The 144,179-nt window shown below is 41.6% G+C and overlaps 2 protein-coding genes across 3 annotated transcripts; both read left to right on the top strand.

Annotated features, from left to right (window-relative positions):
* The first annotated feature begins 74,045 nt into the window (after positions 1–74,045).
* On the top strand, positions 74,046–135,523 carry MAN1A2 (mannosidase alpha class 1A member 2). Of its 2 annotated transcripts, none has more exons than XM_080649148.1 (13): positions 74,046–75,634; positions 83,169–83,424; positions 88,135–88,231; positions 96,642–96,760; positions 102,338–102,418; positions 107,401–107,495; positions 111,111–111,234; positions 111,757–111,850; positions 117,296–117,411; positions 118,593–118,809; positions 121,831–122,003; positions 124,347–124,462; positions 131,979–135,523. In XM_080649148.1, exons 1-13 carry the CDS (start codon positions 75,333–75,335, stop codon positions 132,109–132,111), a joined length of 1,923 nt encoding a protein of 640 aa, XP_080505274.1. In that variant the 5' UTR covers positions 74,046–75,332; the 3' UTR covers positions 132,112–135,523. The 2 variants fall into 2 exon arrangements, with proteins under 2 accessions (XP_080505274.1, XP_080505275.1); XM_080649149.1 differs by having other exon boundaries at positions 74,578–75,634; positions 83,169–83,295.
* LOC308237872 (ADP-ribose glycohydrolase MACROD1-like) lies at positions 90,234–91,211 on the top strand (the record flags this gene model as incomplete). The annotated part of the gene is made up of 1 exon (XM_080649150.1): positions 90,234–91,211. One exon carries the CDS (start codon positions 90,234–90,236, stop codon positions 91,209–91,211), a length of 978 nt encoding a protein of 325 aa, XP_080505276.1.
* Positions 135,524–144,179: the final 8,656 nt, after the last annotated feature.

Below are 144,179 nucleotides of genomic sequence, written 5' to 3'. Positions count from 1 at the left end.
TCATTCTGATCCCAAGTTCTGAAATTCCTGAGAAGGGATCTGATTGACCTGTTGTGGGTCAGATACTCACCCCTGGACCAAAGGACGGTGGCTGAGTGGGCAGCGACACATGAAGAGCATGGCAAAGCCATGAGAATCTTCTCAGTGTGTTTGATTCCAGCCATCAGCCCACGTGGGAACATCCTTCTGACCTGGCCCCACGCTTCAGATTCACACTGAATATGTGAAGCGCATTGTTTTAGGCTCCATTCCAAATGCATCAAATATTAAATGTAAAGAAATAAACTCAAAAGGAAAGTTTCTTTATAAATTCAGAGCAGAGAAGACATTTTTAACTATGATACAAAATCTTGAAGTCATAAAGTAAAATATTTAAAGTAAATTCCAAAAATATCAAAATATTTGCTTGGTAAAAATACCCCTTGAGCAAAGTAATAAGACAAATTCCAAACTGGGAGCAAATTGTCGGTAACTCATTTCACACACAAAGCTTAATGTCCTTAATGTTTTAAGAGCTCCTGGCGGTCAGTAAGAAAAAGTTATCCAGAAGAAAATTTGGCATAAAAATGTAAAGAGACAGTTGACAGGAAAAGGAAAAACAAACAGCTCTTAAGTACATGTATAGTCAACCTACAGTGAGATACCATTTTCCTCTCAAATTAGTAAAAACCTAAGTGTATGAATGCGCAGTGTTGGTGAAGGATAGAGAAGACAGCGGGCATTCTCCTATACTGCTGTTGCAAGTGTCAGCTGGTGCCACCCTTAGGAGAAAAGGTTAGTGATGACCATAAGAATTGGTTATTCATCGCAGTATTGTATGCTATGGCAAGAAATTGGCAGCAACTCAAATGCCCATCAATAGAGGGTTGGTTAAATATATTCTGGTACATCCATTCAGCAGAATACTGTGAAGCTGTAAAAAGAGAACAAAGACACTTCATATGCATTGCTGTTGAAAGATTTCCAAGATGGATTATGACATGAAAAAAAAACAAAGGAAGATGCAGAATGATATGCATAGCATGCTCTCATTTGTGTAGAAAAAAGAGATTGCATTTTAAATTTACATTTGCTGGTATGTGTGTTTAAAGTCTGTGCAAGGAATTCACAGGAAATATTAACATGGCTGCCAGTGTGGGAAGGTGAAGTAGAAGTGAACACATGGGGACAGACATGGGAAACAGACATTTATGTATATATATATATATATATATATATATATATATATTTAATTTTGAATCATGTAAATGTATCTACCTACAAATTGAATGACTTAAAAATGTATATTGCTTGTCTTAAATCAGTGGTTTTCAGCCTTTTCCATCTCATGGCACACAGATGATGAGGATACACATGGGATGAAACCTACTTCCTCCGCTTCAGGAGCTCAAGTCTACGCTGTAGCCTTTTCCCTGAGGGGAGGGTCCCCGCAATCTCTTAAGCAGTAGAGATGCTTCTAGAGCACAGACTTCTTTCCTCTGTCCCCAGACGTAAGCACGAGTTGCCAAACCAGGCAGCTTGGAAGGGAAAAACCAGCCCGTCACGCTTGTGCCCACAAAGCCCTTGTTATTGTTCCGGGTGGAAGGCAGAAGAGAGGGGAGCAGAGAAATGGCAGATGCAGCCTTTTAATTTGCTGGCGATTAATTCTTTCACTTACTTTAAATTAAAATGTTCAGCCCTTTCCCAGTCACTCATCAACAACTGTTAGCATCAGTGTCTTTTCAGCATGTGGAAGGCTCTGCGTGCAAACAGCCCATTACCTTGCAACGAAAGATAAATTGTAGAACCTTGATTAAGAAGAATCCTCTGGGAATGAGCTTCACTGGTTCATTGATTCTTCTGCTTCCTGGAGATTTAGCCAGAAAACTCTTTTTAAACTTTAGAATTTGTTCATTCCATCAATTAATCGACACGGCACGGGATAGTGGTGAAGAGCAGCCTCTGGAGCCAGGCGGCCTGGATGCAGTCTCAGCTCCATCGCGTCATGGCCTTGGGCGGCTTGCTTACCTCTCTGTACTTCTGTCTCCTCCTCTGTAAAATGGAGATGATGGTAGTTCTTATTTCATGGAATATGTATGAAAAAATAGATAGATTAACACATATAAAGTCCAAAGGACCGTGCCCAGCACGTGGTAGGCACTCCGTGACTGACTGTTGTTGTTGATCACTCTATAGTCCATCCATGAAAGGACAATGAGCAGGTTAGGCATGATCCCTGAACCCCAGTGAGTTCCTACTGTTATAAAAGCATTCAGGCAATATAGAATCATATAGAGTAAAATAGGAAATCATACTCCATCTCCCCTGATTATACTCCTCAAAGGTAGCCATTATTAATAACATTATGTCTATCCATCCAAGCTATTTTTCTACTTTGGAAGGATAGGCATAAAGAACCACCAACTGAGCAGCTTGAAATAACAAAATGCATTGACTTACAGTTCTGGAGGCCAGAAGTTCAAAATCAAGGTGGTGGCAGTGCCTTGCTCCCTAGGCCTATGAAAATATATACACAAACATCAGTTGTTGATTTTTATAAGAAGTATAATCATTTTTCTAAAAATATATCATGTACATTTTTGCAGGCCAGTCCACACAGCCCTATCTCCTTTGCCTTATATAATAGAATAATTCATACTTTTTTAAAAAAATATATTTTATTGATATTTTACAGAGAGGAAGGGAGAGGGATAGAGAGCTAGAAACATCGATCAGCTGCCTCCTGCACACTCCCCACTGGGGATGTGCCCGCAACCAAGGTATATGCCCTTGACCGGAATCAAACCCGGGACCCTTCAGTCCGCAGGCCGACGCTCTATCCACTGAGCCAAACCAGTTTCGGCAATCCATACTTTTTAATTTAATCTTCTTCCTTTTGATACATATTAGGTTGTTTCAAATGTTTAAATAATGCCAACAGTGCCAAAATGAACATCCTTGTACAGTTAGCTATGTACATTTGTAGAATATTTTTGGCATAATATTCTTAAAATGGACATTGCATTTTAGAATTTTTTGTTTAATTGGACATTCCATATTATGAACACTTTCAATTTGACAAAGCAGGAGTAAAACAGTATTGAAAAGAACCTCACAGCCATTATGACAAATTCCCCAGCCCCTCATACCAGGCTGTGGAGAGTAGTCATTGGAGTTGAAACAGATTATGTGGTTGCAGTTTTCTTCCTTCTAAAGATGTGGTAGAAACATTCTCATTAAGAGCTGTGATTAACCAAGTTCCAGGTAATTAAGGCTTTCATCTTCATCTCAGAATCTCATTCACATTCCCTTTCTCTGCTAGTTCATTCTCCCCATCGTGACCTGGCAAAAAACACCCATGACTCTATGCTATGATTTCTGTTCTCCAAATATTTAGAGCACCTGACCAATGAAAGAAGGAGCAAGTGAGCAGAGAAAGAGGGAGGAAGAGTTAAAGGAAATGACAGCCAGATGGGGATCATGATATACTTATACTGGAAAAATCACTTAAGAGAATTCTCATGCTGTAACTATGTGCAGATTATGACCAATTGGGTAAATGCCTTTGTGGTCTTGAGCTAAGCCAAAGACAGGCCCAAAGGTGGGCCCTGGATACCAGTTAGGGTATAGGCTTAACTGTTCTGCAAAGAGACCAAAAGATACAGTGGCTCAAGACACAAGTTTCATTGTCCCTCTTGGGAGGGTAGGCTGGAGGTCCAGAGCAGACATGCAGGCTGTTCCCTGAGGTCACCCAAGAGACAGGCACTGGGGCAGCTCTCCCATCCTCATGGTGGCTCCCACCTTTAGTCTCAGGTGGCTGCTGCACTGCTGCCATTTCCCACACAGAAGGAAACAGAAAATGGAGCACAAGCCCTTTCCTCTGTAAGTAATATGGTACCGATGTTGCTCACATCACTTCTGCTCACATTCCAATAGCGGGAATTGAGTCCCATGTCCCTCCTGGTTGCCATAACAAAGTACCACAAACTGAGCAGCTTAAAATAACAAAAAATATATTGACTCACAGTTCTGGAGGCCAGAAGTTCAAAATCAAGGTGTTGGCAGTGCCTTGCTCCCTTGAAGCCATGCAGAAGATAATCCTGCTCTGCCTCTTGTAGCTTCTGTTTTTTTTTTTTTTTTTTTTTCTGGCCATCTTTGGCATTCCTTGGCTTATAGATGCATCACTCCAATCTCTGCCACCAACATCACATGCCACCTTCTCCCTGTGTATCTCTGTCTTCACATGGTTGTCATCTTTTTTATATATATCCTATAAAACAACAGGCTAATGTGCAAATTGACTGAACGGCGAATGACTGGTCGCTATGATACGCACTGACCACCAGGGGGCAGACGCCCAACGCAGGAGCTGTCCCCTGGTGGTCAGTGCCCTCCCACAGGGGGAGCTCTGCTCAGCCTGAAGCTGGGCTCATGACTGGCGAGCGCAGCTGTGGTGGAGGGCGCCTCTCCCACCTCCGTGGCAGGTGGACATCCCGCAAGGGATCCCGGACTGCAAGGGGGCACAGGCCAGGCTGAGGAAAACGCCCCCCCCCCCCCCTGCACAAATGTCATGCACCGGGCCTCTATTGATTTCTGAGAGGACAGGAGAGGGAGAGAGAGAGATAGAAACATCAATGATGAGAGGGTCATTGACCAGCTACCTTCTGCACGCCCCCTACTGGGGATGGAGCCCAAAACCCAGGCATGTGCCCTTGACTGGAATCGAACCTTGGACCCTTCAGTCTGCAGGCCGATGCTCTATCTACTGAGCCAAACCAGCTAGGGCATGGTCGTCATCTTATAAGGATATTTGTCATGTTGGGCTAGGGCCCACCCTAATGACTTCATCTTAACATGATTAAATCCACAGAGACTATTTCCAAATAAGGTCACATTCACAGGTATTGGAGGGTAAGATGTCAATATATCTTTTTGGGAGGGACACAATTCAATCCATACAGTGATGTATGTCAACAGTGGTTTTCAAACTCTAGCATGTATCAGAATCACCTAGAGCAGTGGTCGGCAAACTGCGGCTCGCGAGCCACATGCGGCTCTTTGGCCCCTTGAGTGTGGCTCTTCCACAAAATACCATGGCCTGGGCGAGTCTATTTTGAAGAAGTGGTATTAGAAGAAGTTTAAGTTTAAAAAATTTGGCTCTCAAAAGAAATTTCAATCTTTGTACTGTTGATATTTGGCTCTGTTGACTCATGAGTTTGCCAACCACTGACCTAGAGGATTTGTTAGAACGTAGACTGCTGGGCCACGTATCTGTATCTGATTCAGTAGGTCTGGGTGGAGCCTAAGATTTGCATTTCTAGTAAGTTCCCAGGTGCTGCTGTAGCTGCTGGTATTGGTGGAAAACCACTAGTGTAGGACCTGGCAACTCAAAATGCAGTACATGGACCAGCAGTAGCAACATCACCAGACCCTGTGGAAATGCACACTCTCTCTTGGCCCATAACCCAGACCTACTGAATCCAGATCTTCATTTAGCAGGTGACGTGTATGCATATTTAAGTCTGAGAAGCCTGCTCTATGAGACCCACTGTTGCAGCCCAAGCTGGACCGTCCTCTAGCTCCGGATACAGAGGCAAGGTTCTATGGGATCAAGGAGGGAGGCTCAGTCCAGGTTCAGTTGGCCTCCTCAGAGAGGCTACTAAGAGCCTCCGTTGGTATCTGGCTCTCAGAAAGAGCCACATCTCTCCTATAGGTTCCCACCCCCACCCTCATACCTGCCCAAGCTTGGGGGATACTGGGAAGTCCAACCTGAGATCAAGTTTTTAGACAAGTAACTGACCTTCAGGTTGCAACCACCACCTTTGCCAAAGAGAAAATAGGGCTTACTCTAAGAAGCCAGTGAAACTCACACTCAGATGGAGAGAGGCCAGAGGGAACTGGGAGACCCACAGATGTATGAGGCAGCACATAAGGAAAATGTATTATGACCTGTGCCTGATCTCTGGACTTATCTTGGTTTCTTTTAGTGCAGTCTTTTGGGTAACTATTGTCATGGCTACGCTAATATGAGAAACAGGCTCACTTTGTTGTGATAAGGTTTGTGCTTTAAAGAGAGTGTGGAAAACAATACAGTTCCTATGAGTTCCTCTGAATGCACCGAGAAGTTGTGAAATTCTCTCTAACATGGTTCCCAGTGATATTGTTTGAGGTGAGATGTTTTCTCTGGCAAGAAATGTTTTTGGTTCCAAATAAAGAACCCAGCCCGACCTGACCCTGAACTCATGTAAAGGAAAGCGCTGGCATCCGAAACTGCTTCACTGACTCAGGCCACACCTCTCCTACCAGGCTGGGCCTGTGGCCCTCCGCTGCTCAGAACTGGAGCCAGCCAAGGTGCTCGCTCCTTACCTGCGCATGTACTCACTGAAGGCCACTTGCAAAGACTTGTCCCCCTGCGGAAAATAAGCTCCCGAGGCAGCCCCTCTCACGTGAAAATCTGACTTACAGGCAGGAGCATAGGAGAGTTTTAGAGCTGATATCTGCCTCAATCTCTTCGTCAACTTCAGTCTCTCCCTTTTATAGAGAGGAAGTGACTCAGCCTGGCCCACACAACCAGCCTGCGGCAGAACCTGAGTAAGTTCCAGGTCCACAGTCCCTTCCCAGAACTTTCCATGTCACCCCTTCATCCTGCCATTACCCTTGGAGAGGAACTGACTTTGGAACCAACCGTAAACTGCCATGTTGCTCCAAACCATCACCAGCTTACCCTTGGGTTCTCTATTCCTAACCAACCAGACACATGAGTGTCAGCCCCAAATTCCGTGTCCAGGGCAGTACAGGCCAGGGATGTTACCCATCACCCAAAATCATGGAACAGGGGCTATAGAGTAGGCCTGGGCAACTCAGGAGCACATGGGAGTCAGGCAGGAGTGTGATCAGGACCATCCTGCTGTACTGGGCTCTGTGGAAACTGGGGAGCACAGGCCCCATCTAATGGGGTGGCTAATACTCACCTCGAGCAGATCAAAGTCTTTGGGATCAGAGACCCAAGGATGGCAGACATACGCATTTTTTAAGAGATACTAGAATTGTGTATGTGTTTATAAGTGAAATAACTTGCATTTTTAATATTGGCTCAGATTTTTAAATGTCTCTTAACACACTGGCAGGCTGAACACAGTCCAGGCCGCGGGCTGCCAGTACCGCCTCTGCAGCATGGCTCTGGGCTGAGAGTGGACGCTAAAGCCAGACAGACCAGTGGGAGTCCTGGCTCAGCCCCTCTCTGTGACCTTGGGCAAGGCAGCTCTCTAACCTTCGCTTTCTTCATCCATAAAATGAAGATAATATTGGTCCTATCTCATAACATTTATGGGAAGATTAAGTGACATAATGTAGGTGAAGCATTTCGAATGCTGCCAGGCACATAATCAATATTCAATAAAAGGTAGCACTGCCATTATTATAACCCCGACTCCTGGAGGCCCAGGGGTCCTTAAGCTGTGCCCAGAAAGCTCTCTAAAGCAGAGCCAGTTTCTGAAACTGTCCTCCGTGGCTCCCCGACCACTGCTGAGCATTCTGTGTGAGCATATAGCACAGCGCCGTGACCTGTCTCTGCGGGGCTGGACAGCTGGGAAGAGCAACATGGCAAACGGCTCAGACCACTGGAGAGCCTAGCAGGGTGCCAGGGCGTGGCCAGGGGCTGTGAGCATGGGCAGAGGCAGGCATGGGGTAAACTCCAGGTCCACAGTCACGTCCCAGCACGTTCCATGTCCCCCCTTCATCCTGCCATCCCCCTTGGAGATGAACTGACTTTCAGTCGCGAGGCCGGAGTGTTTCTAGGCCATGAACACCCTGCCAGCAACAGCTCAGATGATCCGATGTAAGAATGTGGCCTGTGACCCCGGAGTTTTGTTCTGCTCTTTCTTAGCCAAGCCCTGTGTAGATGAATGATGTGGCTGAGATTGGGATCTGGCCTGCAGTGCCAGACAGCAGGACATGAGTGTGAACATGTGGCTGAAAACTCTCTGGAATGCTGCCCAGCGAGTGCTGTGGGTGTTACGTCAATTCCCAGCAAGGATGGAATGGAACTGGGAATGAGAGAGGCTAACCTGACCGTGTTGCTTGGGGCACCGGGTCTTAGAGCTCTTGTGAAAATGCAGGCCAATGCGCTTCCCTTCCTGAAGGGTCAGAGGTGGTTTCTTCAGCAGATGGAGCAGCTGCTGGAGCGGCAGAGCTTCAGAGGGCAGAGCCACAGTGGGCACGGCTAGCATGGAGCGGGAGGAACGTGTGCAGGGCGCGGAAGGAGGGGCTGAAACATTGAAAACGGCCGTGATAGAACTTTCTCCTCTGAAGAGGTTAAAAAAAAAGATGCACTAAAAGTTAAAACCAAAGAGGTCATTGAAATTACAAATAACCCCCTCCCCACCTTTTGGGCAACAGATAAGGCCTGTTTTCTAAGCATCCTACTGTCCTGAATATTTTATAATGTCTAATTTTGTTTTTTTTTTACTATTGAGAAATGTTTCTTGTTCTATTTCCACTTCTTTTCATGGACATGGAAGACAGTAGACCAAGAGGAAGGATTTAATATTTATGCACTATCTGGTGTCCCTTCTTTTCTAGAAAATATAGCATATCCCCTCTCCCCCTTTTTTAGGAAAAGCCAAATCTCTTCTCAGTGCTACAAATGAATCCGTTGTTCGCAGGAATTATAGGGGAAGCGGCTGTAGTGTAGTTTTAAGGGGTGGTATTGTGTTGTTGTTAATGAGCTGGTTTACTGGAGTCAGATAGAACTGGGTTTCAAATCTTACCCCACCACTTCCTGGATGTGAACTTGGGCAAATGACTTAACCATTTTACCCTAAGTTCCCCACAGCTAGAGAGTGAAACTACATGAGTTTCTATCTACCTCAGAAGATAATTCTGAGTCAAATGAGCCAATGGTTATAAAGCACGTACTAGGATCTGACACATATTTAGTGCTAAATGAATGGCACATTTCTTTTTAATTTTAACTCTTTAAAAAAATCCACATCTTCCAAAACGCTGGCTTCTTTAAGTGAGGTTCATGTATACAAAATGTGCTCAAGTTTCTGGAGGAAAAACACTGAAGAAAGAAACAATCCCTTCCCTTCTAGCAGCTGCTGGTGCAGCCGGGCTCAACTCCTCTGGGAGTTCTGACCCTAATGACCGGCAGGGTTTCCTGAGCTGGAACAGAATGACAAGACCTTTATACCCTCTGCCGATCCATCACGGGGTGTGGGCCACCCCGAGGCAGGGGCCAGCCTGGGTGGGAGGCTCCCTGCAGCGGAGGCAGCGGAGGGTCATCTGCCAACCCTCCCAGCCGCTGGGCAGCCAGCCCTTCCCTGAGAGGGAAGGGGCACCTGGGGGCCGGTCACAGTTTTCACAACAGCTCAGTGGTACTATTCCGTCTTTTTTTAAACTGCGTTTTTCTGCCAAACAGCTCCCAACGCTTCACAAACTAGCACACCCACTTGCAGGAGGCTCTTAAGAAGTGAGGGGCTCCCCGGCCTCACATGATGAAAAGCGGCCTACGGCACGTCAGTGACAGTGGCAGGCAGTCACACACAGGTCCTCTGCCATTCAGCCCGCGTTCTGCTACTACAATATTGCCTGCTATTTTGCTGCCATATCCAGATGGCGTGAAGCCAAACCTGAACGTTGTGTTTGGTTTCATGTCGTGGAGAATGATGACTCCTCAGGGCTCTATCCCATCACAAGAGCATTGGGAACTTTCTCAAGCATTTTCCACGCCCACACCTCCGTCCCAGAACCAGGTTAGGTGGGAGTGGACGGGGATGCCCCAAACCACTGCCAAGCGAACTGAGCAGGGGAGTCTGAGAACAGCACTCGGGCCTGGCGCCAGGCTTCTCTGTACCTTGCCCCTTACCCTGGCTCCCTAGCTATGCTTAGGAACCTGTGTGGCTGTCTCAAATCATGGTCAACGCCCGGGACATCTTCAAAAAAGGGTCAGTTACCTAGTCCAGGGCAAATCCCAACTGCGGCCACTTTGGAGATAATCTTGAGGGGCCCTGTAGGACTTTTCTAAGCTTGTTGACAGGTATGCAATTTCCGGCTCTAGTAAAACTGTAATTTCTGCTCTGCTGAAGGATTCACCAACACATCCTCCTTTACTCCCTATAAGAGAAGCATTTGAAATACGCAGTGTATTAAAGCCCCCTTTGATTCACTTGGCCCTCGGGGCAGCATTTTAACCTTTTGTTGTACATCGGGAAAGGGGCTCCTGGACCCATCAGAGCTCCGGGCCACAGCTCCTAGATTCTGTCTCCTGACAAATGCAAACAAAAAAGAGCTGGGGGTGGCTTATTTCAGACAAATAGAATTCATGTCAAAAAGGTTAAATGAGTCAAAGAAAACCATTTTATTCTGAATAAAGGCACAATCCACAACAAAGATCTAAGAGCTGGAACCTTTCTGTGACAAAAAGAAATATGTTAGAAATGTACGAAAAGGAATGCTTGAAATACAATCTTTGTGAGAGACTTAAACACACATTTCAAACTTTGACAGCAAAATAAACAAAAATGGTCAGAAACATAGAAAATCCTCATAATAGAATTCTTCTTTTACAAAGAGGAAAAATGCCATCTTTTTCCGCTTCTGTGGACCATTTACAAAAAAGGGATCTTATGATAAGATACAAAAATGAATTCTAAATTTTAAAGCATAAAATTATATGAGCCATTTTATTGTATCACAAAGAGATAAAACTGGGAATTAAACAAACAAAGAAACCATCCACTTGTGGTGAAGGGCAAACTTGCAAATAGTTATTACAACAAAATAAAATTTATTTATTTATTTAAAAATATTTTTTTTTTGTTGATTTTAGAGAGGGAGGGAGAGAAACATCAATGATGAGAGAGAATCATTGATTGGCTGCCTCTTGCACGCCCCTACTGGGGGTTGAGCTGGCAACCTGGGCATGTGCCCGGACCAGGACTTCCTGGTTCATAGGTCAATGCTCAACCACTGAGCCATGCAAGCCAGGCAATAACAAAATTAGAGTTAAATGCTAGATATAGGCTATTTTAAAGATAATGACACTGTGGACACTTTCAGGTACTCATGTAATGGACACTTATTGACCTCAACTAGATACGGGACATTGTTCTAAGCCAGGGGTGGGCAAACTTTTTGACTCGAGGGCAACAATGGGTTCTTAAACTGGACCGGAGGGCCGGAACAAAAGCATGGATGGAGTGTTTGTGTGAACTAATATAAATTCAAAGTAAACATCATTACATAAAAGGGTACGGTCCTTTTTTTTTATTATTTCAATAGTTTTATTCATTTCAAACATTTTAACAAGAAGAATGTAAACACTAATTATTATAATTTGAAACTTCAAAAAATGGAGGAATCATAGCACAATAACATACCTTATATTGAAGATGGCAAAGGCAAAATAAAATTGCCTAACAAAGGAAAGGTACAAAAGCCTTTCAAATTAAACTTAAATATAATAAAATAATTTAAAACTAAGACAAATAGAAAAGAACAAAATGTGTAAACAGTAAATTAAACATTTACTTTAGTGCAACTTCCAAATTATGCCCGGGACGTAGATGTAGATGGCAATGTAGACTGGGTTGAAAGGTTTTTGGTCTTTAAAACATCAACTTCAGTGGGAACAGTGTTGTTGGTCTCCTTTTTAGCTAATGCTCTGATACTGTGCTCTCCAGGGGCGTGTCTCCCTACATCACCACCATAACGTGTCTACGCATTCCCAGGGTGATGTCGGGGGACGCGTCCGCGGGCATTACAAGGAGCCTCTGGAAGATTGAGAGGTTGTTCCTTCTGCTGAATGGGCAGATATAAATCCGCCCACTCAGAAGAAGGAGCTGCGGCCGTGTTTCCCGACGTTGCCATGTTAACACTGCTGCTGGTGAAAGAGCGGAGGGGAGAGCAAGAGAACCCTCCGCTCTTTCGGCTCCGTGGGCCGGGTAGAACATTGGAACGGGCCGGATTTGGCCCGCGGGCCGTAGTTTGCCCACGGCTGTTCTAAGAGCAAGATATACAGCACTAAAAAGATAAAGCCTGTTGTCATGGGCTTATATTCCTACCACTAGATTGGGGGCAGACAGCTCAGAAACAAGTACATGAATAAAACAAGAACATATCAGGGAGTGATATTTGCTTTAATAAAAATAAGACAGAATGATGTGACTGAGAGTGACTGGCGTGGGGGTGGCACTACTGGTTGGAAAGGCCTCTCAGATGGCACTTAAGCTGAGCTCTGAACATTAGGAAGAATTTACCATCGGAAGACCTTGGAAATGCACATCACAGCAGAGCAACAACCTACACTATGTATCAAAGTTAAGAAATTGATGCATCAAATGCAGAAATAAATAACTCCAAATTTTCTCACTATTGAAGAAAAAATGAAAATAATTGAATTGTTAATTTAATTTAGGAATTTAGAATAAGGATAAAAAGGTTTTTAAAAAGAAGAAAGGAACAATAAAGTAAACAACCAAAATAAAGTAATGCAAAAACAAAAACATAAAGAGAGCAGGATTGATTTGAAAATCCAGGTTTAGTTGTTTTGGAGGAAAAGTATAAAAGATAAGCATCTAATCAAGATTTTTTTTAAAACACGTGAAAAAATATAGAAGGCAACCCAATTTTTTTTTTAGCAGAACTCAAATCACTCTGATACAAAAATCTGACAAAAAAAGAAAGAAAGAAAAGCATGTAAAACTTCAAACCAATCTCATTTATGCATCTGGAATCATAAACCTACGAAATTGAATTCACAGTATATTAAATGACTCATGGTTCACAACCAGGAAAGCTTCATTCCAGAAATGCAAGGATAACTTAAAATTCGAGAAAAAAAAAACACATGATTTTTTTTTTCAGTGAATAAGACCTATTTTATAATCACAATGGATGAATAAAGACTTTTGATAAAATTCAACACTTCTGATTAAGAGTTACTCGGCAACTTGGAAGAATAAGCTAACTTGGACCGCTTGCTTCACTCAACACGGGGAAATGTCAGATGATATACACTGAGTGGCCAGATTATTATGATCTCTGAACCCATAATAATCTGGCCACTCAATGTGTGTGTGTGTGTGTGTGTGTGTGTGTGTGTGTGTGTGTATATATATATATATATATATATATATATATATATATATATGAGGCCCGGTGCATGAATTCGTGCATGGATGGGGTCCAGCCAGCCTGGCCAGGGGGAGGGGGAATGGGCGGTTGGCCGGCCTGCCTGCTGGTCGAACTCCTGGTCGAGGGACAATTTGCATATTAGCCTTTTATTATATAGGATATACACTGAGTGGCCAGATTATTATGCGTTCAGAGATCATAATAACCTGGCCACTCAGTGTATAATACATACAATTTAAACAATAGGTAGGCTCCTAAGAAAGAAAGAAAAAAACAGTTACATAAACAATGAAGGAACTCAAAGCCAGAATTAAAAGCTGACATAGTGATGAGTTGGGGAATGCAGGTGGGTGTATCAAATCCCAATATTGGCTCTAATGGCCCAAAATCAGCATTTGAGGGGAGGAAGGTGTCCATTAAAGGATGGGATATATGGTTTGGGGCTTCATAAAGTGGGAGGCTGTGACTAAGATTATTATTTACAACTAGAGGCCTGAAGCATGAAATTTGTGCAAGAGTAGGCCTTCCTTCCCCCAGCTGCCGGCACCGGCTTCCCTCTGGCACCTGGGACCCAGGCTTTCCACACAGCCCCGGCTTCCTCTGGAAGGTCATCCAGTCTAATTAGCATATTACACTTTTATTATTATAGATTGGCATCTCCAGGAGTGAACTAGGAACAATTTCACTCAGTGAAGTAGGAACAAGAAACAATCCATTCCCTGGACCAGAAAAGAAATAAGGAAATTTTAGTGTTCTTAGGACTCTGATTAGTCACATCATTCTGTCTTATTTTTATTAAAGCTTGTACTTTGCATGAGAGTGGAGCCCAAATGTAGGCCTCCCTCCCTCCCCCCGTATAATGTAAAACTGGTATGGGGCTAGCAAACCCAAGGACTCTCACCCATGGCCTGTTTTTGTATATGACTTGCATCAAGACTTTTTTATTTTTGCATTTTCAAAGGGTGGTAAGAGAAGGAGAAGGAGAGGAGAGGAGATAAAGACTGCATGACTGTATGTGGCCTGCAAAGACTAAAATATTTACTGTCTGGCTTTTTTTTTTGAGAAAGAGAAGCTTGCCAACACTGATCAAGAGCACAAACAAAGCCCAAAGGAAAATGTGGCCTATTAAAGATAACCTTACAAGGAAAAAATTACTATGTGACAAAACTATCCACAAGTTAGGATCCGCAATCTGAAGAAACTATAAAAATAAGTATTTTTAAAATGATTAAGTGCTAAAAGGAGGTAGATGGTAAAAAGATTAAAATTAAAATTCAAAGGAAAAATTAAATAGATTTAAACACAATTTAAAAAAGTAAATCTGAGAAAACTGGATTGTAACAAAGTGTAATGGGGTAGGAAATATGACAAAGAAATTAAGAGGCAGGAAAGATAGACTGAGGAGGAACAATCAGTTTTAGCTCCAAAAGAAAAGATTAAAGAAAATGGCAGGTAAAATATTTGAAAATTATTGATATTTTCAGAATCGATAAAAACATAAATCCTTAGATTCAAGAAGCTCACTAAGTCTTCAGCAGGATAAGAAAAATAAATCAATTAGGTACATTATGGTAAATTATAAAACACACACAAAAAAAGAGAAAAAATTAAAAGTAAACAGAGAGAAAACACAAATTACCACTGTGGGCAAAGGTTGCTGTATGTCTACCTAAATGTATTCTAAATCTTCTGGGAAAACGCAGTTGTAATTGGGCATATGGATGCTGCTGATAGACTTCTATAAATAAAGCATGGTTCTAGACTGGACTTTAGAATCCTGTAATATTTTACATAATTATGAAACAAAATTAAAAATTTAAAAAGCAACTCCTAAAAGTAAAAAGTAAAAGACCCTAAGTTGTATAACTACATGGAGAGAAATTAGGCAAAGTGACTTTAAGACATAGCAATTTGATTATATATCTCTGGTAGTATATACTCTAAGGACAAAAGAAATTATAGAATTAAAAAAACTATTTATAGTAATTATATTATTAGTGGGTAGCGATGGTATTATTGTGTGTGCATTTGGGATAAAGCAAATAAGTAATTATGGTACTGCATTAGTTTGCTAGGGCTGCCATAACAAAATACCACAGACTGGGTGACTTAGCAACAGACATGTATTTTCTCACAGTTTCTACACTAGAAAGACCAAGATCAAGGTGCCATCAGAGTTGTTTTCTGGTGAGGCACCTCTTCCTGGCTGGTAGACAGCCACTGGGCCCTCCATGGCCTTTTCTCTGTGCGCGCGTGCACACACACACACACACACCTCTTGTGTCTCTTACTCATCTTATAAGGACACTAGTACTATCAGATTAGGGTGCCACTCTTATGACCTCATTTAACCTTAATAACCTCTGCAAAGGTCCTATCTCCCAACACAATCACATTTCGTCTAGGGCAGTGGTCGGCAAACTCATTAGTCAACAGAGCCAAATATCAACAGTACAACGATGGAAATTTCTTTTGAGAGCCAATTTTTTTAAACTTCTTCTAACGCCACTTCTTCAAAATAGACTCGCCCAGGCCGTGGTATTTTGTGGAAGAGCCACACTCAAGGGGCCAAAGAGCTGTATGTGGCTCGCAAGCCGCAGTTTGCTGACCACTGGTCTAGGGCTTCAGTATATGAATTTGGGGCAGACACATTTCAGTCCATGAAACCCTGCATTGAGAATTATCAGGTGCTAACTCAGCTATTGATTCTCATTTGCTGCTGTTCCTTGCTGCACAGGACTCCTTGGGAAACTAATGGCAAGAAGGGACACTTGAGAGGGCAGAGCTCAGGTATTCCTGGGTTCCCTGGGGGAGGGAGAAGAGAGGTAACACCATCTAGTACAGAACCCCTCTCATTCTTATAGAACCACCAAGAGATGGAAAGCAGAAAGTACAGGAGAACACAGTGTGGGTGCTGACATTTCAACACAGTGACCCTCAAGCATATTATAAGGGGCGCTGACAGGTGAGAATAGAATAGAAAGAAAGCGAGGAGGTGGCAGGTGGGAGGGGAAAGAAGAAAGAGTAAGAAAATGGCCTCCTCTGTGTTCCCCACTCCATTTTCCTTACCTCACCCCCTCCCACACATTAGTTCCCACCTACACATCTAAGGAAGACAGCGATAATAAGGGTGATGAGGATGAGTCAAGTTCAAAGGGATTTTATTGGCCACGTCATTCTCGTGAATGTACATGTCTTGGGAATTTCTCTGTGTGCTCAGCAGGTTTGCAGTCACTGGCTTACATCTCTGCTCCAGGTCTTTAGGAGAAATTGCTTTCTCTCTCCGTTCCTTAGCATGCTTGGATTCATCTCTTCTTGCCATCAGAAAGTTAAAATATAGAAGCCTAAGGAAGAGGTATAAACTTAGGGGGAAAGGTGTCAAGGAGGTTACTCAGTCTATGTATAATGTTGAGTTTTGCCTTTAGAGTAACCCTTCAGTGGTTACTCCCAGCCTCTCAATGACTTAGAGTAGGTTTGAGGCCAAAATACCATAATAAAATGCATGCATTTGTTTGCCCCTGTCCTCTGAGCATGATGCTCTCTGTGGGCAAAGGCATAGCTCTGGCACAATGGATTTGATGTTCAGAACCTTGGACCCAAGCCTCATACTACCCCAAAAGAAGACCATGTCACCCAAAACAGCAACAGAGGTGATCATAGGTCTGCCATTTAAGACCACTATGGCTAATGCCCTGGCAGGTGACTGCTCTGCTCTGAGCCCTGCTGAGCAGTGGCTTCTCATAGGGGTCAGTGGGAGCAAACACACCACTGTGAGGAGGCCTCAGCTCTTGAGAACTGTTGCTGTGACTTCCAGGTCTGCTCCTTTGCTGGCTGAGCCTAAGGGCTTTCTGCTGTCTCTTAGTCTCCTCCTGGTGCTCCCCAACTTTAAGGAAACCTGTTTCCTATGGAAGCTCTGGGCAATACACAATGGTGTGAGATGTTGGTGTGCCGCAATAGGGCCTCGCTTTCTGCAGAGGGTATGATTGAAATGTGAATGGCCCACTCTGAGTGGGAGATGAATAAGTCAAGGCAAGCTCTGAGAGACTGGGGCCTCAGATACCATCCCAGATCCTCTGCTTCCCTCTTCTGGTCAACTGAAGAGAATCTTTATAGCCATTGAGAGTTCAGGGAGAGGAGTAGTATGATGCTTCCTAGTAATAAAACCAAATCACAATCTCTAAACAATCACCTTTCAATTCACAAAAAGCTACACCCAGGAAGTGGGACAATTAAAGATAACATCATTACATTTCATGTACACTTAACACTAAGGAGTCCTGACATCTACTCTACTGTATAGACCTAGAGAGGAGGTGTTAAGTCAGCAATTCCCAAAATGGGATGTTGATGTGCATTTTTTCCAAATACGTTCGGAAAATCTTAGGGTAAAGTAGGTTACCCAGGTTTCTTTACAAACATTTCTTATAGCCTTTACATTGTGAGTCCCCATGGGGGATTGGACATACATTTGATCAATAAATCTGTTGTCAATGGGCATTCCAAGGGCTAGTGTTCCATCCTGCTGAACACTGCAGGGGGCAGGAGGACGAGGCACTAGACATGGAAGAGGTGAACTAGGAAAGAGAGATCTCCACACTATGAAGTGACAGGCATTATCTCTTCCAAGCCAGCAACAAGACCAATGAAGCAAACGATGACCAACACCTCTGAGTTAATATTAGACTCAGTTTCAATGACCAAGCTCAGAGTTGGAAAGGACACCAAAGGTCCTAAAGGTCCCTTGCATTTCTTTAAAATATATTTTTATTGATTTCAGAGAGGAAGGGAGAGGGAGAGAAAGATAAAGACATCAATGATTAGAGAGAATCATTGATCGGCTGCCTCCTGCACACCCCCCACTGGGGATCGAGTCTGCAACCCGGGCAAGTGCCCTGACCAGGAATAGAACTGTGACTTCCTGTCTCATGGGTTGATGCTCAACCATTGAGCCACAGCCAGCTGGGCTTCCTTGCATTTTGTAAATAAGGTGACTGAGACTCAAGAGCTATAAAGAAAGGAAAGAATATTCTCAAAAACCCAATGAAGAAATATAACCATCATATCTATTTGTGGGAGTTCAGGACTCATGACCATTTTGCCCAGAAGAGCTATTGCAAAGAGTCCACATTTTGACATATTAGATCAGCAGGTGGAAAAAACACACAACTTAGTTTAGAAGAATATTTAGAAGAGCATATATCAGGCCACCCTCTTCACTGGAAAGAGTTACAAAGATGTTGCAGCATCTGACAAAACAAGATCAGACTTATTATTCATTTATAAGCCCACAGAGGGCACTTCTATAAAGGTCACCGTCTCCACTCATGCACCAAATGGAAAGTCAGGAAACACAGTTTGTGTTAAACTCCAAAGTGCTTTGATGCTTTGGGTGAACACGCCAGCCTTCTGTATTAGTAAGATTATTCTGGTTGCCAGCGGCAGAATACAAAGGAGTGATGGGAGTAATTTATTGAAAAGTTCTCACAACAGAAGGAAGAACTGGAGAGCGAGTGAAAGAGCCACCAGAATTCTCACTCTTTCTGTCTTGTGTGCTTTTCTCTGCCAGCCAGCTTCACTCTCCTTCGCAGATGGGATCTGCCACCCCATGGGGTTGTGGCTGTCATTGGTTCATAGCCTCACAGTGTCCCTCACCAGAAAGGAAGAGTCTGAAGTTCAAAAATTCCAGAGAAGGGCTCTAACTGACCTTGCTTATTGAGGTGTTTCTTTCTGATCCAAGGGATAGAGGGTCTTAGGAGAGGCAGATAGCATGATGGGTAACAGGTTCAAACACTGAATCCCCTGCCTACTAGCTTACGACCTTGGGAAAATTAATTAAGCTCTTTTAATTCAGTTTTCTTTTCTATAAAATGGGGATAATAATGGTGCCTACTTTATAGGTTTTTATATGATGATTACATGTGATAAAACATGTAAAGAATTTTATGTGGTACATACAACAATAATCATTAGCTACTATCGTTACTGGTTCAGCTTGGAACCTTGAAAACATTGGAATGTGGTTTCAAGGAATAAGTGATATAATAAATGCCAATCATTTACCATCTTGTCTACCACATAGTAAGTATGCAACAAAAGTTATTATCATTAAGGATATGTAGGTAGCCTATAAAAAATGATAGCTCCAATTTGAACCATGATATTAGACGCAGTATTTCATTCATTCATTTGACAAACATTTATTAAGTATCTGTGCTGTGCTAGGCACTGTGCCAAATGTGGAGAAGACAGAGTAATGAACAAGACCAACTTGGCCCCGATCTCATGAAGCAAACATTCGAATGAGGCTTTAAGAGGAGGCTTCTTGTTCTGTTCAGGAAAAACAATAGACATCCACTGCACCTACCACATGTTAGACCCCTGACATTTCTGTCAACAACCAGTCCTTCAGATTTCCTGTCTCCTGCCGTCTCTTAAAACAGCATCATGCTCACCATCATATCTTTCTATCTCCTTGTAAAAGGATACCTTTTCTATTCTTTTTTTAAAGTATATTTTTATTGATTTCGGAGAGAAAAGGAGAGGGAGCAAGAGATAGAAACATCAATGATGAGAGAGAATCAATGATTGGCTGCCTCCTGCAGGCCCCACCCTCGGGCTCAAGGTGCAATCCGAGCCTATGCCCTGACTGGGAATCGAACTGTGACCTGCTTCATAGGTTGATGCTCAACCCCTGCGCCATGTTGGCCCTTTTTCTATTCTTGATAGATGACTATCACTGTTACTTTTGTGTGTGTGTGTGTATTGCATGTATAAATTGTATTAGATATATAAATTCTTTTGGTATCTTAAAGACCTGGTAGATCACTGCATTGTCTAGGTCCATGGTTGGCAAACTGCAGCTCGCGAGCCACATGCGGCTCTTTGGCCCCTTGAGTGTGGCTCTTCCACAAAGTACCACGGCCTGGGCGAGTCTATTTTGAAGAAGTGGCATTAGAAGAAGTTTAAGTTTAAAAAATTTGGCTCTCAAAAGAAATTTCAATCGTTGTACTGTTGGTATTTGGCTCTGTTGACTAATGAGTTTGCCAACCACTGGTCTAGGTGTTTGATGGACTTGCCACCTTGGTTAACCTCAAATTTAAGGCATGTAGAACCAAGGGTGCAGAAGCTCAACTTCATAAAAAATGGAAGAATCCTTTAAAAATTGATCAATAAACTCTTACAGTGCACTATATACAGAAATCATTCCCAGGTGATCCAATGGGAAAAGCAAATCAATAAAGCTTCTAGCAGATAATATAGGAGAATATCTTTATGAATTCTGGATCAGGAAAGATTTCTCAAACAAGATACTGGAGCACTTGCCATTAAAAAACATTTCAAAAAGGTGACTATGTCTAAATTGAGGACATATTTTTATTAAAGTTTATCACTAAAGAGAGAAAAGACAAGATTCGAAATGGGAACAACGTTTTGCAATGAGTCTAAACAACAAAGGGGCATGTATCCAGAATACATAAAAAAGTCCTACAAACCTGTAAGTCAACAAGAAAACAAAAACAAACAACACAATAAAAGAATGGGCAGAGAATCTGAGCAGGCATTCCACAGAAGAGAAACCCAGGTAGACAATAAGCACAGAAAGGTGCTCAGCCTCATTGGCGAGCAGGGATTTGCACACGAAAATCACACTCATAAACACCGAGAGCCAGCACCGAGCATTGCATGGACATTGAACTCCAAGAGCTCTGATACTCTGCTGGCGGGACTGTAAATCGGCACAATTCCTACAGAAAGCAGGTTGACATTATCTAGTAAACGACAAGAAATGCATAATTTATGACCCAGCCATTCCCTTTTAAGGTATAAATCCCCATAAAACATGCTTATGTGCACCAGGATCCATATTTAAGAATCTTCATAGCAGTATGGAATAATAGCTGCAAACCAGAAACAACCTAAAATATCTATCAAGAGTGGAGTCAGTAACCAATTATGGCATGTTCAGACCATGAAATGTTGTACTGTGAGAAATAGGAGGGGAAAAGTGCAGCTAAATGACACATAGAAGATGAATCTTAGCCATAATATTGAGTGGAAAGAGCCAAACAGTACAGGACACATACTGCACGATGTAATTGACACTAAAATGTTTAAAAGGCAAAGTTAGACACTTTTTAGGACTTAAATTATAAAGAAAACCAAGGAAGTAAATACTATAAAAACCCAGGAAGTATTTGCCTGTAGGGAAGGGTGAGACTTACAAATCAGAAAAGGTTTTTAGGATGTTAGTGGAGTTCTATGTCTCGACAGGTAGGTTACACAGGGGTTTGCTTTACTAATTTTTAAATCACATCTTTATTTTAAAAACCCTTCTGTATGTTTGTTATTTGTACACACACACACATGAATATACTGCGGACATACTAGATAGAGGTAGAAATTAATACAGTGAGATAAAGAAGAGCGTTGTTCAAGTTCAAAGTTACCGCTCTCTAAGAGAGAGCCGCAGTTTAAGGATGATCACCAGCCTCGAGCAGGCACGGATGCGACTTGCTGCTAAATGGGGCAAGTAGTGCCTTGCCCTACCACCTGACACATTCTGTTAGTATAACTTGCAGGGCAGGGATTGTTACAGAGAAAATATACAGCAAACATTCAATCCAGAGGCTACAAATAATCAAGGCTAAAAGCCTCCCAGAACCCCCATCTCAGAGTGAATGTGTAGCTCCACAAATTTACACTTGGTGGAGGGGAAACTCACGTGATGGCGGGAGAGTGTCAGCTGGCAGAGCCTCTGCTGCTGGGACCCCCTCTACTCCTAGCTGGCGCCCTCTTTACTGGTCCCTGAGCAACTGACTTGCATCCCAGCTGCGATAGATACAACAGCAGGAACGGCAGCCATTTCTGCCCTGCACCTTCCACATCCTTGTAACGCTGCTATTCCCCACAACTCTCTTACTGTGGGATGTGGGGACTTGTTGGTTGGTTTAGCTCTGGCTAAGAATGAAAAACTTCCCATTATGAACATGCTCCCCACATCTTCCCCATGATGTCTAGTGTAGGGACTCTTCCTCTATCACATGGCCCTTTACACCCTCCCCAGGGTACTTTCTAGGAAGATGGCAGAGTTTGGAGAAGAGAGAACAAATTATATTAAGCTAGGTGCCAAAGAATTCAGTGAATTTGAGGTAACCATCAAGATTTTGGTGGGGGTAGCAATAATGAAGCACAGAACACAATAGGCGTATGGCATAATGCTGAGTAGTACTGGCCTGGAAGCAGTGTGGGGCACTGGGAGAGTACTGATCACCCACCTTCTTGCTCTTTGGTGCATGGGACTAAGAAAATCTTCAGCCTCTATTCAGGAGGCTAAGAGCCTCAGTGTATGTCAGGGGAGAGTTGGGCTTCATACCAAAGTAGGAAGTAGAAGAAACAAGTCTATGAAGTGGTGAGAGAGTCTTGTTATCACAAAGGTAACTCTGCTTGAAACAGAACAACAGACAACAGCTCTCTCCGCACGGATGCTTAAGCTTCACCTCTTGCAGTCTGAATGGTGAACTTGGGTGCACAGTTATCCTTGTGTCCCTGGTAACAGATTCCTCTCCTCTCCTCACTGTCTGAGAACTTTCCCTGTCCCTGCTTGTCCAATCTTTTTATTATTCTTGCGATTGCCAATCTTTTTCTCAATCTAAACATTTTCTTTCTCGAGCCTCAAACTTCTGATTCCTCTTGGAAAGACCTCATTTAATTTTGTTGGCGCTACCAGTAAGAACACGAGAAATGCTACGCTAGGTTATGGGAATGAATGAGTCTTCTCAGCATCACAGACTGAGATGGCTGATGGCGGTACCAGTGGAGCTCTGTGGGTAGACACTCTCAAAAGGCTACAAATAAGTATTTTCCCCACAAACACCTCTGACTCCCCTGAAGTATAACCCAGTAACACCATTATATCCATTAGTCTTATAATCCTTTGATTTGAGGATTTTGGGCAAGGACTCTGGCCATTATATTTTCTGCTCAGATGCTGGAAAAGGCAAGGCTTCCATCCATAACTGAGAATGGTCAGTGGTACATTCATGAAGTCCTTACCAAGCAATCCCAGGGTAAGGTCCCAGTCAGCACAAGCGTTGTCCAGGTGACAGTTTATTTCCTGTTGCCCTCTGCTGTTGAGAACAACGTGAGCTCTCCCAGTGACCAGCGTATTCTGCCACCTCCGACTGTAATGGTGCCGGCTGAATTAACCTCTCTGTGACTTAGAAGCTGGTGGGTCTGAAATTCATTACAGATATGATTTCCATGCTCTTCTCCTCCGCTGCAGCACAGGGATTCACTTGGAGGGGCGTTGTAATTACTATGCAGATTGCTTCCTTATCATTTGATTGAACCTTCAGGAAGAAGGGAGGCCATTAATGTAACTTCTCCCTCAATCTCTCAATTTAGGAAATCCGGCAGGAGAGCCAGGCATAATTCAGCCCACAGGGCCACGCTTCACAGAAAGTATGAGAAGTTCTGAAATGGGTCGTAACCACAGAGGATTCTCAAAAGATCTGCCTCGTGGAAATACGTTCGCCAAGCGGGACTTGGTCCACAGCTGCTCCTCAAGGTCTGTGTTCAGCGCTGTCCTGGCAACTTTACCCGCCTTGTCGTCCATCCAGGGGGGTAAAGCAGAGGGAGGGTTTCTCCATCCCATGACTGGTGTGAGGGTGGGCACTGCAGGGTGCGCTCTGTGCCGCCTGTGCATCTCTTTAGATAAGGACCTGCAGATCGAGGCAGACGCACGGGAAACAAGATACGCATTTCCAATGCACCGGCCACGTTGTTCTGTCCTCAGAGCCTCCTGAGCACTTAGCATCAGCCACTATCTGTAAGTCAAGTTTGAGGAAGGCAAGGGCTCTGTCAGGCCGGCTTCCCACCTTGGCTGCTAGGTCACAGCGCCCTAACGTGGACATAGCACCGTGATTCCATTTCATTCTCCTCATCCAGCAATATACCAAGAGAGATATAACAGACATTTGCTGAAGCACCAAAATAGTAAGAGACCAGAAAGAATCCAAATAGCCAATAACAAAAGACTGGTTAGACAAGAGTACATCTCTGTGATGGGATACCATGTAGCCATAAAAAGAAAGGAGCTGGTTAACATACACTGATAGGAAATTATTTCAAAATACATCAAGTGGCAAAACAAGGTGCAGGAAGTATGTATAATAGGACGCTTTGTGTAAATTCAAAATATGTGATGAGGACGATTAGACACACAGTCATAAATTTTATAACATTCATAATTTTTTTCTAGAATGTTTATGAAAGTATCAAAAGTAGTTGCTTTTGGGATATATATATATATATATATATATATATATATATATCCTCACCCAAGGACATGCTTGGAGAGAAAGGGAGAGAAAGAGAGAGAGCAGAACATGGTTGTGAGAGAGAAACCTTGATCGGTTGCCTTCCATACGTGCCCTGACCGGGAATCCAACCAGCAACCTTTCAGTGCACAGGATGGCACTCAACCAATGAAGCACTCTGGCTAGGCTCTTCCTATATGTTTTGAATGCTACGTATCTATTTCTCTTAATTTTATTTTTGTAACATTTTCCCAAAGTTCCCAAGGCCAACCCTCAGAGGATCTCCCCAGGCTTTTTCTGGCTGCCCCGGTTGTATCCTGAACACAAGCACCCAGCCCAGGGGACACGTGGGGGCCGAGATCCAGCTGAGGTGGGACCCTGGCGCAGGATGCACACACACATCTTTTTCTAGCTCCCGCCGTGCCGCCACATAGGCTGGCGGCAGCTCTGCACGGCTGTTCGTTTTACCTTTCCCTGCCAGCAGCCCTTTATTTCCAGCACCGATTTGGTTCCTGCGCCTCACCTGCCCCCCTCAATCTGCCTCTTCAGACCATCCCTCACATCCTGGCCCCCACCCCGAGTCTAGGACTCAGTCAGACTCCAGACGCATCCACCACCTGACTTACCTGAAGTGAAGTCGGGCAGACGTTCACGTCTCCCTCACCTCTGCATGTGCATGCCAGTACTTACCGTGAGACCTGTGGGCAGTCAGCTCTGGGTGAGTCACACAAATGGCAGTGATTACGGGCAGACATCAGTCAGAAGAGCGGATGATCACAAAACGAGGGCTGCAGATAATTGTTCAGAATGTAACTGGTGATTTTCTCCACCATAGATTTGCTTGAATGGAAATAACTTGTGTTCTTCATCTGCCGAATGGTGTAGAGCACCTCCACAGAGACTAAAGATTTGTTCTGGACAATCTGCATGGAGGGGCTGAGTTCACTGTGTTTAAAACCATTCTTAGGCTTCTCTTTCTGCTGTAACAGCAGCCTTTCTGCAAAATGAAATATTCAAACTAATGTCAAACTAGCCTTTCTTCTCAACGTCTTATCTTTCGTAAAATTAATTTGTATGTGTGCAGTATTAGTGAGTTTGATTTCACAAAGCATCCCAAAATCTTCCCTTATTTTAGAAGTAACCACTTGAATCTTGAAGTCAGCTTCAAGCCACTTTCTCTGGTCTCATCTTCAGAGGGAAGCATCATTAGTTTGTGAATTTCTAGGGTTGGCACTAAATGCCATTTATTTTTTATTTTAAAATACATTTTTATTGATTTCAGAGAGGAAGGGAGAGGGAGAGAGCGATAGAAACCTTAATGATGAGAGAGAATCATTGATCGACTACCTCCTGCACATCCCCTACTGGGATCGAGTCTTGAACGTGGGCATGTGCCCTTGACCAGAATCAAACCATGACCTCCTGGTTCATATATCGATACTCAACCACTGAGCAACACCGGCTGGGCCTAAATGCCATTTAGAAAGTCTTGCGGCATGATCATTGCTACAAACATAGATGGAATTTCACATTTTGACAATTGATTTTTAGGATTAGGGTACCAGGAGAACTGGGTTTTCCTAGATATTAATTTTGTGCACTAACTCTGTGTGTGTGTGTGTGTGTTCATCTTTTGTGATGGTTGTGCCTGATCTAGAATATCGGCACATTGATCAGAGTAACATAGATCCATAGAACAATACCTCTCCTCGTATGACAGAATTAAGTCCACATGTTCCTGAACGGGCCTGTCTATATATCCTCCTCTTCTAAAATATAAAGCAAAAAATAAAATAAAAAACAAAAAATAAAAACATAAAGTATAAAGCAGGTCATTGTTTCCTACTCCTGGAGCAATGAGAAGCAGGAAGTGTTCTTTCTCTTTTTCTCATCTTCACGGGTCCTCCAGCGCCCCGCACTTGGCCGTCTGTATTCTACAAGTGACCCCAGAGATATAGCTGAAGAAGGGACAGGAAGAATCGGCCTAGCTCACCAGATAAATTTGTCAGGAGAGAAATGTCAGTTTGAGCAGATGTGTTTTCTGTTTGTATAATATAATTTGGAAAGACAGAATGGTTGTCATAGTGTAGGCGTTTTAGTGAGAGCTTTAAATTCAACAGAGAAGGAACCAGGAGGTACATACACACGCAGGGAATGAGAAGGGCATTTCATAATTTAGCAAGAAGCTGATGCCGCCCCCTCATCCTTTGCTGCGAAGATTTTGAGAATCATTGACGATGGCTCCCCGTGCTAACAGCACTGCCGTGCAGAGGCCACGGGGCTGTTAAGATTCGAGGAGCCTCAAACTTGAGAGCCAGAGGCCGAGGCAGGTTTGCTGGGTTCAGAGCCAGGATCTGCCACCTCCTGGCTGGGTGACCTTGGACAAGAGGCCCATTTCCTTGCCTCTGAAAACAGTGCCTGTCGACTAAGGTGAGCACAGGGGTCATGGATAATAATCCAGGTACAGTGTTTGGCACAGCGCCTAGCACAGAATAAGCGCTCAATAAAAATGTCCTTATCATTATGCTTACGTATCTGAGAACAGCATGTCCTCTTAAGTAGGCTAATAATCCACCTTGGATATTTTCCACAAATGCTTCCTTCATAAATTACATACAAGTAAACTCCAATCAGGCCTCGGGGAAATGATCCTATATTCCAAATTAGTGGCGGCTTAAATCAATGCAGTGTTGCTGTTTCCATTACCTGTGCTAACACTCCCCTCCGCTTGTACAGATGACTGAGAGCCGCATGTAGTCAAAATAAAACGGGAGCGCTATAATGCCCACGTGGAACTTACTTAAGGAGAGATTATGGCTAGAAAATGGTCCATAAAAATAGCTCTCGTCCTTACATCACCTCACTCGTTCCCAGCGGCGCTTTCAAGACTTCCTGCAAACAGGCCTGCCCTCCTGCAGACCTGGGATTCTGCTCTGCCTCGCACGTCCCCAGCACAACTGCCAGCTGAGTTCTAATTGCAGAATCTTCATTACCACGGATGATTGAAACTATAAAAAGAACCCAGCTGAATTTTTCACATCCTGCTGGGTGAGCACAAGGACCGGCCTGTTCCTGTCCCCTCCTCCCCTAGCAATTATCCTGGGTACCTGTGTGGTCTGGCTTCTGCAGGAAGCCCTGAGCAGCTGGTAGATGCTACCTCCCTTCTCCCCTGAACCTTGCTCCTTGGGGAGTGGGCTGATGACCGTGATGGACATGCCTGGCCTTCCTTGACCGCTGCAGAGGTAGAAATTGCACTTCTTACCCCTATTCACACCCCCACCTCCACCTAAGTATCTGCCTACAGTCACCTAGAAATGTGTGACTGGAGAGAGAACAGGCATTTCTCCTGGCCCCTTAGGCCTTTGTGACAACCTATTGGTAACTGTATCAGTTGCATCCTTTGTGTTTTAGTCCATCAATAAGCATCTATAATGCACCTGCTAAGTGCTCAGTTCTGGGTTCACTGCCGTGAAGGGAGCTATCCAGAAGCAGGAGGCCACCAAGGAATTTAAAATCTAATTGGAAGGCGAACTAGACAGGACCACTCCTGGTTCTATAGCTAATAACTTTCAGAATCAAGGGAGTGACTTATGCAAATTTTACATAAAATTTATGCAAAACTTTTTTTTACCTTTTTCTGTGTGTGTGTGAGAGAGAGAGGGAGAGGATGAATGCATTTCTAAAAAGTGAAGGACAGAAATGTCTGGAAGGATGTTCACTAAAAAAATTAACAGCTGCCATCTCTCAGACCTGTGCAGCAAAATGATTGAGAGCACAGTCTGAAGACACAAGCTAGGTTTAAATCCCAATTCTGCCACCATGCGACCTTGTCCTTGTTATAGTTAGCCTCTAAGTTTCAGTTTTCTTAAAATGAGTAATTGTAGTGGCTCATAGTGTTCTTGCCAGGATTGACTAGGATAATGTATGTAGAGCATTTTGCAGAGCCTGGTATTTAAATATAAATGCTCGATAAATGTAACTTCACGGTGATGAGATGTGGAGAGGGGAGAGGACGGGAGGGGCAGGCTGGGGAAAGGCAAGCCCTGAACCGGGCCCTGGAGAATGGTGACGATGTGGATCGCTAGAGGGGAGGGCTGGGATGGGTTTTGGAGACATTCTGGGCAGAGGCAGGAAGGAACCTCACCTGTCCTCCTGTGCGTGACATGAGAAACAAGGCCGCATAAGAAGGGGCCCCAGATAGTGGAGGGTCTCTGGGATTTCATTGTTGTCCAGCAGGGAAAAGAAAGCTCTGGACTGTATTTGAGCAAGGAACAATATCATTTGTTTAGTGTTAGAGAACTGACCTGTAGATGAGATTTTTTTTTTTTTTTTAATGGAGCTAGAAGGAGAATAGAGGCAAGATGGTGGCTATGGTGGTGTGGTTTTTAATCTCCCAGATGCCCCCCAACAAAAATAGAGACAACAACTAACAGTAAAACGAGCCAACAAGGGGGAAGCCACCAGGCAGATGCCTACAGAGGGAAGACAACAGATGACAGTTCTAAGAGCCGGAGAGTTTAATTGCTAATAAGTATTTGCCCTCAAACCGAGGGCATTTCACAGAGGTGTTGACGCTGAGACTGGGAGGGGTCTGCTCAGGCTCCAGACGTTGGTGCCTGGTGACATGTAGCCAGCTCCCCTTCAGAGGGAGAGTCAGAAGTGAAGAAAACCTTTTAAAGATTTAAAAAGAAAAGCTCAATTCCCTTTTTTTTGGATGGCTCCCTGCCTGCCCTGACGTTACTGAGAGACAGGGGGGATAGAATCCAGGCCACAGAGGGTTTGGTGTGTAAATGCTATGGGAGTCTAGAAGCCTGTTTTGAGGAGGCGTGAAATGGATAGTTACAGAAGCAAAGGTTATGGTGCCTCTTCTTCCCGCTTCCTGTCCAGGAAGTAACTCCCCCTATAAAACAGTGCAGAGGCAAGAAGCTGGGATTGACCAGCATATCTCTCTCTCTCTCGAGGGCCTTCATCCTCAAGAAGGCTGGACTAGGTTTCCTCACACAGTCAGGGAAGTGTGCCCAAGTGTTTATTGAGTCTCTGCTTGCTTCACATGTACTGATGTTACATTAGTTAGAATGAGTCACATGTCATATGTGTACCGCCCCCGCCCCGCCCCGACCAAAGGCACATGAACTTAGCACATCTCTGCTTGCTTCATGTTTATTGACGTTCCATTGGTCAAAGTAAGGCTCGCAATCAAGCTCAGCATCCATGTGAGAGGGGACGACCAATACGTTGTGAGAGGTGTGATTCACTGGGACCCGAGTGTTACACCCACCACCTCTCCCTCTACTAACCTGTTTCCTTTCCTCTGGGACTCCTAATATTGGATGTTAAAATTTCTATTTTTGGCTTTCATTACTTTTACCTTTTCCAGTTCTTTACCTCCCCCCGCCCCCGGCCACTTTATTTCTTCCTGATACCTTGTGAGATATTCCTCAACCTAATCTTTTGTTCACTAATTCAAATTTGTGTGTATCTGTTCTGTGATCTCTTCAATTGAGTTCCTTAATTAAACGGTTATATTTTTACTCACTGGTATTTTTACTTGATATTTAAAAATTATCATATTTACCTCATGTTAACAATATCCTATGTGTTCCTCTTTGGTAGTATTATACTTATATAAAGTCTTTTATCTGTATATGGGTAGTTCAGTTTATTACCTTTCTTTTATTAGCAGTTGCATTCCTCAGCTATCTGGGTACTTTTATCTCTGACTTTTTCTTTTCTTTTTGCCTTAGAGGTTTCCGCTGTTTGTCTATTTATGTTCTCCTGTTGGGGCGAAGTCCAAAACTTAGCCTCTCATTTGTGTCATTCCTGCTGCTGTAGAGGGAAGTGGGGAGAGCACCTCAGGGAAGAGAATCAATGGGTCAGAGTCTGGGTTTGACCATCCCTGACTGCTGCCTTCTCATAAGGCAGTGCTTGTCCATCAGTACCCATCTATAATAATAAAAGCGAAATATGCTAATTAGACCGGATGTCCTTCCGGACATCCTTCTGGATGACCTTCCCGACGAAACCGGGGCTGCGAGGGAAACCTGAGTCCCAGGTGCCAGAGGGAAAGCTGGTGCCGGCAGCCAGGAGAAGGAAGGCCCACTCTTGCATGAATTTCATGCATCGGGCCTCTAGTAGTCTTAAGTAATTAGAAATGTGAGTCTGGAACTTAAGAGAAAGGATAGGGAGGAGGACACAGAACTGAGAATCACCAGAGTTTGGGAAAGGGATTGAAGCCATGGGTATGCCTAAGATTTCACAGGAAATGAGCCTGGAAGGAAAATGTCGAGTTCTCCAGGAGTCTGTGATCCAAAGGGAGAATCCAGCTCTGCCTCCGAGAGGGGCCGGGAGTGCTGGGGAAAGGGAGAGGCATGCTTCGGTAACTGTCAGATCACATCTGCTTTCTGTGGCACTGGTTTCCTCACAGGCTGACAATCAAAATGCACAAATACATGTACCACATCAAACAGACATCACACCCAGTCTGTACAGATCTGCCTAAATATTTAGACATAACCAAGCAGGGACAGAAATTGTTAAGAAATTGAAATTCCAATCGCTAAAGGTGATCAGTGAAAGAGAACAGCTCTCATTCCAACCTGACTGCCATCGTCAGGCTCTGACTGATGCGTCACTTCTGGAATGGGGAAAGGACAGCTCAACAATGTGGAGGATTCTCTCTCTGTTGAACTGACTGCGTGTACCGTATCCCTTACTTCTCCTCTGGCGAAGCCTCTTCCATGGCACTCCCCCATGAGAGGGTAGACTGGGAAGTGAGCGGAGGCAGGGTTTACATTTAGTTAGAATATTGTATCTGGCATCAGAAGATCGAGTTCAAGTCCCAGCTCCACTGGTTACGACCTGTGTGACGCAGCCTCCCTGAACCTGTTCTTATCTGTAAAGTAAGGATGTCGATCCCTGACCTGTCTACCTCACAGGGCATATGAGAGTCAGGAGCTAATGTATGTCAGTGGTTCTCAAACTGTGTTCCTGGGGCTCCAGACTTCCATGGCAGTTCCTCAGGAGCCACAGCTACAAGGGGGAGGAAGGTAGGTGTACCCCGGGGGCTCTGCACCCTCCTGGCTACACCAGGGAAGCTCCTCTTTTATCTGCTTTATCTACTGAAGTTCCAAAGGAAGTTTTGTTTGAAACTACTAGCATGTATCTGATGCTAAAAAACATCCTTGAAACCACTGATGTATATGAAAGGGCCATGCATAAACACGAATTGTTATTACTGAGGTACAATCGACATATATGACATTATACCAATTTCAGGTGTACAACATAATGATTGACATTTGTATACACTGTGAAATGGTCACCACATATGTCTAGTTACCACCCGTCATCATACACAGTTAACAAAATTTTTGTTCTTGTGATGACAAATATGAATTGTGCCCTGGATAAATGCTGGATGAAAAAGAGCATACATCTGAAATGAGCTCTTGGTATTATCTGTGCTCTGCCATTTCTGGTGTCCTCTCTTGAACTTCGTTATCAGCTAATTAAGAATTCATTGTATGCGAATTTCTATTCTAATAATTATAACTGGGCTCCAAGTACTACACTGAATTACAATCTCCTCCTGTAAGACCATAGCCTTACTTACCTTGATTACTTCTCTGGACTGGGTGCTGAGCAGCCAGTGAGGTGATGCGTCCTACTATCCCGGGTTCATTTACATTCTCCATCCTTCCTGCTGCCCCGTGGAATTGTTGGGCGGGGCAGTATCCCAGGCGGTCCCCACTGCAGAGACACCAAGAGAGAGAAGTGCCCCTTCATTCTAGAGAGCCTGTGGGAGAACTCAGGTTCCTTCCATGTTTCGGCACATTATTTCACGCCATTAGACAAGGCCCTGTCACAGAGGAGGGGACCGGGGAGGAGAGGCAGAGCCTGGATTTTCTGCAGGCAGATCATCACCGAGCTCGCTCTGGTCTTAATAGGATTTCCAGGAGCTCGGGACTTGAATGGTCTGTAGTGCTAATCTTCCAAGTAAAGGGAAATGGGTTAAAAAGGATACGTTTCAGACCTGCTCTAGTTTTGAAAAGAGCAGGGTAAGTCCTGATCAGGTGTTGTAACCATGGAAGCTGGAGGTAGTTAATTATTACTCATGTATAAGAATATCATCTATTAGCCACAAGCCCCTGCTTTTCAGCATTAACACCCAAGAAATGTCAGTCAGAAAGAAATAAAGGGAACATTTCATTTAACAAAGCTCTTAAATTCTTAATTAGCGTCTGATGACTGTAGGCCTTTCAGTCGGCATCTCTCCAGGCATAGCTTTGCAGTCAACTTACTTTCTCCCAAGTCTGCTTCTGCCTTCTCAGGGGTATGTCACACAGCAGCTTGTCTCTCTTCAAATGTTGTCTCTAATGCTACCTGGCCCTCCACTCAGGACACTTGGAGAAAACATTGCAGATTTTGTTTTTTTGTTTTTCATTTCAACTCAACCAGGGAAAAGGGAGGGTTGGAATAGTGTTTTCTAAAGTCATGTTTAAGGCCTAGGTGACCTCTGCATGGTAGGAAAACAAGAAAAGTTTTGGGATCTTATGTAGGGGCTAAAGGAAAATTCCAGAATCCTTAATCTGTTCCAAGCAGAAGGAGCATAGAGCCCTGTTGGCTCCTAGGAGAGCCAGGGTGTCCTAGTTCCCAGCAGCTTGTATCAGGGAGGTTTGGAGGGAGGACACTGTAAACTAAAGGGCAGGGCCAGAAACATGGTTCATGCTGTTGGACTTCATTTGGAAACTTCAGGAACTCCTAGTTGCTTCTTCAGACACTTAAGAACATAGAGTTGCCACATGAACCCCAAACATGATCCCCCAGCCCAGAAGTTGCTTTATCATGAAAATTCTGGAGATGTATTATGGGAGGGCAGGCTCCCCCTCGACCCCCCAAAACCCAAATGTTCTTAGTGCCCAGCAGAAGTATCTCCAAGAACAAAGTCTCCATAATTTGGAAGAGCCCTCAGGGTATGGCTGATTTAATTCTCTGCTGCTTAGAAACCTTCCACGACTCAGACATCTGTAGGATAAAGACCAAACTCCTTCGTGTGACTTTGAGGCCCTTCCTGGCCTGGTTCCTGCCAGCTTCTCCAGTCTCTCCTCTGGCCACATCGATTCTAACCCATGTTACACTCTCTTGCAATTCTCCAACCAGATATGATGTTTCAATCCTCCAACCTGGACTATGATGCCCTATTTTAGACTGTCTTGGTGAAGGCTTTTTTCCTCCTTTATATCCCAACTTAGAACATTACCTTCTCTGTGAAGCCTGCTCTCATACTCACAGCCTTCGACGCTCCTCCCCTGCACCCCTCTAGTGCGGTACCTTGTAAACAGGTCCTTTAAAGCTTTGATGACATCATATCCTAACTGGCTCTTTAAGGGTGTGTCTGTAACCTCACCAGACTCAGCTTTTTGTGGACAGGAATTGTGTGTCTCTTTTTATTCCTTCACCCCCACGCTTAACACTGTGTTGCTCATAGTAGGGACTCAATAAGACTTGTTGAATAAAGTTAATGAATTGAGTGAAATTTATAAAAACTAATGGAATGAAAGAAATGAATAAATGATATTTTAAAAAAGGTAGCTGACTCACAAGCTGCACTAATAAAGGAATCTTGAATCATTGCTAGAATGTTAACATTTCTGTTGTAAACATAGAAGGAACAAGAAAAATAATTATAGCATAAACCTGATATGTAAAAATTGAATTTAAAATAGATTAAGTAATATTGCTCATTTTGTTTGCAAAAAAGTACACACAGAACTGAGATAAATTATATTTACATAATATTTCATAGTTTTCAAAGGATACCTATATACTTTATTTCATTTTAACTTAACAGCAATCCACTGGGGTAAGGTAGACGAAGTATCTATTATCCCCATTTTTCAGATGGTGCAACCAAGGATCAGAGAGGTTAAGGTGACACATCAAGAGTCATACAGAGACACAGAGACAGAGATGAAACAGAACCAAAGAATTCTGAGGGCAAATGCAGCATTCTTTCCTCTCTACCAGGTGGCCTCTGATAGCATGCTGGCTTTGATTATTCCACTGAAGTGAGAAGGTACTGTGATTTTCTAGTTCAACATTGACAGACTTCTCAACTCCCTTTCTGATAGTAGGCAACCACTATCAGCTTTCCATCTCTATGGATCTGCCTATTCTGGACATGTCATATGAGTCATATAATCTACTAGAGGCCCAGTGCATGACATTTGTGCACTGGTGGTGGTGGCAGGGAGTCCCTCAGCCCAGCCCGTACCCTCTTGCAGTCAGGGACCCCTCAGGGGGTGTCCACCGAGGGGTCCTTAGTGCTGCCACAGAGGCAGGAGAGGCTCCCGCCACTGCCACTGCGCTCGCCAGCCGTGAGCCGGCTTTTGGCTGAGCAGCGCTCCCCCTGTGGGAGCTCACTGACCACCAGGGGGCAGCTCCTGCGTTGAGTGTCTGCCCCCTGGTGGTCAGTGTGCATCATAGCGACTAGTCATTCCGCCGTTCAGGTGATTTGCATATTAGCCTTTTATTATATAGGATGGCCTTTTGTGTCTGGCTTCTTTCACTTAGCACAGTGTTTTCAAGGTTTATCCATATTGTACCATTTATCAGTATGTCTTTCCTCTTAATATATCACATTTTCTTTACCTGTTCATCTGTTGGTGTACATTGGGTTGTTTTCATCATTTAGCTATTATAAATAGTGTTGCTATGAACACTGATGTGCAAGTTTTTGTTTCAACACCTGTTTCTAGTTCTTTGGGGCATATACCCAGGAGTGGAATTGCTGAATTATATGGTGATTTCAAGTTTAACTTATTGAGGAAATGCCAAACTGTTTTCCCTCCGCAGGTTATTTTCAGGATCAAATGAGCTGACACATTTGTAAAGCTTTTAGTATAGTGCTTGGCACAAAGGACTTAATAAATCATCTCTAAGAGATAAAATTCAAATTACTTACAAGGTACTGGCAATGGGGGACATCTGTTGTAAAAGGTCATATATTGACAGGAACAATTAGTTCCTGCTCTTCATTGTTTTGTGTGGAGGGACCACCCTTAGAATAACATTTCTAGACCCTTTCCTTTCTATTCCGGGAAAGAGGAGTGACTTTCTATCTGGAAGACCAAACTGGGTGTGCTCAGGTCTGCCCATTTCACCCTTCCCCTGAGATCTGCCTGCCTGCAGGCAGCATGCACTCCGTCTCCTCTACTCTGCCCTGCCTTCCAGTTTTAAGAGGCAGGCCCTTACATCAGTGGTATGAGGCTGGGGGGCAAATGTAATCTGGGCCAGGCTACTAGCAAGCACACTTGCTAACAGATCTAAACCACTTTCTCCAAACACCTTCCTCATGAATAATAAAGATTATATTTTTGCTTCACACCTGCCTGACCCCCGTGTGCCTCAGATAATTGGTTCTGTCAGTGGGAAGGACAGGGATATGATATATCACTTGTGAATGGGGGCATTCTCCCTGGCCCGCGCCCCCCCCCCGCCCCAAAACCCTGAACAGATCCAGAAAATGTAACAAGCCTACTTCTACTTCCCAATTTCTCCTACCTCAAATATAAATAGGTTAAACGACAAACTTTTTGAGATCAAATATCATGAGTGACTATTTGTGGTTTTTAGAGAGTTTTTTATTCTTTGATCCTGGAAAAGTTGGGATTAAAATAGAAAGGCTTTGGGCCATTCTGTGGCATTGTAACAGCAAACCTTGATATAGAAAGTGCTTGGTAAGCAGCTCTCCTTTGTGGAGAGGCTTTCACTCCTGAGTCCCCGTATTCTTAAATTACCAGCCTTGAGATGGCATTTGTCCTCATTTTTGCACTTAATAGAGTATGACTTCGCACCCATACTTTTCTCTCCTGGGACCAGGGCAGAGTTGGTAAGCAGTGAATGTTTTCTTTTTCGTTTAATTCAATAAACATTTATTGAGCATTTGTTATGTGCCAGGCATTTTTGAGGAGACCAAGACGAGTAACCTTCAGTTTCATACACAAGGAGCTTTCAGTCTAGTGGCAAATGAAGGAAGAGATTACATAAGCAAATACACTGCAAAATTTAGCCGATCCGGTTTTAAATGGGTTTCAGCCATTTGATTTAGATAATTAAAATCTAATACATCTCACCAAAGGAAATTGGATTCCAAATTTTTATTTCATTACTATTCCCATGCTGGTTATCCCCCCTTCTGTCGGCTGGATTCCTCTCTCCCTTTGGAAAACAACACGTTTCCTAGGGTTGCCAACTTACCATGGTTTATTCAACAGATAGTTTATTTCGCCATTAGGCACTAGTCCTTTAAGTAGCTTCATTGTTTAGTTTGTGTTGTTGCTGTCGTCGCTACTTCTTAAGTAGGTAGCAGGCAACATCAGGCTGATGGATGAACAAACCAATGAATACATAGAATCCTAGACTGAGACTCGGAAAACCTGAATTTTAATTTCATCTCAGCGCAGAGAATCTTAGACCTTAGAGATTCTTTCCCCCAAAGCCGCTTCCCAGGGTCCCAGCTCACACTGTCTACATTTACACGACAGGTAGATTCAAAGGAGTAGAAAACAGTGACATTCAGAACATCCATGTCACGCAAACCTAAGTATGAACGTGCGGCAAGGCATATGCAAGAGGCAGCTGTCGCTACATGATGAAGGATGGGGCTCTGAAGTCAGACTGCTCGGCCTTGGATCTTGGCTCTTTCCGCTGCTCGCTGTGTGACCTTGGGCAAGTGAGGTGACTTGGTTTCCTCATTTGTACAATGAGGATAACCACAGTGTCTGCCAAATAGGTTTGTTGTGGGAAATAAAAGTGAGCTAAAGTTTGCATGCATGTGGACTGGTACCTGGCATATGGAAAGGACTCCGGCACACAAACTGAAACACAACCACAGGTGTGGAACCCAGGAGGGATCGAAACAGAGCCCCCACAGCACACAGAGAGGATGAATGCGATAGGGTGGAGTGAAACAAAGGAATGGGCAGAATGAAGGGAAACAGAAGATGGACGAGAATATGAGGCAAATACCTGGCTCAGGGTGAGGCGATGACCTCATTGCAGAGTGGGAAAGAGGACCGATCTAGGTGACCCTGTGCACATCACGTGAAACCCCATGCACCTCTGACTCCTTCCCTGTATAACAGAGGAAAGGCAGTCGAATGTACGGGTTAAGTACCAGCATCATCATCTCGCTGTGTGACCTCGGGCAAGTCACTTAACCTCTCTGAGCCTTAGTTTCAAATGTCCCATAGGGATACTAACAGTTCCTACCTAGTACAGACTATGGGGTCAGGGAGTGTGTGTTTAACTCAAGAGGTCTCAGGATATCAGTTTGCATGTTAAAGCATTGTATAAACTTCAAAGGAAACCACCCCCATAAGTATTAGGGATTATTATATGGCTTTCAGATTTATTTAGTGTTTTTCATTTACAGAGTGATATGGCCTAAACATTTTCTTTTTCTCCCCATCCAACTGATTTTAAAACGAATTGAGAATCTCGGTCAGTGGAGAGATTTCCTGTCTCCTCTCCCTCCTCTCAGTGGGCTGACTTCCTAGCTAATTCTCGCCCTCTGGATAGCTGTAAAAGCAAGAACCACTGCCAGGACAGCTCCTATCAAAATATTTTAGCACTTCTGCATCTGGTCCTGGCCATAAAATAGAAGCGAAGGAACACTTATGTAAAGCTTTCAGAGCCGCGAAGGAAAAAGGAGAGCGTTTGTTTTATTGGCTCCCGTCATATATCTCCAGGACAGGAAGGAAAAAATAACTTAAAGATTTAAACCAAAAAGACATTCAGTGGAAGAAACGTCAAGATGTGACATGAGTACCAGCAACTAAGATAAACAAGAGCGGAAAAAGGAGTGAATGTTGTGGAGCAAATGATCTTTCCCCCGGGCTCTGTTTAGCTCTGTGCACCAAGTAAACTAATGAGCCGGGCCCGTGGGAGGCCGCAATGATCCATATGCTAACACATCAGCTCTCCACGCAGTCCTCCCCACCCTGGCCCCACCGCTGCGCTGGCAGCCCACATCACACCAGCCGGTCTCCCCGGCCCCAAGCCTCTTCCTCCCATTTTCTCCTGCAGCCCAGTTCTTTCTGTCCCACCCCTTCTTGGGATCAAACAGAAAATGGATCAGAAAGACAACATTCATTTAATATGTATCCGGAATTCTGCCATGTTCCAAGGACTAAGCTGGGATCTGGGTGTGAAGATAAATAAGACAAGAACCCCCGCGCTGGAGGAGTGATGGGAAAGCTGTGTGCCCGAGCTCACGTGGGGGATGCTCTGAGGCACGCAGAGGGGCTGTCACTCTCTCTGAGGGCCACAGGAAAGACAAAAGCTTTAACTGGGCATTTCTTATATCTGCGGTCTCATGTCGTCCTCATGATATCCCTTAGGAGGGGGGCATTATTGTTATCACTTTATAGATTAGGAAACCAGGGCCCAACAGGATTAAGTAAATGACCCCAGTGCCTGCATCTAATGCTGACTGCAGAGCCTCTGTTTGTCCCAGTCACCTCGCATTGTTGGCATCGGACAGGAAGGTAAGGCTGGTGGGACGCAGGGGAAAGAAGAAAGGGTGGTCGGTGGGAAACCCTAGGTGGAGCTGTGCATAGGACTTGGCATGGTGGAATGAAGAGAGAGATTCTATGGAGAAAGAGGGGGAAGCAGTGGGTGCTGAAGGCTCCCTTACCCACTCCCAGATTCTGGAATTTTCTAGCTGGTTTTCAGACCATTGGTAGCTCCATCGGCCATGGTGAAAAAATTTAGAGAACAGAAATTGCTAAATGTTACACCAGCATTCCCACTCCCACCCCAAAAAGCCAGTTTACCAGCACACCCTGAAGGGAAGGCCTGGGCGACTACGGATGGTCAGTGAAGCATCCTATATAATAAAAGGCTAATATGCAAATCGACAGAACAGTGGGACGACCGGTCGCTATGATGTGCACTGACCACGAGGGGGCAGATGTTCAATGCAGGAGCTGCCCCCTGGTGGTCAGTGTGTTCTCACAGGGGGAGTGCTGCTCAGCCAGAAGCCGGGCTCATGGGTGGCAAGCACACCAGCCGTGGCGGAATCCTCTCCCGCCTCCGCGGCAGTTGGACATCCCCCAAGAGGTCCCGGACTGCAAGAGGGCACAGGCTGGGCTGAGGGACCCCCTGAGTGCACACATTTCATGCACCAGGCCTGTAGTTTACACATGATACATTTCTTTGTGGTGGTGGTGGTTGGGGGGAGGTCTGAAGTCTCAACAACACACATCCCATCCATTCACATACCTCTGCTTCTAGAGATGAAAGAGTTCTGGGGGGAGGCCCTGGTGTGTCGGTGTGAACTGACTTTCCTTCCCCCTCCTTCACATGCTGTAGTAGCCAGGCTTCTTTGGATTTCAGATTGCGAGCGACAGAAACCAAACTCACACTCCCTTGAGCAAAAAGGAGCCTTTGTCTGATCAGGCTCTCTAACCAGGACGTGCAGGAAGGAGTTGGCCTCAGGGATCCCTGAGAGTCAGAAAGTGCTGTCAGTTGCCAGCTCTGGATCCTTTTCTCTCTCTTATTCTTCAACTTTGTTCTAGGTGTTTGCCTTATTCTTTCCAATTTGCACAGAGAGTTTCTATGCAGAGGAGGTGGGAGTGGTTGAATCTCAAGTGGGAAAGGGAGGAAATGGCCACAGATATCGTCAAGCTGTATCTTCCCACCTTGGCGACTCTGGAGGAAAGAGACAGTTTCTTCCTTCCAGTGTCCAACTCCATCCTAGGGAACAACTGTGATGGTTCTGGCTTAAGTCATGCACCCATGTCTTGGCCAATCGCTGTGGTCAGAGGAATGGGATACTCTGACTGCCTAACCTAGGTGATGTGCATACCCCTGAGGCCAGGCAGAGCGAGGTTCTGTTTGGTTGACCCACCTGGTTTGGAGTAGCTTTTAAAAAAATAAAGTATAAAGTTCTGCATAAAGGAGGTCAGGGGTTGTCAGTCCTCATTTAAAGAGAGTGAAATAACTGTATTTACACTATGGCATTGTGTGACGGATGTCCAGGGTGTAGGAGGGAGTGGCGGGGTAAAACATAGAATCAACTTTTAAAATTTCTGTCAGTGAAATTTGGCTTTGTTTAATTAAAGAAAGGGATTGTTTGTCAATAGTGATTTCCTGATTTTTACACGCAAGCCTCACAATGAGAAAACAACTGAAATTAGAGGTGATGGGATGAATATTTAATAGACAGGAAGAGCTGATATGTCTAAAATGGGATGCTGATTCATAAATTGCAATACACAATTTAATTTATTAAAGGTAATCAGTAAATCTTTATCCCCACTAATGGAATAAAATACAAATTGCACAGTCAGCACAATTCAGAGCATATGAACTCTGAGAATAATGCAAAACAATAAAGAACAACAGCTAAGTTAATTGACCATTTCCGTTTTTATTAATTGGAGACCTACATGGCAATTACTTAAATTGGAAAGAACTGTATTTTGTGGATAACATATTTAACCATACCAGATATTTTCTTGGAAACACTTATTTTTATCCTGTTTATATTATACTAGGAGCCCAGCGCGTGAAATTGCGCAGCGCCGCCCATCCACCTGCAGCCCTGCCTTGACACCTGAACCTGTCCACGCAGAGCTCCAGCGTGCCTGGCCCAGCCCCCAAACCCTCTGGCCTTCTCTGGCCGCTTCAAGCCCTGCCCTCAGTCCTTCTAGTCGCCTCGGGCTGGTCCTGCCTTCTCTGGGCACTTCCCTGCTTCCTCCCCGTCTCCGGAGCAATGCGGCGGCTGTGCCCCATCATGGCGCCAGAGGAGAGTGTGGAAGCCTCCCGCCTGCTGCGCTGTGCTCCTTCCCCTGGCAGGTGGGCCGCAGGGCACTTAGAGTGTGAGCGGTGGGTGGCCAAGGACTGGTGAGGGGGGCACTATGGGCTCTCACCTCCGCCCTCCCCAGCACGGGATGGTCCCGCCTCCTCTGGACACCTCCCTGCTTCTGCCCCATCTCCAGAGCAAAGCTCTAGCTAATATGCTAATGACCTGGTCATTACCCGTTATGGCGTATCGACCATTAGCATATTAGATCTTTATAATTTTTATTATCGTGACTTTCAATATTATAAGCCCAAGCAGTACGCAACATCTCTGGGCCTTCATTTTGTCATCTGTACAATAAGGGTGCTGGAATGCTGGTCCTAATACATCATTCACTGGTAGTGGGGCTACAGGATTTCATGAACATTTTATTCCATTTCATGGAAGCTGATGTTGACCATAAAAGTGTCATTATCATCCATATGGTTGGAGTTCTAATTTTTCTTAATCAAATAGCCTTAATCATCATGTTGATAAGTTTTATAGCATGCAAATATTATTCATTTGAACTTATAAATTTACTCGTTTTAAAAATTGTTTTGCCTATTGGGTAGAACTCCATGAAAGATTTTGTTGGAGGGAACATGGTTTTACTGCTTAAACGGCAGCAATAAAATATTTGAAAACTGTTGAGCTAGAGGATCTTCAAGGTTATGCTCAGTGCTCAGACTCTGAGATTATATACAAGCAGCATCCCCAAGCTTCTCGTTCCAAGATGTGGCAGATCCAGGCCTTGCCCTAACCTTGCTCGTCACCTTGAATTAAGACCCTCAAAAGACGAAGGCCCATTTTGTACACTACTTTTCACTTTTGAAAAATCACTCGAAGGATCTAATGGTCTCTTTGCACGTTTAAAACTGTCAAACAAGGGGAAAGTTCTTGCTATATTAATAAATTTAAAAAAACAGGCTACAAAGAAATATGAATACTTCCCATTTTATAAAAATATATAGCTGGGTCTAAATAGTAAATGCCAGATAGATATAGATAATATTTCTGTTTATTGACCTTACTATGCACCATTACTATTTGAAGAATTTTGTGTATATTAACCCACACTTTGCCCCAATCACTCTATGACAGTGGTCGGCAAACTCATTAGTCAACAGAGCCGCAGTCTGCCGGCCACTGCTCTATGAGATAGATAATGTTATTATCTTCATCTTACAGATGAGGAAACGGAGGCACCACAATTAATTAGATAACTTACCTGAGGTTATATAAATGCATTGAAGGAAATTTCTGGCAGTATTTGTTCCCAAAATTTTTGTTCCAAAAGACTACGGGGTGATATTTGTTCTTTTGCCTGTGTGTAATTTCTAAAAAAAAGAATTTGTGTACTTAGGTAACAAAATGAAAGGGGAGGTTATCAGAGTCCCCATGCTCTTTTTTCATGAAAAGGGTCTCATTTGGACTCTGAGGGGTAGAGATGCCAGAATCATAGACCTAGCTCTATTTGGGAACGGGGGCAATGATCTATTAGGACTCACAGATGATGTTTTTTGTACTAATGTGGGACGGTAGCAATTCAGTTGGAGGGAAGAAACGGTTATGGTAAATGTCCTTGGGAAAAGCCCTTGCCCTTACAGGCTGTCTCCCTCTTACTGAGGGTGAGTCTTCACCTTGTGCTACCAGCCTGCCAGCACCCCGCCCCAGAATTGCAGAAATTAAGTCTCCATTCACTTGGCTCAATGAGAATCAAAGCTTTGGCACCAGCCCATGCCAGTGTTGTGTTGAACTGTCTTTATTTGTGTTACTCATCTGTTTTAAGTCTCTGTGTTTAATTTCCCCAGTGAGATTGTAAACTCCTGGATATCAGTGACACTCTGGGAAATACTCTCATTTTTCCCAGAATGCATTAAGTACAGAAAGTGCTTGATGAATGGTAGTTGAATGGAATGGAATCAAATCTGTATGTAATGGTAGATTTGGGCAATTTGGAGTATTTATTTTTCTGCTTTAGACCAATGGACAGCACATTGATAATTCAATCCATCACATCAAGATAGCGTCCCATTGAAAACAGGTCACTTAGATATATGATCTAAACAACAACAACATCAAAAAGGCCTGGCTGGACTGCCTTGATTGTGCCAGGTCATACTACAGTGTTATGAACTACCTTAAAGAACCCACACTACAAACAACAGAAGGGTCTTCTCTTTCTCTTCCATTCCCTCTCTTCCTCTTTTCTTCTGCTTTCTGAACAATTCAGTCCTACAGCCATTATATGGGGCAGAGCAAGGTGGACATCTATTCAGATGGGTGGTCTGGTGTGGGGTGTCAGAGCCCAAGCAAGATGAAGATGGCAATGGGTCTATCCATGGAGGGCGATAGTGGCAATGATAGGAAACTGGCTACATACAGGGGCTTTGGTTGAATAAATAAATATATTAAAAGTCATGGGCGCCAAGTTTCTCACTGTTGTATAAGGGAAAAATAAGGAAAGGGAGAAAATGAGAATGAGCATTATGGTGTTAAATTGATATTGGAGGTATCAGTGTAAGTTTACAGAATTCAATAAATATATATAGATGTGAAAGAAATTTAGATGTAAATATGTTTATGTATATCTATGTCTAATATATGTCTCTATATCTATGCATGTGTGTGTATATACTGACATACACACATATGCTTTTCCTAAATATTTTCCTGACTTTTTAATATTTTCAATTTCACATTTACTTCACCTGGCATTTATTTTTGTGTGCAGCATGAGATGGGCACCACTTTTTTTTTTTTTTAACCAATAAGCCAGTCAATTTCCCCAGCACTATTTATTGAATAATTTATCTCTCCCATTGATCCGAGATTCTTCCATTTGCATATGTTATGTTGACTGCAAACATCTTAAAAAAGCAACCCTGATTGTCTAATTGTCTCATTAGCAACAGAGAAATGCTGACCTATCTCTGCTGCCTCTCCTCTGACATCTTGCTGGGCACCAATGGCCTATTTCCAACCCAGTGTCCCATAAAGCATCCTTAAGCTCACTTCTTCCCAGACTCACCTGGTCCTGTTTGTTCTCATGTATTCCTGACCTCAGGAAACAGCACCCTCAGCCTGACTGCCCATCAGCGGACTCGGCGGACCCTATACACCCTGCTCCCTGTTAAACCTCTTCCCCCCTCCCTTTGCTCTGCAGCTCCTTAGTTTACCAGTGGTTCTCAACCTTTCTAATGCCTCGACCCTTTAATACAGTTCCTCATGTTGTGGTGACCCCCAACCATAAAATTATTTTCGTTGCTACTTCATAACTGTAATTTTGCTACTATTATGAATCGTCATGTAAATACCTGTTTACATTACGTAATGTAAAAATCGTAATGTAAATGTAAATTTAAAAAACCCACAGATATTTACATTACGATTCATTAACAGTAGCAAAATTACAGTTATGAAGTAGCAACGAAAATAATTTTATGGTTGGGGGTCACCACAACATGAGGAACTGTATTAAAGGGTCGTGGCATTAGAAAGGTTGAGAGCCACTGGTTTAGACTGTCATGACTTTTCCCCTGAACTATTGCAAAGGCTTTTTCATGTTACTCCTTCTACTCCTTGTCTCATACTGAATAATGATATAAATAATAAATAAATAATATATGATATTAATAATAATCTGAGCCTGTCCCTTTGACTGCAGTTCAAAAACTCAAGTTTGTGCATAGCAGAATCACCGCCACTGTAATTGAACTTCTGGCTGCTCTTTCCTCTACTTGACTCACACTCTTATCCCTTGTACTCAGCTCCAGGCCTGGGATATGCCAAATACTCCCCAATTTTGTACTTTTTTCTTTTTTGCACAGCCTAGTAAATTTATTCTTTTTTTTTTTTTTTTAAGAAAATCAATTCTTTCAAGGTCCAGCTTCAACACAGCCCCTTTCCAGGCAGTGTTTCCCTAACCCTCCAGTTGGAACTCATTACTTCCCACTTATCTCCAAAGCACTGAGCTTGTCTTATACCACGTGTTTCATTATGCTGCACACCTTAGCTTTCAGATCAGGAGCCTAACCCTGAAGGCAGGACCACATCTTTGTTATGTCTGACCTCTGCCTGTAGCTAACAGTTTGGCCCACTTCCTTTGGCAGCTTGCTAAGCGCTTTAACTCCCTCCCTCCCTCCCTCTCTCCCTTCTTCCTTCCCTAGTAAATGGCAATTGTACCCCAGGCTCTGTTCTAACACTGGGGATATTGTGATTAACAAGACAAGGTTCTTATCCTCATAGAGTTTGCATTCCTTTGGGATTCTTATTTAATCTTATCAAGACTCTAGGACATAGGGGCTAATACGCTCTCCCTTTAAATTATATATATATAAAAGCCTAATATGCAAAGTGTCCCCTCGGGAGTTCGACTGACCGGGAGTTCGATCGCTCACTCTGATGTGGGCTGACCACCAGGGGGTGGCACAGAATGAAGGAAGGCCCCGGCCAGCAGCCAGCAGCCACTAGGGACCCTAACCGTGCACAGATTTTGTGCACTGGGCCTCTAGTCCCTCAAGAATGGCCACATATTTGATAAGTGGCAGAACTGGAATTCAGATTTGCATAATACTAGTCGTCCCCAACACCACGCCTTGCAGAAACATTTGTGGAACCGAAAAGGAGAGAGGAAAACAATTTTGTGTCCCTATTTAAAAACCATGACCACCACCACCCCCTTGGCTATCTCTATATACTCAGGAAGTAATTAGAAAAACGAGTCTTACACCCAAGTTGGATCTGTATTCTGAGGGCCCATATTGCTTTATTACAGAAAAGTGAACAGAAAGAAACTCACATTTACTGAAGTAGACATATCTGTATACTTGGCTTTTTAAAATCTTCACAAGAACACTGGGAGGTATACACTGTTGTCTCCATTTTTAAAGGTGAAGAAACAGACTCAGGGAGGGGGGTTGAAACAACTATCTATAATCACATAGCTATTTCTCACATTATCTTTTAAATAGAATTTTTATCAATGCATACATAGAACTTATATAAATTAAATCATGTTTAAAATGTATACAGGGAAGTTGCTATTTAAAGGATTCCTATAAAAAGTAGAGTATCCAATAAATGGTAATTGGATTTACTGATTTGCCATCTTGGGGGAGAAAGGCAAGTAAAACTGGATTCAGATCTCACGTCTTATGGCAAAATAAGTTCCAGATGGATCAAAGATTTACATGTAAAACATGAAATCACAGACATCCTAGAAGAACACATGGATGCATATTTTTATAATCCTAGAATGGGCAAGACTTTTAAAAAATATGACATAAAACCCAGAAGTTATAAAGGAAAAGATGATAAATTTGATTACATAAAAATTAGAGTTTTCTATAGCAAATTTCAATCTCAAAAGTAAAAGGTAAAGTGTAGACCTCACCAAAGGACTGCATAGGGTGTTGGAACTAAATCCCTGTTAGCAATACAGGACTGCGTGTCCCACTCGTAGATTTTGCTTGACAACTTCGTTAGTAGACAGCCAATCAAAACCAGGATCAGGGTCTGTATTCTATATCCTGGACTATCCGTTTCCTCCCAGTCTCAAATTACAACTACAGTTGATCCTTGAACAACATGGGTTTGAACTGCACAGGTCAATTGGAAAAAAACTCTGAATTACACTCAACTGTAATTCACAAATTACTAGTTGGGGATCTGAAGTAGGGAAATACGTCATGTGCTTTTTGAGGCTTTAAAATGGAAGGGATGAATGTGAAACTGAAACCTGTGGCCTGTTTGACAGGGCTGATTTGATGGCTCGGCGTGACCAGATCCCCAGCATCCCTGCCCCTCCTTGAAGCTGGGTCTCAGTCATAGAAGAAAGAAAAGCAAGTGTGAAAAGGCAGATGACATCTATTTGATTCCTGTCGGAAATGGATTTTCTGTGCAAGGTACTACTTTGCTATTTTTAAAAGAAATTTGGTTGAAGGGAAGCCGTGACTGAGTTTATGTGACTTCCCTTAGAAAACTTATGGAATGTATTAATTTAGAAAACATTAGGAACTGGGTTAGAGGTCTGTGGGGGAATATCTGTGTATTTGTGTTACATTTATATTTGCAAAGTGCACGTCTTCTAGTAAGCTATTTGTTAGACATGACAAACCTGGGCTTATTGGGGATGAGCAATGCACTTTTTTTTTTTTTTTAATAGCCGTGTTTTTATATTCCATAGTCATTTAAGTTATATCATAATGAGACTTTTTGAATAATGATGAAGCTTTACAATAGAAGATAGGTGTTTAGGAAGGCCATTAACCTGTTCCAGTCTAGTCATTTTTGCTTTAGAATGGAACCTCAGTGGTGTGTGTGTGTGCGTGTGTGTGCGTGTGTGTGTGTGTGCGTGTGTGTGCGTGTGTGTGTGTGTGTGTGTGTGAGAGAGAGAGAGAGAGAGAGAGAGAGAGAGAGAGGGAGAGAGAGAGAGAGTTGAAAGAGCAGCACAATTAAAGAGCTATAGCACCTTGGGGCCCAGACAGCTTTGTTGTGACCCTGGAAAGATGGTTGAGGAAACCTCCTTCCTAGTTCAAAAATTATTCCTGAGCTGTCACAGAACCCTGAGAATGAGACATGACACAGGAGGTGACAGTGAGATCAGGGCGAATCATCACACCTGGATCCTTGAGTAGAGGGCAAGGGAGGGAGAGTGCCAAGCACACATGATTGAGGTGGGCAGTTTCAGAGTGCCAGCTTCAGTGGCAAGCTGGAGGGGATGTGTACACACATTCTCAGGAATTCATGGGAACAGTTAAAGAGCGGAGCCCAGGAAAGACTGGACTTCATGGCACATGAGCCAGGAGAGGGAGTGAGGGCAGGACGTGTGCTCACAGCCATTGCAATGTGGGTGCAAATGCCTGTGAGGCCCCACAGGTTGGTGAAGTCTGAATATTGTTGCACTTTAGGGTTCCATCCAGGGTTTTTGTGAATCCTAGTAATACATCCATATGCAGCAAGGACTGTTCTTCCCGCTAAGCACTGTAATTGGTTGGTACTTAGAAACGGCAGTGATATCACAGGAGGCCTAACGCACGGAAATGGGTGTGAGTGCCAATGAAGAGTGAAGGACCTGGACTTAAAAACACCTGACAGGCTTCTTTGAAGACCCTGGAAAGGGATAAAGTGCTTGGCAAGTTTTTCAGAAAGGGAGAAACAGCAAATGCGGCCTCACTAGAACTTAATTACTTTGCATCCCCTGGCGAGATAAGTGCCTGGAGAGTGGTCTTTAACCCTGCCTTCCCTACCTTAGATACTGAGTTTCTGTAGAGACTGAACCTCTTCCTAGATCAAGGCAATGAATGTCAGACATGACCAGAGTCCTTGGGTCAACGATCACCCAATGGGTCTAAACCGATGCAGGCCCCCTGCCGTATGCACATAGCTCATGTTCTGGGACAGAAGGGTGGGAACCATGGGGGTCAGAGGCCAAAGCTGGTGTGTTCCTCAAGAGTATTGCCACATGCCCTGGACGGGTAGTTCAGTTGGTTAGAACATCGTCCCAATATGCCAGGGTTGAGGGTTTGATCCCCGGTCAGGGCACTTACAGGAATCAATCAATGAATGTGTCAATAAGTGGAACAACAAACCAATTTCTCTCTCTCCTTTCTTCCCTCTCTCAAAAATCAATCAATAAAACTTAAACACATGTAAACTCTGGCTAAGGAAAACCACGTGGACACTGCAAAAATAGCAGGTGCAGAGGTAAAATGATAACAACACCAACACAACCATGCCAATAGCTCACATTTACTGATTGCTCACTAGGCGTCAAGCACTGTGCAAAGCACTTTACAGGCATTCTCTCATTTAGGAAATTGAAGCAGGTGAATGGAGAGCCTTAGAGGCTTGACATTTGAGGTCACATATACCTTAAGTCATGTGGCACTCCAGTAAGAGTGGCTAAATGTTTGAGAACTCTTGAGCAGTTATTTGGGAGTGTTATCAGCTGTAGAGCTATACAAGCAAAATTGCTAAATCAGTAGTGGGCTGAAAATAGTTTTATAAACACAGGAGACCCTGTGATGGTAGAGAAGAAAATATAGATCAGGCTCACTGTGAACAGGCTATTATTGGGGCTGCCTTGAGCAGAATACTTCAATTAAAACTCCAGCAGCCGGTCTAAGAACAGGTTCCTACTTCCTTCCAGCTGCTCAAACCGGGAACAGGAAGCCAGGAGTCACTCAGACACCGGCACAGCCATGGAACTGCTAGGAAGGTCAGGGCCTTACCTCAGACCCAGGGCTTCTGAGAAGACCGGCAGGTGGCCTCTTGCCCAGTCCCAAGGCTGTCTTCCAAGAAACAACGCGGGGAGTGGTACCCAGAAAACTGTGAAGCAAAACTGCCCTTGGATGGGTTATCAAGACTGCATCCAGACCACACCAAGACACATCATAATTAAAATGCCAAGAGCAAAAGCCAAAGAGAGAATATTAAAAGCAGCAAGAGAAAAACAGTTAGTTACCTACAAGGGAGCACCCATATGACTGTCAGCTGATTTCTCAACAGAAACTATGCAGGCCAGACGGGAGTGGCAAGAAATATTCAAAGTGATGAATAGCAAGAACCTACAACCAAGATTACTCTACCCAGCAAAGCTATCATTCAGAATTGAAGGGCAGATAAAGAGCTTCACAGATAAGAAAAAGCTAAAGGCGTTCATCACCACCAAACCAGTATTATATGAAATGCTGAAAGGTATTCTTTAAGAAGAGGAAGAAGAAGAAAAAGGTAAGGATAAAAATGATGAACAACAAATACATATCTATCAACAAGTGAATCTAAAAATCAAGTGAATAAAAAATCTGATGAACAGAATAAACTGGTGAATATAATAGAATCAGGGGCATAGAAAGGGAGTGGATTGACAATTCTCGGGGGGAAAGGGGTGTGGGGGGTGCGGGAAGAGCCTGGACAAAAATCGTACACCTATGGATGAGGACAGTGGGGGGTGGGTAAGGGCAGAGGGTGGGGTGGGAACTGGGTGGAGGGGAGCTATGAGGGGAAAAAAAGTTAATAATCTGAACAATAAAGATTTAATTTAAAAAAAAAAAAGACTGCATACAGAAAGACTGTGATCAAGAAGAAAACCCATGTTTAGTATTCCCACAGAAGGTCAGACATGGCAAAGTGGCCCAAGACATGAATTGGCTCTGTGCTTCACCATAGCAGTCACGAGGCGTGAAGGAGGGATTTGGTGTGCAAATGGTGCAGGACAGTGGGTCACGTGCAATTATTACTCCCTGATCACTCCATGACCTACACATGACCCACTCCTTCTGCAAGGATGGATAGGATGATGTGGTTTAATTTAATTTAATTTAATTTAATTTTTAATTTAATAAATCTTTATTGTTCAGACTAGAGGCCCAGTGCACGAAATTCGTGCACGGGTGTGGGGGGGGTGTCCCTCAGCCGAGCCTGCACCCTCTCCAATCTAGGACCCCTCGAGGGATGTCCGACTGCCCGATCCCGGTGGTGTTCAGACATCCCTCTCACAATCCAGGACTGCTGGCTCCCAACTGCTCGCCTGCCTGCCTTCCTGATTGTCCCTAACCGCTTCTGCCTGCCAGACTGATCACCCCCTAACCACTCCCCTGCCAGCCTGATTGATGCCTAACTGCTCCCCTGCCAGCCTGTTTTCCCCTAACTGCCCTTCCCTGCAGGCCTGGTCCCCCCCAACTGCTCTCCCCTGCAGGCCTGGTCCCCCCCAAATGCTCTCCCCTGCAGGCCTGGGTCCCTCCCAACTGCCTTTCCCTGCAGGCCTGGTCGCCCCAACTTCCCTCCTCTGCCGGCTTGGTCACCCCTAACTGCCCTCCCCTGCTGGCCTGATCGCCCACAACTGCCCTCCCTTGGAGACCTGGTCCCTCCCAACTGCCCTCCCCTGCTGGCCATCTTATGGTGGCCATCTTGTGTCCACATGGGGGCAGGATCTTTGACCACATGGGGACAGCCATCTTGTGTGTTGGAGTGATGGCCAATCTGCATATTTCTCTTTTATTAGATAGGATAGAGGCCTGGTGCATGGGTGGGGGCCAGCTGGTTTGCCCTGAAGGGTGTCCCAGATCAGGGTGGGGGTTCCCTTGGGGTGTGGGGTGGCCTGGGAGAGGGGCCTGTGGTGGTTTGCAGGCCGGCCATGCCCCCTGGCGACCCAAGTGGAGGCCCTGGGATCTGGGGTTTATTTATCTTCTACAATTGAAACTTTGTAGCCTGGAGCGGAGCCAAGCCTTCTGCTTGCTCCATGGCAGCAGCCATTTTTGGGGGAATTTATGTATCTTCTATAATTGAAACTTTGTAGCCTTAAGCGGAGGCCTGGGCCAGCCAGGGCTGCAGAAGCTTGGCTTCCTCCATCGCCGTGGGCAACCCTAGCCTCCTGCTCTTTCCAGCTCCGTGGCTGCTGCCATATCTGTTTGGGTTAATGTATCTTCTATCATTGAAACTTTGTAGCCTTGAGTGGAGGCCTAGGCCGGCAAGGGCAGGCGGAAAGCTTGGCTTCCTCCATTGCCGGGGAAACCCAAGCCTCCCTCCTGCTCTCTGTGGCAGTAGCCATCTTGGTTGGGTTTATTTGCATATTCACTCCTGATTGGCTGGTGGGTGTGGCTGGTGGGCATGGCTTGTGGGTGTAGCGGAGTGAGGGTTAATTTGCATATTACTCTTTTATTAGATAGGATTATTACAATTGTTCCTCTTTTTTCCCCCCATAGCTCCCCTCCACCTGGTTACCACCCCCACCTCTGCCCTTACCGCCCCCACCACTGACCTCATCCATAGGTGTACAATTTTTGTCCAGGCTCTTCCCGCACCCCCCACACCCCTTTTCCCCCGAGAATTGTCAGTCTACTCCGTTTCTATGCCCCTGATTCTATTATATTCACCAGTTTATTCTGTTCATCAGATTTTTTATTCACTTGATTTTTAGATTCACTTGTTGATAGATATGTATTGTTCATCATTTTTATCTTTACCTTTTTCTTCTTCTTCCTCTTCTTAAAGAATACCTTTCAGCATTTCATATAATACTGGTTTGGTGGTGATGAACTCCTTTAGCTTTTTCTTATCTGTGAAGCTCTTTATCTGCCCTTCAATTCTGAATGATAGCTTTGCTGGGTAGAGTAATCTTGGTTGTAGGTTCTTGCTATTCATCACTTTGAATATTTCTTGCCACTCCCGTCTGGCCTGCATAGTTTCTGTTGAGAAATCAGCTGACAGTCATATGGGTGCTCCCCTGTAGGTAACTAACTGTTTTTCTCTTGCTGCTTTTAATATTCTCTCTTTGGCTTTTGCTCTTGGCATTTTAATTATGATGTGTCTTGGTGTGGTCCTCTTTGGATTCCTTTTGTTTGGGGTTCTGTGGGCTTCCTGGACTTGTAAGTCTATTTCTTTCACCAGGTGGGGGAAGTTTTCGGTCATTATTTCTTCAAATAGGTTTTCAGTATCTTGCTCTCTCTCTTCTTCTGGCACCCCCATAATTCTGATGTTGGTACGCTTGAAATTGTCCCAAAGGCTCCTTACACTCTCTTCATATTTTTGGATTCTTTTTTCTTTTTGCTTTTCCGGCAGAGGGTTTTTTGCTTCTTTGTATTTCATACCTTTGACTTGATTCTTGCGATCCTCTAGTCTGCTGTTAGATCTCTGTATAATATTTTTTATTTCAGTCAGTGTATGCTTAATTTCTAGTTGGTCCTTTTTCATATCCTTGAGGGTCTCGGTAAATTTATCGGCCTTTTCTAGAAAATTCTTGAAAAATCTTATAACCATGGTTTTGAACTCTATATCCAGTCGTTTGCTTTCCTCCATTTCTTTCATTTGTGATCTGTTTCTTTGTCTCCGCATTTTTGCTGCTTCCCTGAGTTGATAGAGAGGCTTTGTGTGCTAGGTGTCCTATAGGGCCCAGTGGCTCAGCCTCTCCAGTTGCCTGAGGTGGACACTCTTGGTGCACCCCTTTGTGGGCTGTGTGCACAGTCTTGTTGTAGTTAAGCCTTGATTGTTGTTGGTATCACTGGGAGGAATTGACCTCCAGGCCAATTGGCTGTGAGGATCAGCTGTGTCTACGCTGGGAGAACTTCTGTGCTGGAGACACCCTTATGAGACAAGACTTGCAAAAGCCTATGTGCTCAGCTTGGATGGGGCGGAGTCTCAGGGTGGAGCAGACAGCATTGGTTTCCTGTCAGCCCTGCCCTAATAGACCCCTGGGTCTCAGTGCCCCGTGGTAATCACTACAAGCACCTCTGAGAAAAAGCCGCCCTCGAGTTCCACCCACTGCCAGACAGTCCAGTTTCTCCCCGTATGAGTCTGGGTCCCCAGAGTCTCACCCGGAACTGGAGTTCAGCGCAGTCGGGAGCTTTTGTCTCCCTCACGCTTGAGAAAGCCAGCCGTGCACTCAGTTGCCAGTCCTCTCCGCGCACGTGCGTCTCGGTACCTCTGCCTCCTGAAGCTCCTCTGAGTCTCGGTGTGCTTTTCTCTTTCCTTCTAGTTGTAGAATTTCCACTCAGCCAGCCTTCCTGTGGTTCTGGATGATGTCTGTTTTGTCTTTTACTTGTAGTTTTGAAATTGTTGTTTGAGGCAGCAGTTTAGGTGTTTACCTATGCTGCCATCTTGGTTTCTCTCGCTGGTTTTAGCATAAAGGCTTTCCCCTTGGCACTCAAACTGTGAGTGCAAGGCTTGAGGTTCTGAAGGAAAGGAAGACGTGGGTGTGGATGGCAGTGACTGTGTGCCTGAAACCAAAGGGCACGAACAAAGAGCAGCTGCAGGGTAAGAACCTGCTCCAGTTTATTCAAAGTGCTCGATTCTCTCTGTGGGCTGCTGACTGGAGCGAGATCTGGAATCCACCTCCCAGCCTCCACCTATGCAGACTGAAGCCCAGAAGACAGGCGTGGGAAGGAGCCAAAGGCTTCTACTCTGAGGTTGTTCCAACTGGATTCCCAAGAATAAACTGAAAAATCTCAGAGAGTGCCACTGCCAGGTGACGAGAGAGGGTTAGGAGAATGTCATTCCCTGGGACCAAATTTCCCCTCTCTGTTAATGGGACTGAGTGGCCTTTGGGGGAAATAGCATAGAAGGGAGCTGCATGACCCTTTGCCCTGTAGGGGGATGTTTGCAAAGACCGCATTGCTTGGGAAGAATGAGATCACCCTGAAGAAGGCCTAATTAATAAAATATCAAAGTCTTGAGGTCTCATGGCTGAGGCAGGCAAATGGGATTAACAAAATGTATAGATTTTAGCATTCTGCATAGATTAATTAAACCAGACCACTGTCCACAATATTGGCCCCATACTGCCTGCTGGAACATCAGTGGTTTTCAGTGTCTGTCTGCGGAGAGGATTGTCAAAATCCTATGATTGAAAGGAATAAAATGAGACCATGAAATAATCTGCATAAAATTTCAATTGGAGAAATGTGGAAGCAGCATGACTTGTGTTTAGGCCTAGATGTTGTTAACAAATAGACTTTGAAAACTAACATATAATTCCATAAAGCAAGAAAATAACAAAGGGAGCGGCCTGCCCACAGCCCTGGGAGCCAATCCCAGCTGGTGCCACTGGGGTCGCCCTCTCTGGAGGGGAGGGGCGAATGGCCTGGCGGACTTGCTTGTGCACTGGCTGGCCTTTTCCCAAGTTCACGTGTCCAGAGGCAAGTCTCTCCAAGGATTGTTTCTTATTTAGAAATGGGGACATTCTTGGAAAGTGCAGACTGAAATAATCACTTGAAATGGCATCATGTAAAGTCCATTCCACTGAAGCTCTGAACTCTCATCATGTAAATAATTTCTGTGTCTCTTTTATAATAAACTATTATTACAAAACCACCTCCCCCCACCCTCACCCCCCCCCCAAAAAAAAAAAGAAAGAAGAAGAAAATAACGAAGGTTGATGGCATGAATCTAGGCTGGTATTTCCCTAACTTCAGTCATTCCCATGCTACCACCTTCAACATTTTGGCCATTTCTTTGTACTTAATGTTTTTCTTTAAACTGATGTGCACTTTATACTTATACACACCCTTTTAAAGAAGAAAACTTTGTATCACGACTCTAAAAAGAAAACCAGTATCTCTTGGGCATAAATTGGAGATAACAATAAAAAGTATTTGTGTAACGAAAACCAAAAGAATGTTATAGAACACTAGCTAGATACTACATCCCCAAGTCTCAGCCTGAGGCTAGCTCTCTCTTTTCAAAAGGGAGATTAGCAAGTGACAGACCACATGGAAAGGTGTCAGCAGGCCAGAGAGAGAACTGGAAGTGAAAACTCATGTGTGACTCAGTGCCGTTTAATGCCAGTGTCTGGGCACCACGGAGAAGAGCCATCTCCAGTTCGACTTATGCTCCAGTCACGGGGGGTGTGCTGTCCATTTTGGGAAACACAGTTCCTGACCATCGTAAGGAGATGTAAACCTCATTCACCCTGAATGGAGAAGACATCAGATGGGGAAAGAAGGAGGCATTAAAAAAGTCTAAAAAGCAGATTGGAAAAACTATGAAGCCAAAACAAAGCAAGAGCATGAAAGAAGCTGAGAGGATGAGCTTATGTTTGAATTAAACAAAGAACACTAACAAAAGAAGCAAAGCGCTTGAAAGACCAAAAGTGGCTAGGAAGTGACATCACCTCCAATCAAGACCAGCGTGAGCAGAAATGCAGAAAGTTATCACATAAGCATGTGGGCAAACTGCAGGCCATAGAACGGTCACTCATTGAGGGGTGATGGCAGGGGGGTGGGGGGTGAGGAGGTGGTGGAGGGATGGCCGACAGACACCGCTGACTGCTCCCTCAGGTCATCACATGATTGAAACAGCTGGCTGAAGCAGCAGGACCTGTTTGTTGCTGAGTCAGCTATTTCAGCTCCTTTAGAACAAACACATTCTGTATCCCTGCCTCCCACCCCCACCGAGGAAAAAAATGGGAATTTGCTCAGCTGAGTTTTACTTCTCAGAAAGCTGTTTTGCATGTGGACTGTGACTTGCCCATCACTTAATTTGTTTTTCTAAAAGGAAATAAAAGGTGATTTATAACTGGTAGGTTCAGTGGCCAGTGAGAGTGATAAAATTCCAAACCCAAACCCATTGGTATTCAGTACCTTTAGCTATTCTGCTATCTAATCTAGTTTACAGCAAAGCAAAGATGGGCCACTTGGGGCTCCCATAGTAGCCATTTATACCTCAGAAAATAATTTTTAATCATTAGAGCAGGGTAAATAAATAAAGACCAGTGAAGCTCAAGGTAAAAGCTATGTGGCGGTCACATCAGAAGCTACGCATATGCTAACTAACATAAAACTGTGTTGTGTTGCTTTTAAAATTCCACCATCTGGGTTATAACAGTGACTCAACATAATAAACATAAACATGTAATACTGTACTTCATATATATAATATAATATATGTAAATATATATTTTAAGCTTCAAAATAGTGTTTCTCAAGTACTGGTCCAAATGTGATTTTCTGAATTTTCAAAGTCCCTTCCAATTTTGGTGTGTCCTCACATTGACAGAATGAAGCAGAATTGTTAGGGGCAGAAATAGAATATTGGGGACCAGCTACAATCAGGAGAAATTTTAATTATGCTCTGTTAACCGTGATGGTTCTGTTCTGATTAGGAAGCACATGCTAACCTCGATGAGAATTGTATGCCCTGGGACATGCGAGCTAGCATCGGAATGCAGTCCACCCCCTGTCCGGAGAACTCTATCATTATGGAAAGATTTACAACCTCGTGGCTCAAACAATCTAGTCCAGGAGGCACCTGCTCTTTATAACCTCCAGCCCCTATTACCTGTAATCTGGTGCCGGGGCGCCCACCCTCCTGTGACACACCCCTGTCCAGCCCGCATGACCTGTAACCTGTAATGATTATCCCATGCCCACATCCCCATGCCTGTAATTCCTACTTTCCCACGTAATCTTCGTCCTTCTACCCAATATAAGCAGCGGGCTTATGATGGGGTGCAGAGCAGATTTTTGTGGATGACCTGCTGCTCTCCCACACTGCCGGCAGGATTGGAATAAACACTCATATATGATTTAACCCCGTTTCTGCTTAAGTGGCCAAGTAGTGACCGGCAGGCCGGACCCCTTGGTTGTCCCGTTAACAAAAGCACTTACCAGGAACCTGCACTAAGCTCAGTGGCCTCTCTGTAGGCGCTATTGTTTTTATAACAATCTGTGGTTTTCATAAAATATGATTCCATTTGTTTTATAAATGATTAAAATGAGGCTCAGCAAGCATCTTGTCTGAGCTGGTCTTAGGGTACCTCTGCTTTTTGTGTTTTTTTTTTAAATATATTTTATTGATTTTTAACAAAGAGGAAGGGAGAGGGATAGAGAGTTAGAAAAATCACTGAGAGAGAAACATCGATCAGCTGCCTCCTGCACACCTCCCACTGGGGATGTGCCCGCAACCAAGGTACATGCCCTTGACCGGAATCGAACCTGGGACCTTTCAGTCCGCAGGCCGACCCTCTATCCACTGAGCCAAACCGGTTAGGGCTTAGAGTACCTTTGTCATAAAAATCTCAGAGATTTAGCTTAAAGGTTTTTTGACGCAAAGAGTAACTTTTTTATTTTTAAATCCTAGCCCCGGGCCCACTGGACCCTCATGAGGAGGAAAGCATCTGTGTGATCGCATTGCTGGGTGCTGCCTGCTGAGATGGTTTTCTCACACTTGAGCCAGAAGTGGCCTGCTCTGAACTACAGCAGGTCGGGCATCCACGGGGATCTGCCTGTGGATAAACCCCTGTGAAGGGCCAGGCTGACTCCCTTTGAGTCCCGCCCCTTGATTGGCAGCATCAGGGAGTGTATTTAGTGGAGCGCTTCATTCACAGCGGAAGACGCTGCAGTGAGCCTCTGAAATGCAGCCCTCGCTGGAGGTGCCCTTTCCTGGAGGGCAGGCCCGCCAGACAAGAAGCGATTCAGGGCTTGGATTTCAAGTTTCCAAAAAATGTCTTGAAATTCTTTTTTCAAGAGGGACATAAATACCCTATTACTGGCATATAATTTGATGAGCAGTAACAGGGACTCTAATCCCCTCTCCTTTTGTAACTTTATAGCTTCCACATTATTTTTTAGAGGTTTCAATATATCATCTCTTGAGGACCCTGTAGATTTTAATTATCAAAGCCGCTACATCAGTTTTTGCCCGAAGCAGAGTGACCTTATTTTATCACTGAAACAAAGCCCAGAGCTTGGTCCCAGTGGCGGGCAGTTAACAGGTCATTCCATAAAGATTTATATATACTTTGTGGACAGAGAAGAATTTCAAAGAGGGTGAGTCAAACTATGAACTCACTTATCTTTAATCACTTCAGGCAATTTAGGATTTACTTCAATTAGAGGCTGCATCCTGGCTAAATGGGGTTTGTTTTTGCGAAGGTTCCAAAAAACACTGTCATTAAACAATTTAGAGAATAGCAAATTCAGCAACTCAGTTTAATCTACCTGCAGGGGGAACAAAAACAAAAACCAGGTTTCTTTTGTTTGAGCATGAAGGTAGCTTCCCTGTGGGCCTAGAGAATCAGGCAGTGTTTCATAATTGCATTTATACACCTGTCATAGGAAATATTATCCAAAGTGAAAGCAAAACCTTGGACAGAAATAGCTGGGTGTTGGAAAGAGGGGGATGTGTGTAGGAGAGGGTGTGCGCCCCGATCTTTTAGATTCACTGACAGCAGTATCAACCCAGCTCCCAGCCCACTTTGCTGCTGTGAGATTCTTGAGGGGGAAAAAAAAAATCTGCAATTAAAATTCTCAAGTTCTACATCCCTGGTCCCACACCCACTATTCTCTTCTCTCAAAAAATCTGTTGCCAGTGCTTTCGCTATGATCCTCTCTCGTGGGGGTTTTCTCTCTGGAATAGCAGCGAAATCAGGAAAATATCTTGCCCACAGCTCACTGCTCCGGTGACCACCTTGAGGCCAGCCAGGGGCCCACAGAGGCCATCGCTTTGACAGGCAGCTTCCCACGTCACCATTAACCTCATGCAGAAAAATGAAAATGGGAAACGCAGTGATATTTTATTCCGTTTTCTGCTCCTCGTTCTAGAAAATAGAACCAAGGCAACATATGATTGGAATAAAACAAGGTTATTCTTAGCAAATAAACAGTCCACATGCAGAATCAGTACACAATTTGGTTTAGAGAGTATTCTGAAAAGACATTCACTGGTCATTCTTCACCTTGCTATCAGTGAGGCCCGGGATGGGGTGAGCAGAGAGGAAAGTCATAAATGATTGACATTTAGAGAATAGGCCTCATTATTCTCGTTTTGAAAATAGCCTTGGGATGAATATAAGCTTTACAAATAAGGTTGTCATTACAGAGAGAAGTATCCTTTAAGCATATTTTGGATGAGATATGAGGAAATGTGATTGTTAGGATGTTTTGAGATGATTAGATTAAGACCACTAGCATTTTCTGCAAGATAGGATGTCCTTTGTCCACAATATAAAGCCCCGAGCACCTTTGCTCTTAGGGAGGGAGATCAGGAGGGGGTGGGTCTCAACGTGAGACACACACCAGGCACAATGGAATGGAAGTGACAGCCTGCCACCAAATAGAATGTCTTGGCCCGAGACAGTGAATACATGTCCCTAATCACCTGCCTTATTCCTCGCTCTTTCGCCCCCAAAGCTCCTACTGTCGGTTAATAGTCTCTTGCACCTGCCTGAATGGCTGTGTCCCCTCAGTGGGGCAGTGTGCTGGGGCCGGCGTGCCTACAGGAGCAGAGAGAGGAGTCCCCCCATCATGATCCTGCCATGACGTTACATTGCTCCCTTCACTGTGGGATGGTCCAGGGCCAGGCCCCCTACAATTCTGGCATCATGCGAATCAACAGTATCACCCAGCTCAGCACACTTCGAGGTGCTGCGTGGCTCAGGGACTAGAAAAGCTCAGCTTCAGCCGAAACCGGTTTGGCTCAGTGGATAGAGCGTCGGCCTGTGGACTGAAGGGTCCCAGGTTCAATTCTGGTCAAGGGCATGTACCTTGGTTGTGGGCACATCCCCAGCGGGGGGTGTGCAGGAGGCAGCTGATTGATGTTTCTCTCTCATCGATGTTTCTGACTCTCTGTCCCTCTCCCTTCCTCTCTGTAAAATATCAATAAAATATATTTAAAAAAAAAAAAAAGAAAGAAAGAAAAGCTCAGCTTCAGAGGACGAGACTCCAGAATGAGACGGAAGGCAGATGGGGCTGGACCTGTCCGGCCAGTGGGAGAGAGGCTGGCATCTTAGGTGGCAGTTCAGTGCAGTGTTGTGAGTCCAGGCTGTGTGGTTAGACAGTCTGCTTCCTAACTAACCCACTAATGTTAGGCACATTTCTAAACCTCGACAGTTTCAGTGGCAGCACCGAGTTCCCTTATTTCAAAAATGGAAGAACTAGGTTCTGGTAATTACAAGAGATAGCATGTACAAATGGTCTGGCATGTAGCAAGCACTCAATAAATGTTAGATATTGTCATCAAAAGCAAACTAGATTCACAATATATGTAAGTCAAACCATTATGCTGTATACCTTACACTTACACAGTGATGTATGTCAATTACATCTCAATAAAACTGGAGACATTGGTCCTGGCCCATGTGGCTCAGTTGGCTGAGCATCCTTCTCCCATGCACTGAGAAGTTGCCAGTTCGGTTCCAGGTCAGGGCACATGCCCAGGTTGTACAACCTGGGCTCAATACCCAGTAGGGGATGTGCAGGAGGCAGCTGATCGATGTTTCTCTCTCTCTCCCCCTCTCCCTTTCTCTCTCTCTCAATAAAAACACATTTTAAAAAACTAGAAACATTGAGTAAAATAAATAAAAAACAGTAATATACAGTAAGTTTTTTTTAAAAGAGTGAACATACACAGTTTCCAAATGGCATCTGATGGGTGGCTGATGTTTTTTTGCTCCTGAGCCCACGCTCTCGGATGGACAAGCGGAGGGGCACATTCAGCTGGGCTTTCTGTTATGTCTTAGCTTCAGTTCTGCAAATGTTGATTTTGTGTTGGATTAATTCCTGTGCAGAGGAGCTGGCATGAAAGTAGTCTGAGCTCTCACTTGGCCATTTTCCCTTTATGCTCTACCTGGTCACTACAAGCTGTCTGATGAATATTAATGAAGCGGCATTAGTAAATGTCTACCTGAGAGAATTGCAGAGTGGTAACCTCTGACCTTTCATCCTGTCTCCCCCGTTGGCTGGGTTTTGAGAGTGACAATTATGGTTGTAACATCAATTTTTATTAATAAGGAAAGAGACAGAATTAGGAAAATGAAAGGCTTGGGTGCAATCGGCTGCGCTGCTTTGTAAAACGTGCATTAACTATTAACATTAACTTTGTTCTGGGCCCCGTGCCAGCTGCTTTCCTCATGCTCTGCCCTTTAGTCGCTGCAAGAGCCTCCGTAGAAGTTATCTGAGCCCTGCTATCCTGAGGATCAGAGAAGTCGAGTAACCTACTCCAAGTTACACAGCGGCAATTGGCAGGGCCCTACGCCATCATTAGCTCCATCCAACTATCCATCCACCCCTTAAATATTTTTGGAGTGTCTGCTAGGTGTGATTCACTATTCTAGGTGCTGGGGACATAATGTGGAGCCAGAGAGACCCAATCCTGCTCCTCGCTGAGCTCCCAGCCTCTCGAGGGCGGCTGACAAACAGACAATTGTGATTTGTTACGACAGAGAGTGTGGGGTGGTGTAGGCATTCCAGGCAGGCAAACCCAGCCTCTGCTAAGGCCCCGGGACAAAGATGAACAAGGCACTTTGGGGAACTGCAAGGAATTCACTGAGGTGTTAAATGTTATATGATAAATAAAGGCACAGGCAGGGGACTGTGGGTGCTCAGGGAAGGGGATCATATCTCTGCTCGGGCTGATTTGAGTTTACTTGACAGATTGTGCTGTCTGACTCTGGTGTCATCCAAAGCAGTAATAATGGGCTCTGAGGAGGAGGATGTGTTTTCTCTGATTATAATTGTCCACGACAACACGGGACTGAAGGTTTCTCCAGGGTTACTCTGTGCTCCTGTGCCACAGCAGAACACAGGGGCAGCCCTGCCTGGGCCACAGCACATCAGCTTCACCGGACAAGTGGCCGAAACAAGACACAGCATGTGTACGTAGGCCCAGGGCGAGGTCTTGATGTCCTGGAGGGCAAAACATGTCTCCTAATCACATGGCCTGACCTTGCCCCCTAACACTGTGTGCCAGACTGTGTTCTTTTTTTTTTTTTTAATATATTTTGATTTTTTACAGAGAGCAAGGGAGAGGGAGAGAGAATTAGAAACACCGATGAGAGAGAAACATCAATCAGCTGCCTCCTGCACACCCCGCACTGGGATATGCCCGCAACCAAGGCACATGCCCTTGACCGGAATCGAACCTGGGACCCTCCAGTCCGCAGGCCGACGCTCTATCCGCTGAGCCAAACCAGTTAGGGCCAGACTGTGTTCTTGAGCTGCACAGATTCCGACTCACTGAGACTTCATAACAACCCTATGAGGGTGGAGCAATCACCCCTGATGCTTCAGTCGAGAAAAATGAGGCACGGAGAGCTTAAGACGCCCATGCTTTCACACCGGTAGGAGCCAGAACCAGAATGTAAACCCCGGGTCGCGTGGTTCTAGAGTCTATGCTCTTATTCATGGTCCTGTATCCTCTTCCTCCAACTGTCAGAAGTATATTCAAATTGCTAAAAGTTCATGCAATCATCTATGTTAAGTATGGAGGATGAGCCATGGTTCCATTTCCTGGCAGTATATGAATTAAAGCCATTTACGGGCAACCTCGTGGGTAAAGCTACCACCACCCACACTCGCCCCCAGTACTTTTGACTCATCACTTCTACACCTTCGCCAAACAACCAGATGTTGTCAAGCTTGTTACTTTCAGGGGAGCAGTAAGCAAAGGTGAATCCTGGCTCCACGGAAGTGCAGTCACTGCCTGTAAGTAGGTGCTTTTTTTCGCTCAAGTCTGAGCCCTGGCTCCTCCTTCGATCGCCCCAGAAAGGCTCAGCCTTAGGGGGTGGTGGTGACGCTGCAGCAGCCTGTTGTTCCCAGGGAAGCACCTTAAGGTTCATGACACCATCACACCCCCCTCCAGGAGATTCTGATTAAGTGTCTCAGGGAAAGGCTGGGTATGCAGATTCAAAAAAAAAAAAAACAAACCCACACCAACTCCATGGGTAATTATGATCGAACCAATGGAACTGGTCACCATGTGGGGCTCGTTAATATGCTGGTCAACAGAGAAAGGTGAAGAATGCCTGACACCAGTCATGATGACGATGGTGATGGTGATGATGATGATGATAAATTAAATGAATGAATGAAGTAATACTTCCATGAAGCCTTGGGATTTAGATGATCCCAGACGATTAGGCTCATTCATTAGAACTAAACAGAGCTCCCTGCCTTTGCTGTGCCACAGTCTTGTCAAGAGACCCATCCCTTTAATGGGAAGTTATAACCTGGGACCTCTGTGTCCCTTTCCCATAACCAGCGTGCCACTCTGTGCCTTTTGGTCCCTCTTCCCTACAGGTTTTACTCAGATTGCTCCCCAGTACTAGGTAGTTTGCGTGCTTACCTTGAGATTAGGGGTTCCACCCCAGCTCTGCTTTTATCTGCACAGGAATGTCTGCTTCTCTTGTTACATTAGCCTAAGTGAACCTGAGGTCCACGAGATCATTTTCCTCTCTGCCTACCAGAATCGCTGGTAGAGAAGGAGGTCTGTTCAGATGCAGAGAACAATTCTGTATGAAATAGCAAGAGAGACATGGGAGGGGTCATTTTCCCCAAAATTCATAAAAACAAGGTCATCAACGTCTTGTGGGGACACTGTGGATGTTTTGCTGAAAAATAAAAGACAGCACTAAAGACCTTTCCAGGTTCCTTGTTATTACGTTATTATAATGATTAACAGTGCTACTGTGGAAATGATACAATTCACTATTTTCCTGATGGTGCCGATTCTATCTTCAAATCTTGAATCTTTCTCTGTAGCGTGTATAAATCTTGAGCATTCTTTACATCTGCTGGTTTATCGATTCCTTCCTCCCTCACCAATTCATTTCCTTCCTTCCTTCCTTCCTCCCTCCCTCCCTCCCTCCCTCCCTTCCTCTCATGCATATATATTTCCAGGAAGTACAAAGATTTGAAGAAAAAAATTACCACCAAACACACACAAAGAACCCCTTAACTTTAATACATATGTGGTTTAACTGGAAATATAAAGAACTATAATTTTATTGCCATGGCCTAATTTTGTCCATGCTGTTTAAAACTAACAAGTTATGATTTTAGAAAATATCAGAAAAGCAAAGTGCAGCAGCTCTATTATCTTACACTAGTAGCCCTGCGCACAAATCTGTGTGCCAGTAGCTTGCCAGTAGCTCGCTGCCCTGCCCTCCTGTAGCTCCCTCCGCCCCCCGCCCTCCCCTCATAGCTTGCTGCCCTGTCCCCTCCTGTAGCTCTCCGCTGCCAGCTTGTAGCTCACTGCCCCACCATCCTGCTGATCCGTGATCCGGTGGTTACTCGGTTGGTCGTTACGCTTCACGGCGTAATGACCATTTGCATATTACATCTTTATTATATAGGATTATAGGGAAGAGGCACCCCACATCTTGATAGCAGGCCCTCTGTGATTTTAGCATTTCTCCACTAATGGAGAGATGTCTACATAGCATGTGGCACCCAAATCATTCTTTAGGTTGAGCGTCAGAGCAACTGGCCCAGAAGGAGAAGCCCACTCACTGTTTTGCTTGCACTGCCCCTGCCTGAATGCAGAGGGCTGCAGAAGCAATGTGGTCTGAGGCAAAATTGTACAATAATGGCTTGCAATATACAACTGACTCCATGTGTGAAATATAATGCAATATTAGCTCTCAAAAAAGGTTTCGTCTTCTCTTTAAAAACATGTCCTTGCCATCATTTAGGAGGCAATACTAGGGTAGCATATCTCATTATGGTTCTCTTACTCTCAGAAAACTTCCAGTCTGCTGACTCCCAGTCAGATTCCTTCTACAATTCCAAAAGTTTCTAGGCCCTTAGAGCAGCCCTGTTCTGGATTCCAGGCTCAAGCTTTACTAGATGCGGTAAATGTTTCACTGAAATTGCACAGCACGTCTGGAACTTTAAAACGAAATCTTATTTGCATTTTGAAATGGCTTTAGAAAAAATACAGTACAAAATCTTAACATTCATAATAGGAAATCTATAAGTCCTTCCCACCTTTTTCATGCTTGAAGCTACTAGGTAAAGTGCCTTTGTAAAAATAGCTCCTTAATTTTCAGTACTTATTAAGTGACCTCAGTTTGGCTATATAATAGGTACACGGCTCCCAACTTCAGTCAATGCAAGAATCATTGTTTGTGGAAGGATAAACACACATCATAAACTCACACAATAGTTTAAGGTAATTAATAACGAGCAGAAAAAAAAGGAGCTATGTACTACGAAATCTATGGCTCTCTGTAAGAATTCACAGGTCATCAGATTGGATTTACTTGTCCTTAATACAAGCTGTGCCCTAAGGAAAGTCATGACTAGCTTATTTCTTCAGTAGGTAGGCATAGAGGTGTGTTTGAATACTCATTATGTATAGAAAAGTATGAAAATATGGAATAAAATAGAAATAATCTTAAAGGACTATTACTATTATGTGGAAGTGGTTATTTAGAATAGACACATTTTTTGGGGGGGATATTGTTAAAGTATAATTTCCCCCAGGTTATTGAAACATCCCCTAAGCACCAAAAGTTTAAAATAGAATTTTTGAGTGTTCATTTTGTTGAACTTTTTGAGAGACATCTTTTCAAATTGATTTACATTGTATTTTGAATATAATTTAAGTCTTTAAAATTTTTTATTGATTGATTTTAGAGAGAGGAAGGGGAAGAGAGAGAGAGAGACAGACATCGATTTGTTGTTCCACTTATTTGCGTTCATTGGTTGATTCTTGTATATACTCTGACCAGGAATTCACCCTGCAACCTTGGCATATTGGGGCAATGCTCTAACCCAGTGGTCGTCAAACTCATTAGTCAACAGAGCCAAATATCAACAGTACAACGATTGAAATTTCTTTTGAGAGCCAAAGTTTTTAAACTTAAACTTCTTCTAACGCCACTTCTTCAAAATAGACTCGCCCAGGCCGTGGTATTTTGTGGAAGAGCCACACTCAAGGGGCCAAAGAGCCGCATATGGCTCGCGAGCCGCAGTTTGCCGACCACTGCTCTAACCAACTGAGCTACCGGGGCCAGTTTAATTTAACTTTTTTAATGAGCCAGTTTGAATGTCAAAATTGAGAGGCTGAGAGTTAAATGATATAATCAGAAACAAGGGATCAGTATCACTTTCCTCCCCAAAGCCCTGCTCTTCCTCCTCATTACCATGCATCAAATTTTCTAGGGCAGGAATATGGATACTACCTTTGATCCCCTCCCCTGCCACTCAATCAACTATGCTATCTGAATGCCTCTTGAAATGCTTACTCTTCTTCTTCACCAATGGTACTACTGTAGTTCAGGCCACTCATGTCTCTTGGTTAGATGGTAGAAAGAGCTTTTTAAACTGGTGTCCCTGGTTCTATGTAGTAGTCTGACCACCCTGAAGTCCATTATCCATTTTATAGCCAAAGTGATCCTTCTAAAAATGCATGTCTGATCTAAGCCTTCCTCTGCCTAAAACGCTTTAATGGCTTCCTATTGCTCTCGGAATAAAACCCAACTCCTTAATGTGGCCTCCTTGGAGGCCCTTCATGATTCTATCTCTATTAGCTCTGTTTTTGTCTGTTTGATCTAGCTGTGTCTGATAGATTGTTAAAGTCTCCCATTCAGATGATGGGCTTGTCGATTTCTCTTTGTAATTTTGGTGGTTTTATTTTCTGTAATTGAAAGCAATGTTATTAGGAACATTTAACTTCTTGGTAATGACCCTCTTTGTTTCTATTAATACATTTGGTTTAAAAGACTTTTTGAAATCTAATATTAATAATTTTTCATCGGTTTTCTTTTTTCTTTTTATATCCCTTTATATCCAGTATATCAGTGGTTTAGTTCTGTGTGTCTTTTGCTAGCATTATATACCTGAATATCATTTTATACCAATCTGATATTCTTTTTTTAAAAAATATATTTCATTGATTTTTTTAGAGAGAGGGAGAGGGATAGAGTTAGAAACATCGGTCAGAGAGAAACATTGATCAGGTGCCTCCTGCACACTCCCTACTGGGAATGTGCCCGCAACCAAGGTACATGCCCTAGACCGGAATCGAACCTGGGACCCTTCAGTCCGCAGGCCGACACTCTAACCACTGAGCCAAACCAGTTAGGGCCTGATAATCTTTTAATAAGAAATTTAAATCTCTTTAGTTTTGTGTTTGCTGTTATATTGGTACTTAATTCTACTATTGTCTTTTGTGTGTGTTGTGTTTGGCATGCCTTTCTTTTCATTTTTTTTTCTCCTTTTATCTTCTATATAGAATGATTAGTTTTCTATATCAAATTTCCCTAACCCTTGGCCACATTTTTCTCGCTGAGGTTTTAGAAGTTCTGTATCAACTTTTTATTAATATAAAGTTTCTTATAAAGTATTCAGACAAAGTCATTATTTTTATACCTCTCCCAAACGTGACAAAGGCCTTAGCATGCTTTAACTACCCATTGTGTATTTCCATTCTTCTTATTTATTTATTTTTTTTTTTTAAACAGTAGAGTAGTGAACCGCATCCAGCATGGCCAGGGGTGAACCTGAGGAGGGGCGGTGAAGGATTAAAGAAGACAGACAAGAGAATACAGTTGGGACCAGGTGGGATCGCTGTGCCTGGATGCGGCAACAGTGACACAGCCTGTAAGCTGAAGCTTTATTTTATAGTCAGATCACACAAAGCAAAACAAGGGCAAGATGTTTACAATGTTCATTTCAAATCTGCTTCTTTGCTGCTGTTGCCATTCTCTGAACTCTGTCAAGTCTTGTTTCGGCAGCACTTGCTGCACCCCCCGCACCCCCACCCCCGAAGCCCACATCCCTTGCCTACCTCGGACTGCAGGGTCCGACTATAAGATCAAGCTGACAGCCACAGCCTTTTGGCTATAATTGTGCTGGGAGGGTTTTGCCCCCCCACGCTGGGCCTTGTATGTGGCTTTGCCACAAGTCAGTCTGAGGCTTGAACCTGTCCAAATGCTGTAGCCGCTCTCCACAGAGTAGTTATTTTTAATTCTACCATCACGTTTTATTTATTTCTTCCCTCACCAGTACCTCTTGTATGCTTTCTCTCTGGGCTTCTTTTTCTTACTGGTAGAAGTACATTCCTCGGTAGTTCTTTGGGTGTAGGTCTGAGAGTGTTAAACTCTTAGTCTTTTATGATTGAAATGTCTTTGTTTTGCTTTCTCCCTTAAATGACAGTTTATCTGGAAATCGAATTCTTGGTTGAGAGTGGTCCATTCAATATTTCTGAGATACTGCATTGTCATGTTTCTGCTGTTGCTTTTTAGCACTCTAGGTATAGTCCTTTTGTAGATAATCAATGTTTTCCCTTTGGTAACTTGAGATTTTATCTTTTTTCCATATTGCTCTGTGGTTTCTCTATGTGATAAAAGTGTTATTTCACTTTTATTTATCTTGCTCATTACACATGTGTTCTGATGTTTTGATTAGAAAACCTTCTAATCAAATCATTTTTTCCTTTTTTTTTTTTTTAAAAAAAAGTATAGCTTCTCTCCTCTTTCTTTCCGTTTTCAGTTTTTCCTTCTGGAACTCCTGTGAGACATATGTTGGCACCACTCAACAGAATCCCCATGAATCTTAACTTTCATATTTTAAAAATCTCTTTATTATTCTCTACTGTGTTCTGGGTGAATTCTTCAGAGCATCCCTTTAATTCATTACTTTTTCTCTTAAACTTTGACAAGTTCCCCAGTTAACTCCATCTGTTGACTTTTTTTTTATTTCAGTGATCATTTTTTTATTTTCAAGATTTCTATTCGTTATTTTTCATATTTCTGTTCTCAAGTCGGCTTGCATCTGATCCCTACTTTCATTTGGCGCTTTGAGAATGCAGAAATATTAAGAAAGTCGTTGTCAGGCAGTTCCATAGTTTATTTCATTTCCTAGTAGTAAATTAATGTTTTGATTGTTCATTCTGTTGGGCTTTCTTAGTATTAGATAGTTGTATGTGTTTGGAACTTGGTGGTTATACTCATGCTGAATGGGAAGTTTTTATATGCTTTTATCTGTTTTCCTCTCATTGCTTCTATGCTTGCCCCTCCATGTTCCGTGACTTTTGCTCCCACCTGACCCCTTGGACCTCCATCCTAGAATCGGGTCGAACGTTGGCATTTTGATGCTCCTACCCCACAGCGATGCTGGGGATTTTGCAGAACTAATCACATGGCCAGTTGCTTGGCTTGGTTCCTGACTCCAAGGCCACGTCGTTGTCCTCTGCTTCCCCAGCCAGTGGGTTGGCTGCTGTCTGTTTCCAGCCTCCTTTCACCAGCACCACGTCCAGAACTAAGCGTGGCGCCTACCCTCCACCTTGTTGGGGGCATCTTTGGTTCCTATCCCCTGCAGGAGACGAAAATCTTGGCTTTTGGAATAGGCCCCTGGGGTCCTGTGGCTTCAGACTTGCTGTTTCAGTTCTATTTCTGATCTATGAAAAGGTTTGTTTTTGAGCCTGGTTATGTGTTTTTGGTTTTCTCTTTGTATATTTTAGCTATCATTGTTATTTGTGTGCAGGAAAGGGAGTGGATCAAAACATAATCTTGCTGTACCAACGTGAGCAGAAATCTTTCTGTATTTTCCTCTTCAGCTTTCTCTCTCACCATCCCTTCCTCTACAATCTATGTTCTAGCCATAGTTAATTTCTTTAGAGGATCAATTAATTGAATGCCCTGCTCCCATCACTCTGCATAAAGTTTGGATGAAATAAGACAAAGAGGATAGGCAAGTGGAGATTTTTTTAAATGTCAGCTTTATTGCAGATAAGTTAATAAAGAACAAAGTTCTAGATCTGTAACCCAAAAGAGCTTGCTAACGTTTTGCAACTCTCAACCATCACAGATTTTAGCCTGAGAACAGCCCAACAAAGGGGAAGGTTGGGTTTACAGGGCAGACACATTTATCTTCTGGGGCACAAGAGAAAGAATCCTCAGTAACTGGGGGTCTTTTTAATAGATTAACTCCATCCAGTCAAAAACTATCAGCCAATGAATGTACAGTACTCATCAGTCAAGTAACTCACTTCTGAATGTGAAGGTTAGTGGTGTAGGAGCCAAAAGTTATGAATAATCTCCCAACACCTTCCTCTGCCCCTGTGGAAAATGGGGCCAGAGGAAAGGAGGTCCCCCTAACACATGCCATGCTCTTTCTCCTTCATCCAAGTCTTTTCACAGGTTCTCCCCACCTCTTTCTCTGCCAACTCATTACTCATCCTGATGCCTAGAATAAAAATAGTAGTTACTATTTATTGAATCCCAGCTACGGGGAAGCACTATCACATACATTACCTCATTTAATCCTCATAACAACGCTATAAGGTATAGAATTTTATTTTACTTTTAGGGGCAAAGAAATTAAGCATAGGGAAGGTTTTCAAGATCACATAGGTAAATGGTGGAGGTAGGATTAGATCCGGGGTTCTCTAGTTTCAGAGCTTATATTCTTTTCATTATATCCAGCTGCTTCCCATATTTTATGCATCTTTGGACATGCTCAATAACATTTAATGGATGAATATGTAAATCAGTGAAACATTCTCAGGCTAACTGCCTTGAGTGGAGTAAAAACAACTTATAACATGAGGATTTATAAAGAATGCTTCACCTCCTTTGGCATCAGATTGCTCTCTATAAAGGTAACATGAGCATCCGATTTTGAAGATATGTGTAGGGGCTGCAAGGTTTGACATATCTCTGCTGTCACCTCTGTCCAGTCCTTTCAATTTTAGATCTCCCCCGGCTGCCCAAGAAGTCGATTGCTCTCTCTACAGGGGATTGAGCCTGCAACCCCTCTGTGCATGGGACCACGCCCAGTCCACTGGCCAGGGCTGTTGTCATTTCTGTATTTGAAAATCTAAGGGAAAAGAGGTCGGTGCCCCTGACTAAATAGCTGAACATCGCTTGTTTTAAAAATTCTTGCAGCACACAGGTTGAAAATCGCTGCATGGAAGAATACAGAAAGAGCAAGGCTAGTCTGGTCACTTTCTTCCCTATATATTTTTTACATTTTCTACATTTCTCTACACATAGTCATGTCTGGTAATTTCTTCTCTAACATCTTCCTTGGATATACTGGGAACTAGTTGATAGTAAGAAGGAACAGGTTATATAAGTAAATCAAAAGACTCTTTTTTCAACTGTATCTTTTCCCCTCTAGCCCATGAATCTAGTTTCATTAACACAGAGGTAGAAGAAATGTGTGTGTGTGTACTGGGTGTTAAAATTGTTTCAACAATGGAAAAGTAAACATATGATTGAACAAATACAAGTAATTTTTATATTGTAATACATAAGTGAATCTCAGGAATGGTCCTATAAAACTGAAATGTGTAGGGGGTAAATGTTGCTTGGTTAGGAATTTAATACTTTTACTTTCCTAAAATGCTATTTAATTTGTATAGATTTGTAAAAGGGAAATCACCGCTTTGTGGCCACTTTGGAATGTTGTCCATGTCTTTGATCAAAGCATAACCACTCTCGGAAGATGACAAATTGTCTTTAGACCCTCTAGAATGAGATCTCTCCCTGTTGCATATATACTTATTGATTTATTTCATGTACTCTCTGCTTTCTGTTGGTTACCCTCAGATGGACCCATTCATGCGTTCACCTTGATAAAACTGAGTCCACCTATTTGAAATCTGATCTTAACTTCCTCAAGTACCAGTTTCATTAAAATCATTTATTTATTTAATTATAAAAGTAACACAAACAGCACCCGGGGGTGGTGGTGGAAGAATCATAGGTAATACCAACATCTTAACATAACAGCTATAGTATTTTTCAAGTATTCCCTTTTGTTTTTTTATATGCATATTTTTATATGCTCATAAACCATATTAGCAACTTCTTTAAAAAAACACACAAAACAGTACTGATTATTTTAAAACCCATTTCAGACAGACTTAGTCTCTAGAATATATACACACGCACACACCATACCCTTTGATATGATGCTGGTGTAGGATTATAATAAAGTAATTGATACCATCATCAATGGCTTTAGAATTGCAGACTGCATTTGGACTTCTTGCAGTAACCCCCAACTTAAACAAGGATGTTTTTACTCTCCTGAAGGAAAAATGAATTTGGCAAAACAGGCAAGGGCGAGAAAATGGAAGGGGTACAAATAAGCCTTCTTCTCTGGCCAATAGGTTGAACCTGCTTAAGTCACAGTTGTCAGCTAGGTGATGGCAGGTTTCAGCTATCTCCCTGGTTAATGATTTGGTCGACCTAGATAGTATTTACTTTTCAAGACTCACATAACTTGCTATTTTGTCCAGAGGTCAATATTTATTTTCCCTATTCTTTTTGTGGAAAATAATGACCTCGAAGGTAGGAAACCAAAGTGTTTTCAGAGAGGCTCGGCATTAGAAGCCTACTCATAAAATTGACCCGTTTTAGAAAGGCACACTGGGAAGGCAGAAGTTTCTTACAGTCGCTTCCCAAGTGCCAGCAGAAATCTCACATAGGGCTGGGCGCTCTTGACTGCCAGCCTGACTGGGTGAGCATCAGCGCTGGCTCTTAACACGGGCATGTCTTTGATTTGGTGAAGCCGGGCCCATGACAATGACTTCTTTTGTCATATGGTAGGTAGGTAGATATGCTGAGCTTCTGGAAATGGTGCAGCCTGGAATGTACTTCGAACTGTGCCAATGAACACGAGGGTATTTTGCTTGTTTTTCAACCTACGGTTGACTTTTCCCCTTGCTGCCATTTAAGGGCCTCCTCTCTAATTCCCAGTCATCAGTAAGAGTGTGTAGAGAGGATGACAATTTAATATCAGAATAAAACACCATCTGGAAGCAAGTATATATACATATATACATATACATATACATATACATATACATATACATACAGTATATTTTTACTCAATACTATGGATAGCAGAATCCACTCAGACAGCTTTGCAGCCTGATTTTAAACAGCACTGTTGTCTTTGGGGCTTTGGCACCTCCCCATTAACACTGAGTATTTCTTCCATGGGAGGGGCGGTGGTGAGGGCTGTGAAGATGACCAGACACTGGACCAGGAGAAGGCTGCTGTCCTAGATTCCTCGGAAAGGAAGCCTAATGGAAAGGGCAAGGTGGCCATTTTATTGTTAACACACAGCCTGGCACAAGGGCTGGTGCTCAATACTGAGGCCTCGGGTGCCCAGCTACGTGCACACGGGCCGCGTGGAGGAAGTTTGAGACCTTCTCGTTGGGCCCTAGGAACCCCTGGTCGATAACCAGGGCAAGAGTACTAGTAAAAGGGAGACCAGAACCCTTAATGCCAGTGACACTCAACTGCAGCGAACCCCCCGCGACCCAGCCTCCTCTCACTCGCCCAAGCGCCGGGGCCATTCCCCAACCCGATGGCAGCGCGCTCGGCCCCGGCGAAGTTACCGGAGAAGCGCCGGTGGACGGCCGGCTTCCCTCGCGGATCCACACGGCGGCGGCAGGGAGCTTCCGGGGGCGCGGGCGCGGGCGCCGCAGCGGCGCGAGGCCGGAGCGCGGCCGGCGGGCGGGGCGGGCCGGGAGCGTGCGCGCGCACCTCGCACTCGCCGCCCGGGGACGCCCACTCGCGAGTCGGGGCAGTGAGGCCAGTGCGTGCTCGTCGCCCCCCGCCCGGCCCCTCTCCCGCGTGTGTCCAACGGGTGTGGGCCCCGGCTGTGCGGCGCTCTCCGGCCCGAGGCGGCGGGGACCAGGGCCGCTCGCAGCCCCGCACCGCGTGGACGCACCGCCCCTCCCGCAGCCGCCGGAGAGCGAGCCGCTGCGAGGACCGGAGGCGGCACGGAGGAGGCCCTCACGGCAGCCGGGCCGACCTCCCCCGCCCGAGGCGCCGCTGCTCCCGCGCGCTCGGGGTCGCCGCCTCCTTGGAGCCGAGCGAGGAATGAGCAGGCGCCGGCCCCGCGCTCTCGGAGCGAGGGGCCGCGGCTCGGCTTCTCCTCCCGCCGCGGAGCCGCGGGGGCTCGGTCTGCGCGTCCGGGCGCGGCGGGGGCAGCGGCGGCCTCGCTCGGGGGGCAGGCGCCCGGGTTAACTCCACCGGCCGCCGGGAGGAGGAGGAGGAGGAGCCGGCGGGGCGGCCCGCGCTCCCTCCCCGCGCACACGCCCGGGCTCCTCAGTGGCCGCCCGAGGAGGAAGTTCCGCTCCTGACAGAGCCGCGCGGTAGCGACAGCGGCTACGCGGCGGCGGCCGGGAGGGCGCTGGGGCTCGGGACGCGGATGCCCTTCGCGCCAGCCGTCCGGTGGGCAGTGTCGAGCTCTCCCCGGAGCTGGGGCCGTGTCGGGAAGCGCGGGCGTCCGAGACCTGCTGCCTCTCTGCCCAGCGCCGCGGCTTCGGCTTCCCGGCGAGGTGGGAGACCGCCCTCCCTGTTGGCCGACTTCCGAGGAGACCCTGATTTTTCCACCACTGAGGGTGAGAGATTCTGGGATCCAAGCATCCGAGGAGGTGAAGGGAGCCCTTTTCTAACTCCTCGGATCTGGTCTGGCTGCCTTTGGGGGCGGGAGACCCCACTGGAGCATCACTGGGCGCCGGAATGGAAGAACCCACCTTGCATCCTCTCTGCGGTGCTGCTTGCCTGATCCACCCTTAGGCATGAGGAGGACGCTGGTGAGAACCCCGACGAGGTCCTGAACACCCATGGCCGAGGAGCTGTCACAGGACGTGAACTGGTGATCGTTTGGGGGCCACACACGTTTCTGGATGTCTTTGGGCAAGCGTGAAGAGGTGCCCTGTTAAGAAAGCACAGCGATCCTTTACGAGGAGAAAAATCTGAATTTTCCCCGTTTTTGCCAAGATTTTGAAGGTGGTTCTATGTATTGTGTATTCGATATAAGATGAGAACTTTATAAATATTTTGTCCGAGAGCGTGAACGATGACTGCCCCAGCCCTGCTGCCCCTGTCTGGACGAAGGATACCGCCTCTGAACCTGGGGCCGCCTTCCTTTCCACATCACAGAGCTACCTTGAGACTTTCCGAGAAGTTTATCCTCCTCCTCATTCTAAGTGCCTTCATCACCCTGTGTTTTGGGGCATTCTTCTTCCTTCCAGACTCTTCAAAACACAAACGCTTTGATCTGGGTTTGGAAGATGTGCTCATTCCTCATGTAGATGCCAACAAAGGGGCTAAAAACCCTGGAGTCTTCCTGATTCATGGACCCGATGAACATAGACACAGGTTTGTTGATTTCAGAAGTTGTGGTATTAACATTGGGCAGTGCAAGATACGATTTATTGCATCAGATCTGTCGTGTGTGTTTCTCCCCCCCTTTTTTCAGTAAAATGTCATTTTCCTTGAGTTGTGAGACTTGTTATTTCAAAACTGGTTTAGTAGGACCACAGACTGAAAGGGCTCCTAGAGCCCGATTTAAAGTCCAGCTCCTTCGTTTTCTACAGGAGAAACATCTGTGTCCAGAGATAACTAAAGAAATGGTGACATATGTTGTGTCTTCATTTATTCAGAATGTGTTGCATTCAGTCATTGTGCCACCGGGGGAAATAGATATATCGAATCCTGACAGCTTCTGTGGGTTTGTCCTCTCCTAAAGGGCTCTCGTTCTCTGACTTTGTAATTAAAACTTGGTAGTAAATCTTAGCTTTTCAGGAAGACAAAGATGAGCAGAATATACCTGTTATTTCATATATATATGTATGTATAGGTATACATATATATGTATATATATGTATGTATGTATATATTGATTTGAAAGAAGGGAGAGAGAAACAACCATGATGAAAGAGAATCATTGATCAGAGGTTGCCTCCTGCTGAGGTTCCAGCACGCAACCCCAGCATTGCCCTCAGGGGAGATCTGTGACCTCCTGGTTCATAGGTCGACACTCAACTACTGGGCCACGTTGGCCTGGCATCATTTCTTAACATGCAAAAATATCCTGAACGTTGTTATTTTCAGGGGATGTCTTTGGGTACTCTATGTGAAATCAGTTAAGTTAAAGATGCCATTGAATCTTGTCGTTTCACTTTGAGAGTCATGTAGACAAGATCTGGCTGTGTTTTAACATTTAATTTTACCCTGATATATATTTAGTTGAGAGGTGGAATGTGTCAAGTAACTATTAGAAGGTGATCGATTAAAGGGTTCACGTTCTTTCAAATAACCAAATCTGAAGTTACCTCTTGGGAGAGTTTGGCCAAATTGGGGTAAAACGGGAGCTTCAGTTACAATCTCTTTAAATCATTTATGTAATTTGTATCAAAAGAAGAGTTTGAGAAAGTATTTACTTTTCTCAAACCTACATTTTTTTTTTTTTTTAGCTTGCTAAATCTTTCCCTTCTTTTCTTACAATAGTTTTTCAGTGTGTGATAAGAATCATATGCTTGAGTTGTTTTCGGCTGACGTTATTTTAACTTTTTATCAAGCATAACGTTTTTGAGAAAGCGTAGGTTCAGATGTGAGCCTGAGTTAAATACTTGGGAAAATGCACTGTTGTAATGAGAGCTGGTTTTTCCTTTTCTCAATCTTGTTAATTTATTATTTGCTTGCTGGATCTTTGACTTTTGGCTGAACCTTATGGGGTAGTTACTTCTAAAATTGTTTCATGCCATTATTTTGTAATTAAATTAATTTGGAACTTTTACCATCATTTTTAACTTCTGTACTCTTTTGTATTTATTTCTCTTATTTTGCCTTTGCTCCATGTGAATTTGAAAAAAAATTAAGATTTAAAAAATCATTTTATAAATGGCTAGAATTTATTTATTACAGTAGACTCCACCAAGGCCCCCCCCCCCCCCCCCCCCCCCCGCTTTTTCCATGGTTCTGCTTTTTGTGGTTTCAGTTACCTGAAGTCACCCATGGTCAGAAAATATTAAATGGGAAATTTCAGAAATAAACAATTCATAAGTTTTAAATTGTGTGTCTTCTGAGTAGCATGATGAAATCCCATTCCATCCTGCTCCTGGAAAGTGAATCATCCCTTTGTGCAGTGAGTCCACACTGTATACACTACCTGAGTCACTTAGTAGCCCTCTCAGTTATCAGATCCACTGTCCTGGTATTGCAATGTTTGTGTTCAAGTCACTCTTGTTTTACATAATAGTAGCTCCAAAGCAAAAGAGTAGTGATACTGACAATTCGGATATGCCAAAGAAAAGCCATAACATGCCTTCTTTAAGTGAAAAAGTATGTGTGTATAGAGAAAAACAATGTGTATAGGATTTGGCACTATTCATGGTTTTAGGCACCCTCTGGGGGTCTTGGAATGTATCTCCAGCGGATAAGGGGAGACTACTGCATATGATTATTTATATAATGAAATCTGTACCAATTTAAAAAGTAAATGAATGAAATGTTATATACATTCTTGTTTTTCATAAGTTTAAAAGTAAACTTCATGGAACATTTTATATATTAGCCTGAAGGCAATAGGTATATTTACAGAAGTATTTCCAGGTGTCACTTTTGAGCCTGGTTAACAATTACATCTCTTAATTTATCTAAGACTATAGGATAGTAGATTTTGTGAAAAACAGGAGTCCTTTGGTAATTCAGGCCTCAGACCTTGTGACATTTTTCTTTGATTTAAGACTGTAGTTTCCTAACGTTGACGTTGAGAGATATCTTCGACGGTGTTCTCTTTTGTTCTTCATATCTTAACCATAACTTCAGAGACAAGTTATATCGTTTTTTAAAAAGAGGATATGAAGTATTCTGGAGACCACAAAGAATATGTGTGTTTTCTTTTTATATTTTTGACATTTACCTGTCTATAAAATCAACCTCTGTTACTTATGCAGATTTCTTGATGTCTCCTTAGTGATATTGCTGTTATCATTTAAAGAATATTGGTCATATTTATTCAGCAAATGTTTTGAGTAGTTATTATGTGCTAAGCATTATACGAAATATTGGGGATTATTGGAGAATAATGTAGATGATTAATTTTGACTCAGACACGACTGAAACATTTAAATCTTAGATTCAAATCTCAATATCATTCTTAAAGCATGTATTATCATCTGTGGAGTCAGATTCTAGGGGTTCTTCTCACCTAGGTGAGGCTCTGGTGCCTGCATTCAGGTCATGGCATTTTTCAAGAGTTCAGATAACTTACTGTTTTATCTTTCCTCCTTTTTTTTTCCCCCCTAATAAGCATTTATGCCATTAACTTACACATTTCTGGCATGTGGACTAGGCTATCTGGATATAAGGTGCAATGCTCCTGCAGCTTTTTATTTTTTTCCATGAGGAACTAGACCCTGGCATCTGAAAAAAATGTGCTAATCATTGTGCTAAATTGAGATCGGGCACAATTCTATGTATTTATGTATCTAAAACTATTTCTGTGTAGCTATATGGTTATGTTTGTTAAGTTTATAAAGTAATATGTGCATACATTACCCCTTCAATAATACTTGGCAGTAAGGTGGTATCTGATATGAAGTTTGTATCTGTTTGGTGTATATTTGTTATGTATATTATAGTAAATGCGAATTATTTTTCCGTTAATTTGTGATGCCATTATAAAACATTTTCTTTTTCATGACCTAGATTTTTTTCTCTGTACTTAGAAAGATTGGTAATACCTAGGGTGTGGTGAGCAGTGAACAGCTGGTTCATCCTGTGCTTAGACTGTTGGTGTAAGTCTAAATTAATAGAATTCTTGTGAAGAACAATTTAGTAATATTAGCTTATTTAAAGTACATATTCTTTGATCCAGCAGTTCTTAAAAGAACTTATTCTTGGTAAATCTTCACATCAGTGCACAAAGTAATGTACAAGAATGTTCCCTGAAGCCAAAACATGACATATTGTAAATGATCCAAATGTCTGTCAACAGGGGATTAGTTAACTAAATGATAATATATCACTATATGTGCAGAGTTCTTTTCTTTTTTAACACCCCCCCCCCGTTGGATTTTTCTGGCTATTCCTAAAAGCACCATGCTATTTTAATTTCATAATTATATAATAATATGTTCTGGTATCTAGTATATATTTTCTATACCATTCTTGTTTTTTTAAAAAGTTATAAGCATACATAAAAGTCTTAACAGATAATATTAATGTCATATTAACTACTTCAAATCTGAAAATTTCAGCTGAAGATTACCTTTCTTGAGGTAAACCTCAGAGTTTGACATTACATGGTTTTATGTTTCTATAGCATATATATTGATATAAATTATATATATATATTGTTTTGTATGTTCTTAAACATATATAATTCTGCAAGTTTTTTTCTTTTTGCTCAACTTTTTTTTTAAGGATTTATGTAAATATATTGGGCTGTGGTTCAATTTGTACTTTAGGTATACATGCTTAAACTTCAAATTATTTCTACATTCCTCTTTTAATATTTATGTTAAGTCCATAGTTTTGCTACAAAAACATTCTTGTACATGTATTCTTGTGCGCTCCCCCCCCCCCCCCGAGTTTTTCCTCCAGGGTAAAAGCTTAGTAATAAAACTATTAAGTTGTAAAGTATGTGCATTATTGACTCTAAATTTTGTTGCTCAATTTGTCTGTACAGTAGTTGTACCAGTTTGTACACCTGCATCTTTGCAAACTAAGGTATTGTGTATTTAAAAAATCTTTAGCAATCTGATGCCAATTTTAGTTTTTATTACTCTCATTACTGAGGTGGAATTTTTTTATATATATATATATTTTTTTTTTATTGATTTTTTACAGAGAGGAAGGGAGAGGGATAGAGAGCTAGAAACATCGATGAGAGAGAAACATCGATCAGCTGCCTCTTGCACACCCCCTACTGGGGATGTGCCCGCAACCAAGGTACATGCCCTTGACTGGAATCGAACCTGGGACCCTTCAGTCTATCCACTGAGCCAAACCGGTCAGGGCTGGAATATTTTTTAAAACATACTTATTAGTTATTTGGGTTTCCTAGCCTTTGTTCACTCACATTTTTTTTTTTTTTTTTGCCTGTTTTTTCTTACGGCTTAGTCTCCTTTTTAAAATTCATTTGTAGTAATTATTTATACATCCTGATGAATTCTTAGGTAGATGCATTACATGTATCTTCTTGCAATGGGTGTCTTATTTTTATACTTTGTTTATGGTATCTTTAGTTTTACAGAAGTGTCACATTTTAATAAAATTGAAAGTGTCAATATTTTCCTTTATGGTATTACTAGAGGCCCAGTGCATGAAATTCGTGCACTGGAGGGGGGTGGGGTGGGAGGTCCCTCAGCCCAGCCTGCACCCTCTCCAATCTGGGACCCCTCGGGGGATGTCCGACTGCCGGTTTAGGCCCAGTGGGATTGGGCCTAAATCGGCAGTCGGACATCCCTCTCACAATCCGGGACTGCTGGCTCCCAACCGCTTGCCTGCCTGCCAGCCTGATCACCCCCTAACCATTCCCCTGCTAGCCTGATCGATGCCTTACTGCTCCCCTGCCGGCCCGATTGCTCCCAACTGCCCTCCCCTGCCGGCCTGGTCTCCCCCAACTGCCTTCCTCTGCAGGCCTGGTCCCCCCCAATTGCCTTCCCCTGCCAGCCCTGTCACCCCCAACTGCCCTCTGCAGCCAGCCCGGTTGCCCCTAACTGCTCTCCCCTGCTGGCCTGGTCACCCCTAACTGCCCTCCCCTGCCAGCCTGGTCACCCCCAACTGCCCTTCCTTGCAGGTCTGGTCTCCCCCAACTGCCTTCCCCTGCTAGCCTGGTCGCCCCCAACTGCCCTCCCCTGCTGGCCTGGTTGCCCCCAACTGCCCTCCCCTGCTGGCCTGGTTGCCCCCAACTGCCCTCCCCTGCTGGCCTGATCACTCACAACTACCCACCCCTGCTGGCCATCTTGTAGTGGCCATCTTTGACCACATGGGGGCAGCCATCTTGTGTGAGGGTGTGAGGGTCAATTTGCATATTATCTTTTTTATTATATAGGATTGCTTTTTGGATTTTGCTTAGGGAATGCTTTTCTACCCTGAAGTTATAGTCTCCTTATTTTCAATTTTGGTAGTTTTAAAGTTTTGTTTTTCACAGCTTGGTTTTGATTTTTGTGTATGATGAGGTTAGGATTGAATTTATATTTTTCTCTACTGGTGTCCACTTGTTCCTGTGCTCCTTATTGAAGAGTGTGTCCTTTCCCATAGATTTGTAATGCCATTTCCGCTGTATAACATTTTTTCATAGGTTCATGGGTTGAACTAATAGGAAACCAGCTGACAAAAAAAGAGACAGAGGTACTTTGCTGAGTCTAAGCCCCGGCATCATAAAGTAGAGTATGGAAGAGCGGAATTAGAGTTGAGGATTTTGGTTTACTCACTGGTGCTGGGTGGCTGTCTTGTTTTTAGCGCATTGACTTGAAGGAGAGGAATCTTGGATACATATAGTAGAAACCAGCTGTAATGCATGTAAAATAGGTATTTATTGGAAGGATATTGGTTGGCTTTCAGAATTGACATAAGATCTGGAGAACTAGGTTTAGATGATATCCAGGCATTAAAGGAAGGCAGGTATGAAGGTTACCATAGTGAAGGTTAAGGAACAGTTACTGTACCATTGTCAGTGCACACACATATATGCACACCATTTATGCTGTTTTACTTTGGTCTTGTTTGTTTTTGGGTCATAGTTGTAGTTCATTTTCATTGAGTGCTGGTTATGGCTTCTCTGCCTCTGGTCACTAGATCCCTCTGCTTTCTGAGTGACTTCTAAAATTGAGTTCTAATATTGTTCCTTTATGCCACTTACTCCAGATCTGTAGTTTCAGCCAGAGCGTCTGATTTCCTAGGTGTAGATCACAGGGCTGTCCTTGCCTTGCTGTTAGACAATAGAAAGATAAAGTAACCAGAACCATTTGACTTCTATAGGAAGAGAAGGGATTCTACTACTAATATACTGGTGAATTTCTGAATTTAGATAGGAGATTACATATTAACATCTTAAGAAATGTAAAGTAAACTGCAAAGAACCCTAAGTTGTATTACAGTGATGAAGTTCTGACTTGTGCTGTGCTATTTAGAAATGTAGATACAGTCTTCTTAGACTGTCCATTTTAGCACTTTCTGTGCAGTGGTTTAAGATGGGCCAGTATGGCTCCCTCCCCTTAATAATATAAATTCACGGGTGTCACACAGACCTACTGAATTGGAATCTGTATTTTTAACGAGGGCTCAAAGACTTTTAAGTAGTAATGCCCACATCAGTTGGGAACTGTTGTGCTGTAAGCTCCATGTTATTTCCAAAATGCAAAAGTTGTAGAAGAGTATGATGTACTATATAACAAAATGAAAAATGTCCGTCCTCTTATTTTTCTGCTTATCTCTTTCCTTGACCCTGTTTATATTTTTGTCCATTTTGATACTGAGTTCTTAATTCTATTTTTAATTTTCTCTCTCTCTGCTAGTTTTTCACTGGTATGTCTCTCTTTCTCCCTCTTCCCCTCCCTCCTTTTTTTTTTTTTTTTTTTTTTTTTTTAATGTGTCTACTTATAAGTTACTGATTACTGTTTCCTCTGTTTTCATTGGCCCTGAAATTGTAACTTTCTTTCTAGGTTCCCTCTTCCTCCATTGTGTAAAGTGTTAGCTCTTTGGCATCCAGAGCTCATACCAAGTTATATTTATCCTGTTCTTTGGGCAGATAAATATGAGTCTCTCACAGACCGTTGCTGTCTTTCAATGGTAGGAATAGGAACCAACTGTCTGGGTTTGGTGGAGGAAACTTTAAGTTTCATGTTTAAAGCTTGGAGGTTTTAAGGGTCATTCTAAGCAGTCTTTTTTTCTCTTCTTACAGGGAAGAAGAGGAACGTTTGAGGAATAAAATTCGAGCTGATCATGAGAAGGCCCTGGAAGAAGCAAAAGAAAAATTAAAGAAGTCGAGAGAGGAAATACGAGCAGAAATTCAGACAGAGAAAAATAAGGTAGTCCAAGAAATGAAGATGAAAGAGAAAAAGCCACTACCACCAGTCCCTATACCAAACCTTTCAGGAATAAATGGTGGAGATCCAAAAGATAATGACATAAGAACGAAAAGGGAAAAAATTAAAGAGGTAATAATAAGCTGAGATTTATGATATGAAGTGGTTATAGATATATATTTGACTGGAGACACACACACACACACACACACACATATATGCATACCATTTATGCTATTTTACTTTGGTCTTGTTTGTTTTTGGGTCATAGTTGTAGTTCATTTTCCAAGTTGACAGTAAGGGCTAGAACTCCCTTTTAATATGTGTTATAATGTAAGTATTGGTCACTTAAAATTTTGCTATAATGTTGTTTGGATGGTTACATCATTCTCCCTGTGTTCAGAGATCTTTTGATAGTCAGCGTTTTATAAATAATGTAGAATAGATTTATAAATAAGTTATTGAATAAGAAATCTCTTTAGTGTTAAGTTATAAGGGACTCTGCTGTATACTGTGCATATCTCTTCATAAGTATGCTTCTGAAGAGTTAGCTTTATAACTGTCATCTTTTTTAAAATTATATTTTTATTGATTTCAGAGAGGAAGGGAGAGGGAGAAAGAGATAGAAACATCAGTGATGAGAGAGAACCATTGATCAGCTGCTTCCTGCATACCCCACACCAGGGATTGAGCTGGCAACCCAAGCATGGGCCCCGACCAGAACTGAGCGGTGACCTCCTGGTTCAGGTTGACACTCAGCCACTGAGCCATGCCCACTGGGCATATCTGTCATCTTTTAGGGAACGTGCCATGAAACCCCATAACTATACAACAGATTAAGAACACATTCCTTCCAAAGAGTCTCAATGGACTGAAGAATGGGGAGGGATTGATCTCAGAATTCTTTATACTTACTTAGTCACAGAAGTCTTTCAGTTTGTTATTTTAGGAATGACTTGGAGATAAAGAGAATACCATAGTGTGGGAGGGTGTAATTTAGTGAATATTTCAGTTGAACTTGGTAAATTAAAACTCTGGCTAATTTCGGGTGGAGTTTGCAGTTGTACTGCCTATGTAGATTTTGTCTGGGTATAATCGCATCAACAATATTCCAAAGATACTGTTTATCATAAAATAAGATAAATTTAGTTAAAATACTCAAATATCTATATGGATATATTTTAGTAATAAATATGAATGATTTAGCAGGTACTTTAAGCTTGACCTTATGAGTTATTATAAGATGACCTTGATGGAATCAAAATAGAACTTGACTCTGATTTTACCTCACCTTTGATGTTTTGTTTTATGCCCAGACTGTTAAGGCACTTTCTTTGGACAGTGTTCGGGAGACATTGATAGGTAGTTGTTGATTTTATAAGATGGGTGACCTGGTTTTTTTAGATGTCATTAGATTTTATTGAAATACTTTCTCATGTACATAATTCAGATAGATAGCTGTATGTTAAGACCACTCAAAGGTTCATTGATTTGCTAGAAGTACGCACAGGACTCAGCAAAGCTGTTGTATTTGTTGTTTCAGTTTATTACAATAAAACTAAAGTTAGGCCCTGACCGGTTTGGCTCAGTGGATAGAGCGTCAGCCTGCGGACTAAAGGGTCCCGGGTTCGATTCCGGTCAAGGGCATGTACCTTGGTTGCGGGCACATCCCCGGTGGGAGGTGTGCAGGAGGCAGCTGATCGATGTTTCTCTCTCATCGATGTTTCTAACTCTCTTTCTCTCTCCCTTCCTCTCTGTAAAGAAAATCAATAAAATATATTTAAAAAACAAAACAAAACAAAACAAAAAAACTAAAGTTAGTAATAGAAAAGGCACATAGGACAGAGTCCAGGAGAGACCAGGTGCAAGCTTCTAGTTGTCCTCTCCCACTGGAGTGATAGAGACAGTGCTTGGTTCCCAGCAATGATGTGGGGCAGTGTGCATGAAGTGTTGCCAACCAGGGAAGTTCACCCGAGCCTTGGTGTCCAGGGCTTTTATTGGAGGTTTGTTATGTAGGCTTGGCTGAGCTTAGTTCTCCAACTCCTCCAGAGGTCAGGCTAATACCACGTGGTCCAAGGCCCCTACCATAAATCACATTGTTAACATAAACTCCGTAATCTCAAAACTGTTTTCTTTTGTCCTCTCAGGTCAGTCCACCTGATTCCTTTGTCCCAGGCAACCACTGATCTGCTTTTAGTAATTATGGATTAGATTTGCCTTTTCTAGAGTTTCAGTCAAATGTAATAATAAAGTCTGTGATATTTTGTTGCTGGACTTTTGCTCAGCATAATGTTTTTGAGATTTATCTGTGCAGATGCACTAAAGGTAATTTTTTCTTAGTGGTATTTCTTTTTATGGATATACCATGGTTATATTCATTCACCTGTTGAACATTTGCTCAACATTTGTTTCAGTTTTTGGCTGTTATGAATAAAGTTGCTATGAACATTTGTGTGCAAGTCTTGTGTGGGCACATGTTTTAATTTTAATTTTCACATTTCAGTCTGTGTTATACTGTGAGTTAATTTTTTTTATTATGAGAAGTAAAGGTCTTGCATTATTTTTTTCACTTAGGGCTTTCTAGTTGTTCCAGTTGTTGGAAGGATTGTTCTTTTCTGATTGAATTATCTTGATGCTTTTGTTCAAAATCAGTTGACAAAATCAGTAGGTGTTGAGTCTCTTTCTGGACTCATATCTATTCCATTAATCTATTTATCCTTAATGCCAATATGACACTGTATTGATTGATTTATATAGGTTTATAAATCAGATAAATCCTCCAGTTTTATTCTTTATATAAATTTTTTTGGCCATTCTAGGTCCTTTGCCTTTCTATAATTAACTTTTCTGTGAAAGTAAAAGGTTGCTAGATTTTGATTGGGATTTTATTGATCTGTAAATGAATTTGGAAAAATTGTCATCTTAACAATAGTCTTCCATATCTTTCCACTTTTTTAGGTTTTCTTTAATTTTTCTCAGCAGTATTTTGTAATTCTCAGTATATAGTTATTGCACATATTCTGTTATATTTATTCCCAAGTATGTCATGTGTTTTGATGCTATTATAAAATGGAGTTGTTTTAAAATTTCTATTTCTGTTGTTCATTACATAGGAATATATTTTAGTTTAGTTTGCTAAACTTTTATCCTGTTATTTTCCTGAAGTCATTTACTAGTTCTAGTGGCTTTTTAAAAGATTGCTTAGAATTTTCCTTGTACAGAGTCATGTCCTTTGTGACTAGAGAAACTTTTATCTTTTTCCTTTTTATGTCTTTAATTCTTTTTCTTCTCCTTACTGCACTCTCTAGGACTGCTAGTACATTTTTGAAAAGAAGTAGTGAGAGTGGACATACTTAATTTTTTTCTCAATTTTAGGGGTTAAGCATTTAGTCTTTTAGCATTGAATATGTTGTTAGAAGTAGTTTTTTTTGACAATGCCCTTCATTACATTGAGGATGTTTCCTTGTAGCTATAGTTCATTGACAGTCTTTACCATGAGTGGGTGTTTAATTATGTCAGATGCTTTGTCTACACCTATAAAGATTATTGGAGGATGGTTTTCTTTTTATTCTGTTAACATAGTGAATTATATTGATTGATTTTTGAATGTTAAATTAGTCTTATATTTTTGGGTTAAATTGCATTTGGTCATTATATCCTCATATATTGCTAATTTTTAGTTCAGTAGTTTTACATTTGTGTTTTATATTGTTTTTAGTTCCCTTGTAATGTCCTTGTCTACTTTTGGTGAAGAATAAGGCTGGCTGCAAAAAGCAAGTTAAAAAATGTTTTCATGAATAGTGTATTGTTAAATGAATAGATTTTTGGTATACTACAGTCTACTATTAAAAATTCAATCGTTATATAAATAAATACTTTGTTATTGTGTTGCTTAGACTTCTGAGTTGTAAGAAACTCAGTTCAACCTTATTGATATAAAAATATTTATTAGCTTAATGGCTCTGAGAGCTTCAAGCTTTGCTGAATCCAAGTCTGTAGATGTTACTGTCAGTAATATGTATCTGTCTCTTTCTCTCATTATTTAGTTTCTCCATTTTGGGAGAGAGTTAGCCTCCATCAGCTCCAGGATTATGTATTCCTTAGAGTTTGAGATTGCAAAATGAGAGAGGCCTTCTGTCTCCTATCATCTATAATAATATGTATAACAGGACTTGAATATCCCTACTTGAATCACATGTATACAATCACTTTGTCTGGGTCAGGAGTAGGTAAACCACAACCTGCGGGCCAAATTCTGCCTTTATTTTTTAAAAGTAAAGTTTAATTGGAACAGGCATGCTCATTGTTTATGTATTTTCAAGGGCTGCTTTTGTGCTACAACAGCAAAATTAAGTAGTTGCTATAGAAACTGTATGGACTGCAAAGCCTAAAATGCTTACTTTAAAGAAAGAGTTTGCTGATCTTTGGTCTAAAGGTAAGGGGTTCTCTAGTCAGGCTGTGTTAACTGGTTGTGGAATCAGAGCCTCTTGATTGACAGCTCTATCATAATCACAGTGAGGGAAGAGAGCAGTTCCCCAAAGGATTGGCAGTTCCTAAAAGCAAAGGATGCGAAACAGACACCTTCCTTCTAAATATAAAAGGACCTATCTGTTACACTCAATTTTTCCTTGTGTTGCATAGACCCTGAGATTAAACATTATCATGTGTTCTTCACACTGATACAAATGTTAATAGAATAACATATTCTGAGTAAGGCTGATTAATGTAGGAGATATAGGAGAATATGTGAGGATATAGGAATGGAATCCTTAAATTACATAAAATACAAAGATAACAGTGTGAATAATGTAAATTGATGGTTTATAATTTTTCTTTTTTCAGATGATGAAACATGCCTGGGATAATTATAGGATATATGGATGGGGACATAATGAACTCAGACCTATTGCAAAGAAAGGACACTCTACTAATATATTTGGTAAGTTTACTTTTTCTGATGACTATTTCCATTTTCTGGTGTCCATTTTTAAAACAAGACTTAACTTTTTAAATACTTTCTAAACCCTGAGTATTTCTATGGAATGGAATTATAATTTGAAGCAACATGTATTTTTTTCTCAAGTTTCAGTCAAGATTGGTTATGGTTGCCTTGAAATACACAGATATGTAGTTTGATCTGTCGACCACTAAATCTTTATATCAGCAATAAGGCTGTTTTCCTTTCTTAATATTTGTGTGTTCACTGGAGTGTAGTACTTTTTATCTCGTTCAAGAACTTTTTCTTTTCATTCACAGCTTGGCTGACAGGTGCAAAAGGTCTAGCTTTCAGCCTACCTTGGCTTTCAACATGCCTTCCTCTGTAAGCTTTATCATTTCTAGCTTTTAATTTAGATTGAGACATGCGACTCTTCCTTTTATTTGAATAGTTAGAGGCCATTGTAGGGTTATTAGTATAATTTTAAATTGTTGTGTCTCAGGGAATAGGGAGGCCTGAGGAGAAGGAGAGAGACAGGGGACAGCTGGTTGGTGGAACAGTCAGAACATACACAGCATTTATTAACTTTTTCATCTTGTATGGGCACCACAAAATAATTACAAGAGTAACATTAAAAACCACTGATCATCACAATAATGAAAAAGTTTGAAATATTGTGAGAATAATAAAAATGTGAAGCGAGCAAATGCTGTTGGAAAATTGGGGCTGATAGACTTGCTCGGCAGAGGGTTGCCACAAACCTTCAATTTGTAAAAAACACACACAGTATCTGTGAAGCACAGTAATACAAAGCTCAATAAAATGAGGGATGCCTACACATAAAAAAACTAACATGCCCAAGGTGATCTACCTGGTAAATTGCGTGGGTTATGTTATACATTCACAGCTACAAAGGAAAAATGAACAATGTGAATGTGGGTGGAAGTCTGGGGAAGAGCTGTGTTCGACATGAGTTCTCTCTAACGTTCTGCCTCTCTTGAGTTCAGTTCACTTGTTAAACTTCTCAGTTCAAAGTTAACTTACTTAACTAACTTAATTAACATCTTTTACTTAGTCCAATGATAAGTTTGAGAATTATAAAAATTATTTTTAGACTCTCACTTCTTCCCACTATTTTAAATCTTGTTGTAAGGGATATCCTATATAATAAAAGCCTAATATGCAAATTGACTGAATGGTGGAACAACCAGTGGAACGACCGGTCACTGTGATGTGCACTGACCACCAGGGGGCAGAACGCTCAATGCAGGAGCTGCCCCCAGCCTGCAGACCCCAGGCTAGCCAAGGTGGGTGCCAGCAGGGGCCCCGATCGCCCTGCCGGTTGCCCCACAGATCGTCCCTGTCGCCGGCCAGGCCTAGGGACCCTACCCATGCACGAATTTCATGCACCAGGCCTCTAGTCTTTTAAATAAAAATAGGTGAAAATACTAATGAGGTAAGGTTACAAGGCACATGAACTAGTCATATACAATGTAGTTGTCTCTACTAGTTGTAACACATCACTACAGTACTTCAAATAGCAGCATATTTCTTTGTAAAACTATGGAAGAATTTTTCTAATGCTATAATTCTCTTACAATTTTTTTTTGCTTGGATGCTTTCTGTAAAAAAGAAAATGACTGGAAAGTTAATTTTTCCTGGGTTTGAAAGATGTTGGGATGGAAGAATAATGGAAAAAATTTTAAAAAATATTTATTATTTAAAATTTAAAAGTATAATGAGATGTCAGAGATCTCATTATATGACATTTAATTTAGCAGAGATCACTTAATGAAATAAGTATATTTCCTCAGCAGAGGTTACAGATGGAAAAGTTCCCATTGCTTTGTAGATGCCACAATGTGAGACATTAGTGCAGTAAAATCCATTATATTAAATGGTTAATTAAAATTAGATCTTCTAGGAGCGTGTCGCTGCGGGCTGGCATGCGCCACCTGGTACCGGAACTCTTAAGTGGGCGGGAGCCACTCGTGGCCGACCGCTCATGTCTCTGCAGAGCCGAGTCCCTGGCCCCCTGGCACAGCTGTGTTTGGCGGCACAGCTGCTTGGTGCCCCACGCCCCTGGCCAGGCACCACAGCCTGTGCCAAGCGGACCCGCCACAGTGCGTGCGGTCCTCCGGCGTCCGCAGACGCCAACGGGCCCCGCACGCGGACCCCAGCGGGAGTTGGGGCTTGGGAGGCGCTGGCGGTGGGGCGGAGCGCTGGGGTGTGCACCTGGGCCCCCCTGGCCTTGGCGGCGAAGGTGGACCCGAACACCTGCACCAACTGGAAGGAGGCCAAATCCTTTCTGAAGGGCCTGAGTGACAAGCAGCGGGAGGAACATTACTTCTGCCTGGACTTCATCAGGCTGAAGAAGATCCCGACCTGGAAGGAGACGGCGAAAGGGTTGACCCCGAAGGTGGAGGAGCCCAAGTACAAAAAGGACAAGCATCTCAACGAGAAGATCTCCCTGTTCCGAGGTGATATCACCAAGCTGGAGGTGGACGCCATCGTCAACGCCGCCAACAACTCCCTGCTCGGAGGAGGCGGTGTGGACGGCTGCATTCACCGGGCCGCCGGGCCCCTCCTCACCGCGGAGTGCCGGACCCTGCAGCACTGCGAGACTGGGAAGGCCAAGATCACTGGTGGCTATCGGCTGCCCGCTAAGTATGTCGTCCACACGGTGGGGCCCATAGTCCGCGGAGCGCCCAGCGCCAGCCAGGCTGCCAGCCTCCGCAGCTGCTACCTGAGCAGCCTCGCCTTGCTGCTGGAGCACCAGCTCCGCTCCGCCGCATTCCCCTGCATCTCCACCGGAGTGTTTGGCTACCCCAACGAGGCAGCGGCAGAGGTAGTGCTGGTCACGCTGCGCGAGTGGCTGGAGCAGCACAAGGATAAGGTGGACCGGCTGATCATCTGTGTGTTTCTGGAGAAGGACGAAAACATCTACCTGCAGCGGCTCCCCCATTACTTCCCAGTGGCCTGACCAGGTCTGAGTTGCTGCACACTCTGACCAGGGCAGAGTCGCCTGGGCCTGGTGGACCTTGTTCCCAGCTCTAAGAGGTCGCTGAAGCCTGCAACTGGGCCTGGGCCTGGCCACCCCATCCTGTCCCTCAGCCCCCTGCCCCTCAGCAGCCTCCTAATAAAGACCACCCTTGTTGAAATAAATAAATAAATAAATAAATATCCTCTCTTCAAGTAAATACCCTGTTAAATTTAACTCAGTGGTAAAGGGTGAGCCCTTTTAAAGGGTTGGAGTATAAAAGTGTACTGAAAACAAGAGTTGGATATTAATTTTCTAAATTAAAATTTTAGAGAGGAAGGGAGAGAGAAGGAGAAACATCGATTCGTTGTTCCATTTATTTATGCATTCATTGACTGATTCTTGTATGTGTCTTGACTGAAATCAGACTAGAAACCTTGATGTATCAGGACAATGCTCTAACCAATTGAGCTACTACACCAGGGTCTCTGCTTGTTTTTTTTAACCTTCTTTCTCAGAATATTCAATGTATTAACATTTATCAACTAGACACTGGTTCTAGGCAAGGTAGTAGGTAAATCACACATTATTTCATATAACCATTGCAATAACTATGTAAGGAAAGATTACTGAATTTAAATTCAGAAGATGAATGAGCTTTCATGTACCTTTAAAAATTTCATTCCTTAGAAGTCAATACAAATCTTTTAAGTGAGCAAAAGGGATGTTTCTTAACTGAATGTAATTTTGTTAAATCCTAATGGAGAAGTTTTGACTTAATGTTTTTTTAAAAAAATAATAGAATCTTAAAAAAATGAAAGGCAGTTTTAATTTTTGGTAATTTTGTCAGACCTCTTCAAATGTAAACTTGTAGATCACTGTTTGGTTAGGTTGGTAAGTGATGATGGGGCCTGGCAGGTTCAGATTATTGTCAGGAGAGTTCTTGCTAGCTGGCCATTAGGAGCACTTAAATTGGTTTACTGGGCATGCTGAGAGTTATTTGTGAGGTCGCAAAAGTTAAAGGAAGTTACAGTGTTGGAAAGGGAGGTTTTACAAAAGAAGCCCTTTCATTCTGGGTTAACTGGGTATAGAAGCAGGATTTCCCCAGTGGTCCTCCATTTCAGAGGGATTATTCTTTCAGTGAATAGTAATTAAGTATACATTCCCATAAAATGTTTTACCTTCTTTTACCAATCTGACATGAGGTCAGTAATGTGCTTTAGATTCTGTAATTTGGTTTGTTGAATAAGGCTCTGTTTTCCTTTAGAGCAATAGTCATATACGGATTAATAGTAAAACATCTATAGTATTTATATAGTTTATTCTGCTGTAGGCTGAATTGTGTCTCTCACAAATTTACATGTTGAAGCTCTAACACCCAATAAATATTTGGAGATAGAGCCTAATTGGGAGTTAAGCCTAATTAAGGTTAAATGAGGTGGCAAGTGTGGGACCCTAATCTCAATAAGGTTAAATTACATAATTGTGGGGCCTCTTAAAAGAAGAGAAACACCAGAACGCTCTCTCCCCATGTACATGCACCAGGGAAAAACCATGTGAGGACATGGGGAGAAGGTAGACATCTATAAGCCAAGAAGGAAGCCTTCACCAAAACCTGAAGCCTTGATCTTAGATTTCTAGTCTCCAGAGCTGTGAGAAAATAAATTTCCGTTACATAAGCCTCCTAATCTATGATATTACGGCAGCATGAGCAGTCTCATAAACATACTATATGCCACAGACTTATTTCAGAGATTTATGTGAACTTGACTTATTTAATACTAACAGCAACCGTATGAGACAGGGACTGTTGTTATTGTTCCCATTTCACAGATGAGAAAGCCAAAGCACATTTAGGTTCAACTAACTTTTTTTAGGTCACACAATTAGGAAATAATGGGGCCAGGATTTGAATCCAAACATTCTAGTGCTAAGATCCATGCTTATAACCACTATTCTACACTGCTTCAGGAATCCTTCAAGATAGAAAAAGGTAGTATCGACACACAGGAAAAATCGAGTGTGAGAAGAAAATGATAGTGAAATGGTAGACAAAGTTGAAAATGCAATCTGCAGAAGTTTCAGTAGTCAAAATTAGCTGCGTATATCTTTTAATAATTTTGCCTGTCTGTGCCTTGGGGCTTTTAGCCAATGGCACAAACCTAAAACTACCTATAAACTTTGAAATAAGAACAAAAACTGGTACTCCTAAGGATTTAAAATAAGCATGATAGATATTTTGGACAAAATACTAAAGAGATAAATATTTAAGTGATTATGGAAGAGATAGGAATATATGGGTGATTAAATTGCTTAATAAAGGTTTTGTTATCTTAATAAAAGCTGAGGAACAAGAAAAGTAAAATGACAGTATGTCTGTAATAACCCAGAACATTCTAATTAATATCAACATGGAGTTGGGAGAAGACTAAAGAATTTACCAGAGTGTGGTGGAGTACTTGTTTTGTTATCAAGATACTAGAGGACCAGTGCACGAAATTTGTGCACTCGGGAGTCGGGGGGTCCCTCAGCCCGGCCTGCGCACTCTCACAGTCTGGGAGCCCTCTCGCAGTCCGGGAGCCCGTGGGGAGTGGTCCTAAGCTGTCCGTTGGACATCCTTATTGCTCCCATGAAGTCCAGCTTCTGGCTGAGCAGCGCTCCCCCTGTGGGAGCTCACTGACCACCAGGGGGCAGCTCCTGCATTGAGCGTCTGCCCTCTGGTAGTCAGTGCACATCATAGACGGGTGGTTCCGCCATTCGGTCGATTTGCATATTAGCCTTTTATTATATAGGATACTTGATAAGTTGAAGAAAGTATTAGGAGCATATGAATAAGAAAATGTGGTGTAGAGAAGGACAACCATTATAAGAACGAATTTGTATAGTGTTTTTTTTTTTTTACTAGATCAAAGCATTAATTTTTTTCAAACACAAGCCTGTCACTTTTTTTTTGTGTTGAGATTTTCAGATGTACTTTAATTAATTTACTAAAAATTTTTTTCTATTACAGTTGTATAGCTATAAACTTTCAGAAGAAAACACTATTTACCCAGTAGAGAAAGAACCAGAAGAAAAAAGGAAAGAAAAGAAAGACTAGTAAATTAAATAATGTCAAATGCTGACTCCTAAAATATCACCAAGAAAACTTGTTAAAAAAACTTTATCTTTGTTTAAGCTTACTTTGTAAAGTAGATCACTACCTCAGCAGAGCCTTAGTAGCCTGTCAGATGGGGAAGGAAAAAGTTGAGATGTTTATTGAGATTTAAAATCTGTTTTTTTAAGATGGGCCTTTCAATTGGAGGAAGCTTGTTTAGGATGATCAGATAAGGATCATGATATAATAATTTAGGATTGGTAAGCAGGAAATTTGGAGGTAAAGAGTTCAGAGCTTTGGCGTGTAATCCATCTTGTGATACTTTCTGTTGAAGAGTTGATGGGTCTTTCAGGAAGTTCCTGGAGTGAACAATAAAATTATTTTGCAGCTTTCATCATTCTGAGCAAGAGACTCCTGGAACAGTAAACTCTTGATGAAGACAGTATAATAGTAAAGTCATGTTAATGTAGATAGTAAGCTGTGTGGATGGTTTTTCTTCTCAGAAGATAGAAATAATAATTGCATTCCTGGGGTTGGGGAGGACCCAATTGCTCCCTTTCATTTATTCTTTTTCTGTGCTACTATGTTTATTTGCTAATATTTTATTCAGGAATCTTGTGGTTATATTCATTAGTAAGATTGTCATGTGTTTTTAGTATCTAGTTTTGGTATTAGCTATTTAAAAAAATGTATTTTTGTTTATTTCGGAGAGGAAGGGAGAGAGAGAGATGGAAACATCAATGATGAAAGGGAATCATGGATTGGCTGCCTCCTGCATGCCCCCTACTGGGGATAGGGCCTGCAACCTGGGCATGTGCTCTGACTGGGAATCCAACCGTGACCTGGCCCATAGGTCGATGCTCAACCACTGAGCCATGCCAGCCAGGCTCAGCTAGCTTTTTTGAATTAGTTCCTCCCTCGTGGAAACATTTCCTTTAAGATTAGGATTATCTCTTTCTTGAAGATGGGTAAATCTTATTATTTTGATTTTCTCTACTCACATTTGATTTATGGCTTCCTTTTTCAGTATGATCAACCTGCTTTTTGATTGTTAAGGATTATTGCAATTTCTGGTCCATGATTATCTAGCCTTGTTGTACTTGTATTATTATTTTTAAATAGATATTTTGCCTTTTCTATGAATTTGTACCAGGAGAGCATGGTTGTCTTGAAAAAGGACAGCAAATAGGTCTGGCCTGCCTGTCACTACTTAAGCCAATTAAGCAGAGATAGAGTTGAATAGTATATGAGCGTTTTTATTTTCCAATATTTATTTCCTAATATTGCTGGCAGCATGGGAGAGCAGCAGGTCATCCACAGAAATCTGCTCCCTCCTCCCCCCATAAGCCTGCTACTTGTATTGGGAAGAAGGACAAAGATTATGTGTGGAAGTAGGCAAAAGGAATAAGTGGGTATGCAAATGGAATAAAAATGGGTAAAATGGTTACAGATTACAGGCAGTGGGGAGGGGGAGGGATGCCTCCGGGATTCCATTGCTTCCCAAGAAGGTTGCTCACCTTTTCATGATGATAGGCAGTTCTTGGATAAGGAGAATAGACCCCATTTCGAGGTTAACTCCCAGGTCTGGGGACCTACAACTCCCAGACAGGTTAGAATGTGCTTTCTTTAATCATGGTTAACAGAGCATGATTAATATTTCTTAGAACTATAGCAAGTCCCCACTGTTTGATTTCTCTCTCCCATCCCTAACAGTCTTATGACTTAGCTTGTTACCTTGAATCAACCTCCCCATTTCTTAAATTAATCCTCTTTTTTATTTAACCTAATTTAGTTAAACAGATAGCTCTCATATTATGACCAAGAAGAAAAGTAAGGATAATTATAATTTTGGTTTTTTAAAAATCTCAATAGTTGTCAATGTGCCATCTTTAGGAAGATATATTAAACAATGTATATTATCTATTCTTAGAGAAAAGTGAAACATGTTGGATATTCTTTTGGGTCCTAATATTCCTACTTTTATTGGCTTTTTATATCTATAATAATAAAAGGGTAATATGCTAATTAGACCAGACGTCTTCTGGACATCCTTCTGGACGTCCTTCCTGATGAAGCTGGAGCTGGAGGGAAGCCAGCCCAGGTCCTGGGTGCCTGCGGGTGGCCCGAGGGAAGCCACTCTGGGTCCCGGATGCCTGCCAGTGGCCGGAGAAGGGAAGCCTGGGTCCCGGGTGCTGGAAGGAAACCAGTGCCAGCAGCTGGGGGAAGGAAGGCCTATTCTTGGACGAATTTTCGTGCATCGGGCATCTAGTATAAAATATTACAATAGGCCTTATGGGAAGGCCATCTTTTTAATGACAGTTTTTTCTCTCCAAATATAGGAAGTTCACAAATGGGTGCTACCATAGTAGATGCTTTGGATACCCTTTATATCATGGGACTCCACGATGAATTCCGAGATGGGCAAAAATGGATTGAAGACAGTCTTGATTTCAGTGTGGTGAGTATACAATTGATAATTTCTTTGATTGACTGAAAAGACACAGTGTCAAACCCTAATAGTTTTGAGCACTTTACTAGCAGTTTAAGGAAATCCCAAGTCCCCTTTTTTTCTTTTGGGATTATCAGTTGTTATTTAAGTTTTGCATGAAATACACACTCTCACCATCTTCCTTGTACTTTTTTTGCCCTCACCATTTGAGGCACTGTGTTAAGGCAATAAATAGTTAGGGGGAAAACATATTAAGCTAGAAATATGAGGAAAGCATAAACTGTAAATAGTAAGTGTTTTACTATTTTTTAAAAGATTTAACTCTTTGGGCTCTGGCCAGTGTGGCTCAGCTGGTTGGGCTTTGTCTTGTGCACCAAAGGGTTGTCAGTTTGGTTCCCAGTCAGGGCACATGCCTGGTAGGGTGGCTCCGTTGTTAAATGGTACTGCTCAGGTTTGAAGCCCAGCACAGCTACATTCTAGCTGTGTGTCTTGGGAAAGTTTCTTATTCTTTCTGAACCATCATAAAATACTATCCCATTGCAATATTGTGAGGATTATTTGAGATAATCTGGTACACATAACGTGCTCAGTAAATGGTAGCATTTTTTTCATTACCTTTCTTCATCTCAAAGAAGTGTGGACTTTTTTGTTGTCTTCATTATCATCTTTCATGAATTTGTGCCTGCTGTTTCTCTGACTGTAGTCAGAAGTCATTCTTTCTCTGTTTTTCTCTTTGGCAGACCCTGCATTATTCCAGTTGTGATTTAAATCCAAAAAAATATTTTTTTTTCTCATGCCTTTCCTGATACTAACCTAGAAAAATGGATTACTTTCTTTTATATTATTCTAGCATTTCAGACATATTTTAGTTAGGACCATTTTTGTTATCAGGTAGGTTTAGGTTTGGCTATGAGTGGCAGAAAACCTAATATAAAATAGCTTAAACATGATAAATGTTCATTTCTCTTTCAGTCAAATTAAGGACAGAGATGGGCTGTTCAGGGCAGATTTGGGTAGCTCCTTGAGCATCAAAGTCCTGGGGTTCTTTGTCTTGTTGCTCTGTCAACTTCAGTATATAGCTTCAAAGTCATGGTATAAGGTGTCTCCTCAAGATAAGGTAGATAAACCTTCCAGTTGCAGAAAAGAGAAAGGGATAGAGAAAGATATGCAAGCATTCTTTAAGAACACTTCTGGGGAGTTGATCACCCCATTTTTGCTTGTATACATACAACTGAGTAGCTCTTACACATATCACCTAACCTTAGTAAAGAGAGGCTGAGAAATAATAGTTTTGGTTTTTTTCCCTCTTTTGGCTATGTAGCCCTTATAGATTGTACTTTCTTTATCTTGTTTAAGAAGGCACTACTCCAGGGTCATGAAGATATATTACTATATTCAATTCTAAATATTTAATGTTTGCTTTTGCATTTAGGTCTTTAATTCATAAGGAATTGATTTTTTTATGTAGGGTGAGATAGGCTACTATCAGTTGATCTTTGTACAATTTATTTCCCCACTATTTATACATGTCACATTAGTTATATTAGTCTTGTTTTCTATTGGCTTTTTTCTTTATCCCTATACCATTATTAAACTGTCTTCACTACAATATTTTTGTAAGAAGCTTGATATCTATATGTGAATCTTAATAGCTGATCTTCTTCTTCTAGGAAATTACCTTAATTCTCAGCTCCTTCTTTTCAGCTCTGGAATACTGTTGAAATTTTGGTGATGATTGCATTCAATGTATAGATTAATTTGGGGAGAATTGACATTGGTGCAATCTCAAATACTCCTGTTCATTAATGTGATGACTTTATTATGCCAAATAATTTGCTAGCATATTGTTTTTATCGTTTGGCTCTATCAGGAACCAGAACTATGCTATTTATTTTAATTAGAGAATTTACTGCTTAGTTTTGTTAAACAAATTATGGGGAACGGAAAAGGCAAAAAGAGGACATTGTGGTATCATAAGAAGTATTAACTACAGTAAACAGCTGCTACTCCTGTGACTTTGAGAACAGTGTGAAGAGATTAGGATAATTAAAATTTAGTAGTTAAGGACTCTGTTTGTGGGACCTTAGGAGCTCTTAGAAGGACTTTCTCAGAGCTATGTCTCAGACTTCTGAGGAGGGGGTACCTAGCTAGTGTTTGGTATTGCTAAGGTCTGTAATGAAGCTGGTTTGGAGATTGTGTATGTATGGCAGGGGAACTGTAACCTGGAACTAAAGACCACTGCCTGGGTGAAGACACCGTCAGAAACTAGAGATGGAATAAGTCCCTTCTCCTTCCTCTACCCTTGTGTTATCTTAGTAAACCTCCTATTGGCATAGCCTATAAGGCAGCCAGTTGGCAAATGAGGGGAGGAGGAAGACGAGGGGAAAGGCTCAGGTGTGCTTGAGAGGGAGAGCAAGCTGGGTGCTCTGTCCTAAGGGTCTTAAAGGTAGAGATTTTAGGGGAGGTCTCAGGGGAAGATCTCAGTAGAATATTCATCAGCTTTCTGGGTGTGTGCTTTCAGGGTCAGGGTCTCCACTAATTGATTGGTCGGTGCCAGGGCAGGGAGTCTTTCAACACAGCGGGTCCTGAGATCAGCTGGGGCATCGCTTGTCTGGTTTTGCTGCTTTTCTGGGCCTGGCGCTGAAACACAACTGAGGCCTAGATATAATCTCTAGGGACAAAAGGTTAGGTGGTCCAAACTGCGTGACCAGTGATATGCTAGGGGAGGAAAGGTCACCCTGGGGGCAAGGTTCCACCCTACACTCATCCTTTGCTAGGCACCTGGGGCTTTCCACCTTGGAGAACTTCTGTACCTAGCCCATCATCCTTGCTCTGCTCATCTAACTGCCTACCACACTTCCTCTGTAAAAGACACTGTTCAAGATTTCATGAAAAAATTAATGGACAAAACATAGTCTTATCTCTTTCTTGAGTTTATACTCTAGTTTTGGGAGAAAAACAGTTGTTAACCTAAAAATAAAAAGCTAAAGTGAGAGGCAACAAGTGTTTACTTGAGATAAGAAAGAATTCAGGCAGAAACCCAAGTTATGTTCCAATTAGGAGGGAAGGCAAGGGGTTTTATGAGAAAGGAAAGGAAAATAATTACATGATTGAAAGGAAGGAATTTATGTTGGTGCTAAAAAGATGAGCTATTCTCTAGCTATATACACATGGTAGTGTTAATTCTAAAAAATGTCCTTAATTTTTAGTCCTTGAAGTCAGGATTTCTGCTTTCCTGTTAGCTTTACAAATAGCTGTTTGGAATATAATGTTGGTTTTACCCAGTTCAAAGGTTATTTTTGTCCAGTTAAAATATTCCAAAGGTTTTAGAAGTAAGACATTCCGGGTAGTTCCTCTGGGATGGCAACTCTGACTCCATTTTGAAATGGCTGCATTTATAACATCTTTCACACAATAAACAAATATTCCAAGTTATACATAGTATATCAGTTGTTGATATGTGCTGTGAAAAACAATAAAGAGTAAGTAGGATTGGAGTAATAGTGATATTTTACATGGGGTGGTTATTGAAGGACTGTTACGGTGACTTTTCTGAGAGGAGACCCAAGGGAAACGGTGTGAACATAAGTACGGCTCTCTCCTAATAGATATTATAGCTGAGTATAGAATTAGAGGTTGATGATTATTTTCTTTTCATCTTCTAAAGATACAGTTCCATTGTCTTTCGGTTTCTGTTATGCTGTTGAAAAGAGTAATTTTTCAAAGAAAATGTCTTTTTGCCCTTGTTTTAGTATTTTACTTTTTGCTTTGTTGTAGTGTAATTCCCATTACCATGTGTCTGTTATTCTTTAAAGGGCTCATAGTGTTTTATCAGCCTGAGGATTTATGTTTTCATCAATTTTGGAAGATTCTCAGTCATTACTCCTTTGAATAATGCCTATCTCCCATTCTCTCCCTATTCTCCTCTAGAACTTCTCTTCTGTCTCTCTTGTGAGGGAAGGTATAAATTTTACAAATAAAGAATTATATAGTAATCAGATGGTAACTGATGGTAAAGATATTAGTGGTGAGGGATTATTTCACTATTTTATATTGTGTTGTCAGAAAGACCTTCAGGTAAAGTACAATGTAAAGATTGACACAGGAGTTTGGCAATTCTGGAACAGTAAGTACACCCATTTGGTAATAAAAAGGCAAGTCAAAGGGATATTGGAAGGAGATGATATCAGAGAAATGGAGATCTGATTATGTTGGATCTTATTAGTCAGTGTTCTCTGAATGTAGCCAGAAGTCATTGTAAGGATTTGCCACAGAATAATAGCCTAAACTGATTTAGGATTTAAAGGCTTACTCAGCTATAGGATGCTGTATAAATAGAGTGTAAGTCAAAGGGTAAGGATGAAATCAGGGAAACTGGCTAGAAGATTATTAAGGTGATAGAGGCCTTCCTCCTTCTTTCCCTTCCTCTATATATTTGTGAATGTGTATTGCAGTGTGCTATATATTGGGACTATATGATATGGAGTGATATAAAGCACTTTGCTTTTGAAGATAGGTGTGATGATAGTTATGTTATTAAAAATAACATTGTATTGTGAAAATTCTGTATTGGAGAAACACACTTGTGTTATTAAATGCTGTATGTATTCTGTCTATTAATGTTTGGAGGACTTTAAGGTAATAAATATTTCCTTTTAAATTTTTATTTTAAAAAATAATAAATGTTATCTTTATATTGGTCAATTGTGTATATTTTGTGAATTCTTTGGTCATGCTTTCTGCCACTTTTACTTTTCTTTCCATATGTTAGAATTTTTCTCAGCAGTACCTATATTCATAGCAAATATATAGACTCTATATAAGGTTATTAATATTTGCTATATTTGTACAAAATTTCCTCCTAATTTATTTTGTTCATAATTTTTTTCTCATTAGTAATTTGCATCTTGGGGAAATTCAAGTCTTTCTGTCATCATTTATTATCAAAACTATTGATTTTATGTTTACAAAGTACCTTCTTTTTCAAGGATGTCTACATATAGTCACATTTTCTTCTACTTTTTTGTTGTGATATTTTTGTATATTTGTGAAATGGTTATCCACATTGATTTCTTACCTATGAGCCATTTTCTCAATATTGTTAATTGAATAATCCATCATCCTACCGTTATTTTTTTGTGTGTGTGTGCCTCTTTTTTAACATTTAAGTCATTATATATTAGGAAAAATATTTAAAAGTCATGAGGAGAGATAGAAGTGAAAATGGGCATTATTCTGTAGTGATTAGAACAAGGAAAAGGACCAGAAGAGAGTGCTAATTCCAGAAGTAGCTAATTACAGGAAGTAGAAGCTTTCAAGGAGAGAATAGTCAACAGTATCAAATACTTTGAAAATTTCACAATAATATGTAAGGGACATGAAAATGGCCCATTGTTCTAGGAGGCAGTTAGGAAGTAGCAGAGGCAGTAGTGGAGGAGTTACAATAACATTACCAAATGGGAGGGGAGAGATGAAGATGTAGAAAGTGGAAAAACATTCTCCACAGGATGTTTGCAAGAAACTTATAAAGTATTGAAAACTATAAAGTTTTACGTATATGTGAATATTTTCAATATATTTTCACAGAATTCAGAGGTGTCTGTGTTTGAAGTCAACATTCGATTTATTGGAGGCCTACTCGCAGCATATTACCTTTCAGGAGAGGAGGTGAGCAAAATCAAGTAACACGTTGTTTGTTTTGGGGAAGGGGCTGTGAATGGAACTTAATAAAATGAAAGATTTCTCCAGCAGCATAACGTTTTCTTAATTGTCAAATATTAAACTAATATTAAGGTTTGCTGAAAGACCTGGAGGGTACCAATAGGACTGTTCCTTGGGAATAGTGAGTTTTTCATTTTGAGAACATAAATTCATCACAGATCTTAACTTTACATACACCACATCTCCTTTGCAGGAACGATCCTTCTTCCCGTGGTTGCTGCTACAATTAATTACATGGTCAAAACAAAGGGAGGGGGGAATGAATAAGACCATAATTAAGGAATGAATCAGAAAGATTGAATATAGATCCTCCCAAGACCAAAAATTAATTATTAAAACTGTCTGGAAATTGACTACAGTTTTTTGCTCTAAACTTAAAATACAACAAGTTCTCCTTCTGGAAGTCTTGGTGTATACACACAGGCACATTGGAGTCCTGTGGTGATGGAGAAGTGGATGTGGGAAATTCCTCCACTCAGGTGGGATAAAGAATGGGATTGGATAGTGGGAGAAAGAAAAACTAAGGGAAGGAAGCTATAAGCAATTTTTATTTCATTTTCTGAGAAACTACTTCACCCATATATTCAGTTAGTTTGTGAGCTTTTTGTAAATTTAAGAAAATTCATCTTTTGTTATGTGTGTTGAAAAAATGGACTTCTTATGTGTGTTGTCTTTAGTTTTTTGTGGTAAACTTTGAAGTCATCATTTTTAGGATTTTTTGAACCTTTATTGCTTCAAGATGTTATTAGAAAGCCTTCCCCATGTTTGTGTTATTACAAAACAAAAATTCCCATTTTCCTTCTGGATTTTTATGATTTCATATGCTTGTATTTAAATATTTCATCTGTGTTGCATGCTTGTGTAAAGAGTGAGCTATTCCTATACTACAATTCTTTTAGAAGCAATATGTTTGAAGATGCCAGTGTTTAATAGAAATGTTAGATAAATAACATTGATTTAATTTGTAATTTTACTGTCAGACTTTATTATGTAACTCCGTTATACTGCCAACTTATCTTTCTATAGCCACTTCTTCAGTTCACATTTATTCTTTTTTTAAAATCCTTACCGGAGGATATTTTTAGAGAGAGGGAGGGAGGGAGAGAGAGACACACACACATCCATTTATTTCCCTATTGGCTGAGTCTTGCTGTATGAAAACACTTTCCTGACCTCGCCAGGCTGCTACCTTGTTGAGTGCATCTTCTTCACATGGACTGATCTGGGACTTGACTCCCTTTGCTAGGCTGGCCTTACTTTCCTCACGTTGGTTCCAATCCCGCTCCCGGACATTGCTGCCCACTCCAGTCATACCTCTGGGCTCAGACTCTTGGCTTCAGAGCTTCTGTAGTGACATATTAAACAATGAAGGGAGGAAGAAAATGAACTATTTTGGTGCCTTCAATTTCAGATTCTTTTTTCAATTTCCTTGAGAAAGGAGCGCATTTTTCTTTTTTACCTTTATGCTTATCTGATTATGTAGAAGTACTAAATAATTTGTGTAATTGGCATACTTGATTAATTTTCCTACCAAAAGGCAATATGATTCAAAATTAATTATGAACAGCACAGGAAAGAGAAATATCAGCCTTGGCTGCTCACACTGGGCTCCCCACCTGAAAGGTGAAGCAGAATGTTGAAATTTAGTTGCTGTTATCATAGGAAAACACTAATATGGTGAAAGGCATATGATGTTACCATTATTTCTATTTCTGCCATTTTGTGGAGGAAAGTACATATGATTTAGAGTTAGAGGTTGAATTCCTACTCTGCCTCCCTTTCGTGTGATATTTGGCAAGGCATTTACCTTCTGTAATTGAAGTTTCTGCATCTATGACAATGTGAGAGTTCACTTGAGAGTTGTGAGGTTAAGTTACGTGACAGTGCCTAGCATAGTACCTGACTCAACAGGTACTACTTTGCTTTTCTTCTCCTTCGACTTTCCTGTGTGGTAAGTATTCTGTGTTTCTAATGAGTGGGGAATCCTTGTATTTATTTTAAAATGGATATATATTAATTTTTTAGGATATAGTCTACTCATAAAATAAAGAGAACATGTTTTACTTTTGAGACTTCCTCATACAATAGAAATTACTGACCATTTTACTTTTCTCCTTGATCATTTTACATGGAAAGCTCTAATCCATATGTTTTAGGAAACCAACAATGAGTCCCTGAGGTCTGCTAAAAAGAAATAAAACATAGAAAAATAATTTAGATATGACAATATTTTAATACCAGATAGACAATAAATCCCTATGTCTCATATAAGCCAGAAAATTACCTGTAACTTATAAGATGGCAAAATGCCTCTCTTATAGAACGTTTTACATGCATTCTGTGTTCTGGTATAAGGAACCAAATGAGAGTCATATGTCATCCTGATAAAGCATTCCTCTCCTGTTGATTTATTAATCTCATAAATGTGAAACTTTATCATTTTATTTTCTTAGAACAAGGCTGTTTATATTACATATTCACAAGTTTAAAAACCGTGATGATTTATTATGTTTACTTCTATTCTCAAATATATGGCATACCTTTTACAGGATTGTCTCTTCTCATTTTTTAATGGTTATCAAAGTGGCATCCCTTCCTGAATAAGGGAATAACATAATTTATGTGGATAACTGCATCTGAAATCTGTCAGAACGAGCAGAGAATTGGTTATGTGGAGTTTAATACATATTTCACAGATAATAAAAACAAAATAAAAGAAACACCACCACCCAAATCTTTCTTTACCAAAACACAAATGGTACTGTATTGTCTGTGGGGTAAGGTCATTTCTAAATAAGTTCAGGGATGTTTTCTAAGACAAATGGAATATCATTTTTTAAAATCTAAAGTCCTTAAGGAAAGTTCTGAGTTAAAAGAAAAAAAAGATGTAGAGTATTATTTTTTCCTGGTTTAAATATTAGTCATTATTGTCCTACTGCACTAATTCTCATTTTACTTTTTGAAAACCTGATTTTGCTCCAAAAATTGCTGCTATTTTCATTGAAAATTCGACACTTTCCTTTTCTGCCGATGTACTGGTACTTGAACAAACATTCCACTATGCTTTGCTGACCCAGATAACATTTTAAAATATACTCTCCAACGTATTTTCCTCTTAAATGTAAGAGTTCATGTACACTCTGTACTCATTCTACATCTTTAAAGTCACAGAACTAATACCAATTCATAGTTGATGGCTATGGTTATGATTACTGGTTTGACAAATCAGAAAGGTTTGGAGTTACCTACCACAGGAGCTAGAAATTTAGGGGTGAAATCCAGGAAGGAGTGAGCAAGAGAGGAGAAGCCCCCAGTTCTGTATACATGACACTATGTATTTAGGCCACATTGCTTTATTTCCCTGTATTTTTATAGAGCTATGCCATAATTTTCTGCCTAAAGTAAACACTTATCCTTCCACTTCCGCCTGGTAAAGAACTTCAAGTCCCAGATTACTTATTTTAAGCATCTCTGTTGACGTCAATTTACATACAATTAAATGCACCCACTTTAAATGTAAAGAAGCTGTTGGAGGGAATGCACATGATACGATATTTGAAAAATAATTTTGCAATGTCAAGTAAACATTTAAAATTTAAAATTCTCTCCCTAGCCAGTTTGGCTCAGTGGATGGAGCATTGGTCTGTCATTCTGAAGGGTCCTGGGTTCGATTCCTGGTCAAAGGCACATACCTTGGTTGCAGGCTCCTCCCCGGCCTGAGCCCTGGTTGGGACTTGTGCAAGAGATGTGTTTCTCTCACATCAGTATTTCTGTCTTTCCCTCTCTCTTCCACTTTCTCTACATATCAATGGAAAAATATCCTTGGGTGAGGATTAAAACAAAAAAAATTAAATTCTCTTTGAGCCAGTTATCTATTAGAACTATATTCCCTAAAAGTAACAATGTGGATACATAAGGTATACTCAGAAGGATATTTCATTGCAGTAGTGTGTTTGTAGTAGCCAGTATTTGAAAAGCCCACGAGGGGGGAATGGTTGAATAAATTAATACATCTCTTACTATAGAATACTGTGCAAGTATAAACATAAGTTTGATATATTTTAACTAGGAAAAATGTGCTTGCTGTGTGTGTGTGTGTGTGTTTTCCATACATCCAGTCAGTTAGAATGCTGTAAATAACTCATCAATTTGAGAGGATAGACTTGAGGCATAGAGGAGAACGTGCCACTTTTCCTAATGAGGTATGATGACCCAATCTCAGTTTGGAGCCTGTAAGTCAGTAGTTCCAAAGTAGTGTACACAAACCTATCTATTTTGATACGCTAAGGATATTTGAATCTTACCATGTATATCTTGGTAATAGTACACAATTTTAAAAGTTCAGAAACACTGATACTTAGGTAATTGATTGTTTCAGGTACCAAAAATAGCAGCAGTTGGGAACAAGGGATGAAGCATTTATAAATCTCAAATTAAACTTGGAGTGTGAACTCAAATGTTTTCTTTTCCTTTAATAAACTGACTAAACTTTGATGGAAAATGTTGAGACATAAATGTACTTACAGTACTTCAAGGGTATTTATCCAAATAGGTTTGTGTCTTTTCCTTTTGTTTAGATATTTATACTAAGCTTGTATACCATGGATAAACATTTCATAGCCTAATGCTTTCTCTTAGATCTCTGCCAGCTGAAAATAAAGATACTATCAACACCAAAACCATATCCTTACCTTTCAATTAATTGTAATTTCAGCCCATTGCACATTGGGTAGCTTTCCTCAGTATCCAATTTACATTTTCCCTGGTTGTTGTATATGCTACATGTTACCACGGAGATGTCCCTTTTCACCCTGTACTTGCATATATCCAGTACATTTCGGTATGCATTGTATGAGAGACCAGCATATGGTGATGGCTGCAATTTATGGATTACTATAATTTATGAATATTCATGTTTTTAATCTCAGATATTCAAGATTAAAGCAGTCCAATTGGCTGAGAAACTCCTTCCTGCCTTTAACACACCTACTGGGATTCCCTGGGCAATGGTGAATCTGAAAAGGTAAATTCTATTTGTATGTGGGTATTCTTGTTGTAGAATTCTGTTTTAATTGATTTATTAGAGTTTTTATTTAATTATGCATTTGCTGTTTCTCTGATGGGAAATACCTTCTATCAGATCTAGTCATCACTTGCTCCTTCTCACATCATTCAGTTCTCAGTCAGATTGTGTCTCTTCAGAAGCACTTCCTCTGAACGTTATACATAAAGAGCCTGCCTGCTCACTCACCGTCACAGCGCCCAATGTTCTGTGTTTCTGTTTAATTTTCTCCATAACGAATACCACTATTTAAATTGGTCTCATTGCCTAGCCAGTTTGGCTCAGTAGAGCATTGGCCTTTGGACCAAAGGATCCCGGGTTCGATTCCAATCAAGGGCATGTACCTTGTTTGCAGGCTCCTCCCTGGCTTGGGCCCTGGTGGGGCATGTGCAGGAGACAACCAATTGATGTGTTTCTCTCACATCGATGTTTCTCTCTGTCTTTCCCTCTCCCTTCCACTCTCCCTAAAAATCAATGGAAAAATATCCTCAGGTAAGAATTAATAACAACAACAACAACCCCCCCCCCCCAAAAAAAAATAAATAAGTAAGTAGTTAGATAGATAGATAGATAGATAGATAAAATGGTCTTATTTGTTATGGGAGCAGGAATGTTATATGTCAGGTTCACTATCATATCTCCTGGAGAAAAGTAGGCACCTACTATTTGGGAATGAATGACTGTCCTATGTAGTTACTAATATGTATCCCATGTCTTCCTTGATTCTCACTTCTAGCACACACAAAAATCTGTTACCGGTACCATATTCTTTTCAAAGGTAGTGTAAAAACTGCACCAAAAAATTAAAGAACGTTAATGAGATAGTGATCATGTATTGTTAACTTTTTCTTTTCCGAGAGAGAGAGAGAGAGGGAAAGGGATAGAGAGATAGAATATTGATGAGAGAGAAATATCATTGATTGGCTGCCTTCTGCATGCTCTCTACTCGGGATCAGGCCCACAACCTGGGCATGTGCCCTGACCAGGAATCAAACCGGTGACCTTTTGGGCTTGATAACTATTTTAATGTTTTCTCAACACAGATGAATAAAATATGGCATATTGAATTGGCACTATACAAGTGGGTATAAAATGAGAGAAAGACTTATATTCTTACTTTGTCCCCAAAGTAGAGGAGACCCAGGAGAATGGTTTAGAGGTCTAGTAAGAATAACTCTGCTACTTGAATAATTAATCTAGACTTCCAGTTCCAAACATGGAATAGCTTATATCAGACTAACCCTACCACCAGAAACAATCATAAACACTTAACCAAATGGTTTGGAGGCATTCTAGGGCAACTAACTCAGGTGGGACTTCCTAAGAGAAGGTCATCTCCATATAAACATTGGCTTTTCCCCCCGAGGGCATTTTCCAAGTCACAGTACAGAGCAAGAGAGGCCAAGCCTAACATGGGGCAGCGGAGGCCTGGTGATCAGGTCCTGGAGCTGCCAAAATGACTGAGACATGAGGCACAAAGTCTCAAGACAGGAAGGAATTGCAGATGGAAGACGCTGACAACGCCTCGCCATACTAGCAGTCAGCAGCTATGCGTCGCGGCAGGTTGCCCAGGACCAAACCAGAGAGGGTCGGACCTGCATTACCACCATTTGTCCACCATCCAGAACTGAAATATCATCGCTGACATGTACACATAAGGAACTGTTTGACATTGAAATTGGGACTCAAAAGAACTGTTGGCCCAGAAAAAAACTCACTACAGACTGATTCATTTGCCTCTCAGCATAACCATTATTGCTTGTCTCATTTTCGGTTCTTATAAGTGTATTTCTAGTATCACATGATCTCACTCATCTAGGGGAAATAATGAACAACATAAACTGATGAACAAAAACAGACCCGGAGACAGGGAAGCATTGATGAGACTGTCAAACCCTAGAGGGAAGGTAGGGGAGGGTGGGGGGTAAGGGGGAGAGGTCAACCAAAGGACTTGTATGCATGCATAATAGCCTAACCAGTGGTCGCGGACAACAGCGGGGTGGGGGCATGTGTGGGGAGGGGTTTGGGATGGGAATGGGGGGATGAGGACAAATATGTGATACCTTAATCAATAAAGAAATTAATAAAATAAAATAAAAATAAAAGGAAATCCAGCAAGAAAACAGCATCTGTAGGCTAGTGGGCAAAGGAGAAAATTTAAGTGACATGGTACTGGGGAGACAGAGGTTAGCGTTTGAGGGTGCAAGGTGGAGGTCTCTTGATAAACACCCCAGGCTTTCAGCTGAGTCTCAGAGGGCCACTCCTTAGGAGTAGAGGTAAAACGGAAATAGACTACCCTTAACAAAGCCGAAAACCTAGGTAATCTGCCTCTACTCAACCTGTGTTTCAAAAGAAACTTAGCCTTCTTAGAAAGAAGACAATGCCTAATGCCTCGACATTTCTTCATTTATATTGTCTGGCTTCCAATAAAAATTATAAGGCAGGCTAAGAAAAAAAAAGACAGGAAGATATCCTAGCAATACATCTGCACAAAAATGTACATAAGATTATTCACTGTAAAAGTTTTCATAATAGCAAAATATTAGAAATATGCTGACAGACTACCAATAGTGTATTGATTAAATTATATCTGTTCACAAAGTGTAGTAGCTTTCACACAGGCACTGTTAACATTTGGGGCTGGACAGTTCTTTGTTGTGTGATACTGTCCTGGCCATTACAGATGTTACATCTTTGGCGCCAGCACAATAAATGCAAGTTGCACCTTCAAGGTTTGAGACAACTCAGAATGAATGCTCTCACACATTTTCATAGGCCTCTGGGGTGGGGCATTCCAATTGCAAGTCATTACTATCATGGAATTTTGTGCAGCTTTGAAAAGCAAGTTGTTAATGAGCTAATATGTGAAGACCACTGAGCTACATCTTAAGAGTTAAAATACAAGGTACAGAGCAGTAAGTATACTTTGCTGTGTTTTGTTTAAAAAAGGAAGAAAATAAGAATATATATTTGGATTGCTTATATATGCATTAAAAATTCTGTACCAACATATAAGTTAATGAAAGTGATATTTATGGGACTTAGTGGTGTGAAGAGAGATGAGATTTCTGGGGTGAAATATGTTTACTATATACTTTTCTATGTTGTTTTAATTTTTAAAAATGTGGATGTAGTACCTATTAAAACTTTTCTTAATATATATTTTTATCGATTTCAGAGAGGAAGGGAGAGGTAGAGAGAGAGAGAAACATCAATGATGAGAGAGAATCATTGGTTGCCTGTCTCCTGCATGCCCCCTACTGGGGATCGAGCACACAACCTGGGCATGTGCCCTTGACTGGAATCGAACCTGTGACCCTTCAGTCTGCACGCCGACGCTCTATCCACTGAGCCAAACCAGCTAGGGCCAAAAAATATTTTAATAAAAAACAAAATTTTAGACATAAATAAGCTATTATGTTAGATATAATAATTTTTAAATGTTTATTTTTCAATTATAGTTCACATTCAGTATTATAAATATAATTTCTGAGATATTTATTTAAAGTTGATGTATTCATTAAAAAAACATTTTGGTCTTTTTCCAATTCTCCTTTTCTCTTTGCTTTCACTTAGTGGAGTCGGGCGGAACTGGGGCTGGGCATCTGCGGGTAGCAGCATTCTTGCTGAATTTGGGACACTGCATATGGAGTTTGTCCACCTCAGCTACTTGACAGGGGATCCGGTTTACTATAAAAAGGTTAGCTCTCTTTCTTTCGTTATAAAAGAGTCGCTTTGGCAGCACATATGCTAACATTGGAATGATACAGAGAAGATTAGCATGGCCCCTGCACAAGGATGACATGCAAATTCGTGAAGAGTTCCATATTAAAAAAAAAAAAGTCCTTCAACATTTACAAAAAGACTTGACTGGTGCTTAGAGAATGATTGCCTTTCTAGAAATATGTTTATTAGAGTTCTGGCCTTCTTTTTCTTTTTAAATTACCTAAAGAGATGTGTTTTTTTAAGAACATATTTAAAATATTTACTGTTATTTGAGAAGTTTTAATGACTACTAGGCTGCTTTGTATTTTTACTGTTGCTTGATTTTACATAATGATCATATGTCATGATAAAAATGAGGCACTTTAAAAATAGTAGCTTTACTTGACCGCTACACACAAAAACATGGTAGGGAAGGTGGTGAAGGTTCTGAGTGAGGAAAAAACACAAAGCTTAGATAAATATAAAGCCATTTATTTTTGTTAATTGCATTCTTTAGGTCATGCACATTCGGAAGCTACTTCAGAAAATGGATCGTCCAAATGGTCTTTATCCAAATTATTTGAACCCAAGAACAGGTCGCTGGGGTCAATGTAAGTATTTCTAGTACAGCTGATGCTTTGTTAAAAGATTATTTGTGTGGAAACTTTTGCTTGATGTAGTGGTAAGTATACTACATGTAGAACGAGGAGCCCCCAGTTAGTGTCTAAGCCTGTGATTTACTAATGCTGTTACCTTTGGCAGGTTTCTAATCTCTTGTAGTTTCAGTTTTTCCACTTGTAAAATGATTAAAATATCAACTTTCTTGATATATTTATTTCATCACAATAAAGAATTACAATAAAAATAATCCTTTCATCCCCCCCAAATAAATTGAAATTGCTTCTTCAGAATACACTGACTCTCAGCAGTATTAATTTTGAGGATGTTATAAAAAGCTATTCAATTGTTATTGGCAAGGGGTCTTTAAAATCCTAGGGGAGTTGCTCTTATATCCTTTAGCAGCTGCAGCCCTTACTAAATTGTCCAATTTGTTCCTTTTAATGTTTCATATATTTTATATCAGCTTCTGAAAAGTACATCAAATTTCATTATTATCTTTGAGCAGTATACATCTGTCATATCTATAAATAGTCTGCAAAACAGAGAATTGAACTGAAATTTAACAATTCAGCTTTGGCTAACTATATTGTAATTAGAATAATGATAATGTTTGTGACATGCACATAGCAATCACAGAGAATAATTACTGGTAATTACCTTCAGGAAAAGTTCTTGGCAACAGATATAAAAGAGTATAGTAAGAAACCTAGATTTAAAGGCACATCATTAGTATTTTTTCTTTTTTTACTTGTTTTTTTTTTTTTTTTGCTAGTTTCCTAAATAAAATGCTTAGCCTATGCCATTTGATTCAATGATTGAAGTGAAGAAAATATAGGAAATTGGTCATACTAACTTATTAAATTTTATACTAATAAATTAAAAACTGTGGGAAAAACAAGAATGGGTAAAATATTTGAAGTTAGAAGACTAATTCTGGATTTCCCACTTAATAATTTAAATGTTGTTTAACTTTTCTGTGCCTTTGTTTTGTCATCTGTTCTAATTGTACTTATTTAATAGAATGGCCATTTGGATCATATTTTTAAGATAATATATCTGAAAATGCTTCATAAACTTTAAACACATGATACAAATATTAGTTTTTAATTTAGAATTTTCTATAAAACACTCCAGTAAATAGTTTCTGTTAAAAACCTGCCATTAACTTCATGACATGCTGACACAGATTATGTGAATCATTGATATTTAGTTGCGTTTTATAATGTGTTATCAATTTTTGAATATCAAGAGGATCTCGGAGAGTCACTTTTCATTGAATCCAACACCTGGCAGGCGTGGCTCAGTGGTTTAAGTAAGAAGTCCGACTACTGGCTGATGAATAGTTATCGTGGATCTCAGGCTTCTGCTGTGTGTTCATTCATTAAGCACACTAGAGGCCCGATGCATGGAATTCGTGTGTATGGGTACGGACCCTAGGCCTGGCGCTGCCTGCTCGCTGTCCCTGCTCTCCGCTGCTGCCTCCGGTCGCCTCCCTCTGAGGGGTGACTGGCAGGGTGATCGGGAGAGGCCCCCGCTGGCACCTGCGTTGGTTGGCCTGGGGCCTGTGGGCTGGGGGCAGCTCCTGCGTTGAGTGTCTTCCCCCTGGTGGTCAGTGTGCATCATAGCAACTGGTCGTTCTACTGGTCGTTCTGCTGTTTGGTCAATTTGCATATTAGGCTTTTATTATATAGGATGATCTTCCACTGGAGCGATAGCTTAGAAGAGTTGGAGAGATCCTGTGAGCAGGACTGTGACTACATCCTATAACCTGAGTAACATACAGCTAAACCGTAAACCCTGGCAGTAATTCACAGATCCAAAAAACATTTCTCCTAAGCAAACATGATGTTTGCTTTTCCCTGTTTTCTCCCACTATTTCACCTCCTTTAATTCTGTTATATTTTTAATCTTGTTTACTTTCCTGCTCATTTGTTCTTTCCATAGATCTACAATACAGCCAGAGCACAAAGTTTTACAAAACCCTGTATGTTATTTTGATGACTCTTCTCTAAGTGTTATACTCCAAAGTACCATTTATATCCTTTAATCACTCCATTCTCTCTGGGTAAACTCCCATGGCTCAAATCCATTTTTTGTATTGATGACTCCCTAATGTATACCCCTAACTTAGTGCTCTCTCTGGATTTCTGCATATCTGATTGCCTGTTTATCATATTCATTTAGATATCCAACTGGCATCTCAAACTCAACATGCCAAAATTCAAACTCCTTTGAGGGTCTGGCCTTCATTTCTTTTTCCCTTCAGTTAATTGGGCCTTCAGTTCTCTCCCACAGTTAATATCATCCCGGATCAATACATCCTCCACAATGGCCTCTTATTGATGGCTGCTGACTGATCAGAGTGGTGGTTGCTGAAAGTTGGGGTGCCTGTGGCAATTTCTTAAAATAAGTTAACAATGAAGTTTGCTGCATCAATTGAATCTCCCTTTCATGAATGATTTCTCTGTACATGTGGTGCTGTGTAATAGCGTTTTATCCACAGTAGAGCTTCTTTCAAAATCAGAGTCAGTTGAAAGATCATCTTGATAAAGTTAATTAATAAAACTATTACAATTTTTAAAAGATTTTTTATGTACCACCTAAAATCATCTTGAATAACACAGTGGTTACAAGCTTAAAAGTCCAACACCAGCAAGAAGTACTAGAGTAAATTAAGATTCCCTAGGCTCCCACATGCTTTGGTTTTTATTCATGATTGAACAATGGGAACAAATTAGGAGACAAAGGAATGAGAAACTCAATATATATAACATTAGCTAATTGCAGAGATTTCCAAAAGGAAGTAAACTTATGAAAGGTTTATTAGGACTTCTGCTTCATGGTAGAAGATTGAGCTATAACTCTACCACCGTGACCAACCATCCTTCCTGAGACTGCAATGAAATGAAAGTACAGAAATGTAGAAAGGAATCTATAATAATAAAAGCGTAATATGCTAATTAGACTAAACAGCCGAAAGATCTTCCGGATGTCCTTCTGGATGAAGCTGTGGTGGTGGGAGCTGAGGCAGAAGTGGTTAGGGGTGATCAGGCAGGCAGGCAAGTGGTTAGGGGCGATCAGGCAGGCAGGTGAGCAGTTAGGGGCGATCAGGCAGGCAGGTGAGCAGTTAGGGGCATCAGGCAGGCAGAGGCAGTTAGGGGCAATGAGGCAGGCAGGTGAGTGGTTAGGGGCGATCAGGCAGGCAGGCAAGTGGTTAGGGGCGATCAGGCAGGCAGGTGAGCAGTTAGGGGCGATCAGGCAGGCAGGTGAGCAGTTAGGGGCATCAGGCAGGCAGAGGCAGTTAGGGGCAATGAGGCAGGCAGGTGAGTGGTTAGGGGCGATCAGGCAGGCAGGGGAACAATTAGGAGCCAGCAGTCCCGGATTGTGAGAGGAGGTGTAGGCCGGGCTGAGGGACCCTCCCCTCCCCCGTGCACGAATTTTGTGCACCGGGCCTCTAGTAATCACATAAGAGTAAAGAGATTTGGAGGCAAGTTGAGAGATCATAATGAACAAGATATTTTAACAAGCTCATAGAACACATTGTGGCTGGGAGTGGGTGAGTAGATCTGAGAACAGTATAACCTAGAATGTACTCCAAGGGGATTGCAGAAAAGGGAACTGTTGTAACTCCAGAGGTTCATAAACAATAGGTACAAGTATTTGAATTACATGAGTGAAAAGTAGAGCTAAAAGCAGGTATTTGTTCAAAGTCATTATAGGGAACGTGGGCTTGTTTAAGGTACAAGTGAATTATTAGAGGACGGGCAGACATATTGCCTGAAGTGAATGAGGGCACGTTCCCCCATTTATTACTTTCTATAACAAAATATGACTTAATTACATAAGACACATGTATTTTGATAAAATGTAAGCATGTAAAGTAAAAATTGAAGGGCTCCTTTTTTTAGATGTAATCATTGTTGACAGTTATCTTTTCACACCTTTTCTATGTGTACAATAGCATTCTTTAAACACGCAATTCTTTAGTAGTATCAAACTATGTTGTTCTGAAACTTGCTTTTTTGCCCCTTACTCAACAACATATAATAAATATCCTCCAATATCAGGTTACAGATTCGCCTGATTCTCTTTAATGATTTCATGGTCTGCTAGAGTATGTATGTATGTTTATACATAATTTATTTAGCCACATTTTTAGATATATGAGGTATCTTACTATTTTACTAATGGAAATAGTGCTGTGATGCATTTAGATCGGTGTGTATTTGTGCAAATGTTAGTGTAGGGTAATTCCAGAACTAGGAAACCTAGGTTACATTTTGATAGCTACTATAAAATTGCCTCTCAAGTTCCAGCAACTATGAGCCATATCTTACCAACATTGTTATTAATCTTTTAAAATGTTTGCCCATTAAATAGACAAAAATGGAATCTCATTGTTTTAATTTGCTTTTCTCTGATCATTAGTGGAGTTGAGTTTCCTTTCTTAGGTTAATTATCAATTTGCATTTTGTTGTTGTTAATTGTATGTGCCCTATGTTGGTTTTCCTTCTGTTATACTTAAGTTTTGTTTACTTTTAAATCATTAATTCACCACAAATTTATTTTTGTGAGCTAAAGATATAAATATTAATATGCATTTTCTCCCAAACGGATGCACAGTTGTTTCCATAAACCCAAATAGTCCATTCTTTCTTCACTAATTTGAAAAAACAATAATATAGGAATGTAATATGTGATATTTTTCTTTTCAAGCAGGGAAAGTATGAGTTTTGAAACAAACTTGAGGATGTGGGGCAGGGTTTATAGAAAGTTAGGAATAAAAGAGTATGGTTGCCTTGGGAATTATATTGTTAAATCGGATAAGATTAAAAGTATGTATGATATGATATCTATAAAAATAAGAATATATCTAGGACAAACAAATATGTACTAATAGCTATATAAATAGTAATCAAGGATATTGATTCAACAGCTTAATGTATTGTGCAAGGTGATATTACAAAGGAATTCTCGGGCTTTTTTTTCTTTGTAGATTTCTTTTAATTTACTGCCTACTGCACAGATTTCACCATTCACTATTCTATAGAAAAATGAACTCTTTTTGGTTAACATCAGATTTTAGTATGTCTCTTACATTTAATCTTATAGCTTATATAGATAAAACCATTAATATATGAAAGATAATTATTTTCAATAATGGAAATGTTTGGATGTGTGACACTATGCAAATTGTGTGATTGAAGAAAAAGACTACTAAGTATGTGAAATACATCCAGCAGAAGATTTATCTAGAAAATTGGGTATATGTAGAGGAGAGGGATTATAGTATTCTCTTACTGGACTAAATTTGAAGTATGTTGGAAATAGAGCTGTCAACATAATTTTTAAATAGTCATTTTAATTGAAGAACATTACATAATTGTCTTCTGTCTTCTCTTTTCTTCACCTCCATCCTTCCCTTTTTGTTACAGATCATACATCAGTTGGCGGGCTGGGAGACAGTTTTTATGAATACTTACTGAAAGCATGGTTGATGTCAGATAAAACAGACCTTGAGGCGAGAAATATGTATGATGATGCTATTGAGGTAATTATGCTCAGAACACTTACCTATTTAACATAAGAAATATGTATGATGATGCTATTGAGGTAATTATGCTCAGAACACTTACCTATTTAACATAAGGAATATACATTGTATTTGATAGTGACAGATGAACATCTTATATGCATTTTATTATATGCATTCATTGTAGAGTTTGTTAAGTTTTTTAATATAAAAGTCTTAATATTAAGTGTTTCATTGTGGCATTTTAAAGAAATTATAGAAGAAAGAATTTACTGTTGCATATTTATTTATGAAAATTTATTTTAATTATTTTTAGTTATTGCCCATAGAGACTAGAAAAAATTCTGACTTTACATGCATTTCCATTAACATTTCTTCTTTCAAATGACCCATTGAAGGTGTATATTGTGAGCCTCTGGGTAAATAATAAGGGCAAAACAGTGTATAGTACTTCCTATGTGCCAGGCACTGTTCTAACCCTTTTACATATGTGAAGTAATGTAATCTTTACTACACTTCACACACGAGGACTGCAAGGCACTGAGAGTTGAGGTAACTTGATGAAGGTTGACCAGTAAGTGATGGAGCCTGAACCAAACAGCCTGGCTCCAGGGCCTGTGCTCTTCACCACGGTTCTGTATTTATATAACCTCACACCACAGTGTTGTGGCGGTTTACATTTGGAACAAGTTTCATTCTTGGCAACACTTACATATGGTATTTCCAAGCAAAAGCTGTGAAATAGAATAGTGTGTTAACCACTTAGTATGTTGTTTGGTTTCTGATCTAGTGTAAACATATCCCTTTAATCACTTTTTAAAAGTTGTATATTTGTATATACTGCAAAGTATATACAATTCTGACTTTAGTCGTTGATCAGTACTTAGAGTTATAGTTGTTTGTTTTTAAATTAAACAAAGGTTATTATTTCCTATTTTATATCTTTACCTTTTAGGGAATCAATTTTCTATAGTTGCTTACAAAAATACACAGGAGTTGAACTAGTATGTGGCATGTATTGCTTTGCTCATATACAACTTGATTACTCCAAAACTCATTGTAAATTAAACCTTCCAATTTGGAAGAGTTACTGCTTTATGGAGTCTCATATTAACAAGGTTTTATAGTCAGAAGGATGCAGTAAGTTTGAACACTAATACTTTGCTTCTGAAATTTTGAATATTTACTCTTTCTTGTAGGCTATAGAAAAACATCTTATTAAGAAATCCCGTGGAGGCCTTACCTTTATAGGAGAATGGAAGAATGGGCACCTGGAAAAGAAGATGGGGCATTTGGCCTGCTTTGCTGGGGGGATGTTTGCACTTGGAGCAGACGGTTCCAGGAACAAAGCTGGTCATTATTTAGAGCTAGGGGCAGAAATTGCACGTACATGCCACGAGTCATATGATAGAACTGGTAAGAATATTAATAACGCTAATTACTTAGTCCAGAATAACTTACAAGTTAAAAATATGTCCAGAAATTAGAAGGAAAATATATAGGCATTTTTATTTCAAAACAGTTACTCTAATACAGTAAATTATTTTCTTAAGAACTTGAATTTTAATTCTGGAGATGTGTTCCTGCATCACTTTCTTCTTTTTCTGAATTCTGCTGCTGTTTTTGTTAATAGAGATTTTGAAGAAGTTGTTTGAAAGACAAGAGGTAGGGCATTTTGGGGATGTATGGGATAACATTATTTTCCTATAGTAAAAATCCATTTAGCCATTTTTTTTCAACTTCTGTGAAAAGTTACATAAAAGGACACAAAATTGACCAATTTAGGTTACATGCCTTGCCTGTCCTCTTATGAAAATAAAAAGATAATAGTAGTTGTATTGAATATATAATTGGTGTCTAGGTAACCAGTAGTTTCTTAGTCAGTTCACCAATAATTTTTGAGTTGTTTGTTCCTTTAACTAAAAGATCCTCTGGCTTTGCTTTAGGCAAATATGTAATATTTCTGGGCTTCAATGTCCTTGCCTGGAAAATGTGATGATTCTCAGTGGTGACAATAATTGAGAATGCAAAATATATTTTTTATGTACAAAGCATAGAAATAAGATATAGTTATAGATAGGTAAACAGTATGTATTATTAACATTTCATGAAAAGAGAAGGCAAATTGGTTTTTAAAAAGCCTGAAAATATGGTTGAGAAAAACTGGATTAGACCTTCCAAGGTTTTCTGTGGCTTAAAAGTGCATGTTTCTGTATGAAATGATTAATTCCATGAAAGACTAAAAACCAGTGATTTCTATTTGTGATTTCAGAAGTTGAATTGTTGCTTATATTAAATAACTTAATTTCTATTTTAAGGAAAACTTACCATCAAGTCCGGCCCCCCACCCCCAGTGCATGAATCTTGTGTACCGGGCCTCTAGTTTCTTAAATTAAAAAACACCTATGAAATAGTGCCTTCAGAAACATGAAACTGATGATTTGGCCAAAATATGGATGTGATAGCTTATACACTTTACACTCACCAACTCCTCACAGGACAATTATGTTATCTTTCTGGTATGTTTTATGTGTGAAATTATGAATGACGAGTAAATGAAATACAGTTTTTAGTGAGTTTAAAATATTAGTTCCATGCAGCCAATTTCTCCTTCAGTTCAGACAATATTATCATTATAATTAAGAAGTTATTTAAAGTTAGCCATAAGATTAACATTTGAAAACTCCAGTTGACTACTTCTTAGCATCATAGTCTTTGAGAAAGGAAAAACATAAGAAATCCAGACAAAATAACTTACCTTTTTTATTGGATTTACCATCATATCAGTACTTAGGATGTTTGACTTTTATCATTTGAAAAGCATTTATTAAATGCCAAATAAGAGTTGATTGTATGTCAGACCTTTCAATAGCTAGATAGATGTTTTCTTACAAAATACTGATAATTTGTTGGTTATTCCTAACTTCAGATCCCATTGAGGATCTGGTCAGTGCTTTTTGAACACCCATAAAGTTCTGCCAACAATTTCAGAGACTTTTGGACACAAATCTGTCTCCCTCTTCCAAAGCCTCCCATAGAGTTGGTGAACTTCAGGTTAAAAACCCCTGCTTGAGTTCTGCATCAGCTCTCTAAGACTTAGCCCTATAGAAGCTGTGGTTAACTTCTGGATCACATGTTTTGCTTTTAATAGAACTATCCACCATCACAACAGTATTTTCAGTTTTGTATTTTTTAGGGGGATGGGCATAGTAAGAAAGGCTTTATTTTCACCTCCTTTGAATTGTAATGATTTGGAGCTTATGGTGTCACCCTTGTAATCCTGAAATTGGGCCACAGCAACACGTCATGCCAACATCGATGCCATGGATTTGTTCATGGTCCACCAGCATTATAGTTTTGTGCTGCCTTTTCTTTTCTAAGGAAATACAAAAATGTGCAGCATTATCATGAAAGAGGTGAGAAACCGTGAAACTGTTTGCCACCAGTGTAGCCTTGTGAAAAGAAAGAAAGGTGGCCGCTAAGAGCGGTGATGTGTGCCACGTCAGCGTCCCAGTGAAAGGTGACTTTATATGGCCCAGGTTTCGGGTGCTAGTGTTATTAGAAAGAAGTTTTAAAAAGCTTTTCAAGTAGTGCCATATTCCAGCCTGAATGGAAATCCTATCATCCAAGGAACAGTATGTAATGCTGAAATATATGTGTAAATGGACTTGTTTTATTCAAACTGGATAGAAGTTTTCTTACAAAATAATTGATAATTTGTTGGTTATTCCTCACTTCAGGACTAAATGGGCAAATTACTAGGGAAATTCTTGATGATTGGCAATTTCAACCTCTTCCTTGCTGCGTGTTTTGATGCTATAGGAGAAGAAAGTTTATTTTAAAAACTGATTTAAGTTTTAAAATACATTATTTTCATATACTGTATTTTATAAGTTTTAGTTTTCTAATATGCTTTAAAAATTATGTACTCTACAACTAAATCTAATTCAAGGTCTGAGCTTTAAAATGTCACTGAAAAATAAAAGACCTAACATGTTTTCTTATGTGTGTGTTACATTAGAAGGACTTTAAAATTGTCTTGACTATTTAAAAAATAATTCTGTGCAGTACAGTTTTCTGTCTCATTTTATTTTGGGCCAAAGCAGAATATGTAATGTGCTTCTGCCTACCTTTGCATTTGTTTCCAAAGGATGACTGGACTCTTACTGATACAAATAGATTTAGCAGTATGTTGGTGTACATTATTTATGAGAGAGACTTCATGTCAGAATAATAGGAATATTTATAAGTCTATTATAAGAAAGCCAAATGGGGATCTTTTTAAGTCCCTGATTTTGCAGAACAGCAACAGTAAAAATACAACAAATAACAAGAAACAACTTTACTTCACCCCCCATTCCTTCAGGGGAGAAAACGCTCTGGCATACAAACACATACGGCTTATCGTGCTCATTTATTTCTTTGGTCATGTTACAGCGTTAAAGCTAGGTCCTGAATCCTTCAAGTTCGATGGTGCAGTGGAGGCGGTGGCAGTGCGGCAGGCTGAGAAGTATTACATCCTCCGTCCAGAAGTCATCGAAACCTACTGGTACCTGTGGCGATTCACTCACGATCCAAGATACAGGCAGTGGGGCTGGGAAGCAGCTCTGGTGGGTAAACTCATTTTTCATTTCATGTGCAAGAGTGTTGTTACCTCAAGTCCTTCTCTAGTGTTGTGATCCTCCTGCTTGTTACCTCATGTTCAGTAACTGTGGGACTGTCTCTGTTTATCTGATGGAAAACTCTATTAGTCAATTTACGTTTCTTAAGCAGCAGAGGTAAACCTTAGAATCCAGTTTAGTTTTCTATTAGAGGTATTTTCCTATTAGTGTTCACTCGTTATTCTTATTGAGTAACTACAGAGTCATTTATAAGGCAATTTTTCACTCTGATCGTAAAATTTCTGTACTTCCTTATTAGTGGTCAAACTCCAAAAAAAAAGGGAAAGTATTGTAAAACTGCCCAGATTCACAGCCTGGGTGGATTACCCCCTCTTCATTTTAGCTTGTATTCTAAGTAATTCCTTAGTGGATCACCATAAGAAGGAGCAATAAATGGTTACAGATTTTTCAGATTGACGGACAAATACATACCTTGGACATGGGGAATTTTTAATGGTTAGTAAGTAAAGAAAGCAAGTGGTTTACCTTACAGTACTTGCCTTTGAGAGAACCTATGGCTCTCAGTACCTAGGGAGGAAGAAAATCACTACTCTTTTTGTGGAAGTATTGCCTATTCCTGGGAATGAGGGGATGTTTTATTCTCTAAGATATACTAATTATGATAAATAGTACTATCTATGACAAATATTCGTATTTAAATTGTTTGACTTAAATCTGTAGTGTAGATAGAATGAGAGAATTCTAGGTGAGATAAGTAATGTCAGTAAATTGCTCAGACAAGAATATGCAAGATATATTCTAGGGCAGAACATAGACCAATTTACGTAAAAAGGTTTCACAGTGGCAACGAGAGAGGAGTTTGAAGCCATTGTGTGGATGGCCTTATGTGCCAGTGAAGGGATATGTACTTGACTCAGTGACTCGGGAAGAAGACGCGTGCACGTGTGCACACACAAACACACACACACACATCTCTCAGTTATGACATAGGTGTTTCTCATATGGGGATGGAAAGTCCTTTGCCTATCTAAAAGACGATCATATCTTCTTTTTCTTCACCATCTCCTACCCACCAAAATTCCCTAACTTTAAGAATCCATTATAGGACTGACTACTAAAGATTTTTCAAAGCGGGGGGGAACTATTGAAGGCCTTTTAGTTGGAAGTAACAAAACACCAGAATCTGATTGTAACCTGCAGATTGGTGGGGTTGGGAGACCACTGCAGTAGTCTGGGACTAAAGCGATAAAGACTTGAACTAAGGTGAGGACACTCACACGTCATTGGTCATCCAGCCTGGATAGTCCTTATGAAGTTTAACAGAGAATAGTAATGGATGGTGGGTATACAGAACAGGAGCAGAGGCAGCATTTGTTGGTGCTGTCTTTCCACCTGGGTCCAGAGTTGGGGACGTAGCTGCTAGTGAAACTGTGCTGCAGTTGAGAAGATAGCCAGACTGTTGCCACAGTGGCTCAGGAACAGGACACTCCTGTGTCGGTAGCAGTGGCTTACTAAAGCTTACGTAAATCAAACCGTGTTTTCCATAGGGGCAGTAGACAGGTAAAGGAATCCTGCAATGTATCTGACTTGAATGTCCCCTAATATTTAAGGGTTCTTATTTAGAGGAATAAGGAAGATAGATCTGAATTAGGGGTGAAGGGTTTGGGCAGAAGTACCCTCTCATTGAGAAACACTAGGATAATCTGTCCTGTTTCTAAGGTCCTTTTTCCCTACACAGCTTCTTAACATATGGCCCTACTCTTATCCATTAAAAAGAGGCTTGACAAACTCACATTTTAACCCATATCTGTCCAAATTTGAATGAACAGGAGTTAGAACGCTGCTTTTGTAGCCCATATATACAGACACACAAACAGTAAATATTATCTCATTGCTATTATTATGTAGAGCTTCTAAGTAATGCTTTTTTTTAAGCATGTTTGGATTATTGTTTATCCTTGGAAGGTATAAAATTGCATTTAAAAAAATTTAATTCAAATTGGCCTCCCTCTTGATTTGTCAGAATCAGTGAGACTTTGTTGTGTCATACAGGTCTCGAATCCATTGTGAATGACTTAAATTTGACTCCTAAGTTAGGAATGTACAAGATGTCTTAAAAAGATTAAAGAGTTTGGAATAGGGAGAAATTCCACAGGAAAAAGGATACCTCAGTCAGTTTTTCCAGAAGAACTATTTTCATTTGATAATCAATTGTATTCCTAAACTGTCAAATTCTCATAGAGCTCTGTGAACTTTTGATGGGGTCCCTTAACTTGACCTTCCAAACTTAAAATTTGTGTCCTTGATTCTTTTGTCTGATCTCTTTCACAGGCTATTGAGAAGTATTGCCGAGTCAGCGGGGGGTTCTCTGGGGTGAAGGATGTTTATTCCTCAACTCCTGCCCATGACGATGTGCAGCAGAGCTTCTTTCTCGCTGAAACATTAAAGTAAGTGGAGGCCTTTTAAAACATTTTACATCTTTAATATTTAGCTGCATCTCTAGAAGAATGGCAGACTATGAGGTAGATATTTAGTCAAATAAGAGTTTAGTACCTTTATTTTCTCCTAGTTCTTTAGTGTGCATTAGATTCACCTGGAAGACTTCTTAAAACACAGATAACTGGGTCATCCTCGCAGTTTCTGATTCAGTAGGCCTAGGGTAGAACCTAAGAATTTGCATTTCTGACAAGCTCCTAGGCGATGTGGATGATGCTGGTCTGGAAACCACACCTGAACTCCCTGCTCTGGCTAATAAAATCTGTTAGGAGTAATCATGGTGTTTTGATAGTGTTAGAGAGTACACGACCATAGTCACCCATCCTTTCATTGGAGATTCCCGTAAACATATACATAAAGAGAATGATGAAAAATGAAAAAAGACAACTTTATTATTTGGGCTTATCCTCAAAACCTCAGGCAGGAAGAAGGTGGAGACCTTAAATATGTCCACTTCCCTAAAGACTACAAAATAAATAGCTCTTGATACATTTCTCTCTGCTTCATATTTCTATTTCCTGTCTTTCTGTACCTGAATGCCCCATAAAGTGTCACTTTGTTAAAAAAAAAAAATGTTTATTTTTCAGATACTGTTCAGGTTACTTGAGGATAAATCAGTAGACAAAAAGGATAAAAATGCCTACCCTCCTGAAGTTTACATGCTAGGATACTTCTAGCTTACATTTTGGTATATTATTAAAATTTATATGTGTCAAACAAAGTGTCTTATCCTAATGGCCATCTTATTTCAATTATTTTTATTATTCCTACTGCTCTAATTTTCCCATCTTTTCAGTTTGTGCATTACAGAATTACTTCTTTTTTCCTCCTAATATATGACTGAGTCTTTATGATTCCTGTTGTATTGCTTTTTTATTTTGCCTCTCCTGCCCATATTTGCAGTTGATGCTAAGCCACACCCTTATTACTGCTGAGATGGTTTAGAACATCTGCTTGGTAGTCAGTTCCCTACTTCTAACAGTCATTTCTGTTTTGATTTATCCTGTGTGATTGGCCTGAGACTCTGAGGTAGTGAAAGAACTCTGGACTGGCAGATAAAACCACAGGAGCTTTAGTTATATACTTGCTACAACCTAGCTGAATGAACATGTCAAAATAAAATTTCTTTGCTTTCAGTTATCACATCTGTAAACTGTGGAATTTGACCCCAATTATTTAAGAGCTCTTCTTTTATTTTCTTAAGACCAGAAAAATTGTAAGAATAAAATACAGTATTTGTGTATCACCTAGATTTACCTATTGTTAACATTTCCCCACCCCTGTATATATGTATGTACACACACACAGTTTTACGATTTTTTAAAAAATGTTTGCTGTATAATTTGAGAGTTAACCAGATTCCTGATACTTACACAAGTGTTTCAAGGAAAGGGCATAATCCTATGTAATCACAGTACAGTTATCACACTTGGGAAAATTTAACATTCATATAATACTTTTGTTTAATATATAGTCCATTTTCAAATTTCTCAATTGTTCTAATAATTTAAAACTAATTTTTTAACCCCCAGAGGATCATTTGTTGCCATGTCTCCTTAGTCTTCTTTAACCTAGAACAAAGTTCCCTTGCTTTTCATCTTTTGTGACATTGATGAAAGTATTTAGACTAGTGGCATTGAAGAATGTCCCTCAGATATATATCCGTGTCTCCTTATGATGGGGTTTAGTTTAAAGATTTTTGACACAAGTATTAAATCTATGTATTTAAGTTCTTTCTTAATTCTGCCCAAGTTGATTTATAGTTGATTCCTTGCATTTCCACTCAAAATCACAGGAAGCATGATGGACCTGGAGAGGTTTATGCTAAGTGATATAAGTCAGTCAGAGAAGGACAAGTACCATATGATTTTACTCATATGGGGAATCTAATGAACAAAATGGACTAACAAATAAAATAGAAACAGACTTATGGACAGAGAGCAGACTGACAGCTGTCAGAAGGGGTGGGGATTGTGGGGCTGGGTGATGAAAGGTTAAGCAAAGAAAACCCTCATAGACACAGACAACAGTAGGGTGATTACCAGAGGGAAAGGGGGTGGGGGAGGTAGAAGAGAGTATAGGGGTATAAATGGTGATGGATGGAGACTTGACTTGGGTGGTGAACACACAATACAATATACAGATAATGGCTATAGAATTGTACACCTGAAACTTACATAATTTTATTAACCAGCATCACTCCAATAATTGAATAAAAAAAAAGACAACTCAAAAAAATCATGGGAGACTTTTTGTAAAAATTGATAAGCTGTTTCTAAATTTCATATGGAAATGCAAAGAACCTGGAATTACCAAAAACAAGTTTAAAAAGAATGAGTTGAAAGCCTAACACTACCTGATTTTAAGACTTATTATAAAGCTATAGTGATTGAAGCATTCTGATATAGATATAGATAAAGATACCATTATACAAATATCAGAGTGCTTCAAATATATATATATATATATATATATATATATATATATATATATATATATATATATATCAGTGGAACAGAATATAGAATCCTGGGTGGGAAGAACTCAATACATGTATGGACAACTGATTTTTGACAAAGGTACAAAGACAATGAAGTGAGAAAAGATAGGCTTTTCAAGAAAAGGTGCTGAAGTAATTTCATTTCTATATATATACAAAAATCAGCTCAAAATGGATCATAGATCAAAATTGAAAACCTAAAAAAATACAACTTTTAGTAGAAAACATAGAAAATTTTTGTGACCTTATGGTGGGCAAAAGTTTTTTTAAGATATTGCATCAAAAGCATAAACCATAAAAAAAGGAATTGAGCCAAAACCGGTTTGGCTCAGTGGATAGAGCGTCAGCCTGCGGACTGAAGGGTCCCGGGTTCGATTCCAGTCAAGGGCATGTAGCTTGGTTGTGGGCACATCCCCAGTGGGAGGTGTGCAGGAGGCAGCTGATCGATGTTTCTCTCTCATCGATGTTTCTGACTATCTATCACTCTTCCTTCCTCTCTGTAAAAAATCAATAAAATATATTTTAAAAAAAAAAGGAATTGATCAATTGGTCTAAAAATTTAAAAACATCTCTTTGAGAGATGTTTGAAAAAGAATGAAAGAAAATTAAATGAAACAATGAAAAGTGTCTAGACTATATGTCAATAACAAGGTAACATGAAATCCAATTTAAAATGGGGAAAAAGAGTTGAAGTGTCTACTTCACCAAAGAAGATATAAAGATGACAAATGAGCTCAGGAAAAAAAAAGTGCTCCATGTCATTAGTACAATAGCACGACAATGAGATACCACTACACTCCTATTAGAATGTCGAAGTAGAGCCACACCTGAAGTGATGTCTGCCTTTACTTTCTGACTTCGGACTTTTTGTGTGGAGATGTAAGGCATGGAGCATTTTACAATTCTGAGAAAAAAGTCAAGAATGTTTCTAAGATCCTCATTACTGGGGGGAAAAAATTAAAGAACATAATCTGCCGACTCAGAAAATCCTTTCCACAAATGTAGCAGAGAAAGAAAACATTTTTACTGTTGAATAAGCATTAAGCCAGACTGCAATTTGCGTCACAGGCCCATTGCAAAGACAGAAAGAAATCTGGCCTTTCCACATAGCCAGGTTAGATACAATCCATTAGGTACATGTGCTGAAGATAGGTGATAAGAATACTCTCTCCACAGCACCATTTGCTGTACACAGCTTTTCTAAAGTCACATGGTAACTGGGGTGGGTCATCCGTGTTAGTTAATTGCCTTTATCCAAAGGAAAAATAATACTTCCATCTTAATTACAGCTTTGAGAAAGGCATCTAAACTACCCTCCCATAGTGACTTAAGAGATTGGGGTGCTATCTTCCTTAATGTTTACATTTCAAAGACATAGCACCCTGGCCTTTGAGGAAAACGTTTCTGTATTGTAAAACTGGTAAGAGGTTTATTTTGCTTATAAAAAGATTTACATACATATCAAAGGGATAATTACAAGTTTCCTCAAGGCTGTGATCTCAGAAAAGAAAACAAAAAAGGAAAGAGAGATAAGGTCATTAACCCTTCCAAAACAAAAAAACAAATAAAACAAAACAAAACAAAACAAAAAAAAAAAAACGGGAGCTCTGATAATGTTCTACTGCTGACTTAACCAACCTTTGTTACCACCTGCCTCTGGGCTGTTTGTTTGCCAGATAACCCCAGTTGTTAGTGTGGTTTAGATCCTGTCTTTTATAGCCCAAACCATCCTAACTTATTGGACGCCTAAAGGCAGAGGGGCAGGAATTCCCCTTAGCTCCCTGATATCTCAGGACAAGCCTGATCCATCCCAGCATACCAGAAATGTCTGCCTTCTTCAGTTAATCTTTAAAAACTGCATGCAAATTTTGCATCTGAATCCATAATATGCCCATGTTTCTTTCCATCTTTTTTCTCCCTCACCCCTTCCCCCAGAAAACAACTTTAAGATGTGACAGAAGATGTGGGGAAAAGTGGAGAGGGGCCGATCTTTTGGAGAGATTAATAATTAAATGTTTTAATGCACCATCTTTTAGAGTATAATTTTCACTGATTATCTTCAATTTAATTTGATTCCTAGCCAGTCAATTCCAAAGACATTATTTAAATAGTAGAAGTATAAATGAAGTTTTAAGTAAGTTATTTGTCAAACAGTATTTTTCTTATGAGTTCTTTGTAGTCCTTAATGCAAGCCTTTTTAGAGTTGTAACATCTATCCATAATATGCCCGACATTGCCATTGGTAGTTGTGAAAAAGAATAAACGAGTCATCAAGGCTTGTTTGATAAATAAACAGAGAACTAAGTTAGAGTACGTTAACTTGGTGGTGAGTTCTTTCAGCCTTACCTTTTCTCTAGAGACACTTAAATGTTTCTCCTCAGACTTGGTTGACCTCTTTCTGAAAACGTTTCCTGTTCAGTTAACACTGTGTTGATGACTTCTGGCAACACCTCCCTTGAGTGTCTCATTTTAAAATATATATATATTTTTATTGATTTCAGAGAGGAAGGGAGAGGAAGAGAGAGACTGAAACATCAATGATGATGAGAGAATCATTGATCGGTTGCCTCCTGCACGCCCCCTACCGGGCATGTGCCCTGACTGGAATCGAACCTGGGACCCCTTAGTCCGCAGGCCAATGCTCTATCCCTGAGCCAAACCAGCTAGGGTGCGTGTCTCATCTTTATGTAAGAGAAAGCTAAAAGAGATGTAAGTGAACAGCATTTAAAAATAGCTCTGAAGGTAACCAAGACACCCAGTGAAACTGAAGTACTTAATAGCACCTTTTTATATACCTACAGGCTCCAGTTAGTGTCATTTGTAATGTGTTATCTCTAACCTTGAAGTACAGTTTCAAAAAAATCTTTATTAGAAGAAAAGAGTATCTAGTAGTCTAGTAGCTGAATTAGATTGTAGACTTTTCTCAGTTTTCACAGCAAAAAGATCATGCTTCTCCAATTGTTCTATTTTTAAACTCTGGCTTAAAAACCTTAAATTTAAATCAGTTATAGTATACCATGTCCTTGACATCCTCTTCTGAATTAATCCAAAGTTAAAAAGAGTTGCTTAGCTGTATTACTTTAATTTTAAACATTGACTTTGGTATAAATTTTTAAGTGTACACTGTATGTTATTGAAGTCTTGTGTCAGCCCCTGCTCTCCATGCATTGTTTGACTCTGCCTGAAGGGGTCAGTCTTGCTCCAAACCCTGGGACCCAGCAGCAGTGCTGAAATCTTTGTCTTCAAATGACCTCTTCCCTGTGTGTCTCTGGCTCCAAATCTCGCCCTCCTTTCTCTTGTAAAGGTGTAAGTCCTTGGAATTAGGGCCCATGTAAGTCCAGAAGGATTTCATTTCCAGATCCTTGAGGCCCTGTTTCCAAATAGGATCACATTTTTGGGCTCTAGGTGGAAATGAATTGGGCCGGGCGGGGGAGGGGGGCGGGGGGCGTGCACTATTCAACCCACTATGGTAATATGAAGGTCCTTTTTAGAAAATAATAGCATCTTACCCTGGCCGGCGTGGTTCAGTTGGTTGATCATCGTCCCATACACCGAAAGGTTGCGAGTTTAATTCTGGGTTAGGGCACATGCCCAGGTTTCGGGCTCCATCCCTGGCAGGGAACGTGCAGGAGGCAGCTCATGGAAGTTTCACTTTCACATCGATGTTTCTCTCTCCCTCTCCCTTCCTCTCTCTCAAAAAAAAAAAAAAAATCCATAAAAATATATTTTAAAACAATGACATCTTTTATTATCTAAAACTTTCACATTTGTTATTTTATTGATTTTTATAACATTTATGTTTACCTGAAGTACGTCCATAGCATTCCAGACATGTGTGTACATGAACCCCAAGAGCGTGCTTCTGTTCTCCACACATGAGCAGACCCAGCAGAGGCTCTTCTGTGGCTGCCTTTCCAGCTCTAATGTCTCAGCCTGCAGCCAGTGAACAAATCAGTCAGGCAGGGCTCAGGTCTCGGGTCACGGAGTGGGATTGAAGCCTGTGACTCCCCGTTCCAGCTCTACCAGTTATAAGTCGATACGCAGTCTCTGCTTACCTCAGCTATGTGGTTTACTCTCACCCTGAACTGTAACAGTAAGCAGAAAAAATTACTAAAGTCCCGATTTTTAAAATAAATTTTAGCTAAAATACTGTAAAGGAATTCTTTACTGAAGCCTTGTAAGGCCAGCTAATTGCTACTAAGGTCAGGAGTTAGAACCCAGATTTCCTGACTCTATATAATTAGTTTTTTATGCTCACTTTTATGACCCCCTAGTAGAATTCAGATTGGAATTTACCCAGCATAATAGGTAAGAATCATTGTGCGTGTCAGATCTATCATTTTTTTATTTCTAAGTGACCACTGTGGCTTGCACTTCTCGTGGGGAGGTCAGAAATCCTTGCCTTCCTATAAACAATCCTATTACCCATGAAAAGAGATTAATAATTGTTAAGCCTCCTATACATCCATTTTTCTGAAACCTCTATTAAATAGTTGGCAGCACCTGCAAAAACTATTAATATATTAGTGTATAAAAGTTCTTGCTATGTCCTCATAATGTACTTATTTACCTCAGTATTTATTTACCAATGTCAGTTAATGGACTTCTAGTTATGCTATGTAAGCTGCCAAAACATATGACTGATGTACGTTGTTTAAAAGAATGTCTGAAAATTATGAAATGGTTTGTTTACGCCATCTTACAGCATTGTTTTATGTGCTTCAAACAGGTACGTGAATTGTTCCTTAACCCTCTCATTTCAGAGCGCTCTGTGCAGCTCACGGGTTTTCTTATGTGCTGTTCTGGAACACAATGTTTTTGTTTTAGATCATTTTAGTGGCTGGCGTTTGTCCTCTGATGTGCTTTTCATTAAAGCTTCTCAAAGTAGTTACTGGTGTCCTCTGCCATTCTAACTGGACCATGGGATCTTCTTGTTGAATTCTAATTGGAGCTCCTTTTATTTGCAGGTATTTGTATCTGCTGTTCTCCGGGGATGACCTTTTACCTTTAGACCACTGGGTGTTCAATACAGAGGCTCACCCTCTGCCCGTGTTGCATTTAGCCAACACCACACTTTCAGGAAATCCTGCTGTTCGATGAAAGCAGCTCCAGAAAGACCATTCTCACCTGTGTTTTGTTTACATGGACCCTGCAGAGGAGTCTGGAGAGGGGACTTCTGAAAACCCGAACCTCTACGTCAACATGGCAGGGTGAAACATGACTCGCTCCCCACAGACTTTCAACTTGTAGATATCTCAACTTTGAAATAATTCCGTTTTATACCTGACCAAAACGTACTCCGGTGTGTGTAGGATGGAGACCTGGTATACTTCGATTCTCAGCGAGACGGTCACATGAGCAATTAGGCCAGTTACTCTCCGATACTGTTTTTCGAGTCCAGGAACCTGGAGGCTTGACTTCCTAAGTCAAGGAGAAGCCAGAGCGTGGAGCGTCTTCAGGAGTCCGAGATGGCCTTGGCACCAGTTTCCCTTTGTCTCCTCCCGAAGTGGAGCAGCTTTCAAATCAAATACTTACGCCTTGTTTAGCCCCCTTTTCTCCATTTTTAATAATGGAATGAACTAAAATAAACAAGAACCAAAAAACAGTGTAACTGGATCAGCAGCAAGAAGACTCGGAAAAGAAACAGAAACACCCCTGTCTGAATTTTCAAGTTCCCTGTTGGATGACCAGACTGGCAACCATTTCAAGTCCCAATCCATTCCATTGAAATTTCTTGGTTAAATTTAATTTTCTCTGGGGTGTGATCTTACAAAGAATTATTCTTCAAGTCTTTGTCTCCATATGGAATCATTGAAGCTGTTTGTCATGACTACTACTTGTGAGCCTGGGTTGGGGATTTGGTGCATGTCGTTCAGTCTAGTGTTGGTAGCATGACAAAAAGTGGAGGAAATGCCAGTTTATTGCCTTGAAACCTGTTCTAAGAGAAAGCATTGCTTCTTTTGGTCGGAGGCTATTTTTCCAAACCAGCAAATCTACCAAGTACATTTTAACCTCATTATAAACTTAGTAGAATCCCTCAACTTACAATTATATTTATGTGGCTGGGCAAAATTTGTTATACTGTTATGCAGCTCTGAATTTCCTTGGTGAGCTAAGTTACTTTCACAGCTTATTAAATCAAGAACAAAATACATACAGTTAAATGTCCTTAAGTAGTCTATCTGAAATGGGGACACGGGATCCTTTATTATCTCATCAGATGACTGAGCTTTTCAAAAATATTCTTATGTAAAAATAAACTTAACTTTTATTTTCTCCAGGGATATTTAAAGGAACCCAAAGAGTTAACCAAAATAGCTGCAAAATAATTTTTAGTAATAAAAGTAAGATGTAATTAATCATATTACACTGAATTTGGGATGGAGCTAAAGGATTTTCTCATGCCATCAATAGATTTTGCAAAGATAATTCTTTTTAAATAAATTAATTATTTCTTTATATTTGGGGGAAGAACTTAAATTTTATCAAGAACTATATTGTAAGATAAATGTCTAATGCTTATACATTTTCTGTCCCTTGAATTTATGTCATAGTGCAGGACACTTCTTTATATTTAATACAAACAACTCCCATGGATAATAAAAGTTGGGAGTAGTATAATTCATCTAATATCTAGTGTGAATTTGAAGATTTCATGAAACAATGTGCAAGAAGCCCACCTTGGAATTTGAAGGCCTATTCCCTTATTTTGATACTTCTTTTTAACTGTTCATGGGCATGTAGATTTAAATTGGGGAAAAATTTACAAATTCATATAATTAAGTATTTTCTAAGGGTGATCATCTTATCCCACAAATAGTCAGTCTTCACATTTCAGCAAATGATCAATAATGATAACCACTCCCAAGTTTTTCAGTATACATAGAAAATAAGGATGTGGAGCCAGATATATTATTTAAGTGTTTAAGAGAGTTTGGTTTTAGCTCAGATTTTGAAATTGTAATATCTTTTACTACTGGAAAATTAAGATTTTAAATGAGAAGGGTAGATTACTGTTACTTCAGAAGAGAACGGGAAAGAAAGTATTTGGTTCTAAAAAATTAAAAACTTGAGTTGACAACAACCCGGAATGGCTGTGTAGATGGCAAGGAACCCTTCCTTGCTTAGTTCAGAAGAATTCAGAGTAAGGGGCCCTTCTGGGTTCCCCAGGAAGTTCTCGAGGAATCGGACACAACGCTCACTCCCGAAGTGCTCTGTTGTATTTCTCAAACGACTGAGCGCACAGGAAGGCAAAGAAGTGTGCAAGTAAGGAATCTGAGAGGGACAGTGGGAGGGTCTTCACCACGCCCCTGCCTTCCTCGTGAGCTTATAGTAACGCGTCCAGTTTTCCTTCTGGATACCAAAGGAGATTAAATTAAAGTCAGCTGCAAATGACTTGCCAGTGTCATGTTTGATTTTTGTTACGGATTTTTAAAATCATTTCCTCCGAGATCATTCTTATGCCATATTCTGCTTAGTTTCCAAGAGTATTCTTTACTTCCTTCTGTCCTTGATAGTCCTTTGCATTTTGCAGGCCTATTTCTGAGGTTAAATAACTCATTACATGTATAGAACCTTCTGCAAAGAACCTAGAAATGCTCTTTTCCAGTGTCTCCTCAAAGAGTAGGCACCAAGAAAGAAAGAAAAAAAACATGTTGGAATATCCCTCTACCGTCTACATTTATTTCTTTTGCAGTTTTAGAATCACACTTTTGTTCAAACCAGGGTAAAGTTGTTAAGGCCAAGAGAATGTGGACCTAACCAAAAAGAAGACTCAGTGCAGAAAAGTAAGTCCCCAGGCAGAGGGTTCTTCCTTCCCCGTGGGCATATGCTGTTTGGTGTCTCTCTTGACACCAGCTCATTCCTGTTTCTGAGCAGATGTTGATATGTAACTGGGTATTGAGGGAATGTATTCCTTTTGTGGAAGGTTGACCCTGATTTTCTGTGGCGTCAGCTAGGGCGACCCAGGCCTTCGCTTGGTAGATTTTAACCTAGCAGTTTGAAATTTTGATCATCTTCGTTACTCTCCGTTGCCAAAGTCTTTGTCAGAGCTACAAGTATGCCGGTAAAAGATCGTCTCCTTAAGCCTGGATTTCTCTGAGTGAATGCATGGGTGAGTGAGAGAATGATGAACAAATGTGCAGTGCCCACTGCGTGCCAGCAGCATGCGAGGCACTTCCCAGCATTAGAACACGTTGTGGTTCCAGTGGCATTCTCTGTATGAGGAGTTCATACCATTTCAAATGTTTCCCAGTATGAATCACATTGCAAAATGCTGCATTTTATATTTCATTGAAATTGAGAGTAATAGAAGTTGTTTATATTTTAAACAATGTGTTACTATATAATTCCAATAGCTATAATTGTAGTTAATAACTAACATCTCTTGGAAAATGTCAAAGAAATATTTGATTTCTGATGCAACTTTGACTAAAATATTTGGAAATAAATGCAAACATTCTTATTTTGCTAAATCACTTTAATTAGATAATTAAAAATTAATGTTTTCTAGAAATGCTGCTTATTTTCTATTCGAAAATTTTGGCACATAATTCATGGGTAAAACTTGTGATTGTGTATTGTTTTTGCTCTGTTGTGTGTCCTATTAGTGGTTCCATGCTGTTAAATATAAAGAAAAATATACTAACCTATTTCTAAGTTTCAAATAATAGTTCCCAGTAATAGCATTTTGAGATCTTATTTTTCCTTAGGTTTCTTTCCCCTCAAATTGGCCAGCTCATATCTTATCCGCTCTTTACATAGATTTATACACAAATACAAGTATACACAGAGAGATTTTTAGTACTGTGTATTTGTTAACTAATAAACACAATTGTTAACTGGGTTTGGCTGCACAACTTCTAAGCAGGATATTGGAATAACCCAATATGGTCTGGAGATATTTTAATGCACTTACTCTGGTTCAAGAACATTGGTGGTGGTGATTTCCTGTTACTTTGGCTCATTTAGGTCATGACGGGGATGTTCCTTTTGGCTTATGGCTCAGCAAGCTTTTCTGTAAAGGTCTAGACAAATATTTGTGAGCCATCCAGTCTCTGTCTCTGCTACTCAATTCTGCAGCTGAAACAGGAAGGCAGATATAGGCAGTATGTAAATGAAGGGGCATAGCAGTGTTCCAACAAAACTTTATTCACAGAAACGTGGAGGGCTGGATTTTGCCCACGGGTCACAGTTGTTAATGTTGATCCCAAAGTTTAATTTGTGTAAGACCCTGTAATATTTGATTGCATCTTTCCTTTGTATTTGAGTTCTGTAATTCATTTTTAAAGCGAAAAGATGTGTGTGTGTAAGATTGTATGTATTTGTGTAACCTAAGGCTGTATATTTTGTTGTCTTGAGGATAGATATGCTCCTCTGGGGTCTGTTCAGGTTTCACGATGCCGCTCTCATGAGGGAGGCACCTTTTTTGTTCCTGGTGTGTGCTGTCAGCCACTACACTGGCCTTGCCTTGCCTTGTCATTTAATGCCACACTTCTGGAGTCCCCAGGCGAAGTGGAGTGTTTCTGTGGTGTCGAAATAGTCATCCTCGCTAAGTTCTGCCTGCTCCTTGACCTTCAGCCCAAGACTCCGGATTACTGGGGCTGCAGAAACCCCTCCGCCCGAGCGCTTCTAGCCCTCCAACTGTACGATTGGATCGCTGACCTTTGTGCTGCAGAATCCAGTCTCGACAAATTTTCAGCAGCAGAAAATGGGTTATGTGCCATTTGGCAGCCACTGTTGCCCTTTTAGACTGCAGAAGAGTCCTGCCCCTGCTCCCTCTAGACCTGCCCACATCTGAGAAGTGGTAGCCAGAGCATAGCTCCCTTCTCCTCTGCATAACTCTCCTGAGGCCCTTCACTGGTCAATAGCATTATTTCAGATTTAAATTCAGGTACCTCTCAATCTCAACCTTACACTTCATGGTGAACAAGTCATCCATTTTAAACTTTGCTTGAGCCCAGCAGAACTCATGAAATGACAGCACCATATTCCCAGTAGGTACATTGCAATGCACCGATTATCTTGAGCTAATAGATTTCTCACTGAGAAGCTTATCAAATACTTCACAATTTTTGGAAATTCTAGAGAAGGAGAAGCCTGTAGTCAGAGGGACAGGGAGCACACATTGTAAATGAGCTGCCTCTCTAGGTCCAACACACTATGCAGGCCACTGCAGCTCAGTGTGAAAGTGAGTGAGGTGACACATAAACCCACACAGGATTTTAAACAACTGCAAATGTCTTGCAGCTATTGGAGGACTACAGAATTGGACTGAAGATTGCATACCAGAAACTTGCATGGAGACAAGCTCAGCTCTCGGGGAAAGTTACTTTTTAGGAAATTTGGAAGTTAGCTTTTGTTGAATTAAAGTATCCCCCGTTTTAATTACTGGATTGGGAAGTTGAAATGCCATTGCTCAATCCCACTGGTCTCAAATTCACTGATAGAATTTTCCTTAAACTATTTAAGTGGGGTAAGTGTAATCTCTTGAATCAGTACCCACTGACCGCTCCTGAACTGATTTCCAGTCATGTCCTCTGTATGTGATTTTTACAAATTAAAGGTAATATTGTATATTAAAGATCAAATAAAGATGTTCTTTAAGTGAAAAGTCTTTGTTTATCCTTCATTTGTACCCAGTGATGACAACACAGTTCAATCTTCTTCCTATTACAGAACAAATTTGCCTCTTATAATAACTGACAGCCTTCCGTCTCCCACATTCAGAGAATATATCCTCTGGTTCGGCTGATCGTTTCACGTTTCTTGATGTTATAAAAAGGTGAAGACCGGGCTTAAAGGTAATTTTTATTTCATCTTACTCAAAACTATAGTATTACTGTGCCTATTATCTCTAAGACCTAGTCTAGTCCAACTCTGAGATCATCAAGCTTAACAATACCCAAATCACTGGATCTCATTCACATTAATAATCTATCGATACTGTAAATGCAGATATTTAAAACCCTGTACTCAGGGAGCATCAAGTAAAGTAGTGGTAAAACCTGAAATACCAGCCAGTTTATATCCTCCAGGTCTAATTCTTCCTGGCACAGTGGATTTCAAATTAATCAAAATTTTAAACTAGGAACTTGACATTGTGAATGTAACTAATTGTGGACCTGCCTTTTCAGAAGCAGCTAAAGCAGGACCAGATAAAAGAACAAGGATCCCTGAGTGACTGTAATTTGATAAAATCTGGGCCTCTCTCTGTCTGCCAGTAGCTGAAATATTTATTATTTCACTGAGTTACAAAAGACGGTCAACAACATGCAAATAGCATTCATATTAAGAGTATGGGTTCCTCACTGAGAGTAGATTCTTCAAGTAACTGACGTGTGAACTGCATTTTAAGAGGAAGGAGAGTTTGAAGATAAGGGAGAAAGGAGCTATTTGACAAGGCACAGATACCTGAAGAAGCAATGGGAATGAGGTCCAAAGCAAGGTAGGAAGACTAGCCTTGAACCCGAGAAGGGACATCCACTTCACGGAGACCTATAACACAGTCTCTCTCAGTTCTTTTCAGGCCCTGAGACCCCAGTGTCCGTGGCCCAGGGGCACCCGCCCGGATCCCCGCAGTGGCTCTCCCTTCGGAAAGTCTGGGTTCCATATCTACCAAATAGCCCATAAGTTACAAGAAAAAAAGGGATGGGGGATAGCATTTTGGGAGAGGTTACGGGACTTCCCTGAAAATACTTATCAAAACTTTAGATGACTCCCCGAAATAATTAGCATGGGTAGTGTTTTGAAACAGTTCAGCTGTAAGAAATGTGTGCCACCAGAGGGCGCTAATCAATCTTGTTCTCCCTCCCTTTCCCTCTCCCACTCCCTCTCCAGCCCTCCCTCCCCCCCCCCCCCCCCACTTTATTTTAGAGATGCAGTGAAATCTCTGACTTACATTTTGCTGCACCCTGACATTGACTAACAGAGGGACGCCACAGCTCGGCTGCCAGGTAAGCCTGTGACTAAGGACCTGCTGGGACCTACAGTAACCTCAGCACAGGATTCCGCCACCCCGGGCTCATGCCCCATTGAAACCAAGTCAGTGACGAAATGTTTGCCAGACAGAAGACAAATATTGCCTTAAAAAGACTTCCATTTCTTTCCAAATATGACCTCCCCTTTGAAAGGACTTTGAACTAATAGGTAAAAGTTATTAGAGGATGAAAAATCTATCGGTAGCCAGACCTAGAAAAAGTCTGATTTGAACCCTACAAATAATTTTAGCTGATAGGCTATGGAATAGTATACTTGGTGGAATTTAAAAATCAAATTGTAATTACGGTACTTTTTTATTTTTATTGAGTTTATTGGGGTGACTTTGGTTAAGAAGATTTTATAGGTTTCAGGTTTACAATTCTGTAACATATCATCTGTATATTGTGTTGTGCGTCACCTCCCCACGTCAAGTCACCTTCCAGCACCACTCACAGCTAGTCTTGTTTATACAACGCTGCTCGAGTCCTTTTGGAATTTTTTTTTTTTCTTGAAACATTCATTGAACATGTATGTGGCAAGACTCCTGTGAGGCACGGGAGATACGGAGCCAACTATGATACTTGAGTGTCCTCTGGGCTAGACCAGGGTCAACAGGTGAGCCAGAAATGTTTCCTAGTCAAGGTGTGTACCCAGAGCTTCTGCAGCTCGGAGAAGAACCTGCTGGGGGTGGGGCAGGAGGGTGTGGCGGAGAGAGAGCAGGAGAATCCAAACCATCCTGAATCCCGTGTTTGGAGAAGAAGCACTTGACTGAAATCCAAGGAATGACAAGTTTGTCGGCTGTGATAGGAATTGGCTGTAACAAACAAGGCAAAGACATTCTAAAGGAAACATCCCGTTTAAGATTTAGGAGGGGCGCAATTGGGAATTTGTCCTTCAGCATGTTAATTTTGCAATTCCTATCAGACATCTGAGCGGGTGTGGAGGGTAAACTGTTGGTCGCATGAACCTGGAGCTCAGGAGTGTGGGCTGCAGATAGAAATCTGGCTGATCAGCATGTAGCAGTTGGGACTTGTTGAGATCGCCTAGAGACTTGGGTCACTTAGGAGAGAGAGGGGAGAGAACCCATCCCAGCGTCTACAGGTCTGTGTGATGAGAAGCTGGGGAGCGGAGGAGGGGGGACGATCCCGGGACTGAAATTACCTGCAGACTTTCCACGCACCCTCGTGTGGAGAAGTTTAAAAAGCCAAATGAGATTTTAAAAACAAAAGAAAAATTATTTTTTTAAGGCTTTTAAGAACTGCAGGCTATTGAGGGGTTGGTCAGACCAATATCAAGGAGGAGGGACCCCAAAGGAAGAAGTGACCCAGCTGCCTTTGTCCCAAGGACATGGTGACAAGGAAGCCTGAGTGGGAGGGACACCGAGCTCCCCGGCTGTGCCCAGGGGAGCATTAGGCCCGTCCCCCGCCCGGATTCCCCGGCTGTGTCCAGGCATTAATGGCACCCTGTGTGGCACCCTGTGAGGCACCGCCAGGAAGGACCAGGGCAGGGCCTCTGTCCCACAATCCAGGGGCTTGGGACAGCTCAGGCCCAAGAGTAAATGCGCAGGTGACCTGCAGGTGGGTCCCTCCTTCCTCTCCTCTGCCTCAGGAGCCCACAGCAGCATGGCGCACCAGGAGGGCCCGGGGGGAGGGGGATACCGATGGAGGGCCTCTGGGTCTGGTATGCCACAGTGCACCTCGGAGGCTCTGTCCTCACAGGCCAGCTGGGCCTCCAGCACAGCACGCAGGAGTGGCCCACGTGGCTTTGGACCAGGCTCCTCCAGGCAGGGAGCAGGGACCAGCTGGGGACTTAAGCAAAGGGGACCCATGAGAAGGACACGGGGGCTCAGTCCCTGCAGAGAGCTGGAGGCACAGGCTTGCGGAATGGGCAGGAACTAGGGGTTCAGGACACGAGGCCCCAGAAAGCCCCAGGCAGGAGGCCGCTGCCAGGCACAGCCTCACCGTGGGACCATCGCAGACCTGTTCTTAGGGGGCCTGGCTTGGCAGGTGTGAAGTTTGGGTTTTGGGGTGAACAGGGAGGAGGGGTTCGATTGCTCACTCTGGCTAGCAGGAGACTCCGGTCGGGGTGGGTCCTCACACTCAGAAGTCTAGGGGCTGGCAGCAGCAGCAGCAGCAGGAAGCAGGAGTCCCGTGAAGTCCAACACTCTGTGCAAGTCCCAGGCCTGGTGCGTATTCGCTGTGTGAGCGTGAGCCACAAGTCTAACATGTCTGAGCCTCAATTTTCTCACCGGAAACTGGGGTGATAGCGCACCTCTAACAGGTGGTGTCCCCACACGCATCCCGAGGGCAGGCCAGCTGAGGCTCAGACGTCCTCGCTCCCTTCCCCGTCCTGTGGACTGGAGCCCGGCTGAGGGTCAGGCTTCGCTCACAGACCGGCCATTCAACCGCAGCCTCGCTCAGCTCCCCCGCCACTGTGGCTCCTGCGCGTGGAAGGTGCTGCTGAACATCGTGGGGAGACTATAAATCCTCGGCAACTCAGGTTCCTGCCTTTCAGCTTAACGATAATCACCTGTACTCCAAGCCCTTCTAAGATGCCAGGCACCAGGCTCATCCCTTCATAAGCAGCCTCGTGCCATCCTCGGAACAGCGGGAGGCAGGTACTGTGATCTCTCCCATTTTCAGATGAGCAGACAGCCTCTGAGAGGCTAAGCTGCTTCCCCGCGGTCCTGTGAAATGAGCGCACCCCTAACCCCTGGGACACACCACCTCTGACAGCGGCTGGCTGAGCCCACCCACCAGCCGGCCCTGGCCATGCAGCTCACAGCAGGAAGCCAGCCTTCCCTGAGAAGTTACGGGGATCCTGCGTTTCCTGCAGTTGGGGGGCTGTTCTTCCACATCCGGGTCTGAGCATGTGCCAGGGCTAGAGCTCTGGGCGGCCCTCACGGGTCTGCCCCTAACGAGATCTCAGGAGAACCCCAGCCCTCCCTGGGGTTCTCAGAGGAGGCAGCCCCAGGGAGCGGCCCACGTGGGCCTGAGGGTCGTCTGTGCTGGGGCTACTGCTTACAGGAGCCGTGCTGTCCACGGGGGACCCCGAAGCGCTCCAGAATGAGAAGGCTAGACCCCTGGAAGCCTCCAGGCCGGGCGAGGACATCCTCTTGAAGGGGCACCAGTGTGACACGATGGTGGGCAGTTCCCTCTGGGCACTCAGGACCCAGCACCCCTCAGACCAGATCCTGAAGTGGCAGCCCTGTGCGTGGAGGGCAGAGGGAAGCAGCTCGCACCTGCTCGGGCAGGAACGGCTCGGTTCATCTTACCCCTTTGAGGAACTGCTTCCAAGAAACACAAGAAGAAACATTCTGAGGACTGTGTATTTTTCCACTTGGCAAACGTCTGTGATTTATAGGACACATGGTACTCTTTCCCGACTCCGGTCCTTTCCTCCTTCCTCCACCCACGATCCTGTCCGCCTGGCTCAGGCCGAGGGCCCAGGGCAGCTGCACACTCAGCTCCGGGCCTGTGTCCCTCGGTGGGAGGACCAGGGAGACCGCCAGGAGAGGGGCCGTCCAGCTGCCACCAGAGCCTACAGCTCATCCTCAAGGGCCAGCAAAGTTTCTCGAAAAGCAAAAGTCCACCTTGGCTTCTCCAGAGCCAGTAGGTGTCAGAGAGACCTCAGTGGGCCTGGTTCCTGGTTTCGCAGCGTGTCCGCAGAGTAGGAGATGCGCAGGGCAAAGCCACCCGCCACCTGAGCCACAGAATGAAGTTTCTGTGGCTCTCACCAGCTGGGGCTGAACAGCCACCAGCATCCTCCTAAAAGAAGCTGGAATTTTTTTTAACAAATCTAGTTTGAAGGGGTCCTAGAGACTGTCCTCAGAGACAATGTGCAAATTAGGAAACCCAAAAGAAAAAAAAAAAAGGAGAGAGGGAAGAGGTTTTTTAAAAAATGTATTCAAGCAACATTTGTTTATTTACAAAGTACATTCTATAATCATTAGTGCTGGGTCACTGGAAGGTTTACAAAGATTAGTTATATTTAGTTCCTACCCTCAGGGACCTATCAGGAAAATGACCCCCATCTAGTGTTTTATCCATAATTTTTAGATCTGGTTTGCTTTGGCAGAAGTGACTCAGCTAACAATTAGGCTGAAGACATTGGGAGTTAGAGTTAGTGTAGCCAATATGAGTTCAGCTCAACTCAACAGCGCTGAGTGAGCATCTCCTGTGTGATAGGTACTGGGCCCGGCATCAGGGGTACAAAGGTGAATGAAATATAGTCCCTGTTCTCAAGGTCACAGTCTAACTGTCTGCGGAATACAAGTGGAATAAATGCCATGAAGAGGCAGGACGTGCCATGGGCAGAGAGAGGAGGACCACATGGCTGGGAATCCAGATGCTTTCTGAAGAAGGTGGCAATAAAGAGTTAAAACAACCCTCCCCAACCTCTGCCTGTCCTATGCCTCTTTGCTCTTCCCAGCCAAGTCAGTTTGTTCATGCATTTAGTCATCCATTCAGACATTCACAATTTATTAAACTCCAAGGTGTCCTCAGCACTGTTCGCAATGTGGGGACACAGGATGAGTAACACAGATAAAGTCCCAACAATCTGCATATATTCCAGGTCTTTGTAAACCTTCCAGAGACCAACAAACGAATAAAATAAATAAGAGGTCAGTGATGTTGTGAATACAAATAGAACAGGGCGAAGGAGACAACCAGTGCGTGTGGATGGGGAAGGCATGTGTGATTCCTTCCACACGCGGTGTTCGAGAAGGCTTCTCCGAGGTGGAGACCTCTGAGTGAAGAGGCAGAGTTGACGCCCCCGGGGGAAAGTATAGAGGAGACGGCAAGTATGAAGGCCCTGAGGCAGAAACACGTCTGATGGCCAGATGGCAGGAGCACCGTGATGAGCCGAAGAACAGTGAGAGACCTTGGATGGAGAGGCAGACGGGGGGCCAGGTGAGGAGTTTGGATTGTATCGAGGGATGGTGGAAGCCCCTGGAGGGCTTAATGATCTGATATGTGTTTTTAATAGATGATTGTGGCTGTGGGGTTGAGAAAAAGCATGAAAAGGTCAAGACAGGACGCAATGACAACTTGTAAAATATTTTCAATTTGAGAAAAAATAAATAGAGTTGACCTTTCTGATGAAGGGAAATAAGAGGAGTCAGGCTGGGGGTGGGGGACTTCAGGGCTCAAGTTTGGACCTCGGTTTAACATGCTCATTAGATGTTT

Source organism: Plecotus auritus (genome assembly GCF_963455305.1).
Source record: "Plecotus auritus genome assembly, chromosome: 12".
Lineage (NCBI taxonomy): Eukaryota > Metazoa > Chordata > Mammalia > Chiroptera > Vespertilionidae > Plecotus > Plecotus auritus.
Note: the sequence above shows the minus strand (reverse complement) of the source record. Positions and strands in the feature narration are given on the sequence as shown.

Bases quoted from the DNA above. Each gene is read 5' to 3' on its own strand.
- MAN1A2 (XM_080649148.1), top strand. From the start codon at position 75,333: ATGACTGCCCCAGCCCTGCTGCCCCTGTCTGGACGAAGGATACCGCCT. The intron at 102,419-107,400 runs GTGAGCAAAATC...TTTTAATCTCAG, and splicing joins ATTACCTTTCAGGAGAGGAG to ATATTCAAGATTAAAGCAGT. The intron at 111,235-111,756 runs GTTAGCTCTCTT...TGCATTCTTTAG, and splicing joins ATCCGGTTTACTATAAAAAG to GTCATGCACATTCGGAAGCT.